Genomic DNA, 112,281 nt, shown 5'->3' with positions numbered 1-112,281 from the left:
GAGGAAGACAGCACGAAATCCTCCGGGGCACGCTCTGTAAAAGGGAAACGCCAGCCAAGATGGTGGTTGAGGTGCCCGTGATGACAGGGGTGTTTAGAGTGCTTGTGGTGGCTGGGTCCCTTGGTGGTATTTGTCGTGACGCCAGTACCGTTAATGGTGGTACAACCAGTTGTAATAGCAATAGTGAAGAATGAGGTAGACAGTGGTAGGATACAACTCACAACTTTTACTGTGACTGGTTTTGATTGCAGCATAAACATCCAGATAGAATACAGTCTCTGGGTAAATAGAGGAATTCTGCTGATCCACTGTTAATAGGCTTTAGTAATGCTGGACTCAGGCTGTGGTTCAGTATAATGCTTACTTGTTTGTGATCCCTTTTGAATCCAGTGACATTGGTGAGGTTGCCAGTGGCTAAGAAATCCTTCACCTTTATTCTCAAAGGTCTTGCTGCCGTTTGGTGGCTTTTACCCTTTGATTTAAGCAGTTCCAATTTGTCCCTTCTCTGGACTGACCTTCACTAACCTTCTACATGGTGCTTCTCTCCTCACACTCACTTCCTGAACTGAACACTGACCACAGATAAACCTGAGCTGGGATAGATATCCCAAAGTGGTGCTATCCCCATCTTGTGGTGGGAAGTATGAAGCACACTTGACCAGCCTATGAACAGGGATTAACAAATGACAAATGCAAAATGACATGCAATACAGCGATGACAAAGAAATAAATACATTTGCAGTTCCCACGTGTCATGAGTGGGACGCTGCACCATGTGATTGACAGTTTAGCAATTTGTGTTACCAAGAAATGGAACAGGTGTACCTAATAAATTGGCCAGTGAGTATGTGTGTGTGTGTGTGTGTGGGTATATATATATATATATATATATGTGTGTTTAGCAAACACACACACACATCATAGGTTGAACTGGATGGACTGATGTCTTTTTTCAACCTCACTAACTATGTAACTATGTAACTATGTATATATATATATATATATATATATATATATAGATATATAATCTCACGCGAATGGTCCAAACCAGCCTTTCTCAACCGGTGTGCCGCGGGATTATGGTAGAGAAGGGCTGTCAGATGAGCCCATTACCGGTTCCCCTGCCGAACTGTAAGGGAGCTCAGTCAATCAGCCTCAGGAAAGTGAAAGTAAAGGGAGGGGGAGTGTGCTGTGCTCTCTGCTTCCCCCTACAGTGCAGTACCCAGCTGTGTGAGGAGAGGAAAGGTATTGTACTAGATTCTAGTAACTAGAACTTTTAAAGCTTGTGTGTATGTGTACACATGTGTATACATGTGTCTGTATATGTGCATGTATACATGTGTCTGTATATGTGCATGTATACATGTGTCTGTATATGTGCATGTATACATGTGTTTGTACATGTGTTTGTATGTATCTATATGTGTGCATGCATACATGTGTATGTATGTGTGTGCATGTATACATGTGTGTGTATGTGTACACATGTGCATGTGTGTGTGTGTACATGTGTCTGTATGTGTGCATGTATACATGTGTTTGTACATGTGTTTGTATGTGTCTATATGTGTGCATGTATATGCGTGTGTGTGTTTGTACATGTGTGTGCATGTGTCTGTGTGTGTGTTCATGTATACATGTTTGTGCATTTGTATGTGTGTGTTTGTACATGTGTTTGTGTGCATGTATACATTGTGTATGCATGTGTGTGTAATTTAGGCCTGCACGATATTGGAAAAAATATATATTGCGATATTTTTTTTCCAACGATATATATTGCGATATTGTGGGACCCGTCCTTTATATGGAGAAATAACACAAAAATAAAAACAATGTGGGACTTTAAATGAGGTGTGTCCAGCTGGAAAATTAAATTGTAAATGTATAATAGAAAAAAACAGAAAATTAAATTGTAAATGTATAATAGAATATTTTTATTTTTATTTTTATTTTTGTGTTAATCTAATTAGGGATGGAGACTCTGTTGGTCAGGAGTCTCATTTAAAGTCCCACTTTCCCTCCCCTTGCTTCATGCTATATGGAGAAATATAAAGGAGGTTGGCTGCAGCCCACTTCAGAATATAACCCTGGAAGGGGTTATATAATAGATTATAAAAAGGAAGAGGAAGTGATTGGCGCTGCCAGTATATATGTGAAATACAATAAATAATCTATATTGACATGGTGTGTATACAAAAAGGGAAAAGTAGATGTATGTATGTATGTATGTATGTATATGTAGAGGAAAATAAATTAATATATAAATATATAAATCACCTCTGAATTATTAATAATTTATTTTCCTCTACATATTACATACATACATCTACTTTTCCCTTTTTGTATACACACCATGTCAATATAGATTATTTATTGTATTTCACATATATACTGCTACTGGCAGTGGTGGTAGGAGGCTGGAGCTAGACAGGAGCACAGCCGCATACATTACATTACTCACTCGTGCACTGCAGCCCGGCCCCACACGTTCAGTGAGTCTCACTCTCCGCCCTAGTTTTCTCAATGGCACATTCAGGGAGCCAATCACGCCGTGTGTAGCGGCACAGCGAACCAATCAGGCGTGCAGGCACGCCTGATTGGTTAGCTGTGCAGCTGTTCAAGGCGTGATTGGTTGGTTCGCTGCTCCATTGAGAACTAGCTGGGGCGGAGCCGGAGACTGAACATGTGGGCTGCAGGAAGTGGAGTGAGTCACTCACTGTATGCGGCTGTGTGTTCTTCTACTGTTCAAGGCACGCTGCTCACCGATGTGTCGGCTGCTACAAGAATAACTGTGAGTCCTTCCCCCGCCGAGTCCCGACTTCCGGCCTATGCTAATATCGTGTCCTCGGCGATATGAATATCGCCCACGGACACAGAACGATAGTCGATATCATATCGACTATCGTTCAGCCCTAGTGTGTATTTGTGTGTTTGTGTGCATGTGTCTGTATGCGCGCCTGTATACATGTGTGTGTGTGTTTGTATGTGTCTATATGTGTGCATGTATACATATGTATGCATGTATGTATGTGTGTGTGTTTGTATGTGTGTGCATGTGTCCATGTGTCTGTGTGTGTTCATGTATACATGTGTATGCGTGTCTGTATGTGTGCATGTATGCATGTGTGTTTGTACATTTTTTTTGTATGTGTGTGTATGTGTATTTGTATATATGTGTATGTGTGTGTGTATGTAAGTTACTTTTAATCCTGACCCCCCATTCCTGTACTGTCAGAACTGCTTTTTAGGGCTTGTTTCTGATAGCAAGGGCTGCTGCTCCTTTGAAAATCAATCCTTGCTTAGATCACTTTTCAGAGGCATTTGGCAGGCGGTAAAGGGGCAATATGTTGCTTCTCACCTTCTGTTTTAAGCCCGGAAATGCAGCACCACCACACCGCAACCATGCACACAGTTGCAGGGTGGTTGCAGTGCAGCCCCATTCACCCTGGGTATACCTCCAGCTGCAGCCACCACATGTGTACATCCCCAGATGCTGCCTCTGCAGCTAAAGGGGGAGCAGATGAGGGTAGTAAAGACAGCTCAACCATGTGGTTTTACTGCCCCTCCAACCTGACATGTGAACAAGCCCTGTGTGGATGTGTGCTGCGTCTAGGGCTTCAATGGGCTTCCCTACCAGCAGAAATGCAGGGAAAGAAGTCCCGGACCCTTTTTTAAAACTTGTGCCGCACCCAAAGCACCCCATGTTTGCCAAAGTGTGGGGTGCCATTAAGAATTAATAGCACCCCTGTGTTCTGCGATACACAGTAACATGAATCAAACCTTGGGCAGGGGTGCCTCAGGACTGAAAATACTTTTCAAGGGCGCCCCGACAGAAAAAAGGTTGAGAAACACTCGTCCAAACGAATGTAATTTTGTAAACAAATTCATACTAAACTTCAAGGGATTGCAAAGCTAAAATTTGTATTCTTTTTTTTTTTAAATGCCAAACATGTTATACTTACCAATAGTTATGCACAGAGCAGCCCCGATCCTCCACTTCTGGGGTCCCCAGCCAGTGCCTTGGCTCCACCCCCTGCCAATTTCTCCCGTTGCCACTTGCTATGGGGGCACTAATGCAGGCTCTCTCCTGAGCCGTGCTCTGTGTGTCTATTGATAACCAGTGTGGCTCAGCCCCGCCCCCTGCTCCCTCCACACTGGCTGTGATTGACTGCTTTAGGAGCCAATCCCTCCTGCCAGGGCCAGGACAAGGGGTGGGCAGGAGGGAACGGCTGCCCAGGGCACTGTGGTATCATGTGTGGTGGAGGCGCCACAAGGAGATGGGGGGGGGGGGATTTGAGGGGGTGGCAAGGGGTAAGTATTGTCTTAGGAGGGGAATAATGAGGGGGGGGGTAGAGTGCTAAGAGTGGTGATTTAGCAGGATTTGTGTTAGGAGGGGGAGAAGATTTGTGTTAGGGGGAATTTGTGCTGGGAGGGGGAGGGGGGGGATTTGAACAAAACCAGTGGCTCTCAAATACCGGTCCCCAGGGCACACTAACAGGCCAGGTTTGCAAGATAACTGAAATACATCCCAGGTGATATCATTTGCTGCTCAGTGATTGCAGTATTCTGGTCTGCATCTCCCCAAGGTAATACTTAAAATCTGGCCTGTTTGTGGGCCCTGAGGACCGGAGTTGAGAACCACTGCCTTAGAGGAAGATGTATACTCTAGGAGGGGAAATTTTAGGAGTAGATGATTTGTGCTAGAATGAGTGATCATTGTTTTTTTTTTTTTTTGGGGGGGGGGGGGGACATTTGGAGGATGGGGGGGCAAAGATTTGTGCTGAGAGAGGGAATTTCAGCAGGGGGGTGGATTTGTACTGAGAGGAAGGGGGATTTATGCTTAGGGGGTAAGCATGCATATTAGTGCTCAGTGTTTTTGGGGGGGGTTTTTGCTGACACATAATGCTCATACATTTGGGGGGGGGGGCGCAGTTTGGCATGTTCGCCCTGGGCTCTAGATGACCTTGTCCCAGCATTGGTTCCTGCTGCTGCCTCCATGTCCAGTGAGGATGGAGAAAGAGGAGAGAGCCGCTGCTCTCGTGCACAGCACCGGATCGAGATTTGGCTCAGGTAAGTATAGGGTGGTGCTGCATGCAGAAGGTTTTTTACGTTAATGCAGAGAATGAATTAGGCTACGCTTCCACTAATGCGCCTACAAAGTCGTGCAATTTCAAGCGCGACTTTGTAGTGCAACTTGTTTGCGGCATCTTCTGGGGACTTCAGTGCAACTACCTTCTATGAGGGACAGGTTGCACTGAAGTCGTCCAAGAGCAGTGCAAAAACCTTTTCTCAAGTCTGCGTCTTGAGTCGCAGAAGTTAGAACAGTACTCATTGAAATTAATAGGTTTTGACTTGTCATGCGAATTGACATGTGTCAAGTCGCACAACAAGTCGCACCAGTGGAAACGGGGCATTAGTGTAAAAAAACATTCAGCCTTTACAACCACTTTAAGCTTTAAAATAAAGATCCTTATCCCCAGGCAAATCTTTTTGATTGAAGCCAGATGCCTTAGATTGTTCAGGAACTACAATTCCCATCATGCCATTTTCATGTCTGTGAATGTCAGAGTTTTACAATGCCTCATGGGATGTGTAGTTCTGCAACAGCTGGAGGGCCGTAGTTTGAGGATCCACTGTTGGGATGAAAACCATTCTATCTAGTCTGTGTCCAGAACACACAGAGAACGGATCTCCTCCATTATTTGGTCTTGTAGCAGAGGGTCTGGCAGGGATCCTGGAAAAATCCTGTTCGGGATTTACACATCTCCTGACTCCTTTCTTCCACCTTTCCAGGTCTCTGATCCTCCGTCCACTCCGGGTTTTCCTCCTCTCCCTTTCAGCCAATTTAGACTCACCTGCACCCAGTCGGAGCTCTGCATCCTGGAGAGCAGACAGGTCTGGTGTGTTGGAGATAAAGGTTGGTGAAAACTGCAGAGCTGTGTATGTGGAGGGTGACAAGGAGTAGGCTGGGGGCATCCTGATAGGATTGCTGATGTGTAGTCAGAGCTGAGATACAGCCAGGTTTTGTTTTGCTTAAGTTTTATTTCTATACCCTATGGCTCTATACAGCACCTGGGGGGGGGGGGGGGGGGGGGGGATTAAGAAAAGGGTGGTTGTACTGCCCCCCCCCTCCCTCTGTGGCCACCCACCATAATCCTAACATTGCTGCCTGATGGGGCTGTATAAATGGTACTGCAACAGCAATTGTAACCCAGTCTTCAGATTTTGAGGTGGCAACGCCTGTTAAACTTGTCCACTGAGATCAATGGGGTCACGTTGCAGTTGCGGCATAGTCCTGCAATGTAAAACTGCATCAGTAGCAACTCCGGAATGCTTGCAGCCACTGCTATACCACCCACTAAAAAGAGCTCCATCACAGATCATTTTTCAGACAGTCTAGATTGCTTATCACAATTCCTAAAAAATGCATGGTACACTATTTTTCCTACAAACATAAAAATTCCGCATTATACAAAGCTAACTTTTTTTTTTTTCTATATAAATGTATTTTTGGGTCTTGTGTTTTTATTTGGAGTTCTCTTTGAAGCCTCCGTGAGTGCCGGTTCACACTGATGCGGCTGCGGCGATCGCATGTAATGTCGGAGCGCACTGCTCCTTCATTACATGCGATCAGCTGTGCGGTGCGAGTTTAGCCATACACTTTGTATGGCTAAATTTGCACCGCACCCGTCGCCATGACGCACAGGACCCTTTTTTGCAGCCGCATCAGGATCGGATCGCACAGCGGTTCACACTTGTGCGATCCGATCCTGTGCAAACTGCAAGATCGCACTGCGATAAGCGATCAAACTGGGGGTGTCGTTAAGATTACATTGACACCCCCAGCGTATCGCATATGGCAGTGTGAACTGCCGGGGGTGCGTTTGCGATGCGGGAACAGGCTGCGAATTCGCAGCCTTCCCGCATCGCATAAGTGTGAACCGGCACTAACAGAGAATTAGTAAAAAATCACTTGCATTGGTTTCTGTCTTCTGTAGGGAATCCTTAAGGCTATGTTTCCACTAATGCGCCTACAAAGTCGTGTGATTTCAAGTGCAACCTGTTTGCGACTACTTCTGGGGACTTCAGTGCAACTACCTTCTATGAGGGACAAGTCGCACTGAAGTCGTGGCAAAAGTTATGCAAAAACCTTTTCTCAAGTCGCTGCGTCTTGAGTCGCAGCAGTTAGAACGGTCCTAATTGAAATTAATAGGTTTTGACTTGTCATGCAACTTGAAATGTGTCAAGATGCACAACAAGTCGAAATAGTGGAAACAGAGCCTTAAGCCTTTACTCTCCATGATGTACCGCTACCCCCTTAAGGGCCCCTGGATTTTTGGGTCCCACTTACGTGCACAGCAAGCGATAGGATTTTTCTGGCATTCACCCAGTAGTCCTAAACCAGTCCGGGGTGCTTTTTGTGTTTGGTTTATTGGGGGATAAACTTGGATAGGCATGGGTAGGTATGGGATGCCAAGAACTGTAGTTTGAATGCAACTTAAGGACTTCTGCTACAGAAAGTCACACAGCTGTCCTCCCGTAGGAAAGATGGATCTGCTCGACTGGTAAAGAAAAAAGTCAACACTGTATGCAGTGGGCTTTCCTTATTGTGGAAAAAATGCCAAGGCACCTGGCTTTAGGTGGCTATAAGCTGTCCCTCTGTGGAAAGCTAGTTGGGTATTGCACCTGGCTGCTTCTCCTTTATAGATTTTGGAGTGTAGTGGTTGAAGCTACTCACTCAGTCCCTTTGAAGGATCCTGTAGCTCATGTGCTGACTGCTGAACAGGGATCCTGTTGGACAGGTACCAATGACTCCCAGGGTGGCTCAACTAAGCCTAGCTGAGGCTCAAAGGGTATGAAGCTTCCTCTGCTGCGCTTTTTTTTTTTTTTCTCTTTCTTTTGCCCCCCTCACCATAGTGGTCCCCTCCAGGTAACATGACCCTGGATGTTCCCAATTGGTCAGGCTTCAGAATACTTATGGGCTATCTCTCCACCTTCTGGGCCACCCTCATCCAGGGATTGGAGGAGACTCAATAAATATTCAGGCCTCATCTCTACCCTTCCACCCTCTAAGTTCTAGAACTCTCTAGCAGTTCTAGAACCATGGGGAGGCGACAGAGGCTTAGCCCTTGGAGCTCTGCCAAACATTAAACAAATGAAGCACTACCCTCGTAGGAGCTGCTGGCATTTTTCCCTGGGTCTCCTGACTTTTTAATCCGCAGCCAATCACAGGGTATTTTTCACACAGCCAGATGCAGACCATCTTCTGCTCGTTGTCGCCAACAACGGGTCCAGGGGTTTTGTTTTATTTGGAGAACTTGGATGGGAGAAGGGATCTTGTTGGATACTCCAAATGTAACTATTCACACGTGAGGACAGCTTTTGCAGTTGAACTGTGTAGAAGACTGTACAGAATAGAGCTGGGCTGAACACCCCCCTGTGCGGTTCACGCCAGAACTTTTGAACATCGCAAAAGTTCGGACCCAAACAGCGAACCCAATTGAAGTCTAGGGGACCCGAACATGAAAAATCAAAAGTCCCAATTTTGAAGGCTTATATGCAAGTTATTGGCCAAAAAAGGGTATGGGGGGACACGTACCAATCCAAAAAAAAAAAAAAAAACTTTTTAAAAAGATCCATTATAAAGAAGCAGTGATTTTAAAAATGCCTAAAGTGAAAAAATAAAAATGAAAAATTCCTTTAACTATAGTGCCTGGGGGGTCCCCTTAGTCTGCCTGTAAAGTGGCACATCTGTACCATGTATAGAACCTGCTGCAGCAAAACTGACAATTTTTTAAGAAAAAAAAATGAAATTGAAGTTGATTTTCCCTGTAAGCTTTCTTTTAACGGCTTGTATGATGAGGCCAAAATGTAGTGCACTCGGAACAAGATTAGAGATTTTATGGACACATTCTGGTGTCTCTTTGGCAGGCTTTGGATGGAAAAAACAAAGTATTGCACCACAGTGAGCAAGTCTTATGTGAAGAAGCCAAATTCTAGTGTACACAGGCCAAGATAATTTTTGTTAGATAAAGTCTGTCTCTTTTAATGACTTTGGATAAAAGAAATCGGTGTGGAAAAATTGGGCTTTGGGTGTTGGTGGTACCTTCACACCGTAACCCTTTAGAGGTATTCTTGATGAAAGCATGAACTGGCCTTGCGGTAAAAAATTTAGATTTGAAGCCCCTGTTACACAGTTGTGGGAAAATTTCGGTTTTTGGGTGTTTGTGGTGCCTTCACCCCGTGACCTTCTAGAGGTACTCTTGATGAAAGTAAGAATTGACCGTGCTTTAAAAAACTGAAACTTGATGCCCCTGTCACATAGTTGCAGAAACATTGCAGCCATTTGCGTGGGGAAAAAAAAGCAGAGTAAAGCCCCGTACACACGTAGCGAATATCGGCCGAACGATCGGCCGTCTTTTGTCCGTTGCTGTCCTGTCGGTTGAAAAGTGCTAAAGACTGCACATGAATTTTGTTGGCCAACAACAGCCGACTGCAGAAGTGATGTCATGTGATGGTTAACTTTCCGTGTGTTTTTTCTTCTCTGAGCATGCCCAGTCTTGCTCATCTGCTGTTTGTCGGCCGAATTCTGTATTGACTGGCGAACAATCGGCCGTTCTGGTGACGGACAACAAAAATTTTAAAGTCTGCACGACAGATTCTGTTTCGGCCGAAAATGCGCTGTCGGCTGTCGGAAGCATCATACTAACAAGCCTACAATCGTCCGATCGGTCGTTGGCCGAATATTTACGGCCGACAATCGGTACGTGTACGGGGCTTTACCCTGAGGCTGTCATTGCGCCGTACTCGCATAAGTACTCCTTGACAGCCCTCTGCTGCTTTTGCAGCTGCTGCAGCATTGTCCTAGCTGAGTTTCACCTGGTGGGCATGTCACAAATCAGGCGGTTTATGGACAGGTGAAATTCCTACTGAATTTCAGCTGACCAAACATTGGCTGCATATGACCGCCTGAAATGGCTACAGACTCTTCTGGCCTGATTTAGCAGATCTTCCAACCCTCGGTACCTGTTTAAGAACCACCAAATTAAGGACATGTGCCAGGCCTAGCACATGTGTCAACTTTCCCTATCGAAGGGCGGACAGAAGGTTAGTGCCATTTTGGCACACCACCATTGCTGACTCAAGCTTCCGAGGCGTGAACCACCTCTGGCCCTGCCCCTGCAGAGCTGAAATAAACTCTGCTCCAGTGTGGCTCTTGTCCCTTAGACAGACCAGCTGAAGCACTGCATGGCATCTTTTAGCCTGACTTGTTCAATGGCCCCTTGAACATTTAGGGGGTACTGGTGGCTCATAGGATAGTCCAGCAGGGAGAAGGAGGGAGTGGAGCTGACAGATCTCACATTATCACCACCAGCTGTATGGAGACAAGGAGGGAAAACAAGCTCCAGCACTGAGCCCTGTCCTAGTTGCAAGCTGTACCCCTACTCGTTCACATAGGGGGCAGGGATCTGGGGGCCCCCTTGTTAAAGGGGGGCTTCCAGATTCTGATAACCCCCCCCCCCCCCCCTGCAGACCCCAACAACCTCAGCCGAGGGTTATGGGGAAGAGGCCCTTGTCCTGGTATGGTTTTCTAACCTGCCAGGCTGCATGCTCGGGTAAGGGTTTGGTATGGATTTTGGGGTGACCTCACTTTTTTTTTTTTTTTTCAATCTTGGTGTGGTTTCCCTTAAAATCAATACCAGACCGGCAATGGTTTTTTTTTTTTTTTTTTTTTTTTTTTTTTTTTCATTCAGCGGTCAGTGGGGAAGCCCGTTGACAGCTGATGGCTCATTCATTTTTAATGAGGCTGTGGCCAGCTTCCCAGCCCACTCCTTAACAACCAGCTCTTCACTGTGCCCTGAAAGTGTAAAAAAGAAATAAAAACTTCACACCTCACAAATTCGGGTGTTTGCCGAATGGGTTAAGAGGCGATGTTCGGGCCAAACTTTTGCTCGACTCAACTCTACGCCCATCTCTACTCACACATTATACTAACACTCTACACTCAGAATCACAATAAAAGCGAACACACTAACTCGCTAGTAGAAAGCTGAGCCTTGCTCTATCTCCACTCCAACACTGCAAATGTTTCCTATGGGAAGGAACCTTTTATAGTGTGGCGTGGGACTATGAGCACTGAGCCCTGATTAAAAAAGTCATGATCACTTTGTCCAATCAGGGCTCTGACAGTGCTCCTTGCCCTAAATGGCTTAATCTAAGTAGGGCCCTAAAAAGCACTGTGAAGCGTGCAGTGCAATGTGGGGCGCTCAGCGGGTGAACATCCCACTGAGCGCCTCGTAAATATGGGTGTTCACCAACAGGTGATGTTGGGGCCAATGTTTTGCTGGGCTCGAACTGTTCGTCCATCTCTAGCCTACACCCAGCAGCTGACTTCTATCACCCAGAGGACGATTTGGCAGCACCAGTATCTAGGATCCTTTTAGTGGGTCTGTACTCAGAAGGCCCTGGTCGCAGGTCATCTTCCTCCGTGATAACAGGCAGGATCCATGGACATCCTCCCTCAGTCAGCTCTCAGGAGAACCCAGAGTTTCAGCATTCACTATTCAGGCCCTCAATTCACCCACCTAATACCACATGGCAGCCTGTGCTGAGGGGCAGCCAGCCCTCTCCCCACCTGAACCTCTCTCTCTGGAGGAAGACCCAGGGCCCATGTACTCAAATATAAATACAGTCACCCAGCATGCATTGGGGCACCTTCCCTTGTAATTGGCTATATGAATATTCATGCTTCCATCTGCATGGTTTCTGCCTGCTGTCTAGCACTTTCCATAGCTGCCAGACCAGTGTGAAACTTCAAGGCAGCATTAGCAGCACCAGAGCTCACTAAGCAGCCTACACTAAACAATCACCGCTCTGTTAAGCAGACAGCACATAAATGTATCTGCTGTTCCTCTGTTAGGCAGAGAAACCAAAAACTATAATTAGCGGTGCACCGATCCGATATTGGGATCGGATATCGGCCTTGATACTGCCAAAATAGCTGCATCGGGATCGGTAAAATTAACAGGTCCGCAGGCTGATCCGGTTTCGTCGCAGCAGAACCTACCGCGGTGTCGTATGTTGCATTTTAAATTCCTGTTTGCAGGATTTTGCATTTCATATTTTTTACATGTTTACTGTTTGATATGTTCAAGCAATAAACTTTGTTTTGTTTTTTTTTTTTCTTCTGGCTACATTTTATTCTTTTAATTTTGAGTTTGATTACATTTATTTTAGATTTTGAATGTACGATTGTTGTAACAAAACAATAGTTCGGGATCGGCAGATACACAAAGACAGGCATCGGTATCGGGACTAGAAAAGTCGGATCGGTGCACCCGTAACTATAATACACTCACCCTAGCCCCTACCTAGGAGGGAGCTATACAAATAAACCCTGGCTCCTGTAGCTACAACAAGAGCCAAACTAAATGCATTTACTGTACACAGGAGGTGCTACAATGAAAATTGATTTTAATTTTGTTTTTCTTTTTATTCTCAGAATGGCGTCTGCTGCTCTAGGAGAGGAGCTGAGCTGCTCCATCTGCCTGAACCTTTATACGGAGCCGGTGTCACTGAGATGTGGACACAACTTCTGCCGGGATTGTATTGTGAGTGTTCTGGATACACAGCAGGGGTCCGGAGTTTATTCCTGTCCGGAGTGCAGAGAGAAGTATGTAGCGCGTCCTACTCTGGAGAAGAACAGGAAGCTGTGTAACATTGTGGAAAACTTCAGATCTACACAACAAAAAGAGGCGAAAAGTGGAATCCTCTGTACGTATTGTGTGGATTCTCCAGTGGGCGCTGTAAAGACTTGTCTTCAGTGTGAGACTTCTATGTGTGATAAACACCTGACAGCCCACAACAGGGCAGTGGACCATGTGCTGATAGAACCCACCTCATCCTTCAGTAGTAAAAAATGCTCCATCCACAAGAAGCTTCTGGAGTATTACTGCTCCGAGGATGCTGTCTGTCTATGTGTGTCCTGCTGTCTGGTGGGGAAACATAAGGGACACGAAGTGGAACTTCTAGAAAAGGCTTTGGAGAGGAAAAGGGAGAAATTAAGAAATATTCTAGAAAAGTTGACTATGAACAGAGAGGTGACTGAGAAGAAAATTCTAAATCTACTGGGCCACAAGAGAAGAGCACAAGAAAATGGAGATGATGAGAAGAAGAGAGTCACTGCCCTGTTTGAGGATATCAGGAGACAGCTGGAGGTCCAGGAACAGAGAGTCCTGAGTGAGATCTCCAGGCAGGTAGAGGAGGTCTCATTGTCAGTCACTGATCTCATCAAACAGTTGGAGATACAGAAGGATGAGCTGTCCAGGAAAATTGATCACATTGAGAAGTTGTGTAACATGACCGACCCAATAACTGTCCTAGAAGATCAGGAATCGGACACGGGTGACCAGAATTTAAAGGAATCTTCTGTTTGTGATCTGGATGATTTTATAGTCTCTCTTGTGTTGCACAGATCTATAACTGATATTATCAAAAATATACAATTAAAAACCAACTTCAATATACAGGATAAAAGCAAACTGGTACTGGATGAAAAAACCGCCCATACATTTGTGGTTCTAGCTAATGACCGGAGAACCGCATCTGACACTGAAACACAACAGATTAGACTACCATTCCCACAGAGATTTACATTGTACAATCAGGTGATGAGTATGGAGAGTTTTTCCCATGGGAGCCATTACTGGGAAGTAGAGGTTGGCGATTGTGGTGACTGGGATGTGGCTGTTTGCTATCCCAGTATAGGGAGGAATAGAGACGAGTCTGGTATTGGATATAATCACAAGTCCTGGAGTTTCTGTTCAAGTAAAGGTAAATATGCATGTGTGCATGCCTCCTTGATACAGCTGGTATACCCAGAGTCCCCTGTGCAAAGATTAGGATTATATTTGGATTATGAAGGTGGCCGTCTGTCCTTCTACCAGCTGAGTGACCCCATCAGACACCTCCACACCTTCACCACCACCTTCACCGAACCCCTCTATGCCGCTTTCTGTTTGGATAAGGGAGCTTGGGTAAAGCTTGTATCTCCGGTGTTTTCTATGAAATCGTAATTTACAACCTATTTCTTCTTTTCTACGATTTTGTCATCAATACAATTAATAAAGAAGAAATCTTGAAAATAGGGGCAACTAAAGGAGCACGAAGCTAAAAACAAAAACCAAGATTGACCAAAGGAAAACCTAACAACATTTGGAAAGCTACATTTTCGAATTCCCTTCCACGATCTCTTATATCTCCAAACTTTCTGGGATCATAAAAAGGGACACCTTTTAGGTCACAGTATGTAGGAAAAGAACAGACACCTATAGGTACTAATGCATTTTTTTTTTGGTTTTCTGATATTTTTTTTTCCTTTTTAATGTTGGAATAACAAAAGCCATAAATTAAAGGATGGATAAAATGCTCAGCACAGTATAACACTTTTTTTAGTAAAATATTACATTTATATAGAGGTCTAGATATTTAAAAGAAAAGAGGGACAAATGAACTCTAAAGGATAGAAGGATTAGGTGCTGACAGAGGGACAGCCAGTGCTGGAACAAGGTCATCTAGAGCCCAGGGTGAACATGCCAAACTACCCCCCCCCCCCCCCCAACAAGATGTCAGCAAAAATTCCCCCAACAAACACTAAGCACTAATCTGCATGATTACCCCCTTAGCATAAATCCCCCCCCCCCACCAAGTACAAATCCACCTCCCAGCACAAATCTTGCCCCCCCATCCCCCAAAACACCTTAACTGAATCCCCCCCCCCAAAACAAATGTACCCCTCCTAGCACAAATCCTCTACCCCTAAATTGTGCCCTCCTGGTACATATCTTCTCATCCTACTTCAAATTCCCCCCTCCCAGCACAAATTCTAACCAAATCCCTCCTACCAGCACAAACCTTTTTTTCCCCCCAACCCCCTTACTAACACAAATTCCTCTAAATCACCACTCCCCCGCCCAAAAAAATGTCCTCTTCCAGGACAATACTTATCCCCAGCTGCCCCCCAAAATCCCTCTTCCAACATGAATTACCCCCCCCCCATCTCCTTGTGGTGCCCCCTCCCCTCACATGATTCCACAGTGCCCAAGGCAGCTCCCCCTTCTGACCACACCTTGTCCTGGCCCTGGGGACAGTTGGGGTCTATGTCTTCCATTTCCTTCTTTTTTTCCCACTTTCACAGCCGCTAATAACTGCAATACACTACTGGAGCTCCCATGTACTTACTATGTGATCACCCAACATCTCACTGCTCTATGTATGTTCTCACCGATATATCACAACTTGCAATGGGATCCAGATAATGTTGCAGGAAACTGTTATACACCGAATGCTTGTACTATTAATGTAAATTGACTGTATACTTTTCTGTCACAAGATAGATAAAATAAAAATATTCAAACAGCAGATTTTCATGTTAAAGCTTCTATGTGATCTAATGATTAAGGCTTCATTCATATGGCCATGTAGGGCCGCTGGCATAGTATTGGTAACTTTCCAGGGAGAAGAGTGCAGTACTGCTGGAGAGAAGAGTGCTGTCCATCCAGGGAGGATGGAGACAATCAGCCAGGTAATCCATATCGGATGGTGGCTGGGGGGTAAAGGGGTCGTTCTCTAAGAAGACCCTCTAGGCTGTGGTCCAATGGGAGGCAAAAAAAAAACAAAACAGTAATGCTCTTGTTTGATTGGATTGCAGATAACCATAGAAGAATAGCTCCAGCTATGTTCTATAAATTCCTAAATTAACATATTATTTTCTGGAATCCGTTGATGCTTCTGAATTTTCAGTTGAAGGTTTTGTCACACAGTAGTGTGTGTGTATTATGTATGTATGTGTGTATATTTGTATATGTGTGTGTGTATGTATGTGTGTATGTATGTGTGTATGTATGTATGTATGTATGTATGTATGTATGTATGTATATATATATATGTGTGTATATATATATATATATATATATATATATATATATATATATATATATATATATATATATATAATCTCACAAAAGTGAGTACACCCCTAAGTGGAAATGTCCAAAACTGGGCCCAAAGTGTCAATATTTTGTATGGCCACCATTATTTTCCAGCACTGCCTTAAACCTCCTGGGCATAGAGTTCACCAGAGCTTCACAGGTTGCCGCTGGAGTCCTCTTCCACTCCTCCATGACGACATAATGGAGCTGGTGGATGTTAGAGACCTTGCGCTCCCCCACCTTCCATTTGAGGATGCTCAATAGGGTTTAGGTCTGGAGACATGCTTGGCCAGTTCATCACCTTTTACCCTCAGCTTCTTTAGTAAGGCAGTGGTAGTCTAAAGCTGGATACACACTATCCAACTTTTGTGGTTAGATTTCCTTCAGATTTACCTTTTCTATGTAGTGCAAGGGCCTGATTGCATACAAATTGAAAGTGTTTGGGTTTGACCTCATATTATATGGTTTTGGTAAGTCTAAAGGAAAAAGTCTTCAGAAAATCTTTTATAGTGTGTATGGCCCATTAGAGTTGTGTTTGGGGTCGTTATGTTGGAATACTGCCTCTGTGGCCCACTCTCCCAAAAGGGAGGGGATCATACTCTTCTTCAGTATGTCACAGTACATGTTGGCATTCATGGTTCCCTAAATGAACTGTAGCTCCCCAGTGCCAGCAGCACTCATGCAGCCCCAGACCATGACACTCCCACCACCATGCTTGACTGTAGGCAAGACACACTTGTCTTTGTACTCCTCAATAGTGATGGACGAACATCGGCCGGGGCGGTTCGCGAACGCCAGCCGCAAATTTTCTCAAAAAATCAGCGAACCGCGAGTTTGCGGCGGGACCCATTGACTTTAATGGGAGGCAAACTTTAAAAACCTTTAGGTCATATTTGCAGCCACAAAAGACGTTACTAGCTGTGCACAAATAGTCCCAGCACATGGACAATGTCATAACAGAAGTATTGCAATTGATAAAGTTGCCCTAAATATTTTATTTATTTATTTTTTTTTGACAGCAGCCGGTAAATACATTGTCTAATACATATAGGGTCCATTCACACATCTGTAAAATGGGTCCGCATCCATTCCACAATTTGGCGGAACCTTTACAGACCCATTGTTTTTCATTTCCAGTCTGAAAAATTAGGCATTCACAGGATAAAGAAGTGTAGGCCATTCCATGCCCCAAAAATTAACCCACATGCGTTTACCTGACAGCTAAGAACGTAGTATTCTGTGGCTGAGGGTACTACATTAGGTATTCACAGGTAACAGAAGTAAGTGTCGGCCATAAAAGGCACCAAAAAATAACCCACATGGGTTTACCTGACAGCTAAGAATGTAGTATTCTGTGGCTGAAGGTACATTAGGCATTCACAGGATACAGAAGTAAGTGTCGCCCATTCCAGGCCCCAACATTAGCCCACATGGGTTTACCTGACAACTAAGTAGGTAGTATTCTGTGGCTGAAGGTACATTAGGCATTCACATAGTATACAGAAGTAAGTGTCGGCCTGTATAGGCTGCAAAAATTAGCTCACATGGGTTGAACTGACAGCAAAGAACGTAGTATATGATGGCTAGAGGTACAGTAGGCGTTCACTGTATACACAAGTAGGTGGCGGCCTCTATAGGCTGCAAACATGAGCTCACATGGGTTGAACTGACAGCAAAGAACGTAGTATATGATGGCTAGAGGAACAGTAGGCGTTCAGAGTATACACAGGTTGGTGGCGGGCTGTTTAGGTCACAAACATGAGCTCACATGGGTTGAATTGACACCTTTTTTACGCTCCAACATTTGAGCCACAGAAGCCTGCCTTTTTCCAGAAAAACGTGACGACGGCATCATGGAAGGTGGAGTGTTGGACAACTGTGATATGCTTTCTACAAAGTATATTATACTGTGGATTACCCCCCCCCCCCCTTTTTAGTGCACTGCACAGCAATACCAAAAAAATTGCAGCCCTTTACATGACTTTTGTGGACATTAACAGAGCAATTTGTGTGTGACTGCAGCCGATCTCTAACTGCCGCTAAAGCACCCACAGGATACCTGGCCCTATAGTAAAGAGACTGTAATAGACCCTATAATGACATTGGAGCATTTTAAATGACTTTTGTGGACATTGACAAAGCGATTTCTGTGTGACTGCAGCCGATCGCTAACTGCCCCTAAAGCAACCACAGGATACCTCTCCCTAAGCTCAAAAGATACTAGACCTATACCGAAATACCAGCCCTGAAAAGGACTTTTGTGGATCTTCACAGAGCTATGTGTCTAGCAAACTCTCCCTGACGAGCACAGCAGACCTCTCCCTACACTGGCAGAAAGTGGAATGTGAAATGGCCGCCAGATCGGGTCTGTTTATAGGGTAGAGGGACTGTCCATGTGCTGGAATGTTTCAATTGGCTGTCCCGTTCCACCTGACGGCATTGTCACGGGTCAAAGTTCTCCCCAATGTAAACAAATATGGCCGCTGCGAACTATGCCATGTGTTCGCAACTTTGGTGGGTAGCGAACAAGCAAAATTTGCCGCAAACCGAACGCCGGGCGAACCGCAAGGCCATCTCTACTCCTCAACTGGCTGCTGCCACATACGCTGGACACCCTCTAAACCAAATACATTTATCTTGGTCTCATCAGACCACAGGATATGGTTCCAGTAATCCATGTCCTTAGTCTGCTTGTCTTCAGCAAACTGTTTGCAGGCTTTCTTGTGCATCATCTTTAGAAGAGGCTTCCTTCTGGGATGACAGCCATACAGACCAATTTGATGCAATGTTCGGCGTGGGGTTTGAGCACTGACAGACTGACCCCCCCCCCCCCCCCCACCCCCCACCCCTTAAACTTCTGCAGAAATGCTGGCAGCACTCATAGGTCTATTTCCCAAAGACAACCTCTGGATCTGATGCTGAGCACGTGCGCTCAACCTCTTTGGTCGACCATGGCGAGGCCTGTTATGAGTTATGAGCCTGTCCTGTTAAACTGCTGTATGGTCTTGGCCACTATGCTGCAGCTCAGTTTCAGGGTCTTGGCAATATTCTTATAGCCTAGGCCATCTTTATGTAGAATAATTATTTTTTTTTTCAGATCCTCAGAGAGTTCTTTGCCATGAGGTGCCATGTTGAACTTCCAGTGACCAGTATGAGAGAGTGAGAGCAATAACACCAAATTTAACACACCTGCTCCCTATTCACACCTGAGACCTTGTAACACTAACAAGTCAAATGACACCAGGGAGGGAAAATAGCTAATTGGGCCCAATTTGGACATTTTCACTAAGGGGTGTATTCACTTTTGTTGCCAGCGGTTTAGACATTAATGGCTGTATGTTGAGTTATTTTGAGGGGACAGTAAATTTACACTGTTATACAAGCTGTACACTCACTACTTTACATTGTAGCAAAGTGTCATTTCTTCAGTGTTGTCACATGAAAAGATAGAATAAAATATTTACAAAAATGTGAAGGGGTGTACTCACTTTTGTGAGATACATTGTGTGTGTAATTGCCTAAATTACTACATCAATGCGGCGTGGCATGGAGGCAATCAGCCTGTGGCACTGCTGAGGTGTTATGGAAGCCCAGGATGGTTTGATAGCGGCTTTCAACTCATCTGCATTGTTGGGTCTTGTGTCTCTCATCTTCTTCTTAACAATACCTCACAGATTTTCTATGGGGTTTAGGTCAGACGAGTTTGCTGGCCAACTAGGCACAGTGATACCATGACCATTAAGCCAGGTGTTGGCACTTTTGGTAGTGTGGGCAGGTGCCAAGTCCTGCTGGAAAATGAAGTCCACATCTCCATAAAGCTGGTCAGCAGAAGGAAGCACAAAGTGCTCTAGAATTTCCTGGTAGAGGACTGCACTGACTTTGGACTTGATAAACCACAGTGGACCAACACCAGATGACACGGATCCCCAAATCATTATGCTCATTATGAAAAACTTACCTTAGAACAAAGCCCTGCAGGGGCGCCTGAACGCCATTGACACGACCAACATCTTCCCCGGTGTTTGTTGCAGGTTCGCGGGCTCCAGGGCTTTGAATGGCCGGAGCCACGATGACGTCACTCCCGCTCGTGATCTGCCAGTCACAGCACAGGCCCTGAAAAAACGGCACGGGCTGCCGTTCCTTCAGAGTGCATGCGCCGATGATGTAATCTGTGCAGTATGCAGTAAATATCTCCTCTGTGTATTATGCAGTCCTGTACACAGCGCTCTGTGTATTATGTAGTCCTGTGCCCAGCGCTCTATGTATTATCCAGTCCTGTGCCCAGAGCTCTGTGTATTATGTAGTCCTGTGCCCAGCACTCTGTGTATTATGCAGTCCTGTACCCAGAGCTCTGTTTATTATGCAGTCCTGTGCCCAGCGCTCTGTTTATTATGCAGTCCTGTGCCCAGCACTCTGTGTATTATCCAGTCCTGGGCCCAGCACTCTGTGTATTATGCAGTCCTGTGCCCAGCTCAGCTCTCTATGTATTATGCAGTCCTGTACCCAGCGCTCTGTGTATTATGCAGTCCTGTGCCCAGCGCTCTGTGTATTATGCAGTCCTGTGCCCAGCGCTCTGTGTATTTTGCAGTCCTGTACCCAGCGCTCTGTGTATTTTGCAGTCCTGTGCCCAGAGCTCTGTTTATTATGCAGTCCTGTGCCCAGCACTCTGTGTATTATGCAGTCCGGTACCCAGCGCTCTGTGTATTATGCAGTCCTGTGCTCAGCGCTCTGTGTATTATCTGTGTACCTACAGTTGTGTTGTTGAATGGCCTGCCTGCCTCCACACAAATTGAATAGATAGTTTTAATATTTGATAGTCTTGGCAAATATAAAGGACATTGTACAATGAAACCTAAAACTTAAAAAATCTTTGCGTTAACTTTTTTGTGCCGGTGAACGTTATCCAAGTGCTTTCTAACCAGAGATTTATGCTGGCCATACATGTCCAGAATTTCGGCCGTTTGCAGACTGAACGATTATTCTTCGGTCGAAAGTGAATTGGCCACTAACTTACAGAATAAACTATTTTACATGATCGTTTTCATGATCATAATGATCGTTTGATAACATGCACAATAAGAGCCTATTCACACTGCCGCGACTTGTCAGCCTGACAAGTCGTGGTCGGTCGCGTTCCATTGAGTAGTACAGGACCTGTTCTAATAGGAGCGACACAAGTCGCTCCGACTTAGAAAAAGGGTCCTGTACTACTTTGGGGCGACCTCGGAGCGACTTGCATAGACTTCCATTATGTGAAGTCCCTGCAAGTCACGCCGAAGTCGCGGTGCACGCGACTTCACAGGTCGCCCCCCGAAGTCGTGTCGCCTCAGTGTGAACCGGCTCCATGAGTCAGAATATTATTTTCGTTTCAATTTTACCATACACATAAAAACTTTCGTAGAAACGATAAAAATTTTCGCTATGGATCCATCGACATCAGCCGGGCACACGATCGAAATCGTCGGTAAACGTGTGTTCACTAACGGCCCGATTTTCGAACGATCTTTCCTAAAACGACCATTTTCCCCCGAAATTCTGTGCGTGTATGGCCAGCATTAGTTTCAGGCTCAGCATAAAAGGGTTAAAAACTAGGCAGCAGCTAGAGAAACAGATTCCCCGCCCACTTCCTCATTCCGGCAAGTTTCGTATTCTCCCAGCTTTTCCCGCACAATGGCATCTGCAGAGCTGCACGAGGATCTGAGCTGCTCCATCTGCCTGAACCTTTATACGGAGCCGGTATCACTGAAATGTGGACACAACTTCTGCCAGATGTGCATCGAAAGAGTTCTGGATGTTCAGAAGGGTTCCGATCGCTACTCGTGTCCTGAGTGCAGAGAGGAGTACGCAGAGCGCCCTCTGCTGGAGAAGAACAGGAAGCTGTGTAATATAGCGAAACATTTCCTTGGTGCTCAGACAGACACGAAGGAGTCTGGGGTTGCTTGTACTTACTGTGTGCACGCTCCAGTCGTAGCTGTCAAGACGTGTCTTCAATGTGAGACTTCCCTGTGTGGCATTCACCTGACTATCCACAACAGGGCTGTGGACCACGTTCTGATCGAGCCCATCGATTCCCTGGTCAACAGGAAATGTCAGACCCACAACAAGCTCCTGGAATACCACTGCTGCAAAGACTCTTCCTGCATTTGCGTGTCCTGCTTTGCCGTAGGATCCCACAGGATGCACACGGTGGAGACCCTGGATGTGGCCATGGCGAAGAAGAAGGGTAAAGTCCAAGAGGTCCTGAATAAGTTAACTTCCCAGGTGGAAGGCATTGAGAAACAAGTCCAGAATCTACTGGACCTTCAGTTCGCCGAACACAAAAAATCCTCCGATGTTAAAAAGGGAGTCATGTCTCTATTTGAAAATGCCAGGAAACAGCTGGAGGAAAAGGAAGCCTTTATCCTGGGTGTTATCTTTAAACAGGAAGACAAAATTGATTCCAAAATCACTTATCTTATCCAAAAGCTGGAGACACAAAAAGAGTCGATGTTTGAGAAGATGCGTCATCTTGAGGAGCTTTGCAAGATGACTGACCCATTGCTCATTCTGCAAGACAAGAAAGCAGATAGCAAAAACCTAATTGGACTTGGGGACCTCAGTATTGCAGAAAAGACGAGTAAAGAGGACAGCTCAGAAATTAGATTTGATGAAGGTTTGATCACGTCAAGCTTGCATGTGGCCCTATCTGATTTAATGTCCAAAATTAAGAAAGCATCTTATATAACAAAGTCAGTGGATCTATCGCTGGATTGTGACACGGCTTGCAACAACGTCCTTGTCTCAGGAGATCAAAAGGTTGCTTCCTGGGCGAGTGAGGTGCTAAAACGACCGCTCAATTCAAAGCGTTTCACATCTTACTGCCAATTGTTCGCCAAGAATGTTTTCCTTAAAGGACAGCATTACTGGGAGTTGGACACCAGTGAATCAGCCTTCTGGATGGTGGGCTTGGCATATGCCTCCATACCGCGTGAGGGCCCAAGTTCGAAGATTGGAGACAATAAATATTCCTGGTGCTTGAACAGGGCAGAGATGAGCTATCGTGTGGTTCACGACTCGTTTGTGACCAATCTTCCGCTCAAATCTCCCATTCAAAGATTAGGAGTATACCTGGATTATGAAGCTGGTTTTCTGTCCTTCTACCAGCTGAGTGACTCAGCCAAACTCCTGTACACCTTCCATGCCACCTTCACTGAACCTCTACACCCTGCTTTTGTGGTATGGAAGGATGGCTGGATCAGGATTAAAAACTAGAATAATCAGGGCTTTTTTTCTCGGAGAATAGGTGCAGGAACTCCCCCCCCCCCCCCCTTCTGAGTCACCCCTTGTCTCCACCCACTACCCACCTCTGAGCACCGTCCCTTGGTTCCACCCCCTACCCACCTCCCACGCACAACAAAATACCTCACCCAGCAACAAAAGATCCACCCCAGCAACATTAGACCCCCCTCCAGTTAGGGCCGTCTTTTCCAATGGGCATGCCCGGCGGTTGCCCGGGGGCCCCACTTGCCAAGGGGCCCCACACACATGGTGGCTGGCAATTACTGTCCCCCAACAGGCCAGAATCCAGATTACTTCATTTACCTGGTGGTCTAGGGCCCCCCCCCCGTTGTTCGCCGGGCCCCCCCTTGTTGTCCGCCGTGGCTCGAGTCTGCACTGCACACACTGGTTGCTAAGGCCAGCCCGATTGGCATCTAGCAACCAGTGACGTTAGCAGAGCAGACCCATGATGCACAGCGGAGGAGGATCCTCCTCGTCGGCTCGTCCCTCTCCTCTCCGCGCCTAGAAGACTGGCTCCGCCTCCACCCACCTCCTCCCTTCATGTGCAGCCGTTGTGAAAGGTAAGGCAGCCAGCCCAGCTGCCAAGCTGCTTGATTTTCTTTCTTTTTTTAACTCTCTCCATTGACACGAGACAACTACCTGGAGAGGATATACCTTACTATATATTGGTCCCTGTAATATGTATATAGTAAGGTATATATCCTCCAGGTAGTAGTTGTACTCTCTTGTAGTATATTGTGTTCCCTGTAATATGTATATAGTAAAGTATATACTCCAGGTAGTAGTTGTACTCTCTTGTAGTATATAGTGTTCCCTGTAATAGACTATATACACATTACAGGGAACACTATATACTACAAGAGAGTACAACTACTACCTGGAGTATATACCTTACTATATACATATTACAGGGACCAATATATACTACAAGAGAGTACAACTACCTGGAGTATATACCTTACTATATACATATTACAGGGAACACTATATACTACAAGAGACTCTTGTAGTATATAGTGTTCCCTGTAATATGTATATAGTAAGGTATATACTCCAGGTAGTTGTACTCTCTTGTAGTATATTCTCGTGGGTGATTGTGTAGGCAAGGGGCCTCAGTGCACTGCATTGCCCAGGGGCCTATAAGGCTCTTAAGATGGCACTGCCTCCAGTAGCAACAACGGCTCTCCCAGCAACCAGTATCAATAGATAAGCCAACAATAGACCTCTACCTCAACAGGAGATCCCTACCAACAACATAAGACCCCCAGCAGCAACAATAGACCCTCACACAATACCAGATCCCTACCAGTGACAATAGATCCCCAAGCAGCCAGCATCAAGAGACCCTCTAACACACCCCACACCCCTTGCTATTACATATATTCAGTGCTGGAGGTGCCAGAACTGTGTTCCGCCGCGTTCCTGCTGAAAAAAAGCCCTGAGAATAGTTATCATCTTTGCTAACCTACTACACTCATTTTCAGGAACACTATTGCTAAGCTGATGTTTTTAAAGTGATTCTATCATGGTAGAAGTTGGTGGTGTTTCTGGCCTTCTTCTAAAAATGCTAATTGTCTGGTTGTGTATGACTTCAAGTGTATAAAAACCCAAGAACAAAAACTGAATATATTAATGCTTACCAGACTTCAAATGTGATGGCTGCCTTCGTGTTCTAACTCCTGAAAATAATAGATGACCACCCCAAAATTGACTTCTCTGTTTTAGGTTGGTTGTGGTAGGTCTTTAGTTCTGCCTAGGACTATATAGAGTAATTCCTTTCCCCCATCTTAAACCGGTTGTGATGGGGTGGTTTTCCTTTTTCTCACTTTTTGACTCCAGTTTATGAATTGTGTACATGGCCAAATGTTTTAGGACACCTGACCATCACATTCACATTTATACTACAAAAATAGGTGAACCCCTCTCCAAATTTATTGAGTTCAGGTGTTTCCAGTGAAGGGAACTGCTAATACTACAGCATACAAAGACAATAGCTCCCAACTGTCCCTGATTTGGAACAACGCCACTCTTTCCTCCTCATTCGTCCCTCGTTTTGGTCTGATTTATATAGTTGTAAAAAAAAAAATGCACTTGTTATCTTTCAAAAAGTGTTTCCCAGTGCTAAACCTTTCTTTCAATTTCAAAATTGATGCATTTGTAAATGTCAGAAGTCAGTATAAAGGGATAGTAGAGGTAAAAAAAAAAAAAAAAAGCTCTCGTGGGTATAACTAATCATTTTTTTTTTTTTTATATAATTCTAATTTAAGAGGGTTTGGCAGGGGGTGTGTCCTATGCCTACATACTTCTTCTTCTAATAGGGGTCCCTCGTTCCCATCTCAAAAAGTTGAAAGGGAACGCAAAGAGCATTTGTGTTCTTCTAACCATGTGGTAACAGTTTGGGGAAGGTCCCTTCTGTTCCCACATGACTCTGCCCGTTTACGAAGTCAGCTTTATAAAGACATAGAAGAGCGGGGGGCAAAAACAAAAAAAAAAACAGGTGGTCCTTTTGAGTCCCTCGCATTTTTATTTTCGATTTGTACAGTTTTTTTTTTCTTTTCTGTTACTTTGAATATTTCGATTTATGTTTGTCCCAAGCGTGTTTGAATCCACTGTAGACTGGCTCACTCCCTCTGCTGGAATCTATTCCAAGCATCAGCTGAAGTCTTTTCCAAGACATGGTTTGATGGGTTTGGTGTAGAGGAACTCAAGTGTCCTGTACAGAGCCCTGACCTCAGCCATACTGAGCACCTTTGGGATTCATTAGAAGACCATCTGCTAGTCAGGACTTCTTATCCAACAACAACTTGCCCATCTTTCGGTGAATGGGCACAATTTTCCACAGACATGCTTCAAAATCTTCTAAAAATCCTTCCCAGAAGAGTGGAGGATGTTGTAGCCAGTGGGGAGTCGGAGAGCTGTGTGCAACTCCACATCAATACCCATGGTTTTGGAATGATATGATCAAAAAATTAATTTAGCCATGACGGTCAGGTGCCTCTTAACTTTCGGTTATATTGTAGGTTGTTAAAAACAATTTACTACTTGGCTAATCAAAAGCTCTACATGAATATCATATTTTTTAATTTTTCACAAGTAAATTTCCACTATTTTTTTCCTTCAGATTCAATCTATTGAATGGAAATATGGCCCCAGTAGTTTATCATAAACCATGGTAACAGGTTATTCAAAAATATTTTAAAAAATGGCTCTTTTTTCTTCTGCTTCCGTGAAAGTACCAGATTTCACCATATATAGCACGTATGTCCAACACAAGGTCTGCAGGCCGAACCTGGCCCGCCAGGCCTTGTCACCTGGCCCTGCACCCAGTTTTGCAGCTGGAACGTGGCAGAACTCCATTCTGCCACCTCCGGCTCTCTCCCTCTGCTCCCGTTCCCGGCTGTCACTGACAGATTCCTGCACACACTCACGGTAGGGCATGGCGGGGCAGATCTCCAGGATCTGAAATAGAGAATAATCTCCCTGCAAGGCGAGGCAAAACCACTTACAAATGGTGTTACTAGAACCAAATACACAGGTAGTAGAATCACCTGCACAGGGAGGTACTAGAGCAAGGTAGGAGAGAGAAGTGAGGAAGCTTTGGGGGGGTGTTGGGGGTTGCACAGTGTGCATAGTGCACCCCTAAACCCTGCACTCTATACACACCACACCCCTGAACTCTGCACTTTGTACGTAACGCACTCCTGAACCCTACATTCTGTACATAGTGAACTCTTCATTCTGTTGTGGTGGTGTTTTTATGGCAGTGTTCACCCTTAAAGTGGTTGCAAAGGCTGAAGGCTTTTTACCTTCATGCATTCTATGCATAAAGGTAAAAAAATCTTCTGTGTGCTGCTCCCTCCATAGCCTACCCTTATACTCACCTAAGCCCCATCTCGATCCAGTGATGTGCACGGGAGCCTCAGCTGTCCCCGGTATCTCTCTCCTCATTGGCTGAGACATAGCAGCAGGAGCCCTTGTCTCCCCCGGCTGTTAATCACAGCTAATGAGCCAATAAGGAGGGAGGGGGCGGGGCCAACCTGTGGCTCTATGTGTCTTATGGAGGCAAAGAGCAGGGCTTGGGAGCAAGCATTCACCAGTGCCCTCATAGCAAGCGGCTTGCTATTGGGGGCACTGGTCAAGGGGGAGGAGCCAGGAGCGCCAATAGGGGACATGAGAAGAAGAGGATTGGGGCTGCTCTGTGCAAAACCATTACACAGGGCAGGTAAGTATGAAATGTTTATTATTAAAAAAAAAAAGCCTTTAGAATCGCTTTAATAGCAGTTTTGGTGTGTGTATGTAGGGTAGTGTAGATGCAACAGATAAGGCACAGGAGCAGTTTCCAAAGGAAAGGGTGGGGGCAATAAGTGCTGAGTGGGTAAGGCACAGATGCAATGTTGTATGCTCAGTGTTCTGCCTCAGAGTTCAGATGAGCAGGGGGGCCCTGATGGGAACACAAACGTGCAGGGAGGGCCCTGATGGGGACACAAAAGAGCAGGGGGGCTCTGATGGGGACGGGGGACACAAAAGTGCAAGTGGGCTCTGATGGGGACGCAAAAGTGCATGGGGACGCAAAAGTGCAGGAGGGCTCTGATGGGGACGCAAAAGTGCAGGGGGGCTCTGATGGGGACACAAAAGAGCAGGGGGGCTCTGATGGGGACGGGGGACACAAAAGTGCAGGTGGGCTCTGATGGGAACACAAAAGTGCAGGGGGGCTCTGATGGGGACGCAAAAGAGTAGGGGAGCTCTGATGGGGACGGGGGACACAAAAGTGCAGGAGGGCTCTGATGGGGACCCAAAAGTGCATGGGGATGCAAAAGTGCAGAGGGGCTCTGATGGGGACGCAAAAGAGCAGGGGGGCTCTGATGGGGACGGGGGACACAAAAGTGCAGGTGGGCTCTGATGGGAACACAAAAGTGCAGGGGGGCTCTGATGGGGATGCAAAAGAGTAGGGGGGCTCTGATGGGGACGGGGGACACAAAAGTGCAGGAGGGCTCTGATGGGGACCCAAAAGTGCATGGGGAAGCAAAAGTGCAGAGGGGCTCTGATGGGGATGCAAAAGTGCAGAGGGGCTCTGATGGGGACGCAAAAGTGCAGGGGGGCTCTGATGGGGACGCAAAAGTGCATGGGGATGCAAAAGTGCAGAGGGGCTCTGATGGGGACGCAAACATGCAGGGAGACTCTGATGGGGACACAGATGTATGGGGAGACTGATGGGGACACAGATGTATGGGGAGACTGATGGGGACACAGATGTATGGGGAGACTGATGGGGACACAGATGTATGGGGAGACTGATGGGGACACAGATGTGTGGGGAGACTGATGAGGAAACAGGTCTACCATTGAACTTGATGATGTCAGTTTGCCTTCTCTTTTACCAACCACTGTGGTTCCATAACATAGACAAAAGTTTATACAAATGTTAACTGCAGCCACACAAGGGCCTTTGGTTGGAGGTTGCCTTCCATTCCTTTTCCTTAATTTCTAACCAGACTTTTTGATGCTCATGGATGGAATTTTCCATATCACTCACTCCATGACTCACTATCTAAATAAATGGAAAGCTTGGTCCTCTATTCGCCCTGTGATAAAGTTGAATGTTGGACTGTATTATGACCGCTATACTTTCTTTGCTGTATGTCTTGACATATCTTCATATATTGTGCGATTTGCACCAATACTTTTATGCATCCTTCATGATTTTGTACAGTATATTGCTTCTTCAATCTTTGTCACAATATTCAAATATACTGTATAACATTTTTTATTATTGGCTTACTAGTTGTATCTTTTTTTTTAATTTTTTTTTTTTATTGACCAATAAAAATTTTGCAAACAAAAAAATAAATATTGCTCTGAATCTTTTTCAAAACTAAAATGAAACCTAATTAAACAACGGATCCTTCTTAGGGCTATTTCACATGGGCGATCTGATCAGATCCGCCTGTCAGTTTTTTAGGCGGATCTGATCGGATCCTCCATGCAGCTCTATGGGGCAGCGGGTGTCAGCGGAGACACCTCCGCTGACACCCGCTGCCATCCGTATCCGATCCTGTCCGGGAAATCTGGATGGATGGAAACCCTATTTTTCCATCCGTTCAGTAATCGGATCGGATCGTATTAGAGCGGACGGGTAGTCCGCTCTCATCCGATCCCCAATAGAGGGCAGCGGGGGCTGAGACACCTCCCTCTCCGCTCTGCAAGCGGAGACAGAGCTGTCATCCGCCGGCTCAGCGGGGATCGCGGATCGATCCCCGCTGAGCAACACGGATCCGCCTATGGAGGCGGACCGTGTGAAAGAGCCCTTACTAATGTAGAACTATCCAGTAGCGCAAATGTAAATAATCACTATAAATAAACAATATAGGACCACACATAGGTAATAGTAATGGAAATAACTCCCTGCTGACTTTGAGAGTTCTATTCCCATATATAATGAAACATTATATATAAGTCCATAAACATTACAGTCCATATGTAAAATCCATAGGAAATGGTGCAATAGTATAATCCAAGGAGTGAATGTTGACTGATGTGTAGAAATGAGTGGGGTCACCCAGTATTCACCATCACCGTGTCTGAGGGGGTACCGGAAAAACTCACTCACCAGATATTGTTGCTTAATTACTTTCGCAATCAAGCATAATCGCAGCGGTGGTCAGTCCCTCGATCTTACTCCCAATGGTAATCAGCCGGACAATACATCCCATTAACCATGCAACAAAAGAAGTGAAGATCCACTAGTGTAATAACGTTTACACCCAAATTTATTCAGTCACATAAAATATTACACTCACTTATTCAGAATGTTAAAAGCGCATTGTAAAATCAATCCGTGTAGGCGGCTGTACCAGTCTCAAGTGTCCCCAAGCTCCACGCCGTGGAAACAAAGCGTCCGGACATCAAACACTTCCTATACACGGTGTTCCTGAGCGTCACCTGGTCACGCCCCGACGCGTTTCGCCATTTCCGACTTCCACCGGGGGCGTGACCAGGGCAACACTACGCTCGCATATATGCGGACCTACGACCGCCCACTGGGCGGATCGTACGCCAATGGATTAGGCGAACACACTGAGAGAGTCTATCTGCTGCCTTGCCAACAAACCAACTTAAACCGCACACAGCACGAAACCGGAAGTACTGGCCGGCGGTGACTCCACATCTCTGAATCGATCCACCGGAACTATCCGCCAGATCCTATAGCATCTACTAGCCAATAAAGTGCACGGATAATCACTTCACCCCTCACTTCAGGGTCAAGTTATGCTGGATGGAGTTATGGCTTGGCAGGGAAAAGACCTCAACATGTATGATCGTAAATCCGCGGTCTTACACATTCATAATAATATATATCTCAATCTTTGCATGATACCACATATTGAGAATAACATTAAAACATTAAAATTAAACCAATTTAAAATCAATTTAAAATAGTTTTAAAACAGGTTTATAGCACCATCCCTATTTCCAAAACGAAATGAAGAATCTAATCCATTCCAGTTGTTCATCGCAGACTTGCTATACCTGTGCATAAAGGTGGGTCCTAGACCATCTTCTCCTCATCCCCCTGACCCACACATGCCTGGAGCTAAAATTTATGTAAGGCCTTGTGAATTATTGTGGTTGTAGGTTAAGGTTTCATAGATCTACACAAGCACCTGAGACCCATAAAACCAAGCCACCTACAGAGACATACAGAGGCAGTGCCATCTTAAGAGCCTTATAGGCCCCTGGGCAATGCAGTGCACTGGGGCCCCCTGCCTACACAATCACCCACGAGAATACACATTACAGGGACCAATATATACTACAAGAGAGTACAACTACTAACTGGAGTATATACCTTACTATATACATATTACAGGGACCAATATATACTACAAGAGAGTACAACTACTACCTGGAGTATATAACTTACTATATACATATTACAGGGACCAATATATACTACAAGAGAGTACAACTACCTGGAGTATATACCTTACTATATAAATATTACAGGGAACACTATATACTACAAGAGTCTCTTGTAGTATATAGTGTTCCATGTAATATGTATATAGTTAGTAAGGTATATACTCCAGGTAGTTGTCTCTTGTCTTGTAGTATATATTGGTCCCTGTAATATGTATATAGTAAGGTATATACTCCAGGTAGTAGTTGTACTCTCTTGTAGTATATAGTGTTCCCTGTAATATGTATATAGACTATATACACATTACAGGGAACACTATATACTACAAGAGAGTACAACTACTACCTGGAGGACATATACCTTACTATATACATATTACAGGGACCAATATATAGTAGGTATATCCTCCAGCCAGGACAGGTAGTTGTCTGTCTCTTGTGTCATCGATTCGATCCCATCATTGCCATCATGCCATGAGAGAGTTAAAAAAAATATATAATTTAATCAATCAGCCTGGCAGGCTGTGGCAGCCTTACCTTTACAACGGCTGCTGCTGCACATGGGAGGAGGTGGGTGGAGGCGGAGGCGGAGGCGGAGCCAGAGTCTTCTAGGGTCGAGCCGGAGCCGGAGGAGAGGAGTGAGGAGGAAGAGCCGACGAGGAGGAGGATCCTCCTCCGAGTCCTCCGCTGCGGCGCTGTGCATCCTGGGTCTGCTCTGCTCACGTCACTGGTTGCTAGATGCCAATCGGGCTGGCCTTAGCAACCAGTGTGCACTGCAGTGCAGACTCGAGCCACGGCCGCCGCCGGAGGGGAGGAAGCAATAAGGGGGGGGGGGCCCGGGCCGGCGGACAACGGAACGGGGGGGGGGGGCCCTAGACCACCAGGGACATGCCACCATCCATGTGGGGCCCCTTGGCAAGTGGGGCCCCCGGGCAACCGCCGGGCATGCCCAGTGGAAAAGACGGCCCTGTACAGAGGGGGATTCTTTCTCGTGCCACCAGAAGGGCAACCGCTTCTCCTAACTACAATCAGCTCCTAGCTTGATTTTCAGCTGTGCACATACTCACCTTGCCTTAGCTGTGCACTGTCGTGTTTCCTGCACACATTTCTTGACATTGCTTAAGTATATAGTCAATGAGGAGGCATCATAATGTGTAGTATTAAAAGGTTTACAGACATACAATTGCAATGTGTCTTCCCATAATCCCATACAGTTGGCAATACAATACAGCACACCTAGCAGTAATTAGCGATAGCACAGAGTCCAAATTGCATGGTACAAACTTCCACAACATTGCTGTAATAAGTTCTGGGAGTTCCGCTAAACTATTCAGAAGGGGTTGCTGTGGTGGCCATATAGCTTTTTTTCAGGCCCTAGGCCTCATGCTATTCCCTTCCGCTAGAGAGGGACATGCTCCCACCCTACACTATCTTCATAGCTGATCCTTCTACACACAGACCCGGACCACGATCTACTTCTTCTCTGGGCTTAGGAAGGAAAAGTGTTACTGACTACTGAACACCACATGCTTGTAGGCAGGTAGTGGTAATGCTGCCCCAGTTGGGAAGGTTAGGGTTAATTGTGTTTCCCTGGGTCTTGGTGGGTTTTCTTGGGTGTCTGACCCCCCACCCCCCAGTGCTGTGTGATATAAACCCTGGGGGACCTTGGGGGGGGACTGGGGCCTTGCTCACTTGTTGCAGAACAGCTCAACGCCTCTACCAGAGTCTGGATTTCCAGTGCCATGCCAAGGTCAGAGTTCCTGCTACCATTGTTGAGACTTGGAAGTGCTCCCTGAAGAAACCAAGAATGGACTCTGTCAAGAATAGGCCTTTTCCTATGCAGGTATGCTGGGGCAGCCACAAGCCTGAGTTTAGGGACGTTATTGAAAAGACTGTACTGTTGTCTGTGTATGTCATCATGTTAATTTATTCAAGTAAAGCTTTTGAAACGTTGTCTTTGCCTGGCCTGAGGTTATTAAAGGGGTGTAATGCAAGTAACCGGCACACATAGTTACAGCTTGGGTCACAAAACACATTAGGGTATGAAGATGATGGTACAAGAGTGTTAACATACAGTGTTTACCAAGAGTAACGAAGGTTTCTCCAGCAGCCTGTTGTAAGCGTGTACATGTGGTGGGTGAGAGCCTCTTGCAGTGGGGGAGATGTTGGCAGCACTCCGTCTTCCATAGCAATGGGAGCAGATCTGCACCGCCGGGGGCCCTTGTCCTATACACAGGTACAGAAGAGAAGGAGTTAGGTAAGGCACAAGCATGGAGTCAGCGCTAGATGCATGATGGGACCCCATACCGATACTGGGAGTGGGGTAGCGGTAATACGCTGGACAGGTGGCGAGGGCAAGGGCTCTGTCCGTGTGTCCCTCCTAAATGCACAAGTGACCGTGGTGATATTTAGTACATCAAGAGAGGTTACTCAAGTCAGTCATCTGTTCCAGTAAAGGTACCCCGGATGTAATGCAACGACCCAATCTAAAGTGCCTAGCATAGCCCAGAAGAACCCACCCTGGGGTAAGCCTTCCATGTGACCCTTGCTTGGTGCCCAACGAGGAGGGAAACATGGAGGACGTGATGACCACCCCTGTACACACCTGCCTGTCCCTACACGCCCACAGGGGATGTGACTACACTCTAAAGCTGGACCCCTCTTACAAGCTGTCTGGTAGTAATACAGGTAGAGGTTTGGAGGAGGGGTTTAAACATAACATGCTCCGCCCATTCAGTACTGCCCACTGTATTATCTTGCTGCTGATGAGAGAAGGGGGCGTGTCAGTGACCGCACTGCTCTATCTCACACCTGCTTATGCGTAAAGTGGTCACAGACATTCCACTGCATGTATTGCTACTAGGAGAATCGACATGTGATTTCCAATACAAAGCCTTAGAATTTGTAGGTAATAAATATATTTCACCACATCAACGAACACCAAAAATATGAAAAATAAATACCTACAGGAGCGTATTCACCTTATCAGGTGTCTGATTCGCTGGTGATCAAAGCTACCAGTCCTGTGTTCAGATTGGACACAGCTAAGATATCCACCAAAAAAACCACCAATCCACCTACAAAGCTTTTATCTGTCTGTGTTTTATTATATTTTATGTTATTATAGGTTATGGTTATATCTTTATTATATGTTATCGTGTCCAACCATAATACAAAAGACTTACATAAAAAAAAAAAAAAAAAAAAAGATAAAATCCTATATAAAGCTATATTAGGTTTATATATAGGTTATTATATATATAATAAGCTATGTTAGCTTTATTTATAAGATATAATTTACTGTATATAAATAATAATAATGATATGTTTCATTATAGGCTTTTATTTTTAGCATCTTTATTATTTATATAAGCTTTATTAGGTTTATTTATTGGCTATAATTATTATTATTCTTATTATTTATATTATATTTATTATTATTTATATAATATCTTATTTTTGTAATTATTAGGTTTATTTATAGGTGATTATTTATGAAATATAATATAAGATGTATGAGTTTTTTTTTTTTATAGGCTATTGTGTCCATAATACACAAAATTAAAAGAAAAAAAAAAAATCAATAATAACGTCATCATTAAAATCTTATATTAGGCTTTATTAGATTTTTTATAGTTTATTATTTATAAAATATTATATAAACTTTATTAGGTTTATTTATAGGCTATAATTTATATATTTATATTACTATCATTATTTATTTATATTATATTTATTATATTTATATAATCGTATATTATGATAAGGTTTTAATATCTATAAAATATTATATAAGATGTTTAATGTTTAATTCTAGGCTATTGTTTACATTCGCCTTTATCAGATTTAGAAAATCTTATATAGGCTTTACTGAGTTGAATTATTGTTGTTTTATTTTTTATATGTTATTGTGTCCAACCATAATACACAAGATGTATAGTAAAAAAAAAAAAAAAAAATCAATAATTACTCTATCATTAAAACCTTATATTAGGCTTTATTCGTTTTTTTTTTTTTTTTATAGTTTATGATTTATAAAATCTTATAAGCGTTATTAGGTTTGTTTATAGGCTATAATTTATTTATTATTGTTATTATCATCATTATTTGTATTATATTATTATTACTACAAAGGTATATTATAATACATTATTTGATATTTATAAAATATTATATAAGATGTATTTTGTTTAATTCTAGGCTATTGTTTATATAATTTTATATTAGGCTTTACTGAGTTTATTTCTAGATTAATATTTATAAAATATTATATAAGCTTTATTTTATTTAATTACTTTATTTGTACGTGATATTGTGCCTAACCATAATACACAAGATTTATAGAAATAAATCAAAGATAGGCTTTATTAGATTTTTTTTTTTTTTAATTCATTATTTTAAAAATATTTTATAAGTTTTATTAGGTGCATAGATCTGTTAGTATGGAGGATGTGATATAGGGGTGTCAGATTTTTCTTTGTTGTCTGATAAAGAGATGAAATCACTGACCAAAAATAACCTGCTGATCATTGTGTGGTGTCCTGCACTTCCCACATTGAACACCAGATGTCGCTGTGTACACTGTGATGTATAGGGAACGTTTGTTTGGGTGGAACATTTTATTCCGGTCATGTGTTCCCTGGCTCATTGTTTACGTTGTGCACACAGTGTGTGGTCGGCGGACGAGGTGTGAGCGGTGTGTTCTCCTCCGATGTGTCCGGGATCCCCGGTGACAGGTCAGTAAATGGGACTCATTGTATCACTGGGCACAGGGGCCACCACAGGGACATAGAAGGGACACATAGGGCACAAGAGGGGGCCCTATGAGAGAGACAGGGGCCCTTAGAGAAGCATAGGCGAGACACAGGAGGGACACAGGGGCCACAAGAAGGACACATGAGGGACACAGGGGCCACAAGAAGGGTACAGGAGGGACACAGGGGCCACAAGGCGGGTACAGCAGGGACACAGAGGCAACAAGAAGGGCACAGGAGGGACACAGGGGCCACAAGAAGGGCACAGCAGGGACACAGGGGCCACAAGAAGGGTACAGGAGGGACACAGGGGCCATAAGGAGGGTACAGCAGGGACACAGAGGCAACAAGAAGGGCACAGGAGGGACACATGGGCCATAAGGAGGGTACAGGAGGGACACAGGGGCCACAAGGAGTGTACAGAAGGGACACAGGGGCCATAAGGAGGGTACAGCAGGGACACAGGGGCCACAAGAAGGGCACAGCAGGGACACAGGGGCCATAAGGAGGGTACAGGAGGGACACAGGGGCCATAAGGAGGGTACAGGAGGGACACAGGGGCCATAAGGAGGGTACAGGAGGGACACAGGGGCCATAAGGAGGGTACAGGAGGGACACAGGGGCCATAAGGAGGGTACAGGAGGGACACAGGGGCCATAAGGAGGGTACAGGAGGGACACAGGGGCCATAAGGAGTGTACAGGAGGGACACAGGGGCCACATGGAGTGTACAGGAGGGACACGGGCCATAAGGAGGGTACAGGAGGGACAAATGGGCCATAAGAAGAGTACAGGAGGGACACAGGGGCCATAAGGAGGGTACAGGAGGGACACAGGGGCCATAAGGAGGGTACAGCAGGGACACAGGGGCCATAAGGAGGGTACAGGAGGGACACAGGGGCCATAAGGAGTGTACAGGAGGGACACAGGGGCCACAGGGAGTGTACAGGAGGGACACGGGCCATAAGGAGGGTACAGGAGGGACAAAGGGACCATAAGGAGAGTACAGGAGGGACACAGGGGCCATAAGGAGGGTACAGGAGGGACACAGGGGCCATAAGGAGAGTACAGCAGGGACACAGGGGCCATAAGGAGGGTACAGCAGGGACACAGGGGCCACAGGAAGTGTACAGGAGGGACACGGGCCATAAGGAGGGTACAGGAGGGACAAAGGGGCCATAAGTAGAGTACAGGAGGGACACAGGGGCCATAAGGAGGGTACAGCAGGGACATACGGGCCATAAGGAGGGTACAGGAGGGACACAGGGGCCATAAGGAGGGTACAGGAGGGACACAGGGGCCACAAGGGCACAGGAGGGACACAGGGGGCACAGGAGGGCCACAAGAAGGGCACAGGAGGGACACAGGGGCCATAAGGAGGGTACAGGAGGGACACAGGGGCCACAAGAAGGGCACAGGAGAGACACAGGGGCCACAAGAAGGGCACAGGAGCCACAAGAAGGACACTGGAGGGCCACAGGAGCCACAAGGACACGCAAGAGACACAGGGACCACAAGAAGAGCACAGGAGGGACACAGGAGCCACAAGAAGGGCATAATAGGGCCACAAGAAGGGCACAGGAGGGACACAGGGGCCACAAGAAGGAGCCACAAGAACGACACACATGAGACACAGGGGCCACAAGAAGGGCACAGGAGGGCCACAGGGACCACATGGAGGACACTGGAGAGACACAGGGTCCACAAGGACCCAGAGGGCACAGGAGGGGGACAGGGGCCACAAGGACAACACAGGAGGGCCACACAAAGGACACTGGAGGTACACAGGGGCCACAAGAAGGACACTGGGAGGGCCACAGGGGCCACAAGAAGGACACACATGAGACACAGGGGCCACATGGATACAGGAGGGACATTTGGGGCCACAAAGAGGACACAGGAGAGACACAGAGGCCAAAAGAAGATCACAGGGGCCTCAAGAGGGACAAGGGCCACAAAGACAACACTGGAGGGACACAGAAGCTACAAAAAAGGGCACAGAAGGGCCATAAGAAGGACACATGAGAGACACGGGCCACAAGAAAGGCACAAAAGGGCAACAAGAAGGACGCAGGTGTGACAAAGGGGCCCCAAGAAGGACGCACAGGGGCCACTGGAGGGACACAGGAGGGCCACAGGAAGGAAACATGAGAGACACAGGGGCCACTGGAGGGACAAAGGGGCTACAAGAAGGGCACAGGAGAGACACGGGCCACAAGAAGGACATAGATAAAGGGGCCCTAAGAGGAGCACAGGGGCCACAAGAGGGGCTTTATAAGGGCACAGAGGGGACCGTAAGAGAAACGCACGGGGTTAAAGAAAAGGGGTCCTAAGCGGGACGAGAAATGTTTAGACATTCATGCAGAGTGACTCTGTCATTGTTTACATTGAAGGTGTGGATGGATATTTAGAGGACAGGTACTCTTTACTAACAGAGCACTCTGTGATTCTCTGTGACATAATGTCCCTGGAAATCGCAGAACTTCATAATCAGTATATGGGGCCGTCACCATACACTGCCCCCCCCGGCCGCACCCCGTCATCACGTCAGCGATACTTCTGTACCATGCAATCCGCTGCAGGAAAACGCACTGTCCCTGTGACCTGTGTATGGGGTGTCATTAACCACTTCAGCTCCGGAAAGGTTTTTTCCCTCTTCACTACGTTACTTTAACTGACAATTGCGCGGTAATGCAACACTGCACATAAATTACATTTATGTGATTTATTTTACACAAATAGAACTTTCTATTGGTGGTATTTGAGTTTTTTATATATTTTTTTTTTATATTAACGAAAAAATACCAAATATTTTGGAAAAAAAAAAACACTACAGTATTTTCTACTTTTTGTTATAAAACATATCCAATAAAATCAAATTTCTTCATAAATTTAGGGCTAAAATGTATTCTGCTACATGTCTTTGGAAATAAAAATCCCAATAAGTATAAATGTATTGGTTTGTGTGAAGGTTATAGCGCCTACAAACTATGGGATATAGATTTGAAAATTGATCAAGCTTGATGTATTGATGAACTATCTTAATTTCTTGGGGCCCCAAAATGCCAGGACTGTACAAATATTCCCAAATTACCCCTTTTTTGGAAAGTAGACAGTCCAAGAGGCATGGCAAGTTTTTTGAAGTTATAATGTTCACAATTTTATGGAAAATTAAGAGGGTAAATTAAATAAAATGTCCCCCCCCCCCCCCTACTGCATCATCATGTGACTGGTGTGGTGGTGATCAGGGACATTGACTGATGACCATAGGATTTAAAAAAAAAAAATGTAAATCCTTACTATTTACCTACCTACTATTGACTCTTATAAACATTTTTTACTTTTTTTTACTTTTTTTTTTTTTTTTAATTACTTTTATCGGAGCCACTCAGTGTCATCATAGTAACACTGCATTGGGGTCCTTTCACACAGCCGCAACCGCTGACGGACTCCGTTCTGCTCAGCGGGGGATCGATCTGCCGATCCCCCGCTGAGCAGGCGGATGACAGCTCCGTCTCTGCTCTGTGTGCAGAGACAAGAGCTGTCAGATCCCCGCTGTCCTCTATGGGGAAAAAAGGCGGTCCGTTCTCATCCGATCCAATCCACCAGACGGATGGAAAATAGGGTTTCCATCCATCCAGATTTCACAGACAGGATCGGATCGAATAGCAGCGGGTGTCAGCGAAGATGTCTCCGCTGACATCCGCTGCCCCATAGGGATGCATGGAGGATCCAATCAGGTCCGCCTGTTCGGATCGCCTGTGTGAAAGGGGCCTTTCTCTGGCGGGTGGTCAGGAATTTTCCTTTTTTTTAACATAATTGCACTTATACAGTGAAAATCAATGTATCCGATGGGTTAACCATTCATAAACAGCTTGCTTTTGGTTGTGATCTGTGATTGGCCACAGCTAATTACATGGTACAGGTAGCCAAGTACCATGTGTTTACTGTGGGCCAATCACAGATCACAACAGTAAGCAGGCTGTTAATAAATGGAAATCCATTCATGACAGTTTGTTTACAATGTTATCATAAGATCGCTGTTTCCAGTCATATGGCATTTTTCCACTGCAAGTACCGGCTCGGCTCCACTCGGCACTGCTTGGCTCGGTTTGGTTTTGCACTGCATGGTACGGCGTTGGAACAGTTTGGTACGGTTTGCTTTTCCACTAAAGTAGTAAGTGGGTGGGATAACAGCGATTCTCTGACCAATCAGTGGCTAGTAGTGACAAACAGTCAAGGCTGCATGCAAAGGATTGTGGGATATGGTACCGGTACGGCCCTCTTAGAACCACAACCGAGGTGGTACTGTTTAAGCGAGCCGTACCGTTCGGTTCCATGTAGTGGAAAAGCGCCGACGTACCAAAACGTTCCAACACCGCACCATGCGGTACCATGCAGTGGAAAAGCGCAAAAGCGAGCCGAACCATTCGGTTCCATGCAGTGGAAGAGCGCCTATAGTGATCACATGATACCCAGGTACTCATTACTGTTACCTGTAATCCGCACACAGCGGTCACAGGAGGGGCGCGCACCTAACCCGGAGCAGGCACAATGACGTAAATGTACGTGATTGTGCCTATACAAACCACCCTGCCGCAAACGTATCACTGTAGCAGGTGGTTAAGTTAACATTGACACCCACTGCTGATTGCATCTCCAATACATTTTGAATGTGATTCTGGAAACAAGGACAGAATGTGAACAATTGGATAGAAAAATTGGAGCTTTTGATTGGTGCAAAAACAAGCAAAAAAATGTATGTATAAAAATAATACATTTTATTGGTGCAAAATTATAAAAACATCAATAAAGACTTTTTACATATGGTAAAGCAGTTGATCCAATACACTCAACATGTTTCGCTATTAAATATTAGCTTCTTCAGGAGATACAGTGTTTCCCCGAAAATAAGCCCGGGTCTTATATTAATTTTGGCACCAAAAGACACAGTAGGGCTTTTTTTCGGGGTAGGTCTTAGCTGTAATGTGCTGTCTTCTCTCCCACCTCTCCCTCCTTGCCTGTCAGGAATCCCCTGTGCGAACCGTTTGTGAAGTGTTTGATAAATCCTAGAATCCACTCTATTATTACTATTATATAATTTCCAATGCTTGTGTTCCTGTATTATAATTGTGTGAAATACCTTCGTTAGAGCACTGCTCGGCGCTTCCGTGACCCCCTGGAGCTCTCTTCTCCTAGTATTGTACCATATAATGGCCTATGTGTGTGTTCCTGTATTATAATTGTGTGAAATACCTTCGTTAGAGCGCCGCTCTGCGCTTCCATGACCCCCTTGGTGCTCTCTTCTAGTATTGTACAGTATAATGTCCAATGTGTGTGTTTCTGTATTATAATTGTGTGAAATACCTTTAGTACAGCGCCACTCGGCGCTCAGCTGATCTCCCGCTGCTCTTCTTCTCTTCTCATAGCTGTCAATGGGGGATCTCTGCCCCTCCCCTCTGCAGTGCTCAGAGTGGGTCACAAAAGTGCCGTGCGGCGCTTTTAACAAAGATACTTCACACAATTATAATATAATACTCGGCGCTTCTGTGACCCGCTCTGAACACTGCAGAAGGGAGGGGCTGAGATCCCCCGCTGACAGCTATGAGGAGAGTAGCGGAGATCAGGTGAGCGCTGAGCGGCGCTGTACCGAAGGTATTTCACACTATTATAGTACAGAAACACACATATTGGACATTATACGATATAATACTAAGAAAAAAGAGTTCCACGGGGTAACGGAAGCACCGAGCGGCGCTGTAACAAAAGTATTTCACACAATTGTAATATAATACTTGACGCTTCTGTGACCCGCTCTGAGCATTGCAGAGGGGAGGGGCTGAGATCCCCCGCTGGGAGAAGAGATGGAGATCAACCGAGCGCTGAGCGGCACTGTAACAAAGGTCTTTCACACAATTCTAATTCTCCTTGCTTCTGTGACCGGCTCTGAGCACTGCAGAGGGGAGGGGCTGAGATCCCCCGCTGACAGCTATGAGGAGAGTAGCGGAGATCAGCTGAGCGCTGAGCGGCGCTGTACCGAAGGTATTTCACACTATTATAGTACAGAAACACACATATTGGACATTATAAGGTATAATACGAAGAAAAGAGAGTTCCAGGGGGTAACGGAAGCTCTAACAAAGGACTTTCACACAATTATAATATTCTCTGCACTTCCGTGACCCGCTCTGAGCACTGCAGAGGGGAGGGGCTGTGGTCCCCCGCTGACAGCTATGAGAAGAGAAGGAGAGCAGTGGGAGATCAGCTGAGCGACGAGCGGCACCGTACTGAAGGTATTTTACACAATTATAACACAGAAACACATATTGGACATTATATGAAACAGTTATAGAGTGGATTCTAGGATTTTACAAACACTAAACTAGGGCTTATATTGCAGCCCTTCCCGAAAATAAAATTAGGTCTTATTTTCAGGGTAGGTCTAATTTTTGGGGGAAAACGGTAGTTGGCTACTGCATATATAAAATATCAAAGGTCACCCAGAGAAAATCCGGGTCAGTCTGTACACCAGGAGGAAGATTTCTTTATACCTGTATTGTTTGTGGTCCGCTACTTTCCTCTATGACTGCTGATGTCCCTCCACAGGCAGGAGCTGAAAAAAAGCCTAAGGCTTCTTTCACACAGTCCGCCTCCGCAGGCGGATCCGTGTTGCTCAGCGGGGATCGATCCGCGATCCCCGCTGAGCCGGGCGGATGACAGCTCCGTCTCCGCTTGCAGAGCGGAGAGGGAGGTGTCTCAGCACCCGCTGCCCTCTATGGGGGATCGGAGGAGAGCGGACCGCTTGTCCGCTCTCATCAGATCCGCTCCGCTCCGATTACTGAACGGATGGAAAAATAGGGTTTCCATCCGTCCAGATTTCAGCACAGGATCGGATGCGGATGGCAGCGGGTGTCAGCGGAGGTGACCTCCGCTGACACCCGCTGCCCCATAGAGCTGCATGGAGGATCCGATCAGATCCTCCTAAAAAACTGACAGGCGGATCTGATCGGACCGCCCGTGTGAAAGAGCCCTAAGTGTTGTTTTCCTTAAAACATCTCTCACCTCAATCTGCTTATATAAGCATTCATTTTTGCTACACGATTTTCTCTGGGTGATCTGCGATATTTTACATATGTAGTATCCAATAATCTCCTGAAGAAGCTAATATTTAATAGCGAAACATGGTGAGTGTATTGGATCAACTGCTTTACCATATGTAAAAAGTCTTTTTATTGATGTTTTTACAATTTTGTACCAATAAAATTTAATATTATTTTTATACATAATTTTTTTGCTTGTTTTTGCACCAATCAAAAGCCCCAATTTTTTTTTTTTTATCCAATTGTTCATGTTTACATAAGGGGTGTGGTGCTGAATGACCTCCAGACACCCAATCTTTCTTTTGTATAAGGACAGAATGTGGGTTTCCTGCACTGCATTCTGGTGTGAACCGGCCCTTAAAGTGGTTGTAAAGACACACGATTTTTACCTAGAAATCTAAAAAGGTAAAAACCTTCTGTGTGCAGCAGCCCCCCTAATACTTACCTGAGCCCCCTCTCGTTTCAACAATGTCCACCAGAGCCTTGCCTCTCCGGAGACTCGCATTCCTGATTGGCCTTTGGCAGCAGTGTGAGCCATTAGCTCCTGCTGCTGTCAATCACAGCCATTGAGCCAATCGGGAGACGAAGAGGGCAGGGCGGAGCCGAGCCATGGCTCTGTGTGTGAATGGACACACAGAGCTGTGGCTTGGGAGCGTTCCTGCTTTGGTGCCCCTAAAGCAAGCTGCTTGCTGTGGGGGCACCCAGGCTGGAGGGAGGGGCCAGGAGAGCCAGCAAGGGACCAGAGAAGAGGAGGATCCAGGCTTCTTCTGTGCAAAACCATACTTATTAAAGCGAAAAATAAAGCCTTGTTTTGTTTTGTTTATTAAAGGTTTTTTTTTTTCTCTCTTCCAGTTGTACAGAATGGCGTTTGCTGATTTGAGAAAGGAGCTGAGTTGTTCCATCTGCCTGAGCCTCTACACAGAGCCGGTGTCCCTGAGATGTGGGCACAGCTTCTGCCGGGATTGTATCATTAGCGTGCTGGATACACAGAAGGGGTCCGGGGTATACACCTGTCCGGAGTGCAGGGCGAAGTATCCAGTGCGCCCCCTGCTGGAGAAAAACAGGAAGCTGTGCAACATTGCAAAGCACTTTCTTGATACCCAATCCCAGCTAGAAGGTTCTGGAGTTTCCTGTACTTACTGCCTTCACGCTCCTATCCCCGCCGCTAAGACATGTCTTCAGTGTGAGACCTCCCTATGTGACACCCACCTGGGCATCCACAACAAGACTGTGGAACACACCCTGATCGACCCCACCAACTCCCTGGACAGCTGGAAGTGTCTGATCCACAAAAAGAACTTAGAATTCCTTTGCTGCGACGATGGCGCGTATATCTGTGTGTACTGCTCCGCCATCGGGTCGCACAAGGGACACACGCTGAAGTCGCTGGACGAGGTGGTGAGGGTGAAAGAGAAACTGAGGAAACTTCTGGAGAAGCAGTCCTCCAAAAAAGAGGAGACGGAGAAAAATCTGGAGAGCCTGCAAGACCTTCGGAGGAAGGTGCAGGAGAAAACCACCGTGTTAACCGAGCGCATCGCCGAGCTGTTCACCGACATCCGGAAGCAGCTGGAGTGCCTGGAGAAGAGGTTCCTCACTCAGCTCTCCAGGCATGAAAAGCAGAGCTTGCTTTCCGTCTCCGATCTGATCCGGCAGCTGGAGACACAGAAGGACGAGCTGTGCAGGAAGATGCAGCACATTGAGGAGCTCTTTAACATGACGGATCCCATCACTGTCCTACAAGACCAGGACTTGGACGCCGAGGACGCGGCTAAGACCGACAAAGATTCCGAAGTGATCACCCAAGATATTCGGAAGATCCGCTCCTCCAGTGAACTGAAGGAGCGCCTTGTGTCCGTCTCCTTGCACGCCTGCTTCTCTGACGTCATGTCCGCTGTGAAAAGAGGGCTTTACGACCCCAAGACCTCCGACATCTTACTCGATTTAGAAACGGCTTGCCGAAAAGTGTCGGTAACCGGAGATCTAAAGTCGGCTTCCTGGTCGGAGACACCGTTAAACTACCCCGAGAATGCCAAGCGCTTTACGACGTTCCCTCAGGTCATGAGCAGCAAAGGTTTCAGCACGGGAAAGCATTACTGGGAGGTGGAAACCAGCCAGTCGGAAGACTGGTGGGTGGGTGTAGCTTATCCCAGCATTTACCGCGCCGGAAAAGAGTCCAGGATCGGGGAGAACAACAAGTCCTGGAGCCTGAGAACATACGACAACCACTACTCCGTGACTCATAATTCAAGGTCGCGTCAACTGCAGACTAAGATTCCCATCCAGAAATTGGGGATATATTTGGATTACGAAGGCGGACATCTGTCCTTCTACCAGCTGTGTGACGTTGTCAGGCACCTCCACACCTTCAGAGCCACCTTCACCGAGCCCCTCCATGCCGCTTTCTTCGTGTGGAACGAGGGTTGGGTTAGGCTGAGGAGCTAAAGGAGCCTGGATTTCCAAGGACTTTCCACCGAAGTGACACTAAACCTTAAATATTCCATTCCATACACATACTTAACTACTTAACTTTATTATTAATTTATTGTTTCTTACTGCGTTTTCTGCTTCTTTGTAACATCCTCTGTAAGCTCCCAAACCTCTCATTCTCTGCTCCTTTTCTGTTTTGGAACGAGCAGAGCACGTTAGTTGTGGTCACGCGCACTGCTCTGTGCACACTACACATCAAATAGTCCATCTCTGGAGCGGGTGGCTGCACTCTTACATACAGTGGGACCATAGAGAACGAGCGTAGCCACCCTCCAACAGATCACAGCAGCAGCAAAAAAAAAAAAAGGAATTTAGAGGAGGCGGAGAGCAATAGGAGGAACTTTTCTGAATTAAAAATACTTGAATCGATTTTTTTAAAACCGGAGTTTAGTGTCACTTTACTTGGAGGAGAAGTTTGACGATCAATGCAGTATACAAACATTGCCGTTTTCACCAAGAGCTTTTTTTCCACGTTTACTGCCCCCCTTTTTTCTATCTCCAACAAGTTTTTTCCTGCTTGTCCCCTTTTTGTCTGTTACAAAAAAAAAAAAAAAAAAAAAACATTTGTTGGGATCTTCTCTTCGTGTTTTTTGAAGAAACAGCAAAAAAGCTTTTTTCAGCCGTGTATTTTCCGTGTCTGTGAACCATCTCTCCTCTCCACACTATATCTCCCTCTCTTCCCTTTCCCCTGTACAGCATGGATTGTCCATTAAGTGTCACAGCGTGCGCATCCTTTACTCTTCCTGAAGCAATACCCCCCCTGTGGGATATGGAACAGCGGCATGGCCTGTGATGGCCGTAGGAGTGAAGGCAGGGGATCAAAGCCAAAGAACTATATTTTAAAAGAGACTTTGGAAGGTATGCCGAGAGATTAAGGAAAAGGAGTTTGAAAGTGTTTTTCTTTAGATGACTCATTCATATACTATGAAATTTTGTACAATCAATATACCGTATATACTCGAGTATAAGCCGAGTTTTTCAGCACATTTTTCTGTGCTCAAAACGTCCCCCTCGGCTTATACTCTAGTCAACAAAAAAAAAAAGTTCCCGGCCGCTCCGACGTGTTTAAGATTTAAAAATGGCGCTGCCTGGTGTATACATGTCACCGCGCATGCGCCGCCACTGCTCGGGACAGGCCGGAAATAGCCGAACGTATACCAGCTGTCCCGAGCGGCGGCGGGGCGTACGCAATGGCGTCTCGGGGCTGGGCGGCGCCATTTTTAAAATGAAGGCGCCTCTGGAACAGGTAAGTGAGACAGCTGCACTAGTATGCCTGCAACCTCTTGTACCATGCTTGCCACCCTGAATTCTCGGGTACATGCCAGCCACACTGCATTCTCCTGTACCATGCCAGTCACACTGAATTCTCCTGTACCATGCTTGCCACAGTGAATTCTCCTGTACCATGCTTGCCACAGTGAATTCTCCTGTACCATGCCAGTCACACTGAATTCTCCTGTACCATGCCAGCCACACTGCATTCTCCTGTACCATGCCAGCCACACTGCATTCTCCTGTACCATGCCAGCCACACTGCATTCTCCTGTACCATGCCTGCCACCCTTAATTCTCCTGTACCATGCCTGCCACCCTGAATTCTCCTGTACATGCCAGCCACACTGCATTCTCCTGTACCATGCCTGCCACCCTGAATTCTCCTGTACCATGCTTGCCACACTGCATTCTCCTGTACCATGCCAGTCACACTGAATTCTCCTGTACCATGCCTGCCACCCTGAATTCTCCTGTACCATGCCTGCCACACTGCATTCTCCTGTACCATGCTTGCCACACTGCATTCTCCTGTACCATGCTTGCCACACTGCATTCTCCTGTACCATGCTTGCCACACTGCATTCTCCTGTACCATGCTTGCCACACTGCATTCTCCTGTACCATGCCTGCCACACTGCATTCTCCTGTACCATGCCAGCCACACTGCATTCTCCTGTACCATGCCAGCCACACTGCATTCTCCTGTACCATGCCAGCCACACTGCATTCTCCTGTACCATGCCTGCCACCCTGAATTCTCCTGTACCATGCCCGCCACCCTGCATTCTCACCCTAGGCTTATACTCGAGTCAATCGTTTTTCCCATCTTTTTGTGGTAAAAGTAGGGGCCTCGGCTTATACTTGGATCGGCTTATACTCGAGTATATACGGTACTTGTCCTGAGGGTCACTTCCCTAAAGCACACCCTTTTGTGTTTTTCAAGTGTTATTTGCTAATTTTATCAATCAGAAAAACATGTTTTACAGTTGTGCAAAGGGTAGAACGACAGCTGAGCTTGAGCTACTTTAGGCATTTTCAGAGTGTACCCCTGTTTTTGCATGAAACTTTTTCTTTTTTTTTGGCAGTGAGAGAGCCACTTTAACCAGTTCTGGACCGGAAATATTTGCCCCCCTGAATGACCAGGTTATTTTTTGCGATTTAGCACTGCGGTACTTTAACGTAAAACTGCGCAGTCGTGCGTCGCTGTACCCAAATAAAATGTATGTCCTTTTTTTCCCACAAACAGAGCTTTCTTTTGGTGGTTGATCACCTCTGCGATTTTTATTTTTTGCGCTATAAACAAAAAAAAATGTTTTTTTTTTTTTCACACATTCTGCTATATAACATTCCCAAAACAATTATTTAAAAATCTAATTTTTTTCATCCTTTTAGGCCAATTTGTATTCTGCTACATATTTTTAGTTAGAAAAAAAAAAAATCGCAATAAGTGTATATTGATTGGCTTGCACAAAGGTTATCGCGTCTACAAACTCGGGGAAAGATTTGTCGTCTATTTATTTATTTATTTATTTATTTATTTACTAGTATTTGCGGAGATCAGCGATTTTTAGCGGGACTGCGACATTGCGGCGGACAGATCGGACCCCTAACTGACATTTTTGACACTTTTGGGGGGGACCAGTGACATTGCTACAGTAATCAGTGCTAAAAATATGCACTGTTACAGTACTAATGACACTGGCAGGGAAGGGGTTAACCTAGAGGTGATCAAGGGGTTAAGTGTAAGCCTAGCGGGGTGTTCACTAACTGTATGGGGGAGGGACTTGTGGAATGACCATAGAGACCTGTGATCCTATATAGAAGGTGTGATCATTTCAGAGAGAAGAACGGTCAGCTGTGTTTACAACAGCTGACTATACTTCTCTATCAGCGGGAAGCGATCGCGGGTGGCCGGCGGCAATTGCCGCCGCCGGTCCCGTGAATCGAGGTCCCCGCTGCCTAGTGGGGGCGGGAGCATGCCACTGCACGCTTGCCCCCCCCCCCCCATCACCACGCGCGCGACCGACGTAGGGCTACTTCGTTCCGCGCAGCCTAACCAGGGGGCGGTTTGGTAAGTGGTTTAAGTATAAATTTAGCCAGGTACAGAGGAAGAAAGGGCTAGGACCTCTGTCTATTTTTTTTTTTTTGCTGTCTTTGATTTACTATTGCAGCTAGTCATTGCAAAAAACATGAGGACTGCACATTTTATATTTGTGGAATGATTTTGAAGAACATTTTATCATGAGAAGTAAACAAACGGGAGTTAAAGTGACCCCTGCCATTGCTCTTGATATTCAATCTAACAGTACCTGTACCTGGAGTCTATTGTAAGCTATGTATCTTTACAACTCTTTGTAATAACGCACTTTGCTTTCAGAGGTCAGATCTGCAGTGTCTGTGTATATCTCTGCCTGGATACAATGACATCATCCCCCTACTTTCCTGATCGAAGAAAAAAAAAAAAAACAGACGATTGCACAGCTTTCAACACTTAATGGCCACTGTGTGAGCTTTGAATGTTGATGAGAAAGCGTCTGTACCTGCACCTTGGTTGCAGAGTTGTCTATATATGGATCAAAAAATTGCATATAGGCTATAATATATGTATTCTGGTACCTCATCCATAAAATAGAATTTATAGAACCTTGCGGACTTTACTGGTACCAGAGAAGGACAGTGAGACAATATATTAAGAGAATATTTTAGTACAAAAGATTAAAAAATATATTTCATAAAACCATACAAATCGGTGCTTATATGGGTAGCACGGGTCATAAATGTGAGGTTTCTTTAATATTCCTTTGCTACCGTTTCAGGAGGTTGACGTGTTTCGCAATTACTGCTTCCTCAGGACCTCAAGTATCATGGTTTGTAAAGAGAGCATTGATCTAGCCAAAGGGAAAAAGCACAACAATTAATTACAGGTAAGTAACATTAGTCATGATGTATATCAAATATACTGTATCAGTCCTGGATCATTTCCATGCGCCAATCCTACCATCAATATAGCCCTGGATAGGTCATGTGACACGGGGATATCATGTGACGTGTGACACAGAACCGCAAAACTGTAGTGCCAAAGAGTAGGTTTGTAATTACCTACAATAGGGGGCATAGGTGGGTAAATAGTTATCTTGGCAAACAGGCTTCACTTAGTATCAAACAAATCCAACACTTCCTTAGTGAAATATCCTTGAAATGTATGGATAAGCACAACCAAATATCAGCTTTTCAAGTATTATCAACATAGCAGCTATCAACACCTGGGCTATGTCCCGTCCCATGCACAGATGTCTCCTCATATGTAGTGCCATCCCACAGTATATTTGATATATATCATGACTAATGTTACTTACCTGTAATTGATTGTTGTGCTTTGTCCCTTTGGAAAGATCAATGCTCTCTTTGCAAACCATGATACTTGAGGTCCCGAGGAAGCAGTAATTGCGAAACGCGTCAACCTCTTGAAACGGTAGCAAAGAAATATTGAAGAAATCTCATATTTGTGACCTGTACTACCCATATAAGCACTTATTTGTATGGTTTTATGAAATATATTTTTTAATCTTTTGTAATAAAATATAATTTTTCAACCAGTTCTGGACCGGAAGGATTTTCCCCCTTAATGGCCAGGCCATTTTTTTTTTTTGCGATTCGGCACTGCGTTACTTTAACGGACAATTGCGCGGTCGTACGACCCTGTACCCAAATAAAATTGATGTCCTTTTTTCTAGGGATGCACCGATCCGATATTAGGATCGGATATCGGCGCGGATACTGCCACAATAGCTGGATCGGGGGATCAGTAACATTGACTGATCCACGGGCCGATCCGGTTTTGCTCAGCCATCCTTTACTTGGTGTAGTAGTAGTAGTATGGGATGGGAGCCGCTACTTCCTGTATAGGACCGGCTCACAGGCGGAGTGATATCAGATGCACTCCGCCTGTGAGAGGAGGAGCCGTACACATGAAGCAGCGGCTTTGCTCTGTACTGCAGCCGCATGCTATATGTGTGTAGTTCCGGATCAGTATCGGCATCGGCAGATACACAATGCCAGATATCGGTATCGGGACAAAAAAAGTCGGATCGGTGCATCCCTACTTTTTTCCCCACAAATAGAGCTTTCTTTTGGTGGTATTTGGTTACCTGTGAGATTGTTTGTTTTTTTTTGTTTTTTTTTTCGCTATAAACAAAAAAAAGAGCCACAATTCTGAAAAAAATACGTCCTCTTACGTCCTCCGACAGTCGCCGCCCCTTCATAATCTTCACCAATGGGTATTGACCTTTGCTCCGTAGGAGTAGCTAGGCAACAAGATTTGTTAATATAAAAGCTTTTAGCATATCACACCCCTAGGGGGCGGTCCCCTCAGTCAATACCTCTCTGCTTCCAGCGTTCTCAACTCAGTTTTCAATTGCCTAGCTTAGGAGTAGCTGGCTGTTCCTGTGCTGGGGCTTTCAGTCTCAGCCTTCTATCCTTTTTTGATTTTATTTCAAGTATTTTTCTCTTTCTTTTACTTAGCTGTTATTTTATCAGCATTAGTTTAGTTTTCTTCGGATGAAGATGATCATGCGGAGCTGGGTCTCGGACTGGTCTCCCTGGATCCCAGGGCTGAGTGCCAGGGGTTTCCCCAGCCTGCCATCGAGCGTTCAGCTTAGGTTTTACCCTGGCATATTGAACGACCTATTCCTGTTCGCTGCAGGGATGCTGCCTGTGAGGTGGCTACCTCACCGGACGCCATTTGCGGTTTCGCACCGCAGTCCACTGCGTCCTGGCTGCGACACTCCCTGTCCTCAGTATAGCAGTTTGGTCGCTAGAGAAGGCTCCCCACGCCATCCGGAATGGTAAGTGTTTTTCTATGTGGGGACCTGTCTGTTTGGGTGTCAGTCTGTGACTGTGTGACCCGCATGTCTGTGTAAGTGCTGAGCTCCCTGTCAGATTCCTGTTATAGCTGCCTTCTGTGGGCTGCGGGGGGGGGGGGGGGGCTCTCCCGCTCTGTTGTGTGAGATGTATGGAGCAGACTGGGCTTAGACATGCTGTGCGGCGAACGCTGCTGCGGCCCACCATTTTTTTTCGGCAAACTGTGGTGACCGGCCCTGTGTGGTACAGTGCGGTGTTTTGGCGCCAAACGCCACCATTTTGGCGGCAATCGCTCATACAAGCACATGTCGGCGCCATTTTTTTATTGCCTGAAATCCCTCAGCCGGGCGGCCATGGTTGTGAAGCCTTCATAGGCTATATAGGGCGGTCAGTCATTGCATCACTTCCTTTTTCACTGAAACAGCGATCGGTGGCAGCAGCCTGTGTGGTCTCTCCAGGTTTTTACCTTCCCTATCCTGTATTTCCTTGCTCAGTGTTGCTTATCCCTGTGGGGGTCGGTACATTCAGTAGTGTGCGGTGGGCTGCGCTCGCCGCTGTGTTAAAGGGGCAGTTCCTTTATATCAGTTTAATACTGGGGCATGGATTCTCAGGATTGCAAGTTTCCCCCCGCCCTGGTGGGGGGCCAAGGGGCTGCTGCACCCCCCGAGGGGGCTGATCAGGCTGCTATTGTAGCAAACTTGGCTTCTCAGGTGCAGATGCTAATGGCTGATCAATCCGCAAAACGGCCCAGATTATCCATTTCCTCTGATTCAGAGGGCGATGGGGCTGCTATGGCTGGAGTACCCTTCTCAGGGTCTCGCTCATCTCTGGACCATGTGGGGTCTGAGGGGGAGGCTGAGGTAGAAGTGGTTGATACTTCCCCCCCTGGCTCGCCTGAAGAGCTTGCACTCAAGGATGAGTTGATTCCTTCTATCGGAAATGCTGCGTCTACAGGATGAACCGAGTCCTCCTGCTTTACTGTCCTCTTATGGGACGCAAAGGAAACGCAAAACAGAGCAGGTTTTTCCCTGCCCTGCGGAATTTCAGCGCGCTGTTGATGAGCAATGGCGCAATTTAAAGAAGCCTTTTACTGTACCAAGTAGGTTCAAACTAGGGATGCACCGAATGTTCGGCGGCCGAACATTATTCGGCCGAAAATAGAAAAAATAGCACTTTCGGTGTTCGGCCGAATAAGTCAAAAGGCCGAATAATTTTGTGCCGAATAATAGGGCTGAACGATAGTCGATATGATATCCACTATCGTTCTGTGGCCGTAGGCGATATTTATATCGCCGAGGTCACGATATTTACAGGGGGAAGGGACTCGGAGGAGGACAGGAGGACTCTCAGACTTCCGTGAAGCCGGGACACTTCAGCGGTGAGCATACATTACATTACTCACTCGTGCACTGCAGCCCGCCCCACACATTCAGTGAGTCTTACTCTCCTCCCTAGTTTTTTCAATGGCACATTCAGGAAGCCAATCACGCCGTTATTAGCTGCACAGCGAACCAATCACGCGTGCCTGCACACCTGATTGGTTCCGCTGTGCCGCTACTCACAGCGTGATTGGCTTCCTGCTGTGCTCCTTTCCAGGCTCCTACTATTCCACCTCCAGCCTCCTACTACTACCACCACTATGAGAGACTGTCTGTCACTGTATAATCTGATCGAGTCCACACTGACACTGACTGAGTGTCACTGAGTAATTGATGTTACCACATTAACCCTGACCTGCCCAGTGCCCTGTATCTGCAATTAAAATTTACAAGGCTGCCTGCATGCTTCCTGATTTCCATTCCCAGCATCCTTCCCAATCCCTACAGTGTCACTAACATTAACCCTATGGTACAAGGCTGCAGTGTGCACTGAATCCCATTCCCTACAGTAACATTTAGGGAGAGAGAGAGACACGAGAGGACAAGAGAGAGTGAGAGGACAAGAGAGAGAGAGACATGAGAGGACAAGAGAGAGAGTGAGAGGACAAGAGAGAGAGAGAGAGAGACACGAGAGGACAAGAGAGAGGACAAAAAATTGGCAAAATAAATGGAAAAAATGCGAAACACCGCGTTCGGTATTCGGCCTTCGGCCAAACATTTTATTATTATTCGGCTTCGGCCAAGAATTTCATTTCGGTGCATCCCTAGTTTAAACTGCGTTATCCATTTACGCCCGCCACCGATGAGCGTTGGTGTGTACCACCCCAGGTGGATCACGCGGTGGCAGTTTTGAATAAGTCTACTGCGATTCCTGCTGAGGATACCCCGGTGTTCCGGGACCCTACGGACAGGAGATTGGAGTCTCTTGCCTGTCATGCTTATACGGTTGCTGGTTCTATGCTGAAGCCTATTTTTGCTTCCCTTATGGCAGCCCAAGCTATTGCAGATTGGACGCAGGTGCTCAGGCGCACCCTGGTGGCTGACTCTGCCCCGCCGACCACTTTGGCTATGGTGGATCAAATTCATCAGGGTGTCATGTATTTGTGTGATGCGGACTTGGTCCCTTTGGCTGCGCGCCTATCCAGTGTAGCGGTGTTGAACCGTCGCCTGATATGGCTGAAGTGTTGGTCGGTTGACCAAACTTCTCGCAAGACTCTGGCTAATTTTCCCTACGCGGGTTCTCGCCTTTTTGGCGAATCTTTGGATGCTCTGATAAAAGGAGTTTCCGGGGGTAAGAGCACTCTCTTACCCCACACTCACAAGAGTAAGTCTTTTCGCGGTAAGAGGAATTCCTCGTCTAAGCCCCCTCAGGGTTCCTTTCGTGCCTTTCGGTCGCAATACAGGGGCAAGCCCTTCAAGGGCCAAGGCTCCCAGAAGAAGCCGTGGGCGGGGAAACAGAAGTCCGGCCAGTCGGGGTCCGCTGCCCACGTCAATTCGGCCGGAAGGGGCGCCCTCTCCCGGTTCTGGGGTGGAGGGACGTTTGCTCGGTTTTCTTCAACCCTGGCTGACCCGTGTTCGGGACAGATGGGTTCAGGAAATCGTTCGATCTGGTTACAAGATCGAGTTTCTCTCTCGGCCGGCGGGCAGATTTTTCCCCTCAAACCTTCAGCTATCTCCGGAGCGCTTGCAGGATCTGCACCTGGCGGTGCGGGACCTGCGGGCCCAAGGAGTGGTGGTTCCGGTGCCTCATCGGGACAGATTTCGAGGGTTTTACTCCAATCTGTTCACTGTGCCCAGAAAGGAGGGCAAGGTACGTCCGATTCTGGACTTGAAAGCTCTGAACCGCTTTGTGCGGGTTCGCAAGTTCCGCATGGAATCCCTGCGATCAGTGGTGGCTGCCCTGGTTCCGGGGGAATTCATGGCCTCCATCGACTTGAAGGATGCGTACCTTCACATCCCCATTTTCGAGGGTCACCAGAGGTACCTTCGATTCGCCATTGCGGAGGATCACTATCAATTCATGGCGTTACCTTTCGGTCTCGCTTCAGCTCCGCGGGTTTTCACCAAGGTGCTTGCGCCGGTCCTGGCTCTGTTGCGAGCCCAGGGCATCTCTGTCTTGGGGTATCTGGACGATATCCTACTACGGTCGGCGACCAGTCAGGACCTGGTGACAGACCTGTCCTCCACGATACGGACTCTGCAGGAGTTCGGTTGGACGATAAACTTTCCGAAGTCAACACTGTGTCCCTCGGTTCGTCTTCCTTACCTGGGGATGGTACTGGACTCTGTTCAAGCGAGGGTCTTCCTGCCGGAAGACAAGCTCCGGATGCTTCAGGACGAGGTCAGGTCCCTCAGGGACGACCGACACTCCTCTCTCCGGACATGCATGAGATGTCTAGGTTTAATGGTCTCGGCTTTCGAGGCGATCCCCTTTGCCCAGTTTCACACGCGGGGTCTCCAGGCGGAGATTCTTGCCGAGTGGGACGGGCGTCCGCAGTCCCTGGATCTGAGGATCTCATTGAGCCAACGCACCAGAAGGGATCTTCTGTGGTGGCTCCAGTCCCCGGCGGTATCGGGGGGCAAATCTTTTCGTCCATTGTTGTGGACGGTGATAACCACGGATGCCAGCCTGTCGGGCTGGGGTGGTGTTCTGGGAGCGCTGTCAGCCCAGGGAACTTGGTCGGAGGAGGAGTCCTCCCTTCCGATCAACATTCTGGAATTGAGAGCGATAAAACTTTGTCTCCTATAATGGACGGACCGACCGGCTTCGGGGTCGTCCAGTTCGGGTTCAGACGGACAATGCCACCGCAGTGGCTTATATCAACCATCAAGGGGGCACCAGGAGTGCCCGAGCGGCTCGGGAAGTGGCCGCCATTCTGTCATGGGCCGAGACGCACGTCCCGGCATTAACGGCAGTTCACATTCCGGGGGTGGAGAACTGGCAGGCGGACTATCTGAGTCGCCAGACCCTGGACCAGGGAGAATGGTCCCTTCACCCGGAAGTCTTCCGGATGCTGTGCGCGAAGTGGGGTCTTCCAGATGTGGACCTGTTCGCGTCTCGTCTAAACAACAAGGTGGAAAGGTTCGTGGCAAGGACGCGCGATCCACGGGCGGACGCCTCGGACGCGTTGGTGGCGCCCTGGCATCAGTATCGCCTGATGTATGCTTTTCCTCCGATTCAACTGCTGTCCAGGTTCCTTCGCAGGCTGACCTCGGAATCACATGCGGTGATACTTGTGGCACCGGACTGGCCTCGCCGGTCTTGGTACGCGGACATCGTCAATCTGCCAGTCGTCGATCCGTGGCGTCTGCCGCTCCGAGAAGACCTTCCGTCTCAAGGGCCAATATTCCATCCTGCTTTACAGTCGCTGGCTTTAACGGCCTGGCTGTTGAGAGACAGGTCCTGAAGGATAGGGGTCTCTCCCCTGAGGTCGTCCCTACGTTGATTAAGGCTAGACAAGCCTCTTCCGGTAAAATTTACTACCGTACTTGGAAAGCGTACTTTGCCTGGTGTGAGTCCAGGGGGTATTCCCCTCGCTCATACTCGGTGTCGAGAGTGTTGGCTTTCCTCCAAACTGGAGTGGACCAGCGTTTGGCGCTGGCCACGATTAAGGGTCAGATTTCTGCGCTGGCCGTTCTTTTTTAGCGCCCTGTGGCGTCTAATTCATTGATTCGCACCTTTGTTCAGGGGGTGCGACCCTTGGCCCCTCTTAGGAGGGAGCCTTTGCCTCCGTGGGACTTGAACCTTGTTCTGTCCGTGTTGCAACATGCTCCCTTTGAAAAGATCAGGGAGATCTCGTTGTCTCTGTTGTCCAAGAAGGTTGCCTTTTTGGTGGCGATCACTTCGGCTCGCAGAGTGTCGGAGCTGGCAGCTTTGTCCTGCAGCTCTCCCTATTTGGTGATTCACTTGGATAAGGTGGTCTTACGACTTATCCCTTCCTTTCTTCCGAAGAGGATCTCGGATTTTCACCTCAATGAGGACATTGTCTTGCCTTCGCTTTGCGCGAAGCCTAAGCATCCGAAGGAGGTGGCTTTGCATTCCTTGGATGTTGTTCGGGGATCAGGGTTTACCTGTCGTCGACTAAGTCCTTTCGCAAGTCGGATTCCCTATTCGTCCTTCCAGAGGGACCTCGGAAGGGCATGGCGGCGTCGGCTTCTACCATCGCCAAATGGATCAGACAGACTATTGTGCAAGCCTATGCTTTGAGAGGGAAGGTTCCTCCTTTCCCTGTGAAGGCACACTCTACCAGATCTCTGAGTACGTCTTGGGCCTATCGTCATCAGGCTTCTGTGGCCCAGGTGTGTAAGGCGGCGACTTGGTCGTCCGTTCACACCTTCTCCAAATTTTACAAAGTGGATGTTCAGGCATCAGCGGATGCTTCCTTTGGCCGTAAAGTTCTCAGTGCGGCAGTGCCTTAGGGTCCCTTGTTTGGGTCCTTGGCTGTTGGGGTGTTTCTTTACCCCTGGGTTACTTGTTCTTCCTGGGTTGTTGCTCCTGTTGAGCAAATTTTTTTCCTGTTAACCAGTTGGTTCTCTTACTTTGGTAAGGTTCCTTTCTCTGATGTGGGTTCTGCGTTGCTTTATGCGCGGCTGCGTTTGTTCCCACTCCTCATGTCTACACTGCTCTGGGACGTCCCATTGGTGAAGATTATGAAGGGGCGGCGACTGTCGGAGGACGTAAGAGAAAACTGAATTTTTGTAAAATCTTACCGTAAAATTCCTTTCTCTGAGTCCTCCGACAGCCGCCGCCCCCGCCCCTCTTTTGGGGTTTGTTTTCTGTACTCTACTGCTATGCTACCAAACTGAGTTGAGAATGCTGGAAGCAGGGAGGTATTGACTGAGGGGACCGCCCCCTAGGGGTGTGATATGCTAAAAGCTTTTATATTAACAAATCTTGTTGCCTAGCTACTCCTACGGAGCAAAGGTCAATACCCATTGGTGAAGATTATGAAGGGGCGGCGACTGTCGGAGGACTCGGAGAAAGGAATTTTACAGTAAGATTTTACAAAAATTCCGTTATTTTTCACATTCTGCTATATAACATTCCCAAAACAAAATGTAAAAATTACATTTTTTTCATCCTTTTAGGCCAATTTGTATTCTGCTACAAATTTTTGATAAAAAAAAATTGCAATAAGCGTATTTTGGTTTACGCAAAAGTTATCACATCTACAAACTAGGGGAAAGATTTATCATTTTTATTTTTTTACTAATGGCGGGGATCAGCGATTTTTAGTGGGACTGCGACATTTCGGCGGACAGATCGGACCCCTAACTGACATTTTTGCACTTTTGAGGGGACCAGTGACATTACTACAGTAATCAGTGCTAAAAATATGCACTGTTACTGAAATAATGACATTGGCAGGGAAGGGGTTAACCTAGGGGTGATCAAGGGGTTAAATGTGAGCCTAGGGGAGTGTTTTCTTGGACTTCCCAGGCATTCCGGATGTAGCCCACAAGTGTCCCGATCCTCCACCGGTCCGGTAAGGGGGAAAAAAGTGAAATTCAGGATATGTAAGGAAAAGGATTAGTCGGGGTCCCCAGAGCTCCAGGCAGGCACGTCTGGTCCGCTTCACATCCGGTCACGCCCCCAGGGGAGTGTTTTCTAACTGTATGGGGGAGGGACTTGTGAAATGATCATAGAGACCTGTGATCCTATAAAGAAGGATCACGGGCGCTCTGTGATCATTCCAGGGAGAAGAACGGTCAGCTGTGTTTACAACAGCTGCCCGTTCTTCTCTCTCAGCGGGGTAGCGATCGCGGGTGCCTGGCGGCAATTAGGGTCGCCAGCCCCGTGGATCAGCATGCCTGCTCACCCCCAGCACCACTCCCGCGGACCGATGTACCCCTACGTCGATGCGCCCAGCCAGGCCAGCCTGCCGCAGTATATCTGCGGCGGGCGGTCGGCAAGTGGTTAATGCATTGTCTCACTGTCCTTCTCTGGTACCAGTTAAGTCCGCAATGTTCTATCAATTCTATTTTGTGGGTGTCTGTAAATTGACCGACCTAGAGCATGTGTATTTATTTATTTATTTAAAAATGAATTATTTAAGGGGAAAAAAAAAAAAAGATTTAAATGCTAGGTTCACCCGTTAAAAATAATAAACGCACATATTTTTGCATGAAAAAAATGTGCATTTAGGATTTATTTTGCTGTGCTGGCAACATATATTATTGACATCAGTTAACCATCTGGTTGCTGCTGCATCACCTCCATATTCCAGGCCCTACCCAGCAGGGAGTGCAATGGGAGTATATTTGACACGAGGGAGCAATAAAGTGCTTAGAATGGACTCTATATGCATATTATATATAGATAGGATAGCAGAAGAAATAGCACGGGTCACTTTAAATAGCTCCTGCAGCTTCGTGAATTGACCCTCTGGATTGCATTACAGCCATGTAAAAAATAAACTATCATTATTGGTTCCTCTCCTCGACACCTCGGAATTTATGGTCTGCTCTGTCCAAACCTGAGAGATCAGCTTTCTGTGGTCACTGCCAAGCTGAATTGCATCCTGGCTTCCCCACCCCGGCGTGCAAAACACAAATGATGGTGTCACTCTGTCTTCTCCAGACTCCAGACCAATGAACAGGACTGGGAGAAAGGGACACCTCTGCTATGGCTTTGTGAGGGGATGGGGACACCAGAGTCCACTGGAGGTGGGGGATTGGAAATTGGGTGTGGTTTATCATTTTTTAAAACTGCTTTTTTAAACTTCATAAATCCAGTTCAAGTTTTATGCAAATAAATGACACATTCAGTCTTACATGATTATAATAATGCAATTGTCCTTATTTATCTGTACCCCTTTATTAGTCTGAGGAGGGTTATTGGAGTTAATTGTCAAAGGTGGGGGCCCCTGAGATCTAACAATTCCATCCCTGTCTGCTGCCTGAGGTCTAAATATTCCTTATCAGCAGCCTGAGGTCTGATCATTTTATCCCCTATCAGCTGTGTGAGATCTAATAATTCCTCCCCAGTCAGCAGCCTGGGGTCTGAACATTTGTCCTCTATCAGCTGCCTGTGATCTGATCATTCCTTCCTTATCAGCTGCCTGCGATCTGATCATTCCTTCCTTATCAGCTGCCTAAGATGTGATCATTCCCCCACTATCAGCAGCCTGAGATCTAACAATTCCTCCCTTATCAGTTGCGTGAAGTCAAAAAGATATCTTCCTATCAGCTGCCTGAGGTCTGATAACTCATCCCTTATCAGCTGCTTGAGATCTGATGATTTCTTCCCTATCGACTGTATGAGGTCTGATTATTACTTCCCTATCAGATGCTTGAGATCCAATAGTTTCCCCACTATCAGCTGTCAGAGGTCAGATATTTCCTTTCCTATCAGCTGCCTGAGGTTTGATAGTTTATTACTTATCGGCTGCCTAAAGTGTAGTACGTAATTCCTCTTCCATCAGAAATCCTGAGGTCTGATCATTCCTCCACTATCAGCTGCCTGAGGTCTGATCATTCATCCACTATCTGCTGCCTGAGGTCTGATCATTCCTCCACTATCCGCTGCCTGAGGTCTGATCATTCTTCCACTATCAGCAGCCTTAGGTCTGATCATTCTTCCACTATCAGCAGCCTGAGGTCTGATCATTCCTCCACTATCAGCTGTCTAATGTCTGATCATTCCTCCACTATCCGCTGCCTGAGGTCTGATCATTCCTCCACTATCAGCTGTCTAATGTCTGATCATTCCTCCACTATCAGCTGTCTAATGTCTGATCATTCCTCCACTATCAGCTGTCTAATGTCTGATCATTCCTCCACTATCAGCTGCCTGAGGTCTGATCATTCCTCCACTATCAGCTGCCTGAGGTCTGATCATTCCTCCACTATCAGCTGTCTAATGTCTGATCATTCCTCCACTATCTGCTGCCTGAGGTCTGATCATTCTTCCACTATCAGCAGCCTTAGGTCTGATCATTCTTCCACTATCAGCAGCCTGAGGTCTGATCATTCCTCCACTATCAGCTGTCTAATGTCTGATCATTCCTCCACTATCCGCTGCCTGAGGTCTGATCATTCCTCCACTATCAGCTGTCTAATGTCTGATCATTCCTCCACTATCAGCTGCCTGAGGTCTGATCATTCCTCCACTATCAGCTGCCTGAGGTCTGATCATTCCTCCACTATCAGCTGCCTGAGGTCTGATCATTCCTCCACTATCAGCTGTCTAATGTCTGATCATTCCTCCACTATCAGCTGCCTGAGGTCTGATCATTCCTCCACTCTCAGCTGTCTAATGTCTGATCATTCCTCCACTATCAGCTGCCTGAGGTCTGATCATTCCTCCACTATCAGCTGCCTGAGGTCTGATCATTCCTCCCCTATCAGCTGTCTGAGGTCTGATCATTCACCCTCTATCAGCTGCCTGAGGTCTGATCATTCCTCCACTATCAGCTATGTGAGATCAAATAATTCCTACCCTATCGGTTACCTGAGATCTAAAACCTCATCTCATATCAGCTGCCTGAGGTCGGATCATTCCTTCTCTATCAACTGCCTGATGTCTGCTAATTCCTCCCCTATCAGCTGCCTGAGGTCTGATAATTCCTCCCCTCTCAGCTGCCTGAGGTCTGATAATTCCTCCCCTCTCAGCTGCCTGAGGTCTGATAATTCCTCCCCTATCAGCTGCCTGAGGTCTGATAATTCCTCCCCTATCAGCTGCCTGAACTCATGGTGATTACACACGCTGTCTTCCAGCTCCTATGTAACCACAACACTCCCCCATACAGAGCCCTGTGGATGTTTACATTCCTCCTGACTACACGGCTCTGTCCTGTTACTGTCCGCATGATTTTTGGGTACTTGATAGAAAAGAAACTGTCAAACCTCAGGTGACCTCTGACCCCCAGTCCTATAGATAGTCATGGACACATTGCACATTTATGATCATTTCAGACTGTAGGCTCTACATAAACCTAGCTGTGACAGGTTCTCTTTAAAGCATTGGTGTGTAGATTAGTTGATGTGATGCTCCTTGCACACATGTATGTGGTATATACCCGTCATTTATATACATATATATTGTATGTGTGGGTGTCCCCACCCCATGTGAAATGTTTGATGTGACTTTGCCGTGGCCCCTTCATTGTGATTTAGAATAAACTAGGCTGACCGTCTTTTATGGGATCACCGGACAGGGATTTGGGGGTTGGGATTGTTGTTTCCTACTATGACACTGCCTGAATTTTAAAGAATAAAATCTACTTATAAAACGTGGGACTCCGAGTGTTTTTTTTTTTTTTTGAACATGAACACAACATCAACACTGAAATATAAATTAACCTCCCTAGCGGTATTCCAGAGTGTGGCTCGGGGTTAATTTTCAGTACCAAAAGTGGTAACCCCCGAACCACACTTGGGATTACCCCAGAATCGCACTCACCTTCCCTGTGATCCCCCGCCGTCCTCCTTCTGTCCTCCCGCTCTGTGCTCGGCCGATGCCGTCACCTGTCTTCCGGTTCCCTTCCCTGCGAGCGTTGCGATGCAGGGGGGGTGGAAACAGCGGCAATATCAAAAATGTAAATACACCAAATGAGATGATAGAATGCTGGGATCCTAACGGATTACACTGTATCATCCCCTTTCACCTGGTGACTTCTCCAGTGCCCTGCCTGTGCTTTTCCAGTTCTTTGTGCCTGGAAAATAGAGAACGACCATGGCGTCCAAAAAGTGTTCTTTTTGCGCAAAAGCTTTTAGACAAACTGGAAAGCAGAGACAGCGAAACGGAGTTACTTGAAGAACTGAGCGATAGCGATTCGTGGGAAAATTCATCATCAGGTACGGAAAGTGACGACAGCGACGTCTCTTTCTGGCACATAGCTTGTGGAATTTGGGAAATATATCAAATAATTCTTCAGAATTTCCAACGGAGCGATGTGCCAGAAAGAGACATCAGAATCGTCGCTGTCGTCACTTTCCGTACCTGATGACGAATTTTCCCACGAATCGCTATCGCTCAGTTCTTCAAGTAACTCCGTTTTCGCTGTCACTGTTTTCCAGTTCGTCTAAAAGCGCTTTTGCGCAAAAAAAAAAAGAAGCTTTTTGGACGCCATGGTCGTTCTCTATTTTCCAGGCACAAAGAACTGGAAAAGCACAGGCAGGGCACTGGAAAAGTCACCAGGTGAAATCCTGTGGTGAAATGGCATGATAGAGTGTAATCTGTTAGGATCACAGCTTAGTATCGTGTCATTTGGTGTATTTACATTTTTGAAATTGCCGCCGGTTCCAACGCTCGCAGGGAAGGGAACCAGAAGACAGGTGATGGCTGGAGGATGGCGGTAGAGGACAGTGGGGGAGGACGGCGGGGGATCGCAGGGGAAGGTGAGTTTTAAAAAATAAAACAACAGATTTCCATGCAAAACAATGTACCGCTTTTAGCAAAGAAATTCGGACATAATCAGACCGCCAGTAAGGTTAAAGCGGTTGTAAACCTCTACATATACCCAGTGAAGTGACTGGCCTCAAGTGACACACAGAGATGAAACAAATCTTCCTACGCAAGTTGTACCTGTTTATCTGCAGCTTCTCTGCATCCAATCAAAGAATTTATAGGTTTTGTCTGAGAGTTCAATAAAAAAGGAGAGCTGACGTTACACTCTGCAGCGCTCAGTGAGGGTGTCGGGAAAACTTGCCAGAAGTGATTCAGGCTGATAGCAGAGGAAGGAAGCAGCAGACAGAAATTACACTTAGTGCTTTTAACTACTTTCAGCTCTGGAAGTTTTACACTCCTTCATGACCAGGCCATCTTTTGTGATATGGCACTGCGTTAATTCAACAAACAATTGTGTGTTTTTTATCATTTTTTACCATAAATTCTACTTTAACTGTGAATGATGGCACCAGAATTATTGTTCATACTCCAGCATGCATGGGGATAACCAATATGTTTTACGCAATTGTAATTTTTGTTTACAGCGGCGCGCCTGAAACACACACACATGCATTTACATTTGCTTGGGGAGTTTTCAAATATTTCAATGTAACTTTAAGTTTTATTTATATATATATATATATACAGTATCTCACAATAGTGAGTACACCCCTCACATTTTTGTAAATATTTTATATCTTTTCATGTGACAACTGAAGAAATGACACTTTGCTACAATGTAAAGTAGTGAGTGTGCAGCTTGTATAACAGTGTAAATTTGCTGTCCCCTCAAAATAACTCAACACACAACCATTAATGTCTAAACCGCTGGCAACAAAAGTGAGTACAGCTAAGTGAAAATGTTTAAATTGGGCCCAATTAGCCATTTTCCCTCCCCGGTGTTTTGTGACTCGTTAGTGTTACAAGGTCTCAGGTGTGAATGGGGAGCAGGTGTGTTAAATTTTGTGTTATCGCTCTCACTCTCTCATACTGGTCACTGGAAAGTTTAACATGGCACCTCATGGCAAAAAGAATTGTTGCTCTACATGAAGATGGCCTAGGCTATAAGAAGATTGCCAAGACCCTGAAACTGAGCTGCAGCATGGTGGCCAGGACCATACAACAATTTACCAGGACAGGTTCCACTCAGAACAGGCCTCGCCATAGTCGACCAAAGGAGTTGAGTGCACGTGCTCAGCATCATATCCAGATGTTGTCTTTGAGAAATAGACAAATGAGTGCTGCCAGCATTGCTGCAGAGGTTGAAGGGGTGGGGGGTCAGCCTGTCAATGCACAGACCATACACTGCACACTGCATCAAATTGGTCTGCATGGCTGTCATCCCAGAAGGAAGCCTCTTATAAAGATGATGCCCAAGAAAGTCTGCAAACAGTTTGCTGAAGACAAGTAGACTAAGGACATGGATTACTGGAACCGTGTCCTGTGGTCTGATGAGACCAAGATTAACTTATTTGGTTCAGATGGTGTCAGGCGTGTGTGGTGGCCACCAGGTGAGGAGTACAAAGACAAGTGTGTCTTGCCTACAGTCAAGCATGGTGGTGGGAGTGTCATGGTCTGGGGCTGCATAAGTGCTGCCGGCACTGGGGAGCTACAGTTCATTGAGGGAACCATGAATGCCAACATATACTGTGACATACTGAAGCAGAGCATGATCCCCTCCATTCAGAGACTGGGCCACAGGGCAGTATTCCAACATGATAACGACCCCAAACACACCTCCAAGACGACCACTGCCCTGCTAAAGAAGCTGAGGGTAAAGGTGATGGACCGGGCCAAGTATGTCTCCAGACCTAAACCCTATTGAGCATCTGTGGGGCGTTCTCAAACGGAATTTGGAGGAGTGCAAGGTCTCTAACATCCACCAGCTTCGTGATGTTGCCATTGCAGAGGACTCCAGTGGCACCCTGTGAAGCTCTGGTGAACTCCATGCCCAGGACGGTTAAGGCAGTGCTGGAAAATAATGGTGGCCACACAAAATATTGACACTTTGGGCAAAATTCGGACATTTTCACTTAGGGGTGTACTCATTTTTGTTGCCAGCGGTTTAGACATTAATGGCTGTGTGTTGAGTTATTTTGAGGGGACAGTAAATTTACACTGTTATACAAGCTGCACACTCACTACTTTACATTGTAGCAAACTGTAATTTCTCCAGGGTTGTCACATGAAAATATATAATAAAATATTTACAAAAATGTGAGGGGTGTACTCACTTTAGTGAGATACTGTATATATATCTGATTACCTCTCTATAAAATCTGATTACCTCTCTGGGGATCAGGAATGCTTTGCTGGGGTTTTTTGCCTTCCTCTGGATCAACTGTGAGTATAGGATTGTGTATATGGATGTTTTCTATTTGTGTGTGTGTTCTTCCCCTGTGGGTTAAACTGGATGGACTTGTGTCTTTTTTTTAACCAGATTAACTATTGAACTTTTTTTTAATCCCACCAAAAGCTCACTGTGACCCAATTTATGTGCTGCTCAGTACTCCACAGGGTTCTCTTATGTAGCAACCACTTGGGGTGCATACAAGAACAGAGTTTGTCCCAGCTCTAGACATCTAATGGTAAAGGAAAAAGTCCTGGACATCTCTGCAAAACCCTGTAAGAAGAAGGTGTATGTCAGCCTGGGCTCTAACCTGGCCATGCCCCAAACGCGTTTCACTCCGCTCACGGAGCTTTCGTGGGACCATTAGTGGATGCGCACATGCCGATTAGCCACAGGGGGAGCCAATCAGCGGGTCTGGCGGCCGCGATTGCTGCAGGGCACCTGCAATTGCTCCCCGTGGAGACAGAACGGCGGTCTGTTGTAAACACTGCAGACCGATGTTCTATCAGTAATGAACACAGGGATCCTGTGTTCTTCCTATTTAGGAACGCTGGTCTCTGTATTCATTCAGCAATCCCATCCCCCTCAGAGTTGGAAAGCCACCCCTAGGGACACATTTACCCCTTTGATTGCCCCTGTTGTTAACCCCTTTCCTGCCAGTGTCATTATTACAGTAACAGTGCATATTTTTAGCTCTGATTACTGTAGTAATGTCACTGGTCCCCCCAAAAGTGTCAAAAATGTCAGTTAGGGGTCCGATCTGTCCGCCACAATGTCGCAGACCCGCAAAAAATCGCTGATCAGCGCCATTGCTAATAAAAACAATAAAAAAAAAATAAAAAGTCCATAAATTTATCCCATGGTTTGTAAACGCTATAACCTTTGCGCAAACCGGTTAATGTACGCTTTTTGGGATTTTTTTTTACCAAAAATATGTAGCAGAATACAAATTGGCCTAAAATGATAAAGAAATTTAGATTTTTTTTATTTTTTTTTTTATTGGCTATGTTTTATAGCAGAAAGTAAAAAATATTATTTATTTATTTTTTCAAAATTGTCGCTCTTTTTTTGTTTATAGCGCACAAAATAAAAACCACAGAGGTGATCAAATACCACCAAAAGAAAGCTCTATTTGTGGTAAAAAAGGACATCAATTTAAGTAAAGTAACGCAGTGCCGTATCGGAAAAAATGGCCTTGTCATTAGGGGGTAAAACCTTCAGCGGCTGAAGTGGTTAAATAATGAAATGTTTGGTATCTATTTCCTCGGCGTAACATCGTCTTTTATATTTACCAAAAATTGCGTTTATGTATTCAAAAAAGTGTATTTTCCCCCCAAAATTGTGTTTGAATAACCGCTGTGCAAATACTGCATGACATAAAGTACAGTAAAACCTTGGTTTGAGAGTAACTTGGTTTAAGAGCGCTTTGCAAGACAAGCAAAATTTTCAAATAAATTTTGACTTGATATACAGGCGATGTCTTGATATACAAGTAGCCTCAAGTCACAGCTGAGTATAAAAGAGAAGAAAGGCGCCTCTAAGTGTAGCAGTATGGTTAAATTTAATGAAGGTACAACATTTAGCAACTCACATGGTTGATGATTGGAACAGGCACATCTAAGGATGCAGGCATCCGGGGTAAAGCTATCCACATAGACCATCCTCCGCACTGACATTTACATCATCCCTTCAATGCTGCCCCTCGCTTTCAGATCGCTTTACTGCAGGGTGGTCTTCCCGGTCAGGATTACAGACTGGCAGCCGGCGGTGCAGAAGATAGTCTATGTGGAACGCTTTACCCCGGATGCCTGCATAATTAGATGTGCCTGTTTTATTCAGCAACCATGTGAGTTACGTACAGAGCGCAGAGTTCAAGTGTGTGTTACGTACAGAGCGCAGAGTTCAAGGGTGTGTTACGTACAGAGTGCAGAGTTCAAGGGTGTGTTACGTACAGAGTGCAGAGTTCAAGGGTGTATTGCGTACAGAGTGCGGAGTTCAAGTGTGTGTTACGTACAGAGTGCGGAGTTCAAGGGTGTGTCACGTACAGAGTGCGGAGTTCAAGGGTGTGTTACGTACAGAGTGAAAGGTTCAAGGGTGTGTTACGTACAGAGTGAAAGGTTCAAGGGTGTGTTACGTACAGAGTGCAAGGTTCAAGGGTGTGTTACGTACAGAGTGCAGAGTTCAAGGGTGTGTTACGTGCAGAGTTCAAGGGTGTGTTACGTGCAGAGTGCAGAGTTCAAGGGTGTGTTACGTAGAGTGCACAGTTCAGGGGTGTGTTACATAGAGTGGAGAGTTCTGGGGTATGTTACGTAGAGTGCAGAGTTCAAGTGTGTGTTACGTACACAGTGCAGAGTTTAGGAGTGTGTTGCATACAGTGTGCAGGGTTCAGCTCTCTTTCACATCTCACTTCCACTCCTTCTCCGCTCTAAACAGTGCAGCTTATCACGTGATTCCCCCATCTCCTCACACTGCACCTGCATCTCCCTTGTAATCGCAGTGAGTGTAGATTAGGCATGAATCGGAGTTTCTGCCACATTCTTGCAGAAAACAAAGCCCTGGGTGCGAGGCCCACATGAAATGGCCTGGAGGGCCGGATTCGTGGGCCTTGTGTATGACATGTGTGCTTTAGGGCCTCTGCTAAAAAATATATAATGTTTGGGGGTTCTGAGGTAATTTTGTAGCAAAAACTACTGATTTTTACATGTAAGCAAAAAGTGTCAGAAAAAGGCTTGGTCTTCAAGTGGTTAAAGGGGCGCCAGGGCTGGGTGGGAAGGGGTTAAGCAGCGTTCACCTTTCTCTATGCATACAGTATTTGTTTATGTTTTACTGTATATCCAGCAACCTATTTTTAGAGCTACATTTAGAGGAGCAAGTATTGGCTATAAATAGCGCGGTCATTCAATCCCTGCTCCTGGCTTCTCCTCCTCCTTCTCCTCTATATGTGCTGACACCGTGATTTGGACTCCAGATGTCACCCAAAGCAAACACAGACTGCTTGTTTTCAGCCAGCGAGGAACTACAAGTCCCAGTTCTCGGATGCCTGGGGTCTTGTGACAAAAGAAGTACTGCAGGGAACAGCACCAGACTAGAGTATTGCAGCCAGAGCTACTTTTTTATTTTTTTCACCAATTGGGGGCCCATTTTAATACAAGAAAAAATTGTCTTAGGGTTTGGTTTTTGCACAGATAGGTTCAAAGGAACTCCAAATACAACAAAAACAAATTTTAGTTCATATAAAAAAAATCATTGCTAAAGTGCTGATGCTATTTATGAACTATACTAAGGGAGGTATTTCAGGAATCAATATTGCATTATTGCCAGTAGATGGCGCTGATGATCTTAAGAAAGTAAACTTAACGAGGAAGTAAACTCTTCCTTTTTTTTTTTTTTTCCTGCAAAGTAAGGGCTCTTTCACACGGTCCGCCTCCGCAGGCGGATCCGTGTTGCTCAGCGGGGATCGATCCGCGATCCCCGCTGAGCCGGGCGGATGACAGCTCCGTCTCCGCTTGCAGAGCGGAGAGGGAGGTGTCTCGGCACCCGCTGCCCTCTATGGGGGATCGGAGGAGAGCGGACCGCTTGTCCGCTCTCATCAGATCCGCTCCGCTCTGATTACTGAACGGATGGAAAAATAGGGTTTCCATCCGTCCAGATTTCAGCACAGGATCGGATGCGGATGGCAGCGGGTGTCAGCGGAGGTGACCTCCGCTGACACTCGCTGCCCCATAGAGCTGCATGGAGGATCCGATCAGATCCGCCTAAAAAACTGACAGGCGGATCTGATCGGACCGCCCGTGTGAAAGAGCCCTAAATGTATAATGTGCATTGCATACTAGCACATTATGTGACACTTGCCTGCAACGAAGCCAGCGTTGTCTCTGCTGCTGGCCGCATCCATCTTCACCCGTCTTCCTTCCGGGTCTGCGGACTCTGGCTGTATTACTGGCCGGAGCCGCGTGACGTTACTCCTGCGCATGCGCGCGGGAGCCGCCAGTTACGTCACAGGGATCTGAAGAAACGGCACGGGCGGCCGTTTCTTCAGAGCGCATCCCCCGATATCGTCATTGGCTGCATTAAAAGTAAATATCTCCTAATTGGTGCAAGTTTTGGAGATATTTACAGTACCTATAGGTAAAAGTCATCAAAGTGGGTTTACAACCACTTTAAAATGGTTGTAAACCCTCTCTTATAACTTGTACCTATAGGTAAGCCTATAATAAGGCTTACCTTTAGGTACTGTAAATATCTCCTAAACTTTTTTTTAGGAGACATTTACTTTTAATGCAACCGATGACGTCATCGGCGCATGCGCTCTGAATAAATGGCCGCCCGTGCCGTTCCTTCAGAGCCCTGTGCCGCGAGTGGCGGCTCCCGCGGGCATGCGCGGGAGTGGTGTCATCATGCCTCCGGCCGATCAGATGGCCTGAGGACGCGAACCCGGAAGCAGGACGGCTCAACACTTGTCTCTGCTGTACGGACAGCACTGCGGGGGCTTCATTCTAAGGTAAGTATTTAATAATGAGCTAGAATATGATGCATACTAGCTCATTATGCCTTTGTCTTACAGGGTTTTTTTTTTCATTTTTTTTTTTTTGGGGGGAGGGGTTTACAACCTCTTTAATAGGAAAATTACAGTGAAGATTTTTGGAGCCTGTGTGAATGTTAGATATATTCGCAGAGCAAATTTTTTTTATGCATAAACCCCCTATGTGTTAAGACTAAGCTTTCTTCACTTTAACCACTTCTGGACCGGAAGGATTTGCCCCCTTAATGACCAGGCCATATTTTTCGATTCGGCACTGAGTTACTTTAACTGACAATTGCAAAGCCATACCTAAATAAAATTGATGTCCTTTTTCCCCACAAATAGAGCTTTCTTTTGGTGGTATTTGATCACTTGTTCGATTCTTATTTTTTGCGCTATAAACAAAAAAGAGCGACAATTCTGAAAAAAAAAAATATATATTTTCACATTCTGCTATATAACATTCCCAAAAAAATGTAAAAATCAAAGTTTTTCATTCTTTTAGGCCATCTTGTATTCCGCTACATATTTTTGGTAAAAAAAAAAATTGCAACAAGCGTATTTTGTTGGGTTTGCGCACAAGTTATCACGTCTACAAACTAGGGGAAAGATTTATGTCATTTTTATTTATTTTTTTTACTAGTAATGGCGGCATCTGCGATTTCTTGCGGGACTGCAACATTGCGGTAGACAGATCGGACCCCTAACTGACATTTTTTACTCTTTTGGGGGGACCAGTAATGTTACTATAGTAACCAGTGCTAAAAATATGCACTGTTACTGTAATAATGACAGTGGCAGGGAAGGGGTTAACACAGTGGTGATCAAAATGTTAAATGTGAGCCTAGGGGAGTGTTTTCTAACTGTTGGGAGAGGGACTTGTGAAATGACCACCCTATATAGAAGGATCACAGGCGCTCTGTGATCATTTCAGAGAGAAGAACGGTCAGCTGTGTTTACAACAGCAGACCGTCCTTCTCTCTCAGCGGGAAGCGATCGCAGGTGCCCTGCGGCAATCGCCGGTTACATGTATCGGCATCCCCGCTGCCTAGTTGGGGCAGGAGAGCGCCGCCGGTGTTGCGCGCTCGCCCCCCAACACCACGCGCGTGACCGATGTAGGGCTTCATCGTTTCGTGCAGCCGAGCCAGTCCGCCGCAGTAGATCTGCGTTGGGCGGTCGGCAAGTGGTTAAAGAGTAACTCAACTTTCCTTAAGAAAAAAAACTTTGCCCTCTGGGTGATCTCTGTACATTGCAAGGATTTTAATGAAAACTTTGTTTCAGATTCCTACCTTTCATTATTCTGAAGAAATAGCTGTTTGTTTTTTCCCCACAAAAGTGGAGTTACCCTTTAAAAAATTTCCCATCATCCCCTGCATGTCACCATGATCAGGCTTAGAAAATGTATTCAGGAAAGCAGTGACCCAAATAACTGGATCATTTGTATTTTCATCAGTGTTGCCCTTTAAACTTGGCCTCACCCACCTAGTGTAGAGTGCAGCGGGGAGGATAGGTCAGAGCTGACACCTAAGATTCTCAGGCAACATTACAAGTGTGAGCTCACTGCAGTGACTGGACTGAACAGCTGATACACCCGGGACGCTGCAGCCTGAACACTTCATGCCTGTGACCAGATAAGATCCCGAATTCAGAGTCAAGCACTCTATACCTTCTGCCTCTCCCTTGCCTGCCACAATGGCATCCGCCGACCTCAAAGACGAACTCAACTGCTCCATCTGCCTCCAATTTTACACAGAACCTGTAACCCTGCGGTGTGGGCACAGCTTCTGCCAGGGCTGTATTAAGTCCGTGCTGGATACTCAAGAGGGGTCCAAAGCCTACACCTGTCCAGAATGCCGGGCTGAGTACTCAAGACGCCCCGCCTTGCAACGCAACATGAAGCTTTGTAACATAGTGGAGCACTTCCAATCGACCCAGCCCAAGCAGAAGAAAGCCGGTATCTATTGCACCTACTGCGTCCACTCTTCTGTCCCAGCTGTAAAAACCTGCCTGATGTGTGAGGCTTCCTTGTGTGACGTTCACCTAAGCGTGCACAGCAAATCCACAGATCACGTCTTGACGGAACCCACCAGTTCCACTGAAAGCCGTAAATGCCCAACTCACAAGGAGATCCTGAAATATTACTGTTGCAAGGACGGTAAATGTATCTGTGTTTCTTGTTGTGTTTTTGGAGACCATCGGGGACACCATGTGGAGCTTCTGAAGGAAGCCTCGGAGAAGAAGAAAGACAGGTTAAGACAAGTTTTTGAGAAGTTGACATCAAAGAAAGACAAGACTGAGAAAGGCGTCCAGAACCTGCAAGAGCACAGAACAGAGGTGCAGGAAAGAGCATCTACGGTCACAGCCCAAGTCACCTCCCTGTTTATAGACCTCCGGGAGCAACTCAAGACTTTGGAGGAGCGGATCCTGGCGGACATCTCCCGACGAAAAGATAAAGTTTCACTCTCGGTTTCAGATCTCATTCAGCAGCTGGAAATAAAGAAAGATGATCTGGTAAGGAAGATGTCCAACATCGAGGAACTGTGCAAGATGGCTGATCCGCTTACTGTACTACAAGGGCGGGAATTCCGCTGGGCCGATTACGATGAAGGGAATGACAAAAAAGTCCAGGTCATAGATGACCTGGATGAAGTGTCCATCTCCCTGACTTTAGGCTCAGCCTTGTCTGGCATTGTGACCAATATAAAAAGAGGGTTCAACATTCAGGATGTACTGTTGGACACAAACACTGCGGCAGTCGACGTAGCCATTTCGGGGGACCTGAAAAGTGCTACATGGTCAAAGACGTCCCTGTGGGCCAAAACGCCACGCAGGTTCAAAAACTATTGTCAAGTGTTGAGCTTTCAGAACTTCAGCTCGGGGAAACATTACTGGGCACTGGAGACCAGCGAACTTGGCAACTGGAGGGTTGGTGTGGCCTACCCAACCATCGAACGGAAAGGGGACTCATCCGGTATCGGACAAAATAACAAATCTTGGTGTTTACGTTTGTGCCAGAAAGATTATTTGGTGTCTCATAATGCTAAAGAAGTCAAGTTAGATGTGGATTCTCCGCTACAGAAAGTAGGAATATATCTGGATTATGAGAAGGGCCGTCTGTCCTTCTACCAGCTGAGTGACCCCATCAGACACCTCCACACCTTCACCGCCACCTTCACCGAACCCCTCCATGCCGTATTGTTGGTATGGAAGGACGGCTGGGTGAGAATCAGGAATTAGAACAAAAAAACATTGTTTAGGTAATTCTTTGAAAGGGTTTCATTCACCCAGGAAGACTGGCAGAATAGAATCTCTGCGGGGGACAGTCCTGAAGATGAGGTGAGTGTTGCAGCCAGAGCTGATTTTTTTTTTTTTGTTGTGTTAAACACGTACTGGGGCCTCATTTTTTTTAAGTTGCCCAGAGTTGGGCTTTAACAGCTTTGGCTCAAAGTTTGTTTAGTGCTTTGAAAATGCTTGTTGAATGTGTTGCCCCCCAGTGTTTAAATTGAACAATGACCATGTGTATGGGGCATTCGGTTTTAGATGCTGCCTAGAGAAGACAGCAGCAGGTTCTAGATTTAAAGTAAACATCATAGACTGACCCCTTACCTGTACACCAGGCTATGCAGAATGACAGCACGCCATGCGTATTATTAACCGGTCATTCGTTTACATCAAAGACAATCATTGTAGAACTGTGTTTGTGTTCTTGTGTCAGATAAAGGAAAACTTCATTTTTGTTGATCAGTGAATATATCAATTAAATTCGAATCACTACACAATCTGTTTTGTGATTTGGTCTTCTTACATGGTCTGTCAGTAATGATAGTCTAAAAACAAACTTCAACTAGCTAAATAGTTTCCTATAGACTCCTCTTCCCCCTGCACCTGTAGTAGGTTATCTGATCCTCACACAGGTCTGCACTGAGCCTGGGAACACATTACAGACAGCCAGTGTCATTGGTAAAGACTTTCACATTATTTACAAGCTTGCTGTTCCAAAGTTTTACAGTGCATTGCGAAAGTATTCGGCCCCCTTGAACTTTTCGACCTTTTGCCACATTTCAGGCTTCAAACATAAAGATATATAACTGTAATTTTTTTTGAAGAATCAACAAGTGGGACACAATCATGAAATGGAACGAAGATTATTGGATATTTCAAACTTTTTTAACAAATAAAAAACTGAAAAATTGGGCGTGCAAAATTATTCAGCCCCCTTAAGTTAATACTTTGTAGCGCCATCTTTGCTGCGATTACAGCTGTAAGTCACTTGGGGTATGTCTCTATCAGTTTTGCACATCGAGACACTGAAATTTTTGCCCATTCCTCCTTGCAAAACAGCTCGAGCTCAGTGAGGTTGGATGGAGAGCGTTTGTGAACAGCAGTTTTCAGTTCTTTCCACAGATTCTCGATAGGATTCAGGTCTGGACTTTTACTTGGCCATTCTAACACCTGGATATGTTTATTTGTGAACCATTCCATTGTAGATTTTGCTTTATGTTTTGGATCATTGTCTTGTTGGAAGACAAATCTCCGTCCCAGTCTCAGGTCTTTTGCAGACTCCATCAGGTTTTCTTCCAGAATGGTCCTGTATTTGGCTCCATCCATCTTCCCATCAATTTTAACCATCTTCCCTGTCCCTGCTGAAGAAAAGCAGGCCCAAACCATGATGCTGCCACCACCATGTCTGACAGTGGGGATGGTGTGTTCAGGGTGATGAGCTGTGTTGCTTTTACGCCAAACATAAAGTTTTGCATTGTTGCGAAAAAGTTTGATTTTGGTTTCATCTGACCAGAGCACCTTCTTCCACATGTTTGGTGTGTCTCCCAGGTGGCTTGTGGCAAACTTTAAACAACACTTTTTATGGATATCTTTAAGAAATGGCTTTCTTCTTGCCACTCTTCCATAAAGGCCAGATTCGTGCAGTATACGACTGATTGTTGTCCTATGGACAGAGTCTCCCACCTCAGCTGTAGATCTCTGCAGTTCATCCAGAGTGATCATGGGCCTCTTGGCTGCATCTCTGATCAGTCTTCTCCTTGTATGAGCTGAAAGTTTAGAGGGACGGCCAGGTCTTCGTAGATTTCCAGTGGTCTGATACTCCTTCCATTTCAATATTATCGCTTGCACAGTGCTCCTTGGGATGTTTAAAGCTTGGGAAATCTTTTTTTATCCAAATCCGGCTTTAAACTTCTCCACAACAGTATCTCGGACCTGCCTGGTGTGTTCCTTGTTCTTCATGATGCACTCTGCGCTTTAAACGAACCTCTGAGACTATCACAGTGCAGGTGCATTTATACGGAGACTTGATTACACACAGGTGGATTCTATTTATCATCATTAGTCATTTAGGTCAACATTGGATCATTCAGAGATCCTCACTGAACTTGTGGAGAGAGTTTGCTGCACTGAAAGTAAAGGGGCTGAATAATTTTGCCCGCCCAATTTTTCAGTTTCCTATTTGTTAACAAAGTTTGAAATATCCAATAAATTTCGTTCCACTTCATGATTGTGTCCCACTTGTTGTTGATTCTTCACAAAAAATTACAGTTTTATATCTTTATGTTTGAAGCCTGAAATGTGGCAAAAGGTTCGCAAAGTTCAAGGGGGCCGAATACTTTCGCAAGGCACTGTATGTGTATAATTTTTTATTTATTTATTTTTTTTTTTTTAAACAAAAACTACAGGGATCATTTTAAGTTGCAAGATGGGAGATAAGCTGTTGAGGACACCTGTGATCAGGGGTCAGTTCAATCTTCTCCATTTAAAGATGAACTGCAGTAAAAAAAAAAAAATAAAAAAAAAAAAATATATATATCTCATATATTTATTTATGTATGTATATATATATATATATATATATATATATATATATATCTCATATATTATAAATATTATCAGAATAAAAAAAAAAAAAAATATATATATATATATATATATATATATATATATATATATATATATATATATATATATATATATTTTTTTTTTTTTTTTTTTTTATTCTGATAATGGATCCATCTACACAACCCGACGGTCATCAACAGCAATGGAATTTTGCGGTCAGGTCTGCCATGCATTCTATGTATTTTACACTAGATGGCAGTGTAAGCACAGAAGTGTATAGCTGAGCTGTTTGCCAAGGCAGGATTTATTATTTCCACCTTTGGGACATTTAATTAAATTACTCATTTATTTTTAAACTGCTGACAAGATGGAATGCCATAATAAAGTAGCATGTCCATGTCCAGTGCAAGTATGAAATACAATCTTATAGCAATAAATAAAACATTTGAAACTAGGTCATAGTGCAAAAAAAAAAAAAAAACACGATTGGGACACATCCTGCAACCAGATTGCTGTGTGTGTGATTGTCCCTTACACATCCACCTGAAATGACTATATTAATATTAATTATAACACCACCCTCACCCCCTCCCTTACTAGTGGCTCATTGCTGAAATTTGGTGAGAAGGAGGTGATCACAGCTTACAAACACAAAACCAGAATCATTACAGGGTGATCCAGGTTTTGCGGGGAAGCCTATAGGAAATTACAGGTGGTCAGAAGGGACCTGGAAGTGTCAGCTCTTTGGTGTAGGTACCAGTGTTAATTTCGTCGACTAAAACCGACTAAAACGTTTTCGTCGACTAAATTAACACAATTTTAGTCGACTAAAATACGACTAAAACTAAAACAATTCAGATGACTAAAATACGACTAAAACTAAAATGGCATTTTAGTCAAAAGACTATAACTAAAACGAAATCGAAATTTGCTGCCAAAATTAACACTGGTGCATGCTCAAAGCTTAATACCATAAATAATAACATATTAGATTTTTCACTCCAGGACCAGCAGTAGTATATAATGAGTTTGGAAATTGTAGAGAAATGCTTAAATAATGCATTACAAATTACAATTGAACTGCACCCATTCGATTATAGATGACTAAAATGAGTTTTAGTCGACTAAAATGTAGGACGTTTTAGTCGACTAAAATGTAGGACGTTTTAGTCGACTAAAATGTAGGACATTTTAGTCTACTACAATGTACTGGAGTTTTAGTCGACTAAATACGACTAAAACTAAAACACTTGCAGAAGACTAAAATGAGACTAAAACTAAAATGCCATTTTAGTTCTAAATTGAAATTTGCTGCCAAAATTAACACTGGTAGGTACATATAATGCACATTTTTATAGGATAAAGCCGGTATACTTTACCTTATCCCGATTCTATTAATATTCTGCATGAATAGATTCCTTTTACATCACAGCATACACCAACAGGATCGTTTTTTTTTTAGAAAAGCTTCACCTTAAATCATTTAAAAGCTGTCACTGAGCTGTAGATGTGAGATGTCTGCTGCAGGCAGAAGGAAGCATTTCCTCCCCCCCCCCCACCATCAGACTGCAACATTGTAACAAGGTAAGAGGCTGCAGCAGGGGCTAATCTGTGTCAAACATTTGTGAACACAGCCAAGAACTGCACAGTCACAAGGATTTACATGATTGCATCATCTCTGAGCCAGCATCTCAGTCCAGGAAGTACGTAGATGGTGACCCTGGATGAAACCCGGCTATAGATGTCTCCTTCCTTCTGAAGAGAAAAGCAGGTAAAGACATTGTTCGGGGGAGTACTGTACTGTGATCTCTGTGAGAGGTAATAAACATCTGCACTTGGTACACGGACACATTACTGAGCATGCTGTTCACTCTGAGCTCCAAAGTATTGGTGCTGAAACCTAACAGTCTTGAACTAAGACAAACTACAGCTAAAATATCATACATTCTTTGCAATGAGCGCCAGTGTAACCGGACATTCTTTCTACTGAGTACCAATGTAAGGGACCTTTTCTCCCCTGTAGTCAGATGCTGGGCTATAGCCACATGGAGAAAGAGACAATGCTGGGACGTAACTACAGGGGTCACAAGGGCCGCCATTGCGACCCTTCCCCATGCTGCTCCCTTCTGCACCTGTACAGGAGGGGCGGCATATAGAGGAACCAATGCCATCCATGTTCCTCCTGCAGCAGCTGAATGCCCACTTCTCCGACTCTCCCTCCCGCAGGCACTCGTCGGCTGCAGAAGGAACATGGAGGGCATTGAATCTTCAATATGCCATGTCTCCTGTACAGCTTTGTTCTGCTGCCTGCAGGCCCCTCTGCTCTCTCCTGGCCCTCCTGTGATCTTCCGTGGCAACTTCTCTGCTCCTTCCAGACCCCCCCCCCACTCTTCTTCGGCCCCCTGCTGTTCTCCAGTCCCCCCCTTCCCCCCATGCTCTTGTCAGGTCCCCTGCTGATCTCTGGTCCCGTGCCCTTCTCCAGTTCCCTGCTGTTCTCCAGTCCCCCCATGCTCTTGTCAGGTCCCCTGCTGATCTCTGGTCCCATGCCCTTCTCCGGTTCCCTGCTGGTACCGCCCCCCCCCCCCCCCCTTGTGCTCTTCTCTGGTCCCCTGCTGTTCTCCGGTCACCTCCTGTGTGCTCTCCTGCCCCCCTGAGCTCTTTTCCTGCCCCCCTGAGCTCTTTTTTTGCTCCCATTGGACTCTCTCCTGCCCCCCCCCACTCCTGCCCCCACAGCTCTGCTGGGTTCTCTCCTCCCCTCTCCCCCGACTGCTGTGGTGGATATGTAAGGATGGAGAGCAGGGAAGGGGCCGGTAAATGACATTTACCGGCCCCTTTCTTGTCTGAAATAATCACCGAACACTGACTCATTTCATTCATAACTGAGGCATAGCAAACGGTGTTTACTATGCTTCAGTTTGTGAATGAACAGGAAGCTCTGTACAGAGCTATTCCTGTCCATTCATTTTGTGTAGCTGAGGCTGCAGAGATGGAGATTGAGGACAGTGTCTTAAACAGGGCTGCTGTTAGAAATCACGGGGCCCCATACAGTCTACCTGACAGGCCCACCCCCCGGCTGAAACTGTCATATATTTATCAGTCCTTTTCTCTGCAGCCTCAGCTGCACAGATGAGTGAATAGGAGGCACTCTGATGTTTCCTGCTCATTCACAAACTGAAGCATAGTAAACACGGTTTACTATGCTTCGGCAATGAACGGACACAGGAGTGATTGGTACTGATCACTCACTGTGTATATTCAGGAAAGGAAGGGGCCAATAAATGACATGTTTAACGTAAACACAGCTGACCGTTCTTCTCCCTGGAATGATCACAGAGCGCCTGAGATCCTTCTATATAGGATCACAGGTCTCTATGATCATTTCACAAGTCCCTCCCCCATACAGTTAGAATCACTCCCCTAGGCTCACATTTAACCCCTTGATCACCCACTGTGTTAACCCCATTCCCTGCCAGTGTCATTATTCCAGTAACAGTGCATATTTTTAGCACTGAGTACTGTAGTAATGTCACTGGTACCCCCAAAAGTGTCAAAAATGTCAGTTAGGGGTCCGATCTGTCCGCCGCAATCTCGCAGTCCCGCTAAAAATCGCAAATCGCCGCTATTACTAGTAAAAAAAAAAACAATAAAAAAAACAAAAATCTTTCCGGTAGTTAGGAGACGCGATAACTTTTGCGCAAACCAATCAAAATACGCTTATTGCGATTTTTTTACCATAAATATGTAGCAGAAAACAAATTGGCCTAAAATGTTTAAAAATTTGGATTTTTTTATTTTTTGGGGGGAATTTGGTAAAGCAGAAATTAAAAAATATTGTTTTTTTTTTTTCCCACAATTGTCGCTCTTTTTTTGTTTATAGCACAAAAAATAAAAATCGCACAAGTGATCAAATACCACCAAAGGAAAGCTCTGTTTGTGGGGAAAAAAGGACATCAATTTTATTTAGGTATAGCGTCGTACGACCGCGCAATTGTCCGTTAAAATAACGCAGCGTCGAATCGCAAAATATGGCCTGGTCATTAACCACTTAAGCCCCGGAAGATTTTACCCCCTTCCTGACCAGGGCCTATTTTGCGATTCGGCACTGCGTGACTTTAACGCACAATTGCGCGGTCGTGCGGCGCTGTACCTCAACGAATTTGACGTCCTTTTTTTCCCACAAACAGAGCTTTCTTTTGGTGGTATTTGATCACCTGTGCGATTTTTACTTTTTGCGCTATAAACAAAAAAACAGCATCAATTTTGCAAAAATAATAATATTTTTCACATTTTTTTTATATGAAATTCCGCAAAAAAAAAAAGTAAAAATCTAAATGTTTTAACATTTTGGGCATATTTTTTTTTTTAACCATATGTTTGGTAAAAAAAATCGCAAAAAGCGTATTTTGATTGGTTTGCACAAAAGTTATTGCGTTTTCTAACAAAGGGAAAGATTTTTGTCATTTTTGTTGGTTTTTTTTTTTAACGCGTAATGGAGGCGATCTGCGATTTTTTTTGCGGTACTGCGACATTGCGGCGCACAGATCGGACCCTTGACTGACATTTTTGACACTTTTGGGGTTACCAGTAACATTTCTACAGTAATCAGTGCTATAGATATGCACTGTTACTGTAAAATTACACTGGCAGTGAAGGGGTTAACTTTTTTTTGAGAGGGAGGGGTTATGTGTGTCCCTAGGGGCGTGATTCTAACTGTGATTGGCTGTGGCTTGAGGTGTAGGAACAGTGATCAACGGTCCTACATAGTAGAACCGTATGATCACCATTCTTACACAGGGGAGATTGACAGGCGGCTGTGTTTACATTAGCCGCCTGCCTTTCTCCCGCTCTAACAGACGATCGCGAGTGACCGGCGGACATCGGGTCCGCCGGGCACACGCGCGGGGGGGGGGGTCCATGACCACGCGGGAGCGCGCCTCCGGCGGCGCCATCCTTCCAGTCCAGAAGTGGTTAAAAGTGACAGCTGGGTATGAATTGAGCGGTTTCTGTTCTGGTACCTCCTGAGATATTAGAAACGTTTTCTTAGGAAAAAAGGGTTAACTATGCACATGCACCGTCTAGGACTCGGGACACCTGTGCTCCTGCAGTATGGCATAAAAACCACATGATAGAGTTCCTCTAAACGTTCCGTTACCATGGCGATGCCACAAATGACTAATTTCCTGGGCTCAGTCTCTCTGCTCATCTCCCAGCAAGAGTGCTTCCGTTCTCACCTCAAGATCAGAGTGTTGTCATGAAGTTTAGTCACTGACTCTTCACAGATGCCCTAATGAGATACCAACACACCGACCTACGGGAAGAGACCACAACACCCAGAGAGGGCATCCCCATCTGACCACATAAAGTCAGGACCCGTCAATCTCGCTGTGTGGGTGTCCTGCACCAACTCTGCACTATGGGGTGGGAAAGAAAGATGTTCTTTGTTCATGTATTAAGAATATTACTGCTGGGGAACTCTGCTCCTTCCTCTATCTAACTCCCCCCTCCTGAAATACTCTGCTCTGCTAGAGGAATCTTCTTCTTCCTCTATCTAACTCCCCCCTCCTGAAATACTCTGCTCTGCTGGGGGACTCTGCTCCTTCCTCTATCTAACTCTCCTCTCCTGAAATACTCTGCTCTGCTGGGGGACTCTGCTCCTTCCTCTATCTAACTCCCCCCTCCTGAAATACTCTGCTCTGCTGGGGGAACTCTGCTCCTTCCTCTGTCAAACTCCCCCCCTTCTGAAATACTCTGCTCTGCTGGAGGACTCTGCTCCTTCCTCTAACTCTCCTCTCCTGAAATACTCTGCTTTTCTGGAGGACTCTGCTCCTTCCGTTATCTAATGCTCAACTCCTAAAATACTCTGCATAGCAGAGAGGGCCTAAGAGGCACAACCCATCGTCTATGTACGCAGTCATTTATCAAAAATTAAGCATAAAGAAAAAAAATCTAGGGTGATAAGAGACACACAGCCACACCCGGGAAAGAGACTCCTGGCAGTCAGGGAGGCTTGAAACTCTTCCACGCCTTCAACCAAGCCTTCTGACCCCACTTGTCCCTCTCAAGCACCTGAATCTTCCCCACCTCATGCAGAATATCACACCCCACCACCTGAACAGGAAGGATTTTATGCCGAATGGTGACCTGACACCGTGCGTTCCAGGTGTAATAACAGACTACTAAGCTAACTAAAAAAAGTGTATACAAACAAAAGACCCCATCGGCATTGAATACTCTGTACACCCACTCAGAATAACCCAGCCTGGAGAGGAAAGGAACACAGAGGGCCCGCCCCACCTGTTTGTATACCTCTATGTTAAAAAGGGCAACGAAGTAGAAAATGGTCCATAGTCTCCTCCTCATCTGCACACTCCTCCCAAGGACAACCACCATCCATCTCACTGCGGTATGTCAAATTGCCCCAAACATAGAGCCTCCCATGGAAGGATAACCAGGCCAGATCCTAAATCTAAGGGGGGCTGTAGCCAAATTAATCAGTCTTAATCCTTCCCTTAAAATTGGGCCTGGGCAATCCCTTAAGGCCAGTAGGTAATGAAAGATTTTGCTCAAGACTCGACTCATAAGGTCTTTCCTCGGAGCAGATCTGAGATTTTCAGCCGACAATCACCACTGCAACTTCAGGCACGGAGCAACATAGGATGGAAGCTGACCACGATGACCCCTGAGATTTTTCTCTTGGTCACCTTCTTCCCAAAGTCCTTGAAAATGCCTAAACTAAAATCTTAACATGCCCGCCCATCCAGGAGGTTCAACTTCAAGCATAATACCAATGGTAAACTTGAGAAATAGCAGTGAAAAGAAAAGAACAGGGTTGACCATACCTAAGCCTCCCTCCCTCTTGGATAGATAGGTGACATTCCACTTGATGAGGTTCAGTCTGTTCCCCCATAGCATCCAGAAGAACAAACCATAGATCCTAGCATAGAGAGACACTGGCAAGATGCAGACAAAGCTGACATACAAGAAAAGCGGAATCAGGTAAGTCTTAATCAGATCAACCCTTTCCCTCAGAGACAACTTCCATCTCTTCCAGCTGACCACCTTAGTATTGGAAACTTTCAGTCTGGAAGGGTGCTTGGGAGATCAAACCCCTCACCTTCTATTCCCATCCAGAAAACTTCACTCTTTTCTTGATTGATCTTGGAGCCTGATGCTTCAGAGTACCGCAATGTCAGAGAGACCACCTCCTCCGCTTCATCTGTCCCAGTGACAATCACTGACACATCATCCGCATAGGCAACAACCCACAAAGGCGGCTCACCCGGGATTCCCACTGGTACCCCACACAACATGCTGCTCTCTAGATTCCTGATGAAGGAATCGATTGCAAACACATAGAGCAAAGAACTCAGGGGACAACCCTGGCGCACCCCAGAGCCAACCTCAAAGGTTTTTTTCTACCCAACCATTAACAAAAGGGAAGCTATCTGCCCCCTTATACAAGACTTTAAACCAATCGCCAAACCCCCCGGCAGACCGTACTTACTAAGAAACAACCACAGGTACTCATGGTTAACACGATCAAAAGCCTCTGCCTGATCCAATGCCAGGAAATACTTTCCCCAGCCTTCAACCCTGCACTGTTCCAAGGCCTCCCGGACAGCTTAAACTGCTGTGAAGGTGCTCCTACCCTGGATCGAACATGGCTGATGGTGAGAAAGCAAAGGCTCTGTTACTGACGATAGGCGCCAGAAAATTATCTTTGCCAGCAAATTTCTATCACCATTCTGAGGTGTGAAGGTGCAGGAATTGGGACTGATCTGAGGTGTGAAGGTGCAGGAATTGGACTGATCTGAGGTGTGAAGGTGCAGGAATTGGGGCTGATCTGAGGTGTGAAGGTGCCGGAATTGGGACCCGACGAACGCCCCGCCACGCCCCTGTCACCCTCTCCCGGGCTGCTCAGTCCAAAATGCCCTGGCCTATTTTTTGTCCCAGACCGGGCCTGTCTCTGCTCTCCAGAAATACTCTGCTCTGCTGAAGGACTCTGCTCCTTCCTCTATCTAACTCTCCTCTCCTAAAATACTCTGCTCTGCTGGAAGACTCTGCTTTTTCCTCTATCTAACTCTCCTCTCCATAAATACTCTGCTCTGCCGGAGGACTCTGCTCCTTCCTCTATCTAACTCTCCTCTCCTAAAATACTCTGCTCTGCTGGAGGACTCCGCTCCTTCCTCTATATAACTCTCCTCTCCATAAATACTCTGCTCTGCTGGAGGACTCTGCTCCTTCCTCTATATAACTCTCCTCTCCATAAATACTCTGCTCTGCTGGAGGACTCTGCTCCTTCCTCTATATAACTCTCCTCTCCATAAATACTCTGCTCTGCTGAAGGACTCTGCTCCTTCCTCTATCTAACTCTCCTCTCCTGAAATACTCAGTTCAGCTAGAGGACTCTGCTTTTTCCTCTATATTACTCTTCTTCTTACTAAAGCATTTTGATATCATTTGAATTTGATGCAGTCACAGGGTGCTCAGGGCTTCTCCCTCCTCCCTCCAATGATGTCACAGTTTGTCACTGTCCAGTCCTGAGTGTACTCTGGGATTGGGGCGGGGCTTTTCCATGCGGCTTTTAACCACTTCAGCCCTGGAAGGTTTTACCCCCTTTATGACCATTCCATTTTTTGTGATATGGCACTGCATTATTTTAACTGACAATTACGCAGTCGTGCGGCGCTGTACCCAAATACAACTTATGTCCTATTTTTCCCACAAATTGAGCTTTCTTTTGGTGGTCTTTGCTCACCTCTTTTGGGGGGAAAAACAATATTTTTTACTTTCTGCTATAAAACATATCCAAAAGGAAAATGTAAAAAATCAAATGTATTCATCAATTTAGGCCAATTTGTATTCTGCTACATATTTTTGGTAAAAAAAAAAACAATAAGAGTATATTAATTGGCTTGCGCAAAAGTTATCACGTCTACAAACTAGGGGATAGATTTATGGCATTTTTAATTTTTTTTTATTTTTTTACTAGTAATGGCGGTAATCAGCTATTTTGCGGACAGATCGGACCCCTAACTGACACTTTTGAGGGGACCAGTGACATTACTACAGTAATCAGTGCTAAAATATGCACTGTCACTGTACTGACACTGGCAGGGAAGGGGTTAACACCAGGGGTGAGCAAAGGATTAAGTGGGTCCTTAAGGGAGTGCTTTCTATCTGTGTGGGGAATGGATTCACTAGATGAACACAGAGATCGGACCCCGGCCTAACTGACACTTTTGACCACTTTTTGTCCAGTGACATTAATACAGTGATCAGGGCTAAAAAAATATGCGCTGTCACTGTACTAATGACACTGGCATGGAAGGGGTTAACATCAGGGGCGATCAAAGGGTTAAATCTGTCCCTAGAGGGTGCTTGCTAACTGTGTAAGGAATGCTGTGACTGGGGGAAGACAGAGATCCGTGTTCCTGCTTAGCAGAAACACAAGATCTCCATCTTCTCCCCTTTCAGAACGGCGATCTGCCTTGTTTACATAGGTAGAATACTGTTCTGCCTCTCTTGGGAATGATCGCGGGTGGCCGGCAGACATTGGATCCGCAGGACCCCCTGGTTGGCCCCTTCTCTGTCCAATTAGCATGCGATCGGGTTTCCAATGGCGTGCACGTGCCTCCTAGAGGCTATTGCACGAAATGACGTACAGTTATGTGATTTCGCACGATGGAGCCAACCTGCTGCAGTAAATGTACGTTACTCGGTCGAGTTTCCAATGGCGTGCACGTGCCCCCTAGAGGCTATTGCACAAAGTGACGTACAGGTATGTGATTTCGCGCAATAGAGCCGACCTGCTGCGGTAAATGTACGTTAAGTGATCGAGTTTCCAATGGCGTGCACGTGCCCCCCTAGAGGCTATTGCATGAAATTATGTACATGTATGGGATTTTGCACAATGGAGCCGACCTGCTGCAGTAAATGTACGTTACGTGATTGAGTTTCCAATGGCGTGCACGTGCCCCCTAGAGGCTATTGCAGGAAATGACGTACAGGTATGTAATTTTGCGCAATAGAGCCGACCTGCTGCAGTAAATGTACGTTATGCGGTCAGCAAGTGGTTCATTATCCCTGAGCAAGTTCTAGAGTGATAAATTACAGATGTGTGTCTAGACTGGAGGAGAGCAGATGGAAGCAGCAGCGCGATGACGTCACACCATTCGTTCATCCAGGCACGGTTCCTCTAGCCTGGTAACTGCAGTTTTTTTTTGTTATGTTTTTTTACATATGTATGGACCTGACACATCCAAAACTGGGAAATCACAAATGCAATGCTCTGCAGGTTTCATTCCATAAATAAATAAATAATTTATCAATTGCACATTGATCATTGGATCAATGCCGCTGCAATTACAACATCTTGCAAAATGTAGACTAATCCTTTAATTAAATTTTCTCTACTGTCATTTTTTTTTCCCAAAGGAAATAATCCTGAGCTTTTCTTTTAAGTGGGGGACCTCCTTTCCCTTTTATTATTTTTAGTTTTTCCATCCTTAATGTATTGTTAATAATTATTCATTATCTCTTGCTGTGGCGCAGCTTGCACGGTGCAGCAGTTGTTGCTGGAGAGGGGAATGGTGGGGGTCTGTATAATGCTTTGTGTTCAGCATTTCAACCACAACCACATCCTACTGTTACTGTATATGAGAGATCATAGACTCAGCATCCCGCACACCTACACTGCCGGGATCACAGCGTTCCGTCACTGCACCACCCTAATGTAAAGAGGTGAATGTTTCCCTCCAGCATTGAACATCGAAGGTAAAATAGAACAGATTTATTATGTAATATCATGTATTGATGCATCAAGCCTGTTACAACCTTTCTGCTGGCCTAGAGCATTATATGTTAACCACTTCTGGAATTTTACCCCCTTTTTTACTCCTTTAACCACTTCTGGACCGGAAGGATTTGCCCCCTTAATGACCAGGCCATATTTTGAGATTCGGGACTGTGTTATTTTAACGGACAATTGCACGGTCGTGCAACGCTGTATCCAAATAAGATTAATGTTCTTTTTTTCCCACAAATAGAGCTTTCTTTTGGTGGTATTTCATCACCTGTGCGATTTTTATTTTTTGCGTTATAACCAAAAAAAGAGCGACAATTCTGAAGAAAAAAAAAAAACAATATTTTTCACTTTCTGCTATATAACATTCTCAAGGAAAAAAAAAGTAAAAATCTAAATTTGTCATCCTTTTAGGCCAATTTGTATTCTGCTAAATATTTTTGGTAAAAAAAAAAAAAAAAAAAATCGCAATAGGGGTATTTTGATTTTTTTTCCCCCCACAAATAGAGCTTTCTTTTGGTTGTATTTGATCACCTGTGCAATTTTTCGTTTTTGCGCTATAAAGAAAAAAAGAGCGGCAATTCTGGAAAAAAAAAAGAATATTTTTCACATTCTGCTATATAACATTCCCAAAAAAACAAAAAATTTAAAAATCTAGATTTTTCATCCTTTTAGGCCAATTTGTATTTTGCTACATATTTTTGGTATAAAAAAAAATTGCAATAGGTGTATTTTGATTATATTTTCCCCACAAATAGAGCTTTCTTTTGGTGGTATTTGATCACCTCTGTGGTTTTTCATTTTTGCGCTATAAAGAAAAAAAGAGCGACAATTCAGGAAAAAAAACCCAATATTTTTCACATTCTGCTATATAACATTCCCAAAAAAAAAACAAAAAATGTAAAAATTTAAATATTTCATCCTTTTAGGCCAATTTGTGTTTTGCTGCATATCTTTGATATAACAAAAATTGCAATAGGTGTATTTTGATTTTTTTTCCTCACAAATAGAGCTTTCTTTTGGTGGTATTTGATCACCTCTGTGGTTTTTCGTTTTTGCTCTATAAAGGAAAAAAAAGAGCGTCAATTTTGAAAAACACCAATATTTTCTACTTTCTGCTATAAAACATTCCCAATAAAAAAAATTAAAATAATCAAATTTTTATCAGTTTAGGCCAATTTGTATTCTGCTACATATTTTTGGTAAAAAACAAAAATCGCAATATGCGTATTTTGATTTTTTTTTCCACAAATAGAGCTTTCTTTTGGTGGTATATGATCACCTCGCCGGTTTTTTGTTTTTGCGCTACAAAGAAAAAGAAAGAGTGACAATTTTGAAAATTTTTTTATACTTTCTGCTTTGAAACATTCTAAATAAAAAAAATTAAAAATATCATTTTTTTTATCAGTTTAGGCCAATTTGTATTCTGCTACATATTTTTGGTAAAAAAAAAAATCCAAAAAAGTGTATAATAATTGGTTTGCGCAAAAATTTATAGCGTTTACAAACTTCGGGATAGATTTATGGACTTTTTATTTTTATAATTTTTTTTTATTAGTAATGGCGGCAATCAGCGATTTTTATCGGAACTGCGACATTGCGGCGGACAAATCTGACACAAGTGACACTTTTTGGGGACCATTGACACCAATACAGTGATCAGTGCTAAATAATATGCACTGTTATTGTATAAATTACACTGGCAGGGAAGGGGTTAACACTGGGGTGATCAAGGGGTTAAATGTGTTCTCTATATGTGCTTACTAACTGTGTGGGTGATGTGTTGAACAGAGGCAGAGAGAGATCGGTCAGCTTAGATGAATCACACAATCTTTCCGTGCCTCTCTGACAGGAGAGCCGTCTTACATTGTTTACATTCCAGACGGCTCTCCTGTCAGTTTTGCCAAAGATCGCAGGAGGCCGGCAGCGATCGAGCCCGCTCCTCCCGCGGTCTGCCTCCCTCTGTGTTTAATCAAAGCGGGAGCACGATTCCGGCGGCGCATGCGTGCCGCCAAAACCGAGTGCACATAATCGTGTAGAATAGATCTACGTGATTATGCCCAGCCAAGCCACCCTACCGCAATAAATTTGCATGGGGCGGTCGGCAAGTGGTTAATGACCAGGCCATTTTTTGCGTTACGCCACTGCGTTCAGCCGTGCAACGCCATACCCAAATAAATAAATTTATATATAATTTTTTTCCCCCACAAATAGAGATTTCTTTTGGTGGTATTTGATCACCTGTGTGGTTTTTATTTTTTGCGCTATAAACAAAAAAAGTCTGACAATTTTGAAAAAACTAACTATATTTTTTACTTTCTGCTATAAAACAGATCCAATAAAAAAATGTAAAAAATTAAATTTCTTCATCAATTTAGGCCAATTTGTATTCTGCTGCATATTCTTGGTAAAAAAAAAAATCCCAATAAGTGTATATTGATTGGTTTGAGCAAAAGTTATCACGTCTACAGACTAGGGGAAAGATTTACGGCATTTTTATTTATTTAGATTTTTTTACTATAAATGGCGGCGATCAGCGATTTTTAACAGGACTGCAACATTGCGGCAGACAGATCCGACCCCTAACTGAAATTTTTGGGGGTACCAGTGACATTTCTACAGTAATAAGTGCTAAAAATATGCACTGTTACTGTAATAATGGCACTGGCAGGGAAGGGGTTAACACCAGGGGCAATCAAAGGGTTAAATGTGTACCTAGTTAGTGCTTTCTAACTGTGTGGGGGTTGGATTCACTAGATGAACACAGAGATCCATGTTCCTAAATAGCAGGAAGACAAGATCCCTGTGTTCATCTCTGACAGAACGGCGGTCTGCCTTGTTTACATTGGCAGGCCGCCATTCTGTCTCTCTGGGGAGCAATCGCGGGTGTCCGGCCACCAGACCTGCTAATTGGCTCCCCCTCTGGGCTATCAGGGCACACGTGTGCCCCCACTGTCTATTGCACAAAACGACGTACAGGTACGTTGTTTCACGCAATAGAGCTGACCTGCCATAGTATATGTACTGCTGGTGAACGGCAATTGGTTAAAAGCATAGTCCACCTTTTCATAAAAATGTAATAACATCACCAACAATAATAGAATTAAAGAAAAAAAAAGAGTATAGCAACCTCAATTACTGCATCATAGGTGCAATGCAGGGATGATAAAAATCAATGATTTAATTTTTTTTTTTTTTTTATTTAAATTGTTTTTTGTTTATTTAAATCAGCTTTCTTTTATTTTTATCATCCCCTGAATAAGCAATGTCAATAAGCAAAAATGGGCACGGAACTTTATATATACCTCCAAAAGTAATCACAACTTAGTTATAAAAACATTTCAATTTTTAATTTTTTTACATTTTATTGTATACAAAAAGTATAAAATCCATTTCATGCATTATAAAATGTATTACATAATATGTGCGCAAGGTCAACAAATAACCACAAAAAAAAATCCTCTCTAGGACACCCTACATAGAATGCCACAGGTACAGTATGTTGAAGAAAGGTCGACTCGTTTCACCAAAATATCGCTTCCTCAAGACCTCTGAGACCTATCTTGTATCCACATAAAGCATAATGTATAATTAAAACGAGTAATTAAAAATAATATAAAAAAAAATATATAAATATATATATATATTTTTTTTTTTTTGGATGAGATACACCTCTTAATTGATCACTAATTAATATACAATAATTCACTATCCCCCTTTTTTCACATTAATCCAAAGGTTATTTGGTAGAATGGTGTAGTATTGAAGATATAACTCTTAATCAATAAATATATTTATAATTTTCTATTAAAATTCACCATTTCAAGGTATGAGGAGGGGAGGGGGGCTATGGGGGTGTTAATTTGAGTGGGGAGGAGAAGGGAGGTAATAACTTTCAGGGTACGTGAAAAGCGATGTAATATAGATATGTTGGGAACACCATATCTTTGGTCATATTTACAGTATGTGGGGTATTGACTTGTAATGTAATGATATGTTATGTAATGTATTGTTTTTGATATTTTTTTTGCTGTCTCTGTTTGGAACAAAATTAATAAAAAGATTTTAGAACAATAAATATTCAAATTAATTTTAATCACAATAATTATAAAGTACAATAAACAAGAGCATGGATTTAATAAAGTATAGGGATAATGAGAATATTGTAAGATTCATTATAAATAAAGTTACCTCAAAACTTAAATTTAAAAAGAAAATAAAAGCAGCGCCAATAAGATAAAAATGGAACAAAAAGTCCCAAAGCAATACAGTCCACAAATGTCCAATGTGTAAAGGTAGGAAGAAACCAAAAGGAAGTCTCGGATACCAGTGCTGGAGTCAGGAGCAATATAACACCCAAATTGTGATGACCAACCAAACTGCTTACCAGATGTTAAGTAAATCAGGCATATAACACTCTCATAGGATTCACTCAGGGAAACCAGACAATGGCAAGGAAGTTAGTCAGACAGGGACCTTTGGAACTCCCATAAACGAATATAGGTGTAATGGGCACCTCAAAAGACGGACAGGGACAATAGTGTAGACTGTACAACAAAGGTTTATTGAAGTAAAGGAGCAGTACTCACATTTTCGCAAAAGTGACAAGGCATATATTTAAATATCTTTAAAAGAACCGCGGTATAACATAGCGTGCTGAACGTCTGCATCTGCGTCGCCTTACGCGTGTCGTCAAAGAGTTGACATCATCAGAGGCGGGTTAAATATAACACCCATTGTATGCGCCATTGTTTAGGCTGATGGGTTCCAAGGAAAGGGAAGTTTACTAACCATTGGACAATATATAAATCTGGGAGATGATAGCAGACACCCTTTTTTTGCGGGGGACCGTATTGAGTACTAAAATTTTCACAGGTGAACTTTCTCTTATATATTTTGCCAATTCCTGTGGAACTTTATAGTAACATTTTTCTCAGACTTTCTGGAGTCCTCTTCCACTCCTCCGTGATGACATCCCGGAGCTGGTGGATGGTCTCTACCCTTGCGCTCCACCACCTTTTGTTTGAGGATGCCCCACAGATGCTCAATAGGGTTTTGGTCTGGAGACATGCTTGGCCAGTCCATCACCTTTACCCTCAACTTCTTTAGCAAGGCAGTGGTCGTCTTGGAGGTATGTTTGGGGTCGTTATCATGTTGGAATACTGCCCTGCGGCCCAGTCTCCGAAGGGAGGGGATCATTGCTCTGCTTCAGTATGTCACAGTACATGTTGGCGTTCATGGTTCCCTCAATGAACTGTAACTTCCCAAAGCTGAACCAAAAAAGTTTATCTTGGTCTCATCAGACCACAGGACATGGTTCCAGTAATCCATGTACTTAGTCTGCTTGTCTTTAGCAAACTGTTTGTGGGCTTTCTTGTCCATCATCTTTGGAAGAGGCTTCCTTCTGGGACGACAGCCATGCAGACCAATTTGATGCAGTGTGCGGCGTATAGTCTGAGCACTGAGAGGCTGACCCCCCCCCACCCCACCCCCTTCAGCCTCTGCAGCAATGCTGGCAGCACTCATAGGTCTATTTCCCAAAGACAGCCTCTGGATATGACGATGAGCATGTGCACTCAACTTCTTTGGTCGACCATGGCGAGGCCTGTTCTGAGTGGAACCTGTCCTGTTAAACCGCTGTATGGTCTTGGCCACTGTGCTGCAGCTCAGTTTCAGGGTCTTGGCAATCTTCTTATAGCCTAGTCCATCTTTATGTAGAGCAGCAATTATTTTTTTCACATCCCCAGAGAGTTCTATGCCATGAGGAGCCATGTTGAACTTCCAGTGACCAGTATGAGAGAGTGAGAGCGATAACACCAAATTTAACACACCCGCTCCCCATTTACACCTGAGACCTTGTAACACTAACGAGTCACATGACACCAGGGGTGGTAAATGGGCCCAATTTGTATATTTTCACTTAGGGATGTACTTACTTTTGTTGCCAGCGGTTTAGACATTAATGGCTGTGTGTTGAGTTATTTTGAGGGGACAGCAAATTTACACTGTTATAAAAGCTATACACTCACTACTTTACATTGTAGCAAAGTGTCATTTCTTCAGTGTTGTCCCATGAAAAGATATAAGAAAATATTTACAAAAATGTGAGGGGTGTACTGAATTTTGTGAGATACTGTATATGGAAAAAAAAAACAAAGCCATACTTCTCTTTTGAGCCAGCCAGCAGGGCATTGCTCCCTGGCCACACTATGCATTCCTCACTTTCTGCACATGATGAACAGCACAAGGAGAGGAGGTGGAGGAAAGGATACAAATTGATAGCAGTTGCAGCCAAGAAGGAAGCTGCCCCTAGCAACAGGACAGAGAGAATTTTGTTGGCTGCCGCTGCAGCCAGGCCATGGACCTACCCAGTGCTTGACCAGCTAAGACCCATATGGAGAGTGGGCATGTCTGCTGTGAGTCCAGAAGGCTGTGCACAGGGCTCATTGCTGCTGGGTGACTGCTGTAAGCTGCATCAGGCTTTATGTACCAGAAGCCAAGGGCAAAGAGCTGCTGCTGCCATTGTTTTACCTGGAATCATAGGAGAGGCCTAGGTGCTGCTGGAGAGAGATGCAGGTCCAAGAGGTTGCTTTCCAGTACTTTGCTGTGTGCTGAGAGCTCAGGCTGGAGAGGTAGGCCCAAAGCTTGGCGGGCTACTTTTCACCGAATTCTGCTCAGGAGTTGAGGCCTAGTTTCTGTCTACATCCAACCTGAATGTGGGGGTGGCCATTGCTGAAACGGACTGCATCTTCGAGGACAGTACCAAGGCACCTGTGTGATGAGAGGCCTCTTGGCCACCATGAAGCATATGTTTGGTTGTTATTGCCATTGTTGCTGTCTGTTGAGGAGCTCCGCCAGAGGGGGCTGCTAACTTCATTTCTTTACTCAGTGGATTACAAATCTCCTGTTTGGGGATTGAGACCCCACTGATTCCCAAATTTTGGGGCCCAAATGATGGCCTGACTCTAGTTAGCTCCTCACTAGCCAGTGGGTTAGGTAGGGCTCGTGCTGGTAGTTAGGGCTCTTTGCATTTTAGCTAGGCCTTACTATTGCCAGTTATCTGTACAACCTATTTACCGACTGTACATATTCCATTTTTCATTCATGTATATTGATGTATTTCTTTGTTTAACCCAAGCTTTCCTTTGAGGGCCTTTCTTGCTCAATGTTTCCCCAGGTACCAGGATGGGTCATCACTATAGCAGGGCAGGAGGACACAAACAAAGCAACTAGAGCAGGGCAGGAGGACCCAACTAGACCCAGCTACAGCAACTAGAGGACCCAACTAGAACAGGGCAGGAAGGCACAAATAAAGGAACCCAACCTGACCAAATAGAGCAACTAGAGAACCAAACTAGACCCAACTAGAGCAAAGCAGGAGGACCCAAACAAAGCAACTAGATAAGAGCAGGAGGACCCAACTAGACCCAGCTACAGCAACTAGAGGACCCAACTAGAACAGGGCAGGAAGGCACAAATAAAGGAACCCAACCTGACCAAATGGCGCAACTAGAGAACCAAACTAGACCCAACTAGAGCAAAGCAGGAGGACCCAGACAAAGCAACTAGATAAGAGCAGGAGGACCCAACTAGACCCAGCTACAGCAACTAGAGGACCCAACTAGAACAGGGCAGGAAGGCACAAATAAAGGAACCCAACCTGACCAAATAGAGCAACTAGAGAACCAAACTAGACCCAACTAGAGCAAAGCAGGAGGACCCAAACAAAGCAACTAGATAAGAGCAGGAGGACCCAACTAGACCCAGCTACAGCAACTAGAGGACCCAGCTAGAACAGGGCAGAAAGGCACAAATAAAGGAACCCAACCTGACCAAATGGCGCAACTAGAGAACCAAACTAGACCCAACTAGAGCAAAGCAGGAGGACCCAAACAAAGCAACTAGATAAGAGCAGGAGGACCCAACTAGACCCAGCTACAGCAACTAGAGGACCCAACTAGAACAGGGCAGGAAGGCACAAATAAAGGAACCCAAAATGACCAAATAGAACAACTAGAGAACCAAACTAGACCCAACTAGAGCAAAGCAGGAGGACCCAAACAAAGCAACTAGATAAGAGCAGGAGGACCCAACTAGACCCAGCTACAGCAACTAGAGGGCTCAACTAGAACAGGGCAGGAAGGCATAAATAAAGGAACCCAACCTGACCAAATAGAGCAACTAGAGAACCAAACTAGACCCAACTAGAGCAAAGCAGGAGGACCCAAACAAAGCAACTAGATAAGAGAAGGAGGACCCAACTCGACCAGGGCAAGAGGACCCAGCGAATCCTCTGGGGTAGTGTTACACCGATTTGGGGAATTCCGGCATTAGAGCTTGATTACAGAAATTGGCCTTCAGCTCTGTTAGTTGGACACAGGAAGAACTTTGGTCGGCAGATCACAAATTTGCACTCTGGAAGCAACCAGCATGCCTGAAAACTTCTTCAATGCAACAGACTTTTTTATTTTTTTTGATGACAGGCATTTTAACTGTGATCTAGCTGGTGCAGTTGGGAGCTGTGGGCGTCAGAAGGCGTAACTGAGATAGGAGTCTGCAAAAGAAGGTGCTAAACCAACTTCCTGACGGCTCTACATTCACACGGTGACACACTTTTCGTTTGCATAATTCCTGCACGACCTAACTGAGACAACAAGGACCAGCACTGCAGGACAGGTAAGAAACAGCCCCTGCTATTATTGTACCAATATTCAGAATAATCTGTGTATTAAAAGTCTGGATGTATCTTTAAGAAAATTTGCTGATATAACATATCACCTCTATGTTACTGCCATTGAAAGGGTAACTTCCTGTTCACCAATCACCTTGCATTGTTTGTCACCTTTATATTGCATTTGATAATTATCTAGAACTTCATCATCAACAAAGGAGACATTAGTGAAAAAGTGAAGATACTAGAATATCAAGGATAGAAATAAAAATGTAAATTATCAGTGACTTTTTTTTTTTTTTTTGCTTATAATACACAATTTAATTTCTTGTCTTTATTACTTTATTTCTTGATTTTGGGATATATTGCGGCTAATCATTTTTGTTTTCTTGACCATCTTATTTAAGGTCTATCTCTAGGCAGAACTTTTTTTATTTTTGGATAGAATGGGGAAGGGTAAGACCAAATTTTGGTGCCTCCTGTACCCTGGTTACCATTATTGCCGAAAAATAAAGTAAAGGGAAATCCAAAATTTTAGGGTTGACCCCCAAAAAAAGAGGTAAGGGGCAACAACTGTATGAAAAGTCAGTCAGAGGTTTGTAAGTTACTGAGCTGCCAAATATTTATTTTGCCTCCAACTCGCATAAATATTCATGCTTGTGCTGTGATCCCAGCGTCATTTTTATAAGATCTGGGATGGGTGGGCAGTAAACTATCAGGTGAAAATTTCCAGGCTGGCCTATAAATACAGGGGACACACACAATATTCTGTGCCTTGTAGGCCACTCAAATCACAAGTGTCGGACTACAGGCCTTTGATGCTTACAGGCTCCTTAAAGTCATGGTGCTCAACCCAAGGGCCGCATGTGGCACATTCGTACTTGTTGTGTGGCCCCCAAATCCCAGGAGTAAATAGAGGGAACTTTGATTTGTAAAGGTGATTCAATGCCAGTGATCTCTAGCAGTCCCCTGTTTCCAGTCTCTGTCGGGGTCCTGTGGCATGTCTCCAGTCTCCAACCACGCACGTCTACACTCTCTGACCATCTCCTAGATGGCCACTACACCCAATGGTGATGTCAGTTGAGGTTCCTTATTGTGAAAGATCATTTTAAATGTAGAAATCAATTTGGCTTTTTTATATTAATGCCATTACACAATTAAATCTTTAATGGAGAATATTTTGCAAAATCGGGCACTGCGGACAAGGTGAATATTTCAACAAAAATGTAAATACAGTCTTGGATGTAAAAAGTGAACTCCAGTACATTTTAGAGGTGATTAGTATAAGCAAAAAAAAAAAATGTATACATATAATTTTTTAATTTGTGTATATTTTCAAAATGTATTTTTAATCCCAGGGTTGTGGTTCAGGCACTGAATTGGGTGCCATAAGCTGAAGATTGCCGTAAACTGAATATTAAACTGTTGTACTGTATAGGCCTTATAAATGATTTAGGGAGTTACGGTCAAAGGACCTTTAGTTTGTCCATGTGTTGTAATGATTAAAAAAGATAATCTGTTCCATATGTCGCACGCTGCACTATCGGCGCACATTCTTTTTTATAAATTACAATTATTTTTGGAAATCTGCTAATTTGACTATTTTTAGAACGTTCCTTAACAAAGCAAAAATTCAGTAAGAAATGTTGAATGAAGGACTTTTTTCTTGAATGGGCTATTTGGTGGAACAAAGGGCAGCTCCAAATTGGGTTTTCACCTGTTACAGCTCCAAGGTCTTCTGGTGGTCAACAGCTTGCCTGCGTTTTAGGCTAAATAAGCAGATTAAGGAGGGATATGATCTCCATGTATAAATACATAAGGGGGGATATGATCACCATGTATAAATACATAAGGGGGAGATATGATCACCATGTATAATACTATAGGGGGATATGATCACCATATATAATACATAAGCGGGTATAATCTCTGTGCATAAATACATAAGGGGGGATATGATCACCATTTATAAATACATAAGGTGTATATGATCACATGCAGGGCCAGAGTGGCCTACCAGGATACCGGGAAATTTACCAGCAGGCCGGCAAGTCCCCCTGCCCTGGGATTGCTTGAAGGGCAGTGGCACCCGTAAAAAAATGGCTGCGACTGGCCCAACATGGCAACTGCACATGCAGCTCGGCCATTCTCGGGCAGATGGCACGTGCATAGTGACGTGATGGGGCCGGGCAGCGCCATTGCTAAATGTAAGATTGGTAAGTAAGACCCTTTTTGCAGCCCCTGCATCTCCTGTACCATGCCTGCAGCCTCTGCCTCTCCTGTACCATGCCCGCAGCCTCTGCATCTCCTGTACCATGCCCACAGACTCCTCATCTCCTGTACCATGCCCACAGCCTCTGCATCTCCTGTACCATTAGGGTTGCCACCTCATCCCTTTAAACCAGGACACATATGAATTACACAGGTTCTGAGGCTAATATAATGCACATAAGGCACTAAGTGAGTTTAATTACCACCTTAATCAGCCTCAAAACCTGTGTAATTAATATGTGTCCTGATTTAAAGGGATGAGGTGGCAACCCTATGTACCATGCCCGCAGCCTCTGTCATCTCCTGTACCATGCCCGCAGCCTCTGCATCTCCTGTACCATGTCCGCAGCCTCTGACATCTCCTGTACTATGTCCGCAGTCTCTGCCTCTCCTTTACCATGTCCGCAGCCTCTGACATCTACTTTACCATGTCTGCAGCCTCTGCATTTCCTGTACCATGTCAGCAGCCTTGGACATCTCCTGTGCCATGCCCACAGCCTCTGCATCTCCTTACCATGCCCGCACAGTCTCTGACATCTCCTGTACTATGCCCATAGCCTCTGCATCTCCTGTACCATGCTCGCAGCCTCTGAATCCCCTGTACCATGCCCACAGCCCCTGCATCTCCTGTACCATGTCCACAGCCCTTGCATCTCCTGTAACATGCCCGTGGCCCCTGCATCTCCCGTACCATGAACGCGACCCCTGCATCTCCTATACCGTTCCCGCAGCCCCTGCATCTCCTGTACCATGCCAACAGCCCCTGCATCTCCTGTACCATGTCCTCAGCCTCTGACATGTCCTCCTGTACAATGTTCACACAGCCTATGACCACCTTCTGTACCATGTTCACACAGCCTATGACCACCTCCTGTACCATGTTCGCACTTTTACCACTTTTACCTGGAGTTTGCTCTTATATATATATAAAGCCCTATGTTCTTTCATATCTGTCTTACCTATATATAATACACTCTTCAAATGTGCTTTAAAATGCACGGTTTTCCCTTTTATGAACAAGAAAAAAATGACGTTATGCTGTTGGGCCGGTATAATAATGCTATGGGGCTGGAATGAAATTATTTCCAGGGCTGAATTTTATTCCCAATCCGGCCCTGATCACATGTATAAATACATGTAAATACATAAGGGGGTATATGACCACCATGTAGAATACATAAGGGGGGATATGATCTCCATTTATAATACATAAGGGGGGATATGAGCTTCATGTATAAATACATAACAGGGGACATGACCACCATGTATAATACATAAGGGGGGGGATATGATCACCATGTATAAATACATAAGGGGGGATATGATCACTATGTATAAATAAATAAGGGGGGATAAGATCACAATCTATAAATACATAAGGGGGATATGATCTCCATGTATAAATACATAAGGGGGGGATAAGAGCACAATCAATAAATACATAAAGCAGATATGATCACCATGTATAAATACATAAGGGGGAATATGACCTATATGTATGAATACATAAGGTGGGATATAATCACCATCTATAAATACATAAAGTGGATATAATCACCATCTATAAATACATAAGTAGTTCATATAGTGAACTTGGTGTTGAGCTATTCACTTTCAGGTCATTACAGAGGACAAGGGGGCACTCTTTACATGTTGAGGAAAAGAGGTTTAACCTCCACGTATGGAAAGGCTTCTTTGCAGTCAGAGCTGTGAATGTGTGGAATAGACTATCTCAGGAACTAGTTCTGTCCAGCTCTGTAGATTGTTTTAAAACAAAAAACGGAATGAATTCCTAAAAGTACAGAATATACTGTAACCGCATACTAACATTTAATTAGTAATAAGACTAGAGATTTTGATCCAGGGAATATCTGATTGCCTCCTGGGGGGTCAGGAAGGATTTTTTTACCCCTGCTGGAGAAAATTGGACCATGCTTCACAGGGTTTATTTTGCCTTCTTCTGGATCAACTGTGGGTATAGGGTCCTATATATATATGGAGGTTTTCTATTTGTTTTTTTTTCTATTGATTGAACAAGATGGACCTGTGTCTTTTTTTCAATCTGACTAACTATGGAACTATTTACATTTTGAGGGGCTTTTATTTTTTCCTGAGTGTGGATAATGGAATGGCATAGCACTCAGCAGGCACTTTATAAGCTTTGGTGAGAATTTACTGAGAATATAATACGCATCTTTATAGCCCAGCCTGGAGTTTACCAAATGCCTGCCAACTGTTATCTACATTTACAGGCAGTGCTTTATTTTAGGTCCATATTCAGCAATCCTGGCCTGGAGGTTAGGGGAAAATAGAGCACTTCAAGAAAGCAATTCAATACCCCCATTACAGCTCCCAGCACACAATGCTGTGCAGGTTCATGTAAATTTTAGGTAGAATTATGGGCAAAACTTTTTTTTTTTTTTTAACATTTTGAATAGAGTAAGGGAGGGTTATAACCCCTTTCAGTTTTTTTTGTCATCTGCATCCCACTTCCTTGTACTTCCTGTCCCCTAGTCAAACCAAGAAGGGGGGGAGGGGGGATCCTTCCAAAGTGACAGAATTCCAAAAGCTAGTGTCCCCAGTATAAGATTTCCCCTTTATTCCTGTTCTGGGGACGACCTAAACCTTTGTGATTTTCTTTCAGCTTCACTTTCAATTATAATGGCAAACAGGCAGGGCTGCTGTTAGAAATCGCGGGGGCCCTGTACAGACTACCTGGCAGGGCCCCCCCCCCCAAGAAAATATTAAAGATATATTTAGCTAAAATTACAACAAAATCACTATTAGCAGACACAAATATAACATAACTCGTATAATTCCTGCTAAATCTAAAAAAAAAAAAAAACTATGTTAAATAAAAAAGAAGATGAGATGAGAAAAATATACAGGCTGGGCAATTGGAGCTCAGTGATCAGAGAGACAGAGAGAGAGAGAAACAAAGTTACAAATAAACTCCTGAGTAGAGATAACATTAGAGCCAGTGCTGGGAGGGGGGGCCCACACAAGGGAGGGGGATTAGTGAGGGACGACTGTCTCTTTCTCAACAGATAAAAGCTGATAGCAGGGAGAGGGACAGATCAGATTCAGGTGCTGGAGGAAGATTTCTGTATTTGTTGTCCATCACTAATCCCCCTCTCTGTGTGGGCCCCACTGTGTGCTCGGGCCCCCTACAAGAGGGCTGGTGGTCCCCCTCTATCAGCAGCACTGCAAACAGGACAAATAGAGAGGGTGAATCTCCCTAATAGGGGCACAGACAGCAATACAAAACTAAAAGGGGGTCTAATTCCTCTCCAATCTATTAAAAAAAAAAAAAGTATTGCCTTTAGTTATATTTTAAGTCATTCCCAGGGACTCAGTCTAGGGATTCATACACTTGGGTGGTAGAAACTAATTTGGAACCTATAATGCTCCTATAATATTCCACTTGTGGGATCTCCCAGATACTAATGAGTGGATCCACAACATCATAGGCTGCTCAGAATTTTTCACACTGTGTTGATAAAGTGAACAAATCAATCAACTTAGGGAGATTTTGCGCTATAAACAGAAAAATAACGACAATTTGGGAAAAAAAAAAAACACCATTATTTTTACTTTCTGCTATAAAACATTCCCAATTAAATTTTTTTTTTAAATTTCGTTTTTTTTTTATCAGTTTAGGCCAATTTGTATTCTGCTACACAGGGGCGTAACTACAGGGGTTGCAATTGCAACCGGGCCCTATGCTCCAGGGGGCCCATGCAGCTCCCCTGTACACCTGAATAGGAGGGGCGGCGGGGGAAGCATGTAGAGAAATCACTGTCCTCCTTTTTCCTCCTGTAGCTGCAGGAGGAGAATGGAGGAGATTGGTTCCTCTGTATGCTGCCCCCGCCACTCCTCCTATCCAGTTCACTTGTGTTCTGCTGTCTCTGGGCCCCTGTGTGCTCCCCTGGTCCCCCCCCCCCCCTACTGTGCTGCCCCCCCCCGCCCCACTATGCTCCCTCCCCGGGCCCTCTCCTGCCGGCTGCTGCAGGGGATGTGTCACAATAGAGAACCAGGAAGGGGTCGGTAAATATGTAATTTACCAGCTCCTTCCTTTTCTGAATGGACAGAGTCATAGTCAGTGGCATTGTAAAAAAAAAATTATAAAATGATAAAAAATAATACATAAAAACTACTGACACCAGTGGGTGAACTTCCAGGATCGCAAAAGTCACACTTGCAACAGAGCCCTGGCATTCCACCACTGTGGGGAGTCACCAAGATGGCAGGAAAGGGGCCCCACTGCAGAACTTGTGAAAGGGTCCCGCTGCAGGACCATGATAAAGGGCCCCATTACAAGAGTAAAGGACCCCGGGATCAGTGGGAAGAGCCCCAGGCTTGTAGGAAAGGGCCCCGGCCAGGGGTCCGGGGGGCCCTTTATGGTCTCTTGCACTGGGGCCCTGAAGGTTCTAGTTACGCCTCTGCTGCTACATATTTTTGGGGAAAAAAAATCCCAAAAAGCGTATTTTAATTGGTTTGTGCAAAAGTTATAGCGTTTACAAACTATGGGATAGATTTTTGGACTTTTTATTTATTTTTTTTTATTAGTAATGGCGGCGATCTGCGTTTTTTAGCGGAACTGCGACATTGCGGCGGACAGATCGGACCCCTAACTGACATTTTTGACACTTTGTGGGGGCCAGTGACATTAATACAGTAATCAGTGCTAAATATTATGCACTGTTACTGTATAAATGACACTGGCAGGGAAGGGGGTTAATACTGGGGGTGAGCAAAAGGGTTAATGTTTGCCTAACTGTGATTACTGACTGTGTGTGGGGGGGTTTTGTGACAGGCACAGAGAGATCGGGGTTGTAGCTTAGGTGAAACTGCTAATCTCTCTCTGCCTGTCTGACAGAAGATCCGCCTTTGTTTACATAATGAGGCGGGTCTTCAGTCAGTTTCCCTGACGATCGCTGGAGGGCAGTGGCAATGGCCGCCGCTCCACCCGCGGCCCGCCTCCAATAGCAAACCGCTTGCTATGGGGGCACTGGTGCATGCTAGCTTCTTAACCTGGATCTATGCTTCCATAAGACACATAGAGCCATGGCTTGGCCCCATCCCCACTCTCTCCTTATTGGTTTACTAGCTGTGATTGACAGAAGTGGGAGCCAATGGCACCCGCTGCAGTTTCAGCTAACGAGGAGAGGGAGTGCCGGGACAGCCAAGTCTCTTGTGCACATTGCTAGATTGAGAAAAAGCTCAGGTGAGTATTAGGGGGGCTGTGGGGGGAGCAGCACACAGGTTTTTTAACCTTCATGCAAATAATTCAGCCTTTACACCCACTTTAAGTGGAGGCATCTAGACCCCAGCCCCCCTTTTGAAAGTGTAATATTTTGTAGTGGAGCCTAGGGCAGGCATTGTTCCAGATGAATGCAGAAAATAATTTCTGGAGTTTCTGGTAATACGAGGATGGAATTAACAGTGGAAGTGTCTGGAGTATGTACAAAAAGTGGGGTAAGATATCCATTTTTAGTAAATAATTCTACCCAACCATGAAAGTGGTTTGGAGGTGTAGGCTTTGAGATCTCATGGGGTCTATTCAGGAGTGGTAGGTAATTAGGTTGGAATAGTTGTGAGGTATCTAAGGTAAGGGAGATCCATAAGTAACGGAGAGAAGAAGAGCACATTTAAAATGGAAAGTTGCCCTGAAGTTGGTGAAGTTGAGAAGATGACAAGGAGACGTTTCAGGCTGGGTTCACACCATTGGATATGGGTTTCCCCGCATCCAATTCGCATGACAGGAGAGTGTGACCGGCTCTCAATGGAGCCGGTTCACACAGTTCTGTGTTGGGCGCAGTCCAGTTTGCAGAAGGGTCCTGTGCGTCTTTGGCTCCATTTCAGGTCCGTATTCACCCCTGAAACAGAGAACGGGGATGCCTAGGACCCCTTGCTGTGAGCCGCTTAGCAGCGTGTGTGAACCCAGTCTAAAAGTTTTGACTTTGTATAATTTACCCTGAATTTGCTAAAGTTACTAAAATGGTAGAACACCTGCATTATCCATGGTAAGGAGGTTAAGGGTTTAGTCACATAAAGCAACAGGTCGTCAGTGAACAATGCCAACATAGAGTGAAGAGGTCCTACAGATATGCCAGAGATATTAGGGTTTTATCTCAATGTCATGGCTAGGTGTTCCATAGTAAGGATATACAGGAGCGGAGACAAGGGACATCCTTGTCTAGTTCTGTATTTGATTAAAAAAGTGTTATAGAAGGAGCCATTGACTCGGACCCTGGCAGAAGGTGAGGAATAAAGCTACATAATGCATGAAAACATGAGAGGGCCAAAACCATAGGAACTTCCAATTAAAGCGATTGAAGGCCTTCTCTGCATGAACCGATATAGGGCACATGGGGATATTAATAAAATAAGATAATGAGATTGCGATAAGATAATGGGGTTTTATCTCCTATAAGAGATAAAACAATTATTCTCCGACTCTACAAGACTCTGGTCCGGCCACATCTGGAGTATGCCGTCCAGTTCTGGGCACCGGTCCTCAGGAAGGATGTGCTGGAACTGGAGAAAGTCCAGAGAAGCACTCAATGATATTATTGTACAAATACAGGTATACGCTGTTTTAAGTACACTCACTTTACATACATTCGCGAGTACAGACACAGCCTGGTCAGCTTGGCATGGCACTACTCCCGGTTTTTAACTTTGGTGTCTATGGGAAATCTTGGTCAGTTTGACATGGCACTGCTCCCAAACCATAAGTGACAGGGATACCAAACGTAGGGAGCACCGAGAGGGGACCCAGGACTACAACATATCCTATTTGTGGCCAGCCAGCTTGCCAAGGTAATCTACCATATCATAGTCCTGGGTCCCCTTAACATGCTCCCCAAGCTTGGTGTCCTTGTCAGCAGTGCCATGTCAAGCAGACCAAGATTTCCTATGGAGCTAGTGTATTTACATGCATTGAGAAATGAAAAAATGTATTGCTTCACTTTAAGTACATTTTCGTTTTACATACATGCTCTGTTCCCATTGTGTAATTAAAAGTGGGGTATGCCTGTACCGTACTGGTGACCCTAGCATAGGGAACAAACTATTCAGTGAAAAGGAATATAAAAGGACTCACCTCCATTCGCTAAAATGAGATGAAAACCGGTTTAACCTTAAATTGAGTAAAGGGTTCTATACCGTCAGAGCGGTTAGGATGTGGAATTCTCTTCCACAAGCAGTGGTGTCAGCGAGGAGCATCGATAGTTTCAAAAAACTATTAGATGGGCACCTTAACGACCACAATATACAGGGATATACAATGTACTGTTGACGTAAACACACACACATCATAGGTTGAACTGGATGGACTGGTGTCTTTTTTAAACCTCACTAACTATGTAACTATGTAACTAAAATAACAAGTCAAAAGAGATAATGTGACAGTGATGGCATAAATATGCAATGGTGTAAAACAATAACAAAATAATGATATGAAAAATCACACATAAGGATTACTAGGTGCAAATACTAATGGTGAATAAGGTGAGTTCATAAAGAGGCTGAAAAAAGTCCAAATTCCAAACATGAGGTGTGTCAACCACTTTCTTCTAATCAGATGATATCCACGTGTATTCTTCTATATTCAATATAGTGCTAACGTCCGTGCTCACAGAACTCTCATCTCATAAAAGGCTCATATAAGCCTTTGAATACTATGCCCAATGGGCTTCCTAGGTACTTCAGCACTAGAATTGCTCTAGGAGGGGAAATTTGGGGAGGTGTGCTGGGAGTGGTGATTTGGGGAGATTTCTGCTAGGAGGGGGGATAGGTGAAGAGGATTTGTTCTAGGAGGGGGGATTTTGGGGGGGGTTGCTAAGATCACTTTTTTTTTTGGGGGGGGGGGGGGCGTTGTGCTGTGGGAAATTAGTGGGGTAGTATGGTAGTGGGGGATTTGTGCTAATATCACATTTTGTTTTAGGGGGGTTATGCTAGTAAGGATAATTGGGGGGTATTTGTGCTAGGAGGGGGGATTAGGAGTGGGGAAGAGGATTTGTGCTTGGAGGGCAAAAATGTGAGGGGTAGAAGATTTGTGCCAGGAGGGGGAAGTTTTTTTTTGGAAGGGGACTTGTGCTGGGAGAAATTAGGGGGAAAAGATTTGTGCCGGGTGGGATTTGAGCATTTGTACTGGGAGGGAGGGGGATTTATGCTCAGGGGGGAGTATGCAGATTGGTGCTTGACTTTTTTTTGGGGGTGTGGGGGGTTTTGCGGACACATAACCATAAATGTTGGGGAGGGGGGCAATTTGGTATGATCGCCCTGGGCTCTAGATGACCGTGTCCCAGCACTGCCTATGTCTTAGGGACTATTGCCAGGAGAGACACGCAAAGTCTTCCTCTTTCCCCCAGCAATGTTTTATTTTCTGGGTACACTGTGTGGTGTGCTGTTGTCTGTACACTCTGGGCTCATTTCCGGTATCTGTAAGATGCCAGCAATTGGCAGGCGCCAGAGAGGATGTAATACCTTCTGTAACACAGCATTAGTGTGTGACCCTGCAGAATTAGCAGCGGAGATTTTTCAGGTGCCTGGACCCGTCATCACCAGCTTGGACAAATGTAAGAATATACAGTACTGTGCAAATGTTTTAGGCAGGTGTGAAGAAATGCTGTAAAGTAAAAATATTTTCAAAAATATATATTGTAATTGTTTATTTTTATCAACTTACAAAATGCAAACAGAAGAAAAATCAAAATAAAATTCATATTTGGCATGACTACCCTTTGGCTTCAAACCAGCATCAATTTATTTTTACACTTGCACACTTTGTACACTTGCACACTGGGCTTTTTTTCAGCGGGAACGCGGAGGAACGCAGTTCCGGCACCTCCAACACCTCCAGCACTGAATGTATGTAATGGCAAGGGGTGCTGGGGTGTCCTGAAGGGTTCATTGATTCTGGCTGCTGGGGGATCTATTACTCCTGGAGGAGGTTTATTTATGTATGGCAGTCTACTGTTGCTGGGGTGGTCTATTATAGTTTCTATAGGGATATCTATTGTTGCTGGGAAGGTGGGGGGGCTTATAATGCTGGGGGGTCAATTGTTGCTGGAAGAGTTCTACTGTTGAGGGAGACCTATGGTTGCTGGGGGATCTACTGTTGCTGGAGGGCAACTATTTTTGCATGGTAGTCTATTGTTGGTGAGGAGGTCTATTGTTGCTGCTGGGAGATCTATTATTGCTGGGGGGGGGGAGGGCTTATGTTGCTGTGGGGTCAATTGTTGATGGAAGAGGTCTACTATTGAGGAAGATCTATGGTTGCTGGCTGCTGGGGGATCAACTGTTGTTGGAGGGCATTTATTTTTACATGGCAGTCTATTGTTGCTTAGGAGGTCTGTTGTTGTTGCTGCTGGGAGATCTATTGTTGCCGGTTGGGCTTATGTTGCTGGGGAGTCAATTGTTGCTAGAAGGGATCTCCTGTTGAGGAATGGGTCTATTGCTACTGGCTGATGGAAAGTCTATTGATTTTGGGCTGACTGCTGGGAAATCTGTTGTTGCTTCCGGAGTCTATTGTTGCTGGGGGTCCATTGTTGTTGGGGGACTCTATAGTTGCTGCAGAAACTCATTATTGTACAGCTCTCCAGGGCTGCAGGGGGTGTACTTTATTGCTTTTCTTGTTGTTATTAACAAATTCCATACAAATTACTTTACACCACACAATGATACTTGGTCCTGTATTCTCTACAAGGCGCCGTACTGGGAGGTGGGTAGGGGTTGGAACCAAGGGACGGTGCTCGAAGGTGACTAGGGGGCAGAGACAAGAAGTGACTGAAGGGGGAGTTCCTGCACCTAGTTTTTAGGGAAAAAAAAAGCCCTGTTTGCACAAAGTAAGGGATTTTGTAGGATTACAGTCAGGTGTATGATTAACCATTTATACCAAGCAGGTGCTAATGATCATCAATTTCATATGTAGGTTGAAACACTGGGGTTGATTTACTAGAACTGGAGAGAGCAAAATCTGGTGCAGCTCTGCATAGAAACCAATCATCTTCCAGGTTTTTTTTTTTGTCAAAGCTTAAACTAGAAGCTAGTTAGAAGCTGATTGGCTACCATGCAGAGCTGCATCAGATTTTGCATTCTCCAGTTTTAGTAAATCAACCCCACAGTCATTACCTGAAACAGAAACAACTATGTAGGAGGGTAAGGAACAGCCACTCTCTGCTACTAAGATGAGGTTGTGGCAAAACTGAGCACAGCAACAAGACACGAGGTAGTTATACTGCATCAGCAAGGTCTCTACCAGCCAAGGATTCAGGAGAGGACTGGGCCAGGGGGCAGGGGGGCAATTGCCCCCCGGGCTGCTCTGAAGTGCTGCACCACTTCTACCACAGACATGCCTAAAGGATTCCTGGTGAAGAGAAGTAAAAAGTCCCCACTGCTGACCTACTGAGTGCGGGTTGAAAACAAGGACAAAGTGCAGGCTCCCCCCCCCCCCCCCGACTCAGCATGGATGGTGTAAACAGTGTCTGAGCAGAGGCCGGTTCCATGCCCCACTGCAGACTCTTCTGCCCTGGCCACCCACAACTGAATTTTCTCAGCTCCCCCCAACCTCCCCCTGCTGGCCAGGTTGGGAACCCGGATTCAGTCGGTAAGTATCTTGAGCAGGGCTTCAGCTTGGAATGGGGGTTAGGAGGAGGATTGGGAGAGTGTGTGGGGGGGGGGGTGAGGGAAAGTTAGAGGGGGGACCGAGTCACTGCACCATGGGCCTCTGGTTTGTTCTTGCCCCCTGGGCACAAAGTTAACAGTCTGCCCCTGCAAGGATTTCAAAGCAGACGGGGGTTTCACGATGTGCTGTTAAAGCTCTTTTGAATAATGACAACCAAAGATGTCCAGCAGTGCCATCAGCACAGAACTGGCAGAAACCAGTGGGACCCAGGCACTCCCATCTAATGTCTGGAGAAGTCTGGCCAGAAGTGGTCATCGTGGAAGAATTGTGGCCAAAAAGCCACCATACCTCCAACATGGAAACAAGGCTAAGTGACTAAGCTATGCATGAAAACATAGGAACTGGGGTGCAGAAAAATGGCTGCAGGTGCTTTGGATTGTTAAGTCAAAATGTGAAATATTCGGCTGTAGAAGGAGGCAGTTAGTTGGTGAAGGGATGGAGAGCGGTACAATAATGAGTTTCTGCAGGCAACAATGAAGCATAGTTGAGGTTCCTTGCAAGTTTGGAGCTGCATTTCTGCAAATGGAGTTGGAGATTTGGTCAGGATCAACAGTCGCCTCAATACAAGGACAGGGTCGGAGGGTCGGGGAATAATGTTATCTGCATTTAAAAATGTTATTAACCACTTGCCGACCGAGTACGGTAGTACTACTGCGGCAAAGTGGTTCGTTATCGTCTGACGACGTAGTATTAACGTCGTCAGACACTCCCCCTTCTGGGCGGCGCTTGCGCGCCGCCGGAGGCTCGCTCCCGCTGTTTTCATTCACAGCGGGAGTCGGGCCAGGGGAGGAGCAGCGGCGATCGCCGCTGCTCTGCCCCGATCGCCGGGGATCTAGTGTGGAGATCCGCCCGCCTGTGTAAACACAGCGGGCGGATCTCCATAGTGACAGGGAGTGACAGATCGGACTGTTCAGCATAGCTGGACATCCGATCTGTCCATGACTCACACAGTCACCTCCCCCCCTACACGTCAGTAAGCACCAGGGCATACATTAACCCCTCCCTCTCCAATAAAATTAACCCCTTCCCTGCCAGTGTCATTTTTACAGTAACAGTGCATATATATAGCACTGATTACTGTAGTAATGTCACTGGTACCCCCAAAAGTGTCAAAAATGTCAGTCAAGGGTCAGATCTGTCCGCCGCAATGTCGCAGTCCCACAAAAAAAATCGCAGATCGCCGCCATTACGCGTTAAAAAAAAACACCAAAAATGACAGAAATCTTTCCCTTTGTTAGTAAACGCAATAACTTTTGCGCAAACCAATCAAAATACGCTTATTGTGAATTTTTTTTACCAAATATAGGTAGCAGAAAACAAATTGGCCAAAAATTGCGTCGCACGACCACGCAATTGTCAGTTGAAGTCGCACAGCGCCGAATCGCAAAAAGTGGCCTGGACGGAAGACAGCAAAATCCTCCGGTGGTAAAGTGGTTAAGGTTTTTTTTTTTTTTTTTTTTTTTTTATGAATAAATACTTACTGGGCTACTGGTGATTTCCTTCATCTACCTGGAGCTCATCACGTTACAACAGCCACATTTACCTTGAAAATTAGCAAATAAAATGTGAAAACATAAAATTATCCAAATAGTTATGCAAATTATAAGCCTACAAAATCATCAAAATAAATAACAATATTAGAAATAAAAATGTCTAAAGTGTAAAGTGTTACAAAAAATCCCTAATTAAAAAAACAAATTCATCCAAAATAAATAAATAAAATTCCACCATAAAACGATGAGAGTGAGAGCACCACAGAAATTGTGTAAGCTCAGTAAACCTTTATTTTTCCAATGCATTTCGGCGCTTAACCTTCCTACATCATCAGGGCTTAGAAACTTAACTGATGTATCATTTAGGTGATGGGGTACATTAACCACTTTACCACTAAGCCTATTTTTGACACTTTTTGTGTACAAGTTTAAATCAGTATTTTTTGCTAGAAAACTACTTAAAACCCCCAAACATTATATATATTTTTTTAGCAAAGACTCTGGAGAATAAAATGTCGGTCATTGCAAAATTTTTTGTCACGCGGTATTTGCGCAGCGGTCTTTAAAACACCATTTTTTTGGAAAAAATTTGTAAAATCACATTTCACTGCATTTAAAAAATACTAAACAGTAAAGTTAGCCCATTTTTTTGGTATATTGTGAAAGATGATGTCACGCCGAGTAAATAGATACCCAACATGTTACGGTTTAAAATTGCGCCCCCCCGTGGGATGGCGACAAACTACGGTCAATAGAGATCTCAATCTGCGACGCTTTAAATTTATTTAACGGTTACCAGTTTAGATTTAGAGTGTAGCTCTTTTTTTTAAGTTATTGCCCACGCTCTGGCGATCGCGGCGATACCTCACATGTGTGGTTTGAACAGCGATTTCATTCGCGGCTCGACTTGCGTATACGTTTTTTTGTGCGCGAGCTAACGGTGACGGGGGCGGCTAAATTTTTTTTTTTTTCCTATTTATTTTTTCTTTTTTTTTAACTTTATTACAGGTTTTTTAAAAAAAAAAAAAAAATCTGATCACTTTTATTGCTGTCACAAGCACTGTAAACATCCCTTGTGACACCAATATGTAGTGACAGGTACACTTTATGGAGGGATCGAGGGTCTAAAAGACCCTAGACCCCTCAACTACACTTCCCTGTATGCAAAACGCCGAAAACTGGATTTTTGCATACAGCCGTTTTATAAATCTGCCGCCTTTTGCAGCACAGTAACCCGGAAGTGACGTCATGGACGCCGCCTCCGGGTTACGTCATCGGAGACCCGATTGATGCCGTTTCCGGCATTCATCGGGATTCCATCCAGCCGGCGGACATGCCGGCTGGGTGCTCGGGGCTCCCGGTGGGACGGGAGCCCCGAGCAAAGCCACGGAAGGCGGCGGGAGGGGGGGGTCGTCCCCTCCCGCCCCCCCGGGTAACGATCGAGCGGCTCCCGAGCCGCATCGGTCGTTCAGCGACGGAAAGCCGACCGTCGGCTTCAAACCACGGTACCGGGATGATACCTCTAGCTAGAGGCATCATCCCGGTATAACCCCGCAAAGTCAGCCGAAGTAGATCTACGTAGCTAGACGTTAAGTGGTTAATATTTTTGTAATATCTATTTTTTATACCTTCTATACATCCTAAAGATTTTTATTCATAGCATACAATTATTTATATTTATGTTTAATTGAATTTTAAAAAAATCATTATGATTTTTTTGTATTCAATTTTTTTTTTTTTTACATATTGAAAAATGACATATGGCGCAACTATATCTCATTGCTATTACCTCTCTGTGTTTTTCTGAACTTGTTTAACCATAAAACTTCAAATGTGTATGTGTATGAATGAATGTGAGTTTTAGGGACTTTCAATTGTAAGCTCCTTGTGTGCAGGGACTAAAGTGATGGCACAATATAAGTACCTGTAATAATTAAATAAACAATAAAACTCTTATTTATTTATTTTTAAAGTTTTCATTGATCATGATCATCTTCTATTTATGGTAAAAATGTCATTATTATTACCCTATCATATTTCAGTAGGTTTTGTTTATTTTTATCATTCTTTGTGAAGACAATAACAACATTACGCTGTGTTTATATACTTATTTAACTTCATTTTATACTCTACAGCATGTATACCATGATTATGTAATACAGCATTGCATACTATAGAGAATATTAATTATGATATTTTATA

The 112,281-nt window shown here is 45.0% G+C and overlaps 2 protein-coding genes across 2 annotated transcripts; both read left to right on the top strand.

The window, feature by feature from the left end:
* Positions 1-12,503: 12,503 nt before the first annotated feature.
* Positions 12,504-73,570, top strand: LOC309557658 (uncharacterized protein; the record flags this gene model as incomplete). The annotated part of the gene is made up of 4 exons (XM_082260447.1): positions 12,504-14,071; positions 15,484-15,583; positions 43,890-45,474; positions 71,937-73,570. The coding sequence occupies 4 exons, from the start codon at positions 12,504-12,506 to the stop codon at positions 73,535-73,537; spliced, it is 4,854 nt and encodes a 1,617-aa protein (XP_082116573.1). The 3' UTR covers positions 73,538-73,570.
* On the top strand, positions 21,615-23,242 carry LOC309558147 (E3 ubiquitin/ISG15 ligase TRIM25-like). Its single transcript, XM_082261149.1, has one exon. It carries the CDS (start codon positions 21,660-21,662, stop codon positions 23,238-23,240), a length of 1,581 nt encoding a protein of 526 aa, XP_082117275.1. The 5' UTR covers positions 21,615-21,659; the 3' UTR covers positions 23,241-23,242.
* Positions 73,571-112,281: the final 38,711 nt, after the last annotated feature.

The sequence above is a fragment of the Pelophylax lessonae genome, assembly GCF_965119305.1.
Source record: "Pelophylax lessonae genome assembly, chromosome: 6".
NCBI classification, from domain to species: Eukaryota; Metazoa; Chordata; class Amphibia; order Anura; family Ranidae; genus Pelophylax; species Pelophylax lessonae.
This window is presented reverse-complemented; position numbering and strand designations above follow the sequence as displayed.

What these genes read in the sequence shown, in the direction of transcription:
- LOC309558147 (XM_082261149.1), top strand. Translation starts at nt 21,660, where the DNA reads ATGGCATCTGCAGAGCTGCACGAGGATCTGAGCTGCTCCATCTGCCTG.